Source organism: Pecten maximus, chromosome 16 (genome assembly GCF_902652985.1).
Source record: "Pecten maximus chromosome 16, xPecMax1.1, whole genome shotgun sequence".
Lineage (NCBI taxonomy): Eukaryota > Metazoa > Mollusca > Bivalvia > Pectinida > Pectinidae > Pecten > Pecten maximus.
This window is the reverse complement of record NC_047030.1, coordinates 26963731-27097423: the sequence shown is the minus strand read 5'-3', so window position 1 is coordinate 27097423 and position 133693 is coordinate 26963731. Positions and strand designations below refer to the sequence as shown.

General features: G+C 36.9%; 5 protein-coding genes and 3 long non-coding RNA genes across 33 annotated transcripts; 4 read left to right on the top strand and 4 right to left on the bottom strand.

Moving 5' to 3' along the window:
• Positions 1 to 24977: 24977 nt before the first annotated feature.
• On the bottom strand, positions 24978 to 25736 carry LOC117344734 (basic proline-rich protein-like). The gene is made up of 2 exons (XM_033907561.1): positions 25731 to 25736; positions 24978 to 25472 (listed from the first exon to the last, which is right to left on the bottom strand). Exons 1-2 carry the CDS (start codon positions 25734 to 25736, stop codon positions 24978 to 24980), a joined length of 501 nt encoding a protein of 166 aa, XP_033763452.1.
• A 109-nt stretch (positions 25737 to 25845) lies between these two features.
• LOC117344504 lies at positions 25846 to 28624 on the top strand. The gene is made up of 3 exons (XM_033907265.1): positions 25846 to 26175; positions 27124 to 27280; positions 27596 to 28624. Exons 1-3 carry the CDS (start codon positions 25856 to 25858, stop codon positions 27683 to 27685), a joined length of 567 nt encoding a protein of 188 aa, XP_033763156.1. The 5' UTR covers positions 25846 to 25855; the 3' UTR covers positions 27686 to 28624.
• Positions 28625 to 28675: 51 nt separating this feature from the next.
• On the top strand, positions 28676 to 34148 carry LOC117314634. Its single transcript, XR_004529552.1, has 4 exons — positions 28676 to 29417; positions 30143 to 32020; positions 33565 to 33683; positions 33985 to 34148. It is a non-coding gene; the product is annotated as an uncharacterized LOC117314634 (long non-coding RNA).
• A 15230-nt stretch (positions 34149 to 49378) lies between these two features.
• Positions 49379 to 50630, top strand: LOC117344565. Its single transcript, XM_033907357.1, has 2 exons — positions 49379 to 49938; positions 50058 to 50630. Exons 1-2 carry the CDS (start codon positions 49515 to 49517, stop codon positions 50285 to 50287), a joined length of 654 nt encoding a protein of 217 aa, XP_033763248.1. The 5' UTR covers positions 49379 to 49514; the 3' UTR covers positions 50288 to 50630.
• A 33-nt stretch (positions 50631 to 50663) lies between these two features.
• Positions 50664 to 52864, bottom strand: LOC117344731. Its single transcript, XM_033907560.1, has 6 exons — positions 52741 to 52864; positions 52458 to 52568; positions 52157 to 52326; positions 51761 to 52039; positions 51129 to 51599; positions 50664 to 50918 (listed from the first exon to the last, which is right to left on the bottom strand). Exons 1-6 carry the CDS (start codon positions 52862 to 52864, stop codon positions 50841 to 50843), a joined length of 1233 nt encoding a protein of 410 aa, XP_033763451.1. The 3' UTR covers positions 50664 to 50840.
• A 9049-nt stretch (positions 52865 to 61913) lies between these two features.
• Positions 61914 to 76160, top strand: LOC117344956. 12 transcript variants are annotated; one of them, XR_004536309.1, is made up of 8 exons: positions 61914 to 62040; positions 64244 to 64465; positions 66119 to 66274; positions 67192 to 68057; positions 69157 to 69893; positions 71465 to 71606; positions 75191 to 75241; positions 75659 to 76160. It is a non-coding gene; the product is annotated as an uncharacterized LOC117344956 (long non-coding RNA). The 12 variants fall into 12 exon arrangements; XR_004536311.1 differs by having other exon boundaries at positions 67192 to 69609; positions 69805 to 69893; XR_004536306.1 differs by having other exon boundaries at positions 67192 to 69669; positions 69805 to 69893.
• A 4045-nt stretch (positions 76161 to 80205) lies between these two features.
• On the bottom strand, positions 80206 to 84050 carry LOC117344834. Its single transcript, XR_004536258.1, has 2 exons — positions 83944 to 84050; positions 80206 to 82758 (listed from the first exon to the last, which is right to left on the bottom strand). It is a non-coding gene; the product is annotated as an uncharacterized LOC117344834 (long non-coding RNA).
• Positions 84051 to 86465: 2415 nt separating this feature from the next.
• On the bottom strand, positions 86466 to 127167 carry LOC117344832 (midasin-like). Of its 15 annotated transcripts, none has more exons than XR_004536244.1 (27): positions 126993 to 127167; positions 124845 to 124961; positions 122882 to 124192; positions 122245 to 122369; positions 121526 to 121719; positions 118533 to 118861; positions 115380 to 115504; positions 113156 to 113376; positions 112061 to 112403; positions 111250 to 111441; positions 110186 to 110469; positions 109620 to 109810; positions 108789 to 109051; positions 107573 to 107852; positions 105586 to 105681; positions 105281 to 105377; positions 104804 to 104913; positions 103721 to 103852; positions 103336 to 103500; positions 102938 to 103055; positions 102595 to 102691; positions 101167 to 101272; positions 100609 to 100723; positions 98887 to 100122; positions 98292 to 98619; positions 97052 to 97134; positions 86466 to 86508 (listed from the first exon to the last, which is right to left on the bottom strand). XR_004536244.1 is itself a non-coding variant. In XM_033907671.1 (5 exons), exons 1-4 carry the CDS (start codon positions 125240 to 125242, stop codon positions 122292 to 122294), a joined length of 405 nt encoding a protein of 134 aa, XP_033763562.1. In that variant the 5' UTR covers positions 125243 to 125276; the 3' UTR covers positions 121961 to 121971; positions 122245 to 122291. The 15 variants fall into 15 exon arrangements, 1 of the variants encoding a protein (XP_033763562.1); XR_004536249.1 differs by lacking the exon at positions 121526 to 121719 and adding an exon at positions 119005 to 119058; XR_004536251.1 differs by lacking the exon at positions 121526 to 121719 and adding an exon at positions 104352 to 104417.
• Positions 127168 to 133693: the final 6526 nt, after the last annotated feature.

Here is a 133693-nt window from a genome sequence, read left to right as displayed (position 1 = left end):
CACAGTTTAAGCTACTTTTGTAAAAGTATTCTTTAAGTAGCAGAGTTATTCACAAAGGGAACTATGGGTATTACACCGCGTTCATATCCGGAGAACCACGTGACACTGCATAAGAATTTTATATTTTTCAGAGGGATTGGGTTACTATTAACAGTATGTCCATCAGTTGGTTTCCCTAAAAAGATAATTGATAATCAGAATTCAAGTATTTCTTTTATCATAACTACTAACAACCCTTGATCTACCTTGTATTATTCTTATAAACCAAATTTATTATAATTTTTACAATATTTGGTTTCCGTATTACTCGATATTTTTCCACCATCGTGTATCATGTATATTGTACCTTGTATCGTGTATACTGTACCTTGTTTCGTGTATACTGTACCGTGTGTCGTGTATACATGTATCGGGTGTCGTGTATACATGTATCGGGTGTCGTGTATACATGTATCGGGTGTCGTGTATACATGTATCGGGTGTCGTGTATACATGTATCGGGTGTCGTGTATACATGTATCGGGTGTCGTGTATACATGTATCGGGTGTCGTGTATGCATGTATCGGGTGTCGTGTATGCATGTACCGGGTGTCGTGTATGCATGTATCGGGTGTCGTGTATGCATGTATCGGGTGTCGTGTATGCATGTATCGGGTGTCGTGTATGCATGTATCGGGTGTCGTGTATACATGTATCGGGTGTCGTGTATACATGTATCGGGTGTCGTGTATACATGTATCGGGTGTCGTGTATACATGTATCGGGTGTCGTGTATACATATATCGGTATCTCGTACCATGTATACATGTATCGTATGTATCGTGTATCTTTTATGTACCATGCATCGTGTATGTATCGTGTATACCGTGTATGTATTGTGTATCCCGTATCGTGTATCGTGTACCGTGTATTGTGTATCCCGTACCGTGTATCGTGTATCCCGTACTGTGTATCGTGTATCCCGTACTGTGTATAGTGTATCCCGCACTGTGTATAGTGTATCCCGTACTGTGTATAGTGTATCCCGTACTGTGTATCGTGGATACCATACCGTGTCTCGTGTATGTATCGTGTATACCGTACCGTGTCACGTCTATCTTGTATGTACCATGTATCGTGTATGTACCGTGTTTCTTGTATGTACCATGTATCGTGTATGTATTGTGTATCCCGTACCGTGTATCGTGTATACCGTACCGTGTATGTATCGTGTATACCGTACCGTATATCGTGTATGTATCGTGTATTCTGTACCGTGTATACCGTACCGTGTGTCGCGTATGTACATGTATCGTGTATCCTGTACTGTGTATCATGTATACCGTACCGTGTATGTATCGTGTATCATGTATCGTGTATACCGCACCTTGTATCGTGTACGTATCGTGTATCCTGTACTGTGTATCATGTAAAATGTTAATACACAAAATCTACGTACGTACATAACAAAACGAAAACCATATATACATTTAAAGATTGCTCGTTGTTTCTCCTTCCGAGTCATTTGACTTGAGTATATCTATTCGAACATAAATGTGAGAAGGAAAAGTTGTTTGTTGTTTGGTTTAGCCATTTTATTAAAATTATGTGTTTCGAGACATCATCCATAGTTCGAAGTGGGCTGGGGAAACCCCAGATGAGGAATTCCTTCCTGTTAACACCTCGCGTATTAATTACTACACTTTCTGGTTTTAATAGGAACTTATGTATTTGTTTTCCGAATCTTTAGTTCTAACTGTTCATTCTACAGTACCTAATTCAAACGCTAATTCCTCAAATAAATCCAGACCAACATCAGCAAATTATAACTTTAAGGGACGTACACCACCTCAATGGCCGATAAGTTTATTCTTTTCCCGCCAAAGTTTTAGATTATCCAAAAAATTTAAATTGAAATGTTTTTTGTCCAATACTATGACACATACTGACTGTATAATTAGCACACACACAGTACTTCATTTATTGGCAGCTACTTAAGAAATGTGTCGAGTGAAACCGTCCAATCTAGCGCATGGACTTAAGTGTTATCCTTGAAGCGGTAATGAAGCGGTAAATGATCTTCCCCACAGCAACGGAGTTTGGCTAATTCCCCATAAGCATGGTTTTGCGAGTACGAGAGCGAGAGAGAGCGAGAATGAAAGAGAGGAAAAGTAAGAGAGAGAGAGAGAGAGAGAGAGAGAGAGAGAGAGAGAGAGAGAGAGAGAGAGAGAGAGAGAGAGAGAAATATCTATATATCCTCCCAAGCATTTAGATAAGAGCCAATCTTCACCAATGTCGACAAAGGAAGTATACACAAAGCACTTTCCAAAGCATGCTGCTGGTACTAATGTCCATCACTTCCCATGCCAATGTTTCGTTCATCTTTCATTCCGTACTTCCTTGAATATCCGTTTCTCTTTTGCTTCCGGCATCGGAAAAGATTAAGTATATTAAATTTATACTACAATGTATATATGCATGTATATGTATACACACATACTTATGTATACATACACAAAAACATAACATACCATATGTAAATATATACATACAATATAAATCTATAAGGGGTGTAGAAGAGAAATCAGAATCTCTTTGAGTTAGCGATGTATATTTGAGTGACTTGACAAATTCTTCTTTTCATCTTGCAATAAATCATTTCTTCCGTGTAAAAGTAACTGCAGATCTAGTGGAATATATTCATTCACATCACGAAGAAATGTTATTCCCTGGTTCACATAATTATTACAAGCAAAGAAAAGTGATATGCATCTTCAATTGGATGACCAAATTTACTCTATATAGGTCATTGTTAAGTGTGCTAGATTTGTTTCTTAGTCTAGCATGCAATATATTTAATTTTCTATCACCAAAAGAATAATAATTTGGAACTACAGTACTGTTTTTGAGGGATTTTTTAAAGGATGGATAAGACACACTATTTCTGATTTCAAGATCAAGTTGGTTCCACTGTCGAATGGAGGATGGAAAGAAAGATGAGTTAGTTAATTGTATGTCTAAATATTTGTCTGTATTTCTCGCACATCTCATTCGGGGAGTGTGTCGTCGAAAAAAAATCTAACCAGTCAATATTGTTCAGTCTGTCTCTAAAAAGTTGGTAATTAGCCTCATTATAACATGTTTATAAATCCTTGTTAAAGCAGTCCCAACGGTCAATTCTACGGTAGTCGCTTTTTGGTCGGAAAGGTCAGTGTCAATAACGTCAGAAAATGTAGAGGTGCACGTGCCAGACAGTAAAACTGGGTCGAGTAGTGTAGCACTCGTGCGTCCGATTCGTGTCGGTTTGTCCATTACGTTCGTCACGTGAAAGGATTGGATTAAGTTATGAATAGTATGCGTGTTGTCTACGGTTAAAAGGTCAATATTTATATCACCTACAATTATGACGTAAGGAGTTTCACGGAAGGCATTTTCTAAAGAAAAGTGAAAATTATTCCAGAAGGAATGTTCTGTGTTTGGAGGTTTATACAAAGTAGGTATTTCTTCCTTGGAAACTTGATCTCTGTCCAAATTACCTCACCCACCCGGAATTCTAAATCAGCTCTACGACGGGTGCACAGGAGACTAGATGCATACACGCGGCTATCCCCCCTCCCGGAGTACCCCGATCTTTACGGTATAAATCATAGCCACCTAGGAGTACATCAACGTCAGCTATAGATATGTCAAGGTGAGTCTCGGTGATACGGATAATATCATTATCAGATGAAATATTTTCAAGTTTTGATAATTTATTTCTGAGACTACTAATGTTAAGATGAAATATAGATATATCATTTTTTGGATCGGAGGGACCAGGGTTTGGGTGAACGTCATTGCAAGAAAGCAGGAGTTGTAATATAAGAATAAAACAAAATAGATCTGCAGTTATCAAAAAGTTTAAACATATTTAAATGGATAAAAAAATGTCATTCCATAAGAACGATGGTAGAAGCAACCGATAGCCGCCCGGTACTGATCTAATTCATTACCCATAATCGTATACAAATAGTTTAATTATAGAGCGGCCATCGTCATTTTTCGGAGTTTGGTTTGTTTTACGTCCTGTTAACAGCCAGGGTCATACGTGCCAGGTTTTGGAGGTGGAGGAAAGCCGGAGTACCCAGAGAAAAACCACCGGCCTACGGTCAGTACCTGGCAACTGCACCGCGTACGTTTCGAACTCGCAACCCAGTGGTGCAGGGCTAGTGATAAAGTGTCGGGACATCTTAACCACTATAAGACTTGTTAATTTATCTGGTAAGTAAATGTAAATGGTGACGGTTTAATATATATACACAGACATCAGACATTTGTGTCGTCCGAGAGATATTGTTGCCTGTGGAAATTTATAACAAGAATAATTATGACACTATAAGACTTGTTAATTTACCTGGTAAGTAAATGTAAATGGTGACGGTTTGATATATATTCACAGACATGATAGGTAAATCTAACTGGTTGACGGTTTAAAATGACTTCCGACAGATATTTACTTGTGGAATTCACAAGAATAATTACGACACGATAAGATAACAGTTGCAACACATTTGCAACACAAAGTTTTGCTCAAATAAATGAAAAAAAAACGTGCATGTACTACAATACTACTAGTCTACATGTACCACATCTGTACAACACCCGTACCACACGTGTACCACACTTGTACTACACATGTACTAAACCTGTATAACACATGTACCACGCAAGTACCACGCTATACCACACATGTACCACACCAGTAATGGTCCATATTCATGAATGCTTTATTTATCGTTTTCTTGTATTTTTGACCGGGATACTAAAGCACTTTGCCCGCCTGGCAACTTATCATATTTCTTGTTGAATACAACAGTTCAGACAACTATTCCTGTGTCAGGGGGATAAGTTGGATATCGTACCAGTAATTTTCAACAAACCTCTCTTTTTCTCTGTATTACATTAAATCTCTTCGATAACAAAAACACATCTTAAACATGTGTGTATTTCACGAGACACAAATTGAATACACATTATCGAAAAAAAACAATCTGATTCTCTCTAAATTAAAATAAGCGTCTAAATCATCAACTATTAAACGTACATGTAGTGAACGAGCGAATACAGTGAAAATTGGAGATTATATCTCATTTACATATTTAAATTGCTCATTTAAATATGATGTAAAATTTGGGCAGAGTAACATTTAAATCTTTTTCTGAGGTCTGATCTAGTCCCCCATCCTCCCTTTGGTGCCATTCCTATAAAGAACTACATACATGTACAACCGGAAACGTGGTTGAAATCTGATTTACATAATTGCTATTATAATCTTTAAATAAATAGTACAACATTCACCAAAGGAACTGGTCCGCTGTTATATATGCACATAAAGTACAAAATACACAATTGAAAATTTTCCTCGCTCTCTGAGAGTTGGTAAGATACAGAAATGAATTAATATTTTTAAGGAACTTGTTTGCTTTCAAACGTAAGGTGAACGTTACTATACGTATGCTAAGGAATGTTATTGAATATAATGAAACATAGCTTTCTGAACGCAGATAGACACAGAAAAATAATTTTCAAATGTACAAATTTTGATATAGCATATGTTGTCCTGTTTGATCTTCGCAGGAATTTGTAAATTAATGTATTTTTAAATCGATAGGTTTGCACACCAACGCTGTCACGAAACTTTTGTCCTATATATCAAAGCTGCCAAACGGTGGTCAACCTAAAGTCTCCAAGTGTGATTTTCCTGGCGTGCCTGAGTTGTGCTCCATCCAAGAGGGTAAACTGGTATCCGATCTGTTTCTTTTATGATTACATCGATGGTTTTGTGCTTCCTTTATTTAATTTGTTTTTTTAAAGGAGTTATGCATTGATGATAATTACAATGTTGATTCCATATTACTTTTCAATTATTGAATAGACAGTTATGACAGAGACCAATATACTAGGGATTCGCAACAACCGCTTTTCTCGCAGAGTCACGACCTCACCTATTGTTCTCATAACCGGAGGTATATTTAGCACGAGATCTAGCGAGACCAAGCGCTGCGGCTGCGCAATAGGTGGATATCGGAGTTGTTTATATTAGTGACATGTGCCGTGCCAAGAGATGGCGACGACTGTCTGTGCACATGTGTCACCGCGTTTGGCCGAGATAACTTCACACTGGCGATAGTTATACCTATGCACTGTAATGTATATCGGCAGATGTGAACAACGATATTTAAGTAGTGTCTAACCGAAAAAAGCACCATTTTTCCGTTAAAGATTCATATAGAAACATATGGAAAATGTCGTCCGATTTTCTGCCATTAGACGATGATCTAAATTTAGATGTATAGAGAAATATACTGACGACGATTCTTATATTTTCGATAGTGATACTGACTTCAGTCAGTGCTTCCCTAATTATACCAGGGGAAATATAATCACCTGTGTTATTTTCTTTGTATCTAAATACTCTTTATTAATGACAACTGTCCAAGTATTGAATTACAGATGCTTGATCTTTTCTTGCTAATGTATACCGACGACATGGCTTTATTTGTTAACTGCCCAGAAGATTTACAAATTATGTTGGATTCTTTATATGCATATACCATAAAATGGAATCTGGAGGTCAATCTTGATATAACTAAAATCATGGTGTTTCGAAATTGTGGACAAATAAGAAATAATGAGCCATGGAAATATAATAATGAATAATAATGACAATATAGAAATTGTTGACAGTTTTAAATACTTGGGTATGCTGTTCCACTACAAGGGGAAGTTTTACAAAACACAAAAACATTTTGCAGAACAAGGCAGAAAAGCTTTATTTTCTCCGACAACTTCTCTTAAAAATCATTGCTTGAATGTAGAAACTTATTGTTCTATTTTTGATTCGTATGTAAATAGTATTTTATGTTATGCATCGGAAATATGGGGATTTCATAAAGCACCGGATGTCGAAAGCGTACATTAGAAATTCTGTAAAAAGAATACTTAACTTAATAAGGTGCCTAAATCAACTTGCAATGACTTCGTTTACTGTGAATTGGGTAGATTACCATTAACTATTATGAGAAAATTAAGAGTGTTCAAATATTGGTGAAACAGTCGGATAATCTGGTATTGAAAACATGTCTTGATGAATTGGTAAATGAGAATGACGTGTGGATATGTGACATTAAGAATGAATTAGTCGCTTTAGGTATTGAATACATGTTTTATTCTAATTCACCAGTAGACTATGCTTTTAAAAGCATTGAGCAGAGATTGACCGATGTTACAAAACAAAACATGTTAACAGATATCTAGTTCGTCGAAAGGTAGATTATATATCGATATCTGATAGATAGCCACTGTGTACAGTTTTAAACCTATAGAAACTAAATATAAATGTATGTGGAGCATCCTCACACAAATTAAATATAGAAATAGGTAGACATAATAATATTACCCAAAGAAATAGAACCTGTAACAATTGTGATTTGTGTGACATCGAGGATGAGTTTCATTTTATTTTGATATGTCCATTATATACAGGTCTGAGGGTAAAATGTATAAAACAATATTACTACAAAAGACATTCTGTTTTTAAATTAATCCAACTATTATCTGTTAATAATGTTAGAGAGTTGTCAAATTTAGGTTAATATCTATACTTGGCTTGCAAAAGACAAAATTTATTAGTGTAGATAATTTTATATTGAACAGTTTTCATGTACATGTATGTAACACTCTCCTGTACACATCTGTAGTTGTTTAATGTTATATATATTATATACCTATAGGCCTTAGAGCTCATCTGCACCCACCACTAGACCAGTGATTCGTTGATTTTATCTTTTTTGGAGATATTTCTTGTTTATTAGACAAATGCTATAGCAAAAGTCTCAAGTAAAATGAAAAAAAAAAAAACCACTGTCATGTTTGATGATTGATAATATTTTACTATTTAGTATTGAAAACTTTGATAGTGCTTAGGTCATGTACCAATGGTAGATCTTTTCTTCTTTGGCTTTCTGAAAAAAAAATCAAGTTTAATAAGTATTGATACATTATGGTATAGAATAGGCACAGAAGCTTCTATAAGATTTAAATTTGAAACATTCAAATTTCAAATACCCTGCAGTAAATTCATATACCCCAAATGTTGATTAAACAGATTCGTAAATTCAAAATTAACCTAAAAACATATATATCTAAATATGAATGGACCCATTTAAGTTTAATTAGAGAATGAGGACACACCTGAGGGATTTTTGTCTTCCAGAGTACAGGTAAATATTTAGATTGTATACTGCACAGCATGCCTTTAGTGAACTCTAGTATTTTGGGGAGATGGACATGGCCAGCCTCAGGACAGGTGTTGACAATGAGACACACCTGTTGATTCATGTATATCTCAAAGGTAATAAAGGTGTGGTCAATGTCCCTATGGTTTGGATGGAGTGGGGGAGCCCAGGTGATCACCATGACAATATTTTTTTCTGTAGACCCAGAAGTACAGGTACATACAGGTATATACTCTACATATATTCTGAATGGACCCCCCTTTGAGTTTATTAGGAGATGCCCCATGACCAGGTGTTAATGTTTTTATCAAAGATGAGGTGTGATCAATGCCCCAAAGGTTGGGGGGGGGGGGGGGGGTATATATATAGGTCATAATGGGGAAAACAATATATATAACCTTTTGATTTTATTAATTTCCCACACAATACAATAAAATATATACCGCAGTATTTAATGTTTTGCTATGTGCAAAAGATATCATAGATATTATATTCCAACACACTCATTCCTTGATCAATCCCTGCAATTCTGTATCAAATATCTGTTTTGAAACACTAAATAATTTACAAAAAGTATAATATTTAATTTAATTTACATTAGACTGATTTATGCTTTTTTCAATTAGTTTCAATTAATGCATTTCTTTCAATAATGGCTTTATTATTCATGAGATCAATGTTAACAGAAGTCATGATTATACTATATAAAATTCTACAGATTATAGCTATCAAATCACTAATCTAATTATAAATATGATATTAAAGACAATGAATTACACAACAAATTTGACTAAACGCGATACAGTAACTATCGAGCAACAATTATTTGAAAACCATTTTGAAATTGGTCAATAAATAAAAAAGGAGTTAAACTGAAACCATGTAGCACTGTCCTTAACACCAGCCATTCATAGTATAACCATAATTTGTTTTGTTTACTTATTTTCACTGGGCAATAACTAAATATTCACAATGAATTACACAGCAAATTTGACTAAACGCGATAGGGTAACTATCGAGCAACAATTATTTGAAAACCATTTTGAAATTGGTCAATAAATAAAAAAAGAGTTAAACTGAAACCATGTAGCACTGTCCTTAACACCAGCCATTCACAGTATAACCATAATTTGTTTTGTTTACTTATTTTCACTGGGCAATAACTAAATATTCACAATGAATTACACAACAAATTTGACTAAACGCGATACAGTAACTATCGAGCAACAATTATTTGAAAACCATTTTGAAATTGGTCAATAAATAAAAAAGGAGTTTAACAAGTAAACTAAAACCATGTAGCATCGTCTTTAACACCTGACATAAGCTAACCAGCGTGGTAATCGCCGTGAAAAGAACGGTCACATGTGCAGTCTTCCGAACATAAAGTACGACGGAATACGTTTGAAACACCAGTTTACATCAAAATAATTGAACTTACGTTTGATTTCCGTGATTTGTTATCGGACAATAGTCTTCTATGAGCTGTCATAAAGCTAACCGTGTTTCAGGCGTACCTTCAATATGGCGTCTAAACAGTAGGAGCAGCAATGCACTATGGGATAAATTACCCGAACTTCCGCTCGGCGGTGACGTTTGGTAAGCCAAAGAGCTTGTTGCAAATCCCTAGTATATAGGTCTCTGGTTATGATGAATTGATATTGTTCATCCAGTTGTTAGGTGTAATTACACTATACCGGGGCTACCGGCTGTCCAGCGAAACAAGGCGTCTTTGGAGAATGTCACATGACGTTTTTATCTGTAAATATTGAATAAAATTTGATGAAACTTAAAAATAAAAAAAAGCCTGGGTTGTCAAATGAACAAAGCTCCCTAATAGTTAAGCTCCTGAAACTCTGACTCCTCACTGAGTACGCACTCGAGTGGAAAACGCACATCCCGAAAAGTGCACCTGGCAACACCCGATTATACAATCATGCGACCTTTTAACCCCATTAAATTATGCAAATGAGCGCGAGCTTGAGGAATCTGAAAGGTTGCAAAATGGCGTTTGGACAGTTTTGGGGAGGAATTCGGTGATGTTTTCACGGATTACTTCGTTTCATGGATGTAAACATTCGTAGAGAGTGATATGGTAGGTTACAGATGAATGTTTCGTAGATAGTATTGACCGTGTCAGTTTGCACATATGCGTTTAAAGTCCATTGAAGTGGGGTGCTGTCTCGCATGTGACGGAGTTGCCCATCTCCTTTCCACAGAGGGCTAGCCTACCCAGACCCTTGCCACTCCATTTTTCAAAGTCCCGCATAACATTTTCTGAAATGATGAATTTTCTGAAAAGGACGTGCATAAGTATAGATTGTTCTTAAAAATATCTTTAAAACAGTTTATTGTCGGCGCACGTCAGGACATCGTCGAAGTGTAGAGCAGCCGAGAAATCATAAGGACTATATATGGAAGTAAAAACACTATCACGTGACAAACTTGTTCTCATAATGCATTTTACACTTCAACCAATCGCATGTATGAAGTCTGGGCACGTGACCCGTTTTACTGCGTATTTACTATAGTGTAACAGGTATTTTGTATAGTTTCACTTGTTCGCATACATCGAGTTACCCGGTGTTGTCATGTCGCCTAAAGGTGTTGGTATGTTTTACAACTATTTTGTTAAACACACACCACAGTGGACAACAATACAGTTGTATAGTTATTTTTTTGTTCATTAATAATTTAACAAAAATTAATTGACAAAATGCCAATTCTCTGATACATCACACTCCACCATACACACACATACATACCACTTACATACCTTATAATAGGAAACTCTACAGCAGAGAATTGAAGGGGGGTGGGGGTGGAGGTGGAGGTAGGGAGTGGGGGTGATATTATGTTACTTCTGGTAGGACGTAATTAGAACAACATAAGCATTTTACCTTGTACACTTGACTACTATGTCTATCCTTCCTTTGATTTCTTGGAATTCATTCTAACTTACTTAATATTATCAGCTTAGGATCATTTTGGGATGACAGTTTGATGGTTTTAGCATGGCAAGCTGTTTGAATGTTTAATACCTATGTAGCGTAAGTCAAAAAGATTTTTTTCAGCTTAAGCAGAATAAAGACATAATGCAAAAATAGTTTTTTTTAGGTAAAGTTAAAGAGATTGTGACTTAAGCCAAAAAGAAAAATTTAACTCAAGCTAAACAGATGTTGTTTTGATTAAATGGATACTTGTCTACCCCTTATGACATGGAATCGCCCATTTTGACCTTGAAAAGCCAACCAGCTGTGTATTGTGCTTCAGAGTGTCCTTGGCTCGGTTATAACCGGAACAAGGACGTTAAGCCCCATCAATCAATCAATCAATTGTGCTTCAGAAATTCAAACCTCAGGTGACCGTTTAGTTAAGGCCCACAGGCCTCTTGTTAGCCCACCATCATCAGATGGTGGGCTATTCAAATTACCCTGTGTCCGTGGTCCGTCCGTCCCTCCGTCCGTCCGTCCGTAAACAATTCTTGTTATCGCTAATCCTCAGAAAGTACTGCAGGGATCTTTCTCAAATTTCATATGTAGGTTCACCTTGGTGCCTAGTTATGCATATTGCATTTTGAGACCAATCGGAAAACAAAATTGGCCGACAGGCAGCCATCTTGGATTTTGACAATTGAAGTTTGTTATCGCTATTTCTCAGAAATCACAGAAGGAATCTTTCTCAAATTTCATATGTAGGTTCTCCTTGGTGCCTAGTTATGCATATTGCATTTTGAGACCAATCGGAAAACAACATGGCCGACAGGCAGCCATCTTGGATTTTGACAATTGAAGTTTGTTATCGCTATTTCTCAAAAAGTACTTAAGGGATCTTTCTCAAATTTCATATGTAGGTTTCCCTTGGTGCCTAATTATGCATATTGCTTTTTGAGACCAATCGGTAAACAACATGGCCGACAGGCAGCCATCTTGGATTTTGACAATTGAAGTTTGTTATCGCTATTTCTCAGATAGTAATAAAGGGATCTTTCTGAAATTTCATATGTAGGTTTCCCTTGGTGCCTAGTTATGCATATTGCTTTTTGAGACCATTCGGTAAACAACATGGCCGACAGGCAGCCATCTTGGATTTTGACAATTGAAGTTTGTTATCGCTATTTTTCAGAAAGTAGTGAAGGGATCTTCCTCAAATTTCATATTTAGGTTCCCCTTGTTTGAAAAGTACTTGAGAGATGTTTCTCAATTTGCACAGATTAGTAAGAGGAAAGGAAAATAGAGAAAAGATCAATCTGGCATGGAACCTATAAAGATCATTCAATGGTGGGCGCCAAGATCACTCTGGGATCTCTTGTTTTCATAGAGCCATGATTGTTTACGTTAGTTACAAGTAGTTTCGATGGGTGAATATATTCATACGTGGCATGGATTGATGTCACGTTTTGGGTGTCATTTATGCTCGCAAAGTCATTAATTATGCTCGCATAGACTGAAAATCATTTTACTTAGTTTATATTGTGGCTTTGTACCTTGTACACTTGACTACTATGTCTATCCTTCCTTTGATTTCTTGGAATTCATTCTAACTTACTTAATATTATCAGCTTAGGATCATTTTGGGATGACAGTTTGATGGTTTTAGCATGGCAAGCTGTTTGAATGTTTAATACCTATGTAGCGTAAGTCAAAAAGATTTTTTTCAGCTTAAGCAGAATAAAGACATAATGCAAAAATAGTTTTTTTTAGGTAAAGTTAAAGAGATTGTGACTTAAGCCAAAAAGAAAAATTTAACTCAAGCTAAACAGATGTTGTTTTGATTAAATGGATACTTGTCTACCCCTTATGACATGGAATCGCCCATTTTGACCTTGAAAAGCCAACCAGCTGTGTATTGTGCTTCAGAGTGTCCTTGGCTCGGTTATAACCGGAACAAGGACGTTAAGCCCCATCAATCAATCAATCAATTGTGCTTCAGAAATTCAAACCTCAGGTGACCGTTTAGTTAAGGCCCACAGGCCTCTTGTTAGCCCACCATCATCAGATGGTGGGCTATTCAAATTACCCTGTGTCCGTGGTCCGTCCGTCCCTCCGTCCGTCCGTCCGTAAACAATTCTTGTTATCGCTAATCCTCAGAAAGTACTGCAGGGATCTTTCTCAAATTTCATATGTAGGTTCACCTTGGTGCCTAGTTATGCATATTGCATTTTGAGACCAATCGGAAAACAAAATTGGCCGACAGGCAGCCATCTTGGATTTTGACAATTGAAGTTTGTTATCGCTATTTCTCAGAAATCACGGAAGGAATCTTTCTCAAATTTCATATGTAGGTTCTCCTTGGTGCCTAGTTATGCATATTGCATTTTGAGACCAATCGGAAAACAACATGGCCGACAGGCAGCCATCTTGGATTTTGACAATTGAAGTTTGTTATCGCTATTTCTCAAAAAGTACTTAAGGGATCTTTCTGAAATTTCATATGTAGGTTTCCCTTGGTGCCTAATTATGCATATTGCTTTTTGAGACCAATCGGTAAACAACATGGCCGACAGGCAGCCATCTTGGATTTTGACAATTGAAGTTTGTTATCGCTATTTCTCAGATAGTAATAAAGGGATCTTTCTGAAATTTCATATGTAGGTTTCCGTTGGTGCCTAATTATGCATATTGCTTTTTGAGACCATTCGGTAAACAACATGGCCGACAGGCAGCCATCTTGGATTTTGACAATTGAAGTTTGTTATCGCTATTTCTCAGAAAGTACTAAAGGGATCTTTCTCAAATTTCATATGTAGGTTTCCCTTGGTGCCTAGTTATGCATATTGCATTTTGACACCAATCGGAAAACAACATGGCCGACAGGCAGCCATCTTGGATTTTGACAATTGAAGTTTGTTATCGCTATTTTTCAGAAAGTAGTGAAGGGATCTTCCTCAAATTTCATATTTAGGTTCCCCTTGTTTGAAAAGTACTTGAGAGATGTTTCTCAATTTGCACAGATTAGTAAGAGGAAAGGAAAATAGAGAAAAGATCAATCTGGCATGGAACCTATAAAGATCATTCAATGGTGGGCGCCAAGATCACTCTGGGATCTCTTGTTTTCATAGAGCCATGATTGTTTACGTTAGTTACAAGTAGTTTCGATGGGTGAATATATTCATGCGTGGCATGGATTGATGTCACGTTTTGGGTGTCATTTATGCTCGCAAAGTCATTAATTATGCTCGCATAGACTGAAAATCATTTTACTTAGTTTATATTGTGGCTTTGCCACCACAATGTAAAAATGTATGTGAATAGACTTCTTTATATCACACCAGTATTGGATTTTATGTGCCAGTAGTTGAAATTATTTGTCACACATAAAATCCAATACTGATTGTGATATACAAAAGTCTATTCACATGAGCTTGTTTGGCTGTTTTTATATTCTGAGAGAAGGAAACAAGAATTCTTGTGCAATGGTTAACCAACAGTTTTAATCTATGATGTATTCCTCTTCTTCTTGTATTGAAATTGAACGTGTAATAAATTATGATCTGAAATGTATAGACGGTTGGTCGAAACAATGGTTTGTTACATTTAATCCTAACAAAACAAAAGTATTATTTATCTCTAACATAACACATGATTATGACTTTGAGCTACATTGAAACTATTCTTCAATTTTCAGAAAACCATAGGCACTTAGGTGTTACGCTTAGTTCAAATGCCAAATGGAATGATCATATAGAAAACATCTATTATTCAGCGTTAAAAAAAGTCAATGCATTGAGAAAGTTAAAATTCTTGGTAAAGAGAAAAATACTTAGTAAAATATATTTATGTTTCATACTTCCAACCTTGGAATATGCTTGTGAACTTTGGAGTGGGTGTACTCAATACCATATAGATCTGTTAGAAAAAATGTAACTCGAAGCAGCTAGAATTGTCACAGGACTGCCTCGATATGCTAGCAAACAATCACTTTATTATGAAACTGGTTGGGAAACTTTAAAAAGTCGGCGAGAAAGAAGAACACTTAGTTTATTTTATAAAATGCATAATAAAATGACTCCTCCATACCTCTATAATTTATTACCTGGTTTAGTTGGTGAAAGAAATCCATATCCATTGAGAAATAATAGCAACTATATTATCCCTTTTTATAGTTTAACAAATACTCGATCATCTTTTATACCAGCTACGACTAGACTTTGGAACAATCTCCCGGAAACTGACAGAAATCAGCCATCTCTGAATACTTTTAAAAAACATATACATATAGAAAATGAAAGCCCCCCTTCATATTTTAATTGTGGAACTTGTTATCTCAATATTCTTCTTATTAAATTAAGACATAATTGCAGTGCATTAAATAATGATCTTTATAGAGTAAATTTAACTGATTCACCATCATGTACCTGTGGTTATCCATGTGAAAACTCGTACCATTTTTTATTAGAATGTCCTATATATAATAATATATTTAAGGAACGATATGTTAATAAAGTTGAATCATTATCAACCAATACAACTGGATACTCTCCTGTATGGGCATTTCTATCTGAAACCGGAACATAAAATTATTTTTGAAAGTGTCCAAGAATTCATTCATGCTAGTAATAGATTTTAAATATATCCCTGCAGAATAGGTGAGACTATGAGACTATTTTAAACACTTTATATCATACAAATGCTCTTAGTATTCCATCTCCTATATTCCTGTCTTTCTATTAATTCCCTACACAATTCTATCACCGTCCTTTCTGGAACGTTACGAATTGATATTTTTGTATAAACTGTCCACTAATTTTTTGATATGTTCTGTAAATATTATTCTGCCTGGCACAATGAAAAGTTACCTAGCAGGAGCTTGATTATCTAAAGGAGAACGATTAAGGAATGAGCATAAAAGGACAATGATAAGATGAAGGAGCGTGCATATGTAGTCAGTTTGTTCCAGGCAGATATTATATTATGTTATTGTGTGTAAATCAAATATTTTTGTTAGACATAAATTAATCATTGTATAATTATCTGTATTCCCTTCACTTTCTCTCTTTAGTCTTCCTTTTCTAATTTGTCAATCGTAAAATTAATGTAAATGTCCATTGTTTTGTGTCACATGTTGTAATAATTAGGGCCCCGCATCGAGAGATGCGGGTGCCCTATAGTAATCAGGTTGTCCGTCTGTCCGTCTGTCCATCCGTCTGTCCGTCCGTCTGTCTGTCTGTCCGTCCGTCTGTCCGTTTTTTTTCTTCTGCACAAAAATGATTGAAGGAGATGAAGGATTTGTATCAAATTAGAACTGATGATTCCTCATGCATCCTAGATCAGATGTGTTGTATTTCATGCAAATCGGATTCAAAATGGCTGTTAGGCGGCCATATTGGATTTTAACATTAACATGAAAATACTGGATCTTTGTTGTTTCTAACTGTTCACTATTCGATTATGCAAAGTGTCAAGAAATAAACCAAGAGTTAACTGACAGAATGATCAAACTCATAGTTCAAGGTCACAAATTCAAAGGTCAACGGTCAAGGTCATCCTGGGTCGGCTTCAAAATGCCAGGTAATCGACCCTTTTGGATTTTAGCAGTCAAAACAATTTTGACATTTTCTTATCAATGAATGATCTTGTTTTTGATATGCTTTTATATAAATTTGAAACATTGGTTATAGCAGATTGCAGAATTGTTTATTACAACTGCTGTGCTCTTTATGGTAAGTATAAAAATGTTTTATTTCATTTGTAGAAGCATGCCAATACTTATGGACGAAATTCATTATATATGAACCATTTCATCATATTCGTGTATGTCAGTTTACTTTAACTCCCTTGACACCTGCGAAAGCTTATATGTAAGAATTGTAATCATAAATTGCACTTCAACAGTTTTCCAATGTATATGCAATTCAATCATTTTTTTTTCAGATTTTTTCTTTTTCCTGAGATAAAAGAATGTGACCATTCCACACAGTTAAACTCTAATGGAAACAAAATACTTTGACATGATCAAAAACATTTATACAAAAACTTTTCTTATTTATTGCTGAAGCTTTTTTTTAAATTCAGAATTGTTTTCTAACACTAACAAATTTAACATCACTGTACTATAACTCTAAAATACAAATATTCATTGGAGCATCAGACATATTGCGGGGCCCTTTCTGATGTATCAGTGTTCTAGTTTTTTGGAGGAGAGGGCTTTAATAAGTGGTATAACTTGTGCCCAATCCTCATGCTTACAGTTTGAAGCAATAAAAATATTATTTAAACCTAGCATTTTTAAGAGAGTTTTCTTAGCTCAGCTAGTCCAAAGAACTGATGAGCATATGTCATGGCATGTTGTCCATAGACTTGAAAAGATTTGTTCTGAATTCGCTGGCACCTACTTAGAAGGTCGCAGGGGTAAGATTTGTTAAACTCATTAAACAAAGTCTTTTCACTAAGCAAAACAAAAGAACCAGGGCCGTGATATTGGACCAGTAGCACACTTGGATGAATTGCAACTGAGTTTGTTAAATTGAATGACCTATGCTTAAGGTCACAGGGGTCAAAATCTTTAAACCTCTTCTGAAGATACAAGAAGCCTATAGGGTGTTGATACTTGGTGAATAATTTGCTGGTATGAAGGGCTAATATTCGACCTTTGTCCGTTAAGGCACATGAGTCAAATATGTTAAAATCTTTAAACCTCTTCTGAAGATACAAGGGGCCTAGGGTTATGCTATTTAGCCAGTAACATGCTGGGAACTCATTTCTTGGGTAATATGAGGGATAAAGGCCCATTGATCCTCTTCCATGAAATTTACTTATTGTTGATTCAAACGAGCTGAGGTATACCATATATCTATGAAGGTATACATCATTGATTCAAACGAGCGGTGGTTTACCATATATCTATGAAGGCCCATGAAGGTATCACAACGATTTTTCTGGTTGTTGCGATGTTTTGTCGAATGAATATATAATCCAAGATGGTCAGGTACGGTCCAAAATATAGTATTTATTAAAGGAATGAGTCGGCAGGCGATTTCCGGAATGTCCGTAAATCGACCCGTGCAGTCCGAACTCTAGGTTCTAATTCCTTTTTACAGCATATAGTACATGGTATTTAACGTAAAGTTATAAAAGTGATTGACAGCCTTGACAGGTATCAGTTAATTACATATAATTGCTCAGCTGGTTATATGTCGGACAGGTGAGATATGCACGTTAATTGTCCTTTGTCCGAGGCTAAGGTGTCATACTGGCAGACCAGTTAGTTAATCCGGTAACAATGAGTAAAAGGAATTAGATGTATTCATGTCAAAAGATAGAAACTTGTAGCCTCTGGTAGAGATATAATTAATAGCTTGCTTTTAAAGTACAAATTGTCACATTGTGTAATAAAATTACGAAACTTTCTAAGTGGAAATACATAATAATAACTTCGTTGGAATGTCCAATTTATGAAATAAGATATTAAACAAATGTTCGAAAATAGCACTATTATCATAAATCCTTTATAATAAAATATGGTGGACAAAGCATCCAAAGATATGGTGGACAAAGCATCCAAAGATATGGTGGCCAAAGCATCCAAAGATATGGTGGACAAAGCATCCAAAGATATGGTGGACAAAGCATCCAAAGATATGGTGGACAAAGTACCCAAAGATATATTGGACAAAGCATCCGAAGATATAGTGGACAAAGCATCCGAAGATATAGTGGACAAAGTACCTAAGAGATGATGAATTCAGTGTCTACTAATTGAAAATGGCTGACATTTTATTACTCTACAATTACAGAGTTTATAATGTATAAATTATATAGTGAGGAAGAACTATGAGAAAATTATCTCAAAAACAGTTATTATGATCATGATAACTGCTTACAAATGATTTGTGTCTGTGTTGAATGATTTATTAAGTGATGATTTAATATGCTGTACAGTTTATAGAATATTCAAATTCATTTTATTGTGTAAATATATGTTAAATATGCCAGTGTATAAGCTTGTATCGGGTATCTTAATGAGTTATAATGATGAAAAAAAATGAAATGTACATATACTTCATACCTGACAATTTGCTTGCTATATAGTAAAATTGTATAATGACTTGCTGTTAAGTCTTTGGATAAAATAATGAATGTGGAGTGTGGGAGCTTTACAACTCAAGTGTGAATATTGAGAGATCTATAGGTATACATAGGAGACAGTGAAACCTACCTATAGAATATATATAAATATCTTATAGACATATTTTGTTTTTCTAAATAACCGTTACTTATAAATTATTATATATAGAAGGAGTCAAATTGTTTTTGCGATTTTTTTTTTCTGTTAAGAAAATATTAGAGGATGTTTTTAGGAATTATTTTCCTTTTTGATACGTTTATTGTGAAACATATTATAATTTGGCAGAAGGAGAAAGCTAGATTATGACCCAAGTGAGTGTGAGGGTGCTGGCCTTTTACAAGGACCCGTGGACTTTGACCAACTTTGAAGTAGGGGCCAGCACCAGAGTGGACAATTTATATAGAACTTCTGTATTGGTTAAACCTTAGTGAAATATTGATTCCAGTGAATAAAATAAATATCTAAGAAGAAGAGACTGTGTCCATATTGTTTCAAAGGAAATTACAGCTCACCACGGGGTTTATATAAAAGGGGTTTCATCAGGGTGTGGCTTATTCTACCAATGCTAATTCCCCAACCCAATAACTGTGTAGCCACATCCTGAAGGACACAAACCCCAGAGTAACATCACCACCCCATACAAGGAACACACACACCCCACAATCCTCGTGGTGACAAAGGTACAATTGAGATATATTTTGACTCCAGCTTTGATTCCTTTACAGCTATACCATTGACAACAATGAGGCAGATAACACGTTCATCTTCAGCCTAAACATAAGTCTATGTTTGGAAGGACTCTCGGCAGGTTGTATGGAGCAGATCAAAGTTTTTAAGAACGCAGCATTACCTAAACCTGGGTGCAATTGGGCCATGGGTTTCAGTATTCCAGGTTAGTCATGAATTGTGGAAGAAGCAACTATATGGTTGTGAATTATTATTAGGTCATCTGACCTGAAGAGTGAGGATGACCACACTCACTTTCTTCTGTTGTTGGGGCATCACGCTCCATCTGCCTATAGTAAACTTTACACATTTCAAACTTGCTTGAAATGATCCTGAGATGATCTTGACCAAGTGTTCTTTTTGGGGCCAGTCAGAAATCTGAGATGGCCACCACGGCTGCCGCCTTGAAAACCAATTTCTCAACTTCTATCGGAGGGATTCAGCTCAAACTTGCCTGTTACGATCATGAGATGGTCTGACCAAGTTTTTCGGAGCCAGTGTGACATACAAGATGGCCACCATAGCTGCCTTCTTGAAAACCACATATCAAACTTATTCTCAAGTTCTACCTGTGGGGTTCAGCTCATACTTGCATAAAATGATCCTGAGATTGTCCTTACCAAGTGTTTTGGGCCTGGTGATATCCAAGATGGCCACCATAGCTGCCTTCTTGAAAACCACATTTCAAATTTATTCTAAAGTTCTGCCAGTGCGATTCAGCTCAGACATGCCTGGTAGGATCCTGATATTGTTCTGACCAAGCATTACATGTGATGGATGATTATTTTATACCCTAAATAACTAGTACCAGTAAAACATGTTTGTTAATTATGATTTAAGTGGTGTAATGGTAAAAGATTAACAAGGATCAAGTGTAAGAATTATGAACAAAATTCAAATAGAAACAAAATTGCTCAGAATCTACAAATTTTCAAAATTTCACACCAGAACTTCCGCACTCGACACAAAGCTGTGAATGCCACATCCGGATCCACTACAGTTCAGCATACCTTAACAGATGCGGAGAGAGCTCGCAGGTACGAGTTGAAACATTAATATTTTAATACTGTTAAATGTAATTTGTATTGCCACATCATTACATTTTACAAACATCACAGCTTAACTGACCAGTTATAGTAAGCAGTTTGTTACCTAAATATTTTGCATCAAACTGGTATTGGCAGAAATATTTCTCACTTTTTAGCAATATCCAAAAATTATCATGACATTTGTATTAAGTAATGCTTTCAGGCCTAATAAATCCAGATATGTATTAGAATAATGGACCAATAAATGACAACTCACATTGTTTCAATTTACACAGGTACAGAGAGCGAAAGAAAAATGATGAAAATTATAAACAAAAAGAAAGAGAAAGAAAGAAAACCGCCAGAGCAAACAGAACAAAGGAACAGATTCAAACTGACAACATAATATCTAAGGAGCGGCAAAAGAGGTATTAAAACTTGTCAGTTCGTTTTGAAAACAATAGTAATTGGAACAGACATTGTTTTATTTGAAGATGTTGTAGAAAATCAAGTAATTCTGCTTGTAAACCAGTATATATATTTCATAACTACTTTTTTGACCATTGAAAGAAAATATAATTTTTTTTCTTTAGATTTAAAAACTGCTATTTAAAGAAAGTAATATGTGATATATTATCTGTTAGGTACAGGGAAAGACTTAAAGCAAGGGGCATTAAACCTCAGCAGAATAAACCAGCAAGGATTCTAACCAGGAAGGAGAGAGAGAAAAAGCGAGAATACTGGAGAGAGAAAAAGGCTGAATGAAGATCAAGACATTCCAGCCAAAAAAGGAGGAGAGTAAAGGAAAAAGATAGAGAGTATCGAAGAACATTGAAAGAAAGAAAAGCAAATATGACCGAGGAAACAAGACAATGTAAACCAAAAAGTAAAAGGACAGAAACACAGAGAAAGCTTCAATTTATGGACAAGTCTTCAGCTGTCTTGCAAAACATCATCCATGATGACAAGGCATTAAAAAGAAAGTTTATAAGAAAAATATCTTTCTTGAAGAAGTACAGACTCAACAATACATTTTCAAAATACATTGGGATCAGGGAATCAGTTATTAGCAAGGGCTCCAAAAACCAAGAAGATTCTCAAAGAAAGCGAATGAAGGATGCCACAAGTGAGGATGTACAGAAATTGATTGGAGACTTTTTTGAAAGGCCAGATGTCTCAACAAATCTTCCATCAGCAAAGAGAGTTAAACAGGACAATTTGGAAAGGAAAGTGCTGGACAAGCCCATAACCTCAGTGTATGCAGATTTCAAAGAAAATCACCCCAATGTTTCTGTCAGTATGTCAACTTTCAAAAGGAACAAGCCAAATAACATTGAGTCAACCAGAAAGCAACACTGGGAAGGGTGTTTGTGTGACCTATGTACCAATATTGACCTGAAATTGAAAGCTTTGAATCAATTGGCCACAAAGAAAGGGTCTGAGATCAAGATGAAGGACAAATATGAGTGCTTAGGAATAACACTGTGTCAAAAAAGTGGAAGATATCATCAGCAGGAATGCATCATGCGCAAATATTTAGATTGTAGTGTAGACAACATTGTAGCCCATTACCAGCCTCTTGCTACACAGTGCATAGAGGAGGAGGTTACATACACCAAATGGGAAAGAGTTAAAAAAAACTGTTAATGGAAAGGACGTTACATGTATAAGAATGATGCTAGTAACCAAGAAACAAAGCTGCACTGAAGTGGTGGTGGAATTGTCAAAAGAGTTACAACCTTTGGCACAACACTTGTTTGTTGCTGCATGGCAGCAAGACCAATTTTCAAAATTACGAAAGAAAATTCCTGAAGGCTATGTATTGCTGAATATGGATTTTTCAGAGAACTTTGCATGTATATCTCAAAATGAAATACAAAGTGCTCACTGGCGGCACGAACAAGTAACAATTCATCCAATTATTGCCTTCTACAGATGTTTGAAGGCAGGTTGTGATGAAACTGTAGTAGAATCACTAATCTTCATTTCAGAAGACAAACAACACGATGCACACGCTGTAATGAAATTTGTAAAAATAGCAAACAAGCATCTGACAGAACAACAAGGACTTGTGATCAATAAGGAAATCCAAATGACTGATGGATGTTCTGCTCAATATAAGTCAAGACAACCATTAACTGATTTGTCATACAGTATCTTGGATTTTGGGTTCCCATCCGAAAGACATTTCTTTGGTTCTCGTCACGGAAAAGGCCCTTCTGATGGGGCAGGAGCTGTTGTGAAAAGCTTTGTAAGAAGAGGTGTCCTTGGTCAGAAAGCAGTCGTAAACAATGCATAGGATTTTTTCAACTATGCTCAAAAACTTGAAAAAGATGAAGAAAATTCCAAAAGAACATTGTTCCTTGTGGATGATAACGACAGAAACAGGCGAGATAGAACAAACACAAAAACTCTTGTTGGTATTAGAAAAATACAATGTGCTAAAACTGTGGAAAAGAACAAGATTTCTACAAGGAATCTCGGCTGCTTTTGTGAACCCTGTTTGAAAGATACAGACCATCCCTGTGAAAACTCTGTCTATGTTGAAGGATGGGTAACACGAGACCTAGAAGGTGTAAGGTAAGTTCAGAAACGACAGACCATTATCCCCACGTCATATTTTTGAAGGTACAGTGTAATTTTTTTCTGTAGACTGTTTTTAATTGTCGTTGATTTGTCAAACCTGTCAAATCACTTTGAAACCTATACAGAGATATTGCCATCTGATGGTATGCTAGACTCTAGTTAAACTCATTATCTTCAGAAGAGGTTGTGGTGGAGGTAGGACCAGAGGAGGACATGGTAGAGTGAGGACCAGAGGAGGGCATGGTACAGCCAGAACCAGAGGTGGGCGTGGCAGAGCTAGGACCAGAGGAGGGCGTGGCAGAGCTAGGACCAGAGGAGGGCATGGTAGATTACTGAACAGAGGAGGGCATGGTACCGCCAGAACTAGAGGTGGGCATAGCAGAGCAAGAGGTGGGCGTGGCAGAGCTAGAATTACCGGTACATGTATTGGGGGAGACAGAGAATCTGATGAGTCTAGTACAGAGTCTGTGTACTCTAGCATGGATGAAAATGACTTGGCAAATTCTGATGACTCATCTGATGACACAGGATATCTTCCTGACAGAGAAGAGAATGTAGTCGACAACAGTTATTCTGAAGAGGAAACCTTGCATATCTCTGGACTTAGTGGAATTATGGAAAGTCTTCAGGTAAAATATTAGATATAAGTATGTGTTAGTGTGCGACACTTATTAAGTCATACTATGGCATAATAATGAACTTTTGCATTTCGTTCCTTTGTAATTCTATTATTTGTTATTCTTTCAGAATGATATGGCAATGTCACCAGTAATACCAGATGTCGATTTAATTTTAAACTACGAAATGAAGGTAAATATTGAATGACCCTGTATTGTAGTGATTACATCATTTCAGATGAAAAATGTATATACATATATATGCATTTGGAAGTACCGTCAATTAGTTATTTTACAACAGATTAATTATACAGGTTGTGCTTAACGGGATATGATCGAGACACTTTCCCTACTAGGTTCCTTGAATAATCTAATGATTTATGAAACTTATATGTTAAAAAAAGGTTTCTGAAACACCATCAAAACGGATGTTTATAAACACTTTTTGCTTCATAAATCTTACTATTCATCCACAATGACTCATTCAAATGTTTTCAGACACTTATTGTAAATGTAAATAATTGTTAGATAATTGAGAAATATGTTAACATTTTTTTTCTAACTGTTGAATATACCAAAAATATGGTTAAATTCTTAAATTAAATCATAAACAATATTTGCAGGAAGAAGATTTATATTCTACAGTTATGAATGATGGTGAGTCCAACCTTCAAATTGCTCAGTCAATTGTTGAGGATCAATATGCTACACTAGTCCCACAGGAGACGGACCAGCATACTCCCTCAGTTCCACAGGAGACGGACCAGCATACTCCCACAGGAGACGGACCAGTGTACTCTCTCAGTTCTACAGGAGATGGAACAGCATACTCCCTCAGTCCCACAGGAGACGGACCAGTGTACTCTCTCAGTTCCACAAGAGATGGACCAGCATACTCCCTCAGTCCCACAGGAGACGGACCAGTGTACTCTCTCAGTTCCACAAGAGATGGACCAGCATACTCCCTCAGTCCCACAGGAGACGGACCAGTGTACTCTCTCAGTTCCACAAGAGATGGACCAGCATACTCCCTCAGTCCCACAGGAGACGGACCAGCGTACTCCCTCAGTTCCACAAGAGATGGACCAGCATATTCCCTCAGTCCCACAGGAGACGGACCAGCGTACTCTCTCAGTTCCACAGGAGATGGACCAGCATACTCTCTCAGTCCCACAGGAGATGGACCAGCGTACTCCCTCAGTTCCACAGGAGATGGACCAGCATACTCCCTCAGTCCCACAGGAGACGGACCAGCATACTCCCTCCGTCCCACAGGAGACGGACCAGCATCCTCCCTCAGTTCCAGAGGAGACGGACCAGCGTACTCTCTCAGTTTCTACAGGAGATGGACCAGCATACTCCCTCAGTCCCACAGGAGACGGACCAGCATACTCCCTCAGTTCCACAGGAGACGGACAAGCGTACTCCCTCAGTTTCACAGGAGATGCACCAGCATACTCCCTCAGTTCCACAGGAGATGGACCAGCATACTCCCTCAGTTCCACAGGAGACGGACAAGCGTACTCCCTCAGTTCCACAGGAGATGGACCAGCATACCCCTCAGTTCTACAGGGGATGGACCAGCATACTCCCTCAGTTTCACAGGAGACAGACCAGCATCCTCCCTCAGTTCCACAGGAGATGGACCAGCATACTCCCTCAGTTCCACAGGAGATGGACCAGCATACTCCCTCAGTTCCACAGGAGATGGACCAGCATACTCTCTCAGTTCTACAGGAGACGGACCAGCATCCTCCCTCAGTTCCACAGGAGATGGACCAGCGTACTCTCTCAGTTCTACAGGAGATGGACCAGCATACTCCCTCAGTTCCACAGGAGATGGACCAGCATACTTCCAATATTAAACAGCCTACTGCTGTCAAAGTTAGGCCAAGGTTAGTTGTGAAAAGTCCATACAATTAATTTGCCTCAATGTGACAATGTATAATGACAGAAAATCGCATAGCTTTTAAATTGTTTGTGAAATTATGAAGTATAGTGTTAAAGACAGAAAAAGACGAATGGATTTAATTTTGTTTACGCATGTGCATAACATTATTACACAGTATATAATCAATCCTTATAACTCCCAGTTATTGGTACCTTATGTTTCAACAATCTTTCAATCATAAGTCAGGGCAATTCTTAAGAATTGCTCATGGCACATCAATTCTCCCTGCTGTTGTAAGTATTAGATGACCAATTAGAAATAGTTTTGTTAAATGTTTTCCTTAATTTGCTGTTATCTTTACATTGGAAGTTAAAAGAAATGATATTAGAATTAATAAACATAAATCAAATTTCCCTTTCCCGAGATTAATTTATTCATAATGTGTAAATGTTTTGTTGACATTAGGTAAGTTTTCTTCTTTTTTTTAATGTTATTTTTTTTTTTTTTTTTTTTTTGAGTTTTCGACTGTTGCTTCTAAGTGATGCTCTGCAATGAGTAGTATTCTTAAATTTTTCAACATAGAATAGCACAGAAATTTATGAGGATAAGCATGAAAGTCTGCTGCAATGCACAGTAGTGAATCATCAGTAAATTATGCAAGTATTGCAGTATTGTATGTGAATTTTAGAAAAACTCTTTGCACATGAATTGCAGAATTATAAATTTAATATTAACGAATTACATTGATAAATACAATGATGTTCTACAATATAATTATTAAAAACAGTCTCCTGACATGTACACAACACAGTACTCTTACAATTTCACTGTACATGTATTTGACCAATTTGAAAATGATTAGCAGATTTATAGTCAACATCTTTTAAGTAAGACCATATGACTAGTATACACACAGATATATAATTGAATGGTGTTTTTCATATTTTCACAGGTGGACAACTGGCCATTTGTTCTCTTTTATTCAAACACGGAAGGAAAGTGGCAGGAGGGACGTATCAGGCATGCTGTTGTGCATGATGATGTTGCTAGGGAGCTCAACCCCCCAGACATCATCATGCATGGATCAAGATCATTCTACATATTTAAGGGTAAGAAATAAATTGTTTTTTATTTGTTTTAAGAAACAAAAGGGAAAATGCTGGGAAAATGGAGACATTTATATCATGTAAAAGTCAGAATTATTATACATTTATTTATATACCCCTGCTCAAGGAAACGTGCTAGTAAACCCTCAATACCATCATTTACAAGTCCCTCAGATAATATATATTAGTTTTCTAGCAAAATAGGAAAGCAGCAGGTCACCAATAACATCAGAAATAGGGTTTTAGTTATGAAATAAAATCATGTTGTGCAATATCAAAAGACATTGTTTCATTTAATCTGTTCTCTTTTTCTTCCAGACCTGTCGAAAATGTGACTTAAGTTTGTCCACATGCTCTACTCCAGAGGCAGATCCTTTCATTTTCAAAATATTTTTCTCCCTCAACTGAGATCTCAGCAGACATCAACAGAGCACCCTGGGATCTGTCAGTTTATGTTACATGTAATTTTGAAACATTATGGAATATCCTCTGCATCCATCTGTAAATTTGTAAAATCTTTAAAAATGGTTTATACTTCAGATTTTGCTTGATAATTTGTTATTAATGCCCTTACGTTAATCTGTTTTGTGAGGTCTTACAAAATAATGAAATAGAAAATAATAGTTTTCTCCTTTTGACATGCTTTTGATGCAACATTTTTGAAATTTTTGTGGAAAGTTTTTGTGCATATTCAATTTGTTATGGTCCACTCAACTTTCACTTAAGAAGACATTAATGGCATGATTAGTGCAAAGATTTATTTCACATAGACTAACATTTACTAAGAGCAGCTCATTCTTTTCACTTATGAGTCTGTAAAATTTGCCTGTTCAAAGTTTTCTTAATAAAGTGTAATATTATGACCAGGTTTATTGTGTCACCATTATGCTTGTATTTCAAATGATGTAAAGTGCAAGTGGCATATAGCCATTGCTTTAGTACATCTGATAGTGTCTGCTAATTTGTTTCATCATCTGAGATCTAAGGAAAATAAGATGGCTGTCAATACACTTGAACATGAAGAAAAACATGATAATTACATTTGTGTATTGTTATTATTTCATTTTAATAACCAATTTGTCAGATGAATTGAATACATAATGTAATCTAAATAGATTTTGGCGGTGTTTAGTTAACGGTACATGTACTGTAGTAGTATATAATGTAAAATTTATTTATTTGAATTTCCAATAATGACAATCAGATCTGGAGTGACTCACTAAAAACTGCAAATGTTATTATGAAACATAAATAAAAAATTGGACAATGTTTTGTGCTACAACTTTAAAAAAAAATTAGTTTTCAAATTCTTTCTTCCGTTAAGTTAGATGTTCTACAATTGTCAGTGCCTTTGTTACTAACAAACTGACACAGCTGTTTGAATAAAGAAGGATACTAGATCACGTGATCTTTGATAGCGTCACTCTCTCAGAAAATTCCCGCAGGTCAAAAGGTAGGCGCCATCTTAATATTGATTTATTTACGTTTGCCAAGTTTGTTTATCTTCCGGGTCACAACCTTTTTGCTCGGTCATGCATGTGAAGGTGTTAGTGATGGGCCATAGTTATATTAGAAGGCTCGGGGAGGCGGTGAACGGTTCTAATTCAAACTGGACTAATCTTCGTTTGTCGGACGATGATGTTTTGGTTTCATTTAAAGGCAAGGGAGGCGGCAAGGTGCGCGATATGGTATCAGGGGAATTTTCAAGAGTTGTAACACACGTCAAACCTGATATTGTTGTTCTGCAAATAGGCGGAAATGATTTGGACAATACCAATGTGGTCCCGGCAAAAATAGCACAGGACATTATGTCGGTGGCTGGCTGGCTAGTGTCTGGACATGCCGTCCGCCATGTTTGTATTATGCAGCTTTTGCCCCGAGAAAGGACAAGGCAGTTATCGCCAAGTCGGTATAATGAGTTGGTTCGTCAAGTGAATCGGGAGTTGAAGGACGTTATATCACGGATACATCATATATCTTACCACAAGCACAAGGGACTAAAGGCCAGTATAAATAACGTGTTTCTGCCAGATGGGGTGCATTTGAACAATTCCTGTGGACTACCTAAATATATCAGGAGTGTTCGGGGAGCGGTTTTCTCATCATATCGGAGAATTTCCAATTAGATCAACCACGATATGTAAGTGTTTAACTTTTTCCGATAAGTTTGTATTAACTCTGTTAACGACTTGAAGATATACTGTGCAGTAGCAATCGATTAGTCTTACGGAAATTTTTCTGTTGTGGCGGGGGTGGTCTCGAACGATAAAAGCTAGGTTTACTCGCTTGACACATGCGCCGTGTGGTAGAAAGATTGCTTCCGGGGGCGTCTCGAAGGTATAAACAAATGTGTACAAATGAGTCTTCCGGTATAAACAGTTTAGCGGGTTCTACGGATAAGTTAATCCTAGTTAAAGGAGGTCTGGTGGATTGTCAGGTCTGTATTAAGTTGTAGTGGCTACCCATATTTGAAATCCGAGTTGTATTAAGTATTTTATGAGATCACTCGCTAGTTTGCGGGGCAGGTGTTGTGTGATACAGGTTCATGTGGGATAGTGTGGGTTCACGCTATCACCATTGGTGAGCTGCATCTATGTGATAAACACATGTGGGCATGGTACATGCACCATTGTTGTGTCGTGTTCATGTGGGATAAAGTAATACTTTTCCCATTGTTGAGCGATTATACACATCAGACTTGGTTACTTGGATTTCTTGTGGTGCAGCTATAACTTTGCTTTGTTGTTAGGGTGATAATTATTTATCCATGTGTAACTGACAGTAGGAGTTTACATAAGAAATTGCTGGGGAGTCAAAGGCTAACTCTATCAATTAAAATTACACGATTGTTTGTTTTGTTTTGAGGGAGAATAACCATGCCACCTACACGCCCATCTAGAAAGGCCAAGGAACGGCATGCATTGGTACGTCCTGGTAAGAGACAAAGAGCAACAAAGATCAGCGAAGATATTGAGGAACAGGTGACGATTGTGGGGAATTCGCCTAACCAAGACACAGCATCAGCCTCCAGTGCCTTAATAGCACTGCCACCATCACCAGCCATTCCTGGGGTGTCAGAATTGGCTGCTGAAATGCTTAGACAGATGAAGGCAGATGGACTGATAATGAGGTCAGCAAATCTGATGGGGCCAACTGTGCCCGTACAAATGTACCTGCCACATCTACTGCCCCTCAAACCCATACAACGCCTAAAGCCACCATGAGTCATTCCTCCACAGCAAGGGAAGGTCTTACCTCAGTGGAACGGCCAGAACAGGTCGGAGTAGCCATCTCTGATGTAAACTCCAGCACATTTGCCAAAGAAGCCATCAGTTCCCTGACAGGTACACCAGCTCTAAATAGCAACAATTTTTCAATGAACTCGATCTCCCGCCCTCTTGATGTGAATGTTGATATACGTTTAAAACAAAAAATTTGGGCTGAGCAATTTGTTGAGTTTGGGGCCTTAGTTCAGGTTAAGCATAATGAGACTTATGAGCTCACTATGGAGGCAAATAATTTAGCTTTGGTCCCAAAATCACGCCCAGTCCCTATTCGAACAATGGATCAATGGAATGCAGCATTCCAAGTTTTTGTTACAATAGTGGTACAGGGTAAGCCGGAATTGGCAGCTCCTTTAACCCCTTAACTCCCAACTACGCCAAACTACGCCTATAGCACTTCGGTGCAAGATAAATGGTCGTATCTCCTTTATTTGTTAACCTATTAAAATACCGAATATACCTAGTAAAACAGGAGAAAATATCCAACAACATTTGTTCTTTGTAAAATTTCATTTGACAAACTTTTTTGATGCATTTCATGAGTTGAAAAAACAAGCCAACTTTTATTTCGACTATTTTGAATTGTTGACGTCGTGTTTCAGCCGGCGAAATCGTCACAGCGCGGATTCGATTTTGTATCTCTCATTACATAAAATATAGCGAGATGTAATGCCTGTAATTCACAGTAGTGGTAGTTTATACTCTCAATTTTATGTTTATTCCACTATTTTACAGGAATCCTCCAAAATGTGATGTTTTTTGTCAATAAAGTATATGTGATGTATGGTTCTATACCGTACGCAGCACAAATCGACAAATTTTAATGATTTTTTCATAAGAAATAGTAATACATTATATATACAATTGAGGCCAAGAAAAAACTAATCAAAATGCACAATTCTATCATTCATAACGTACCAAATAAATGATGCAAGGTTTCTACAAATCCGCATTATATGAACGAAACACCGCAGTAACTTGAATTGACGTCGTGCAAGAGCGAGTCGATAACAAGCACTTGCGCGAGTACGATCGACAACTTTTAATTTCTGCTGTTTTCATAACGCAATAAATGGTCTTGGTTTCATCAGAACAAATTACTTTTGTCTCAAGATAAGTAAAGTGATAGCACGTAATTTGATATCTACAAATAAAAAATAAATAAAAATAAAGCCGACGACAGCAAAAGCTATTTATAGTAATCGGGTATTTCCTAGATGATCACTTTCGGTTTCTAAACGGTGAGACGGACATGTGCCTGGTGCCGATTGATTTCGCGGACCTCACATATTACCGATACAAGTCGTCACCAAAACAATATGCAGTGACCACTGTCAACTCAACTAACGAACTGTGAAGTGACATTTGGCGTTATGAAGAGTTGCAGACGTACATTGTAAATGGACACAAACAGACAAACAATCGTGTTCAGATAGGCCTACATAATTATGTAGGTAAGGTAAGTACATTGTACATGTACATAAAGGGAAGTTCTGTGAACACGAGAATACAAAATGTACCAGCAATATCTGATATGTAAATTTTACAAATATATAAGATATACATTGTGTGTATACATGAGTTTCTGCATATAATGTTGTTTTAATTTCATTTATTGTGTTATACGATAGGCCTACATTTGTACAGATACAATTCATTATTGGGTCCAAATGAAATGTGACCAGTTAAAAAATTATTCACTTTAAAAACAACGATGTCTCTCTCTTTTTTTTGTTTTTTGTTTTTTCTATTTTTGGGGGGGGGGGGGGGGGGGGGGGGGGTTACACTTAATTTCATTAATACTGTATTTTGTATCAGAATTATCAATATTTATCTCTACGAATTTAATTTAGATTTTACTTTACCTCAGTACATTACATGCTTTTGTATATAATCATACTGGAACAAATAGTTCTTGTTGTGTCTGCCAAATTGTATGTATGAACTAAAATTGGATAAATTTGTTTTTATTGCATTTTACATAATGAAATAAATGGGAGATGAAAAAGTGAGACCTTTTAATGAATTTCAGTTTTGCAACAGAGGTACATTATACAATATGTATATATAATTAAGAAAAAAATGTTGCATGGTATGGTTGTTATACCAAATAGCTGTTCTTGAGTTTAGCTGGTTGTGATTTCTACAATGTTTGGATCATGGTGTGCTAGTATAGGTTGGATTCATACAAATGTAATCATGTAAGGGCACATATCCCCAACCCCATATATATAAAGTTTGTGTAGTGTTACTGTGCTTACCACAAATGGATGAGGATCAACATATGACACCCCAGCTTTGGTCCGAATTCAAGCATTATATGTTGTGTCAGACTTTTTTTATGTGAAATAGACTGATACATGTATAAATTTATACAGATGTAGATATATATATATAGATGTACATGTACCAGTAAGTATTCTATGCCAGTAAAGACTGGAAACATTATTGAAAGAAAATAATTCGAATAAATCAAAGGTAGAATGCTGGTTAGCTAGTAATTATCATTTTATGCTTCATTATGATTAATCCTCTAAGGATGCACACAATACAGAAATAATAGGTAATTACAAGTTTTCGAAGTTATTATTAGTGAGGAGGGGGCACTGAAGCAGGATTATAAACATGTATTTTCCGAGTTTCCTCTGACTTAACACCAAACATAAGACACTTTGATAGAGAGTTGTCCTTTATGAGACATATAATGATCTTACCATCAAATTGTCATATGTAGTAGGGCAAGAAGAAACTTATTGGTGCACTGATATGGATTTTCAGAACATTGTTACATGTATGAGTATTTGAAACGCAGACTTGGTGATGGGTTGGGCGAGTTTGTTTAACTTTCTAAAAGTTCATTTCAAGGCTTTTTGAAATATTCCACATTAATAATCTGAAGTTATTTTTTTTCTTGTATTTTTTAAGCAGGACCATGGGAAATAGGATTTTTTAAAGTGAACAAGCAATCAATGACATGTGAATATAGCTTATTTTGTATTTCAGGTATTGCCCAATTACTTGTACGATTTGGAGCTGTCCCAATTTTACTAGCAAGCTTGGTGTACAAAATTTAATGTGAACATTGGCTTATGGATGATTCTGCCTAATATATGACATCAAAGGTAAGTTAATAGATTTATCTAATTACAAATTCACTACAATTAAAATGTTTATTATCTTATAGCTTCTGAGGATATTTGGTTTTGTTTAAATTGATCATTATTTCTGCTTTTCTATATGTATGTGAGCTCATTTCCTATACTTCATTATTGACTGTTTCATTTGAAATTTTGAAGTGAGCATTATATATTACCATATTCTTTAGAATAAATCTGTAATGCCTTGCAAATAAGATATTTTATTAGTGTATATACATGTATCTGGATGCTTATGATATTGATTTTCTCCCATTTCAAATTTCAGGTACATCAGCTTTAGGACTTTATTTATATGGATATTTGTGGTGTGACCAATACTAGAAGATAAATGCCATCCCCTGCCACCAGAGACAGCAGATTTAGGCATCTTTTCCCTATAGCTACACTCTCCCACTATTCTATGTCATTGATTAAAATTACAGAACTTAATATTTGTGTTGTTGTTGTTTTTGCAACTGGTACCAAGTTGAAACATGCTATTTTGATTGAGTAAATTATTATTTTCAAAAAACATGGTACATCAATTTATCATTTATACCAAATATGGCTTGCCTGGCCATGTAATAAATATAGTTCAGAATTCTTTATAATCCATAATAAACACGTAACCAACCAAGTTTAAATGTTTATATCAATCAACTTGTTTGTCTGCCAAACTGGATTATTCAAGCTGAACATTTCATCAATAACATATGTTCCTTTGGGGAGCTTGGACTTTCTTCACCTGCCTATATTTCTACATGTCTATTGTCTATGAATTAAGTCTAGGATTGCTCAGCTAGGAAGACACACATAGAATGATGCACAAAGATGGTTATAACCATTTGATTTGCATGCCTTCAATGATTTTAATTTTTATCAGTAAATCTGTTTTTAGTATACTAGTAGTACCAGATGCTAGTTATTATGACCCTTTTGTTAATCATCCTATCTCTGTGCGTGTCTAATTATGGTAGGTATAGAGAAACTAGAACAAATACAACAAGTGAAGTAGATATGAAACATCAAAATGGTCACTTGCTAAATTGGTAGCCATGGCAACTAGAAAAGGTTACAGAATGTACATAGATTCTACATATTGAAGAGAGAAATTGCAATTTTACATTTTCTACATAATGGTAAAATTCACATTGATAAAATCAGCTTTAATATCTTGATTTGGAGACACATGTTAGCTGTTGAAAAAAAACATAAAATAGGAAAGGAATAAATACATGTATAACTAAATATAACTTTTGAAAGATTAATTATTAATGTTAAAACCATTAAAACAACAACCTACTTATGAATATGATTTATAATTAACATTTATAATCATATACAGCAATCTAAGCTGCAAACTGTTTTGCATTTTACATTTTTATTCAGATGAGGGCACATGCGCATGTTTCTTTAGGTAAAATATCGCATTTTTACGTAGTTTCACTTCTGGTTGCCATGGTAACGTTTTAAATAATAAAAAAAGAAGTTTTGCTATAAAATCTGGATAGGTCCCCTTTACAAGTTTCAATATATATATAGACTGCTGACTAAACTATTATACCTGTAATACAAAACCAAATTTCTTACAATGAAGTCTAGGCAGATAAAACGGAAATAAAAACATAAACAAAAATAACTACTTTTAATTTCAGTCGGTAACCATGACAACAACTGCAAATAAATAGAAAATACTACTTTTGTTTGTATTAATCCTCCTTCCTCAAGAGTCTGATATATCATTAATGTTATAAATTAGAATTTAATTCACTCTCATTGGCTTAAAATTTAAAAACATATGAAATAAGTTACTTTTTTCAAAAAAAACATAAATTTTGGTTACCATGGTAACGTCAATAATGCAAAAACAACACTTTTATTACCAAATTTGAAAAGGTTATATTCTCAAGTTTCTAAATATATATGGGTTGTTTACCAAAAATATTGACGCAAAAGTGTGAAAAATCATGATGAACTAAAATGTTGGATTTTTTTCAGTTCCATTAAAAAATCCTGGGAGTTAAGGGGTTAATGAAATATGCACATATTGTGCAACATATTGCTAAGAAGGCGGGAGATCAAGCAGCTATTGTGTATGATAGCAACTTTAGAAAGTGGAGACAGGCAAACCCTCATTTATTACCATATGAGCAGGCTAATACTGAGTTGTATTTAGAGGCAATGACTTCACAGGCAGCTTTTGGGGCTCGATCCAACAAGGGGTACACAAAAAGCCAGAATCAGTCTCAGTCGGGGTCCTCAACACAACAGCATAAGGTCTGTTATGCCTTTCAGAAGAAAGGCTCATGTAATAGAGCCAATTGCTGGTTTAAACATGCATGTAGGGACTGTGGAGGAAATCATTCCTTTCGGAAGTGTCAGCAAAACACAAACAAAGGTGACTCCACCACATCAACCAACCAATCACCTACCAACAGCTCTGGGGGAAAACCCAAATCAACTCACAATAAGTAATATCACACCAGTTAAATTTGATCGGTTAGCACTGTATTTGCATGGTTATCCAAAAGATGCGTTTCAATTTTTAGAACATGGATTCGCAGAAGGGTTTGCAATTGGGTTCAAGGTCCCAGGAGGCATCGGTTAAGTCAGAATTTACAGTCAGTTAAAGAACATCCTGACATTTTAAGGAAAAAAACTTCAAGCAGAAATTTCGCTTAATAGAATTGCAGGCCCCTTTAAAAAATTACCATTTCCGGCCCTTCAAATATCTCCACTAGGTTTAGTACCTAAAAAGGAAGAAGGAGAGTTTCGACTTATTCATCATTTATCGTTTCCTTCAGGTGAGTCAATAAACGATGGCATTAGGGATGAGCAAAAAACAGTCCAATACGAAACTTTGGATCATGCGATACGGTTCATTAATCAGTGTGGAAAAGACGCTTTGTTGGCAAAATCCGACCTTGAGTCAGCTTTCAGGCTAGTCCCTGTTAATCCTAGAGATTATGAATTGTTAGGTATGTTGTTTGAAGGCCTTTATTATTATGATAGGTGCTTACCGATGGGTTGCGCTATATCGTGTCAGCTATTTGAAAAAGTAAGCTCTGCCCTCCACTGGGTGATGAATAATTATTTTAAATCTCCTAGAGTGGTACATGTGCTAGATGATTTGTTGTTTATTGGGCAACCTTCTTCGACAGAATGTCGACAGGCGCTGGATAGTTTTTTACTCTTATGCCAACAGGTCGGGGTTCCAATTAAACAATCCAAAACAGTTCAGCCCACTACATGTCTTACATTTTTAGGCATCGAACTTGATACCCATTTAATGTTAGCAAGACTACCAGTGGATAAAGTGGATAAAATCAGAGCCTTATAACAGCATTTCATCACTAAACCTAAGGCAACACTTCAGGAATTACAATCTTTGATTGGTTTATTAAATTTTGCATGTAGGGTTATCATTCCAGGTAGAACGTTTCTACGCAGGTTAATCAATCTGACACTGGGTCTTTCTAAACCTCATCATCATGTACGATTAACAAAGGAAGCTAAAGCTGATATGCAGATGTGGTTAATGTTCATGCAACATTTCAACAACTGCACCTTCTTCTTACCTAATCGGTGGGATACCTCAGATGTGCTCCATTTGTTTACTGATGCGAGTAATTTAGGTTACGGGGGTTTGCTTGGTACTAAGTGGTTTTATGGGCAATGGGATGATGAGTTACAATTGCACCACATTAATATCAAAGAACTGTTTCCCATTACCATTGCTTTGGAACATTGGGGACCCCAACTTCGTAACAAGTCCATATTATTTTTCTCTGACAATGAAACTGTTGTAGCTATCATTAACAAACAAACCTCTCCCAATCATGTGATGATGATTCTAGTCCGGCGTCTGGTTCTGGCTTCCCTTAGGTTTAATATTCAATTTAAAGCTAAGCATATACCAGTAAAACACAATGACTTAGCTGACGCCCTGTCTCGTTTGCAGGTCCAACAATTTCGGCGCTCAGCTCCCAACATGGACACCGATCCGACCCCAATTCCGGAACAACTATTACTAATTTAAGTGCAAGAGTACATCAGCTCATTGATGCGGCATTATCAAAAGGCTCAAAACAGTTATATAGAAGAGCCTTCACATTGTATTCTCAGTTTGTCGTTGATCAACTGCATGTGGAATGCTGTCTGCCCATAAGCGTTCATTATCTAGCTTTATTCATCGCTAGTTTAGCTGACACAGGTTTGGCATCATCAACCATTCACAGTTACATATCAGCAATTTCCTATATTCACAAATTAGGCGGTTTTTCAGATCCTACACAGTCTTTTCTTATACGAAAAATGCTAGTGGGTTTGCATAAAGGGGGAAACACACCAGATTTTAGGCAGCCAATCACGCTGGACATCTTGCACAAGATTGTGACCTCATTATCGAAAACATGTACATCTTATTATGACATGATCATGTTCAAATCCATGTACTTGTTAGCTTTTCATGCCTTCCTTCGCATCGGGGAAATAGCTTACAATGGGAATACCCAAAACGTTCTTCAGCTCAGCAATATTCAGTTTTATAGGCTTGGGGATGTTTTTCCATTTAGGTTAGAAATTTGTTTCAAATCCTACAAAGGGCATTATAACTGCACTCCGGTGACTCTGACTATTAAAGTTCAACAAAACATTGAATTTTGTCCTGTCCAAGCCTTATTTCAGTATTTGAAATTAAGGGGCTCTTCTGAAGGTCCTATCTATATTCAACCAAACAGGAAAGCTGTGACTTATCAGTGTTTTTGTAACATGCTAAAGCAGACTCTGTTAGTAGCCCAGTACGATCCTACACGGTATAGAAGTCACAGCTTCAGAATAGGAGCAGCAAGTACTGCAGCCAGTCGTGGTATTTCTGAAGCAGACATACAAGCAATGGGCAGGTGGCATTCCAATGCATTTAAGCGATATATTCGTATTCCCACATTACAAATAGAGTAGAAAGAAAGTTATCTTTCATAACCAACTGCCGTTGAATGCAGGGCATTCCTGGCAAGTCGGAAGTGAAATGTGTTTTGTACAATTTATTGTGAATTTTTATAATGCTAGGTTAACGTTGTAGATTTGCTATGTTGGATGCAGGGCATCCCTATAGTATTTGGATTATTATTTAAAAGTTTTACATATATTGGAATTGCCTGTCTCCTGTCATATTTTTTATTGTAACTTAATGTTTGTTAGTTTGTAATAGATCATGAGCTGGTGTACATTTACTTTATACTGTTTGAACTTTCCCCATCGTTGGTATATATTAAGTCCGTACCAGGTGACAATGGACAACTATTCTGGTATGTTTAGTATGGTTGGACAGGATGTATACTGATACTCACCATGCTTTCGAGAAAGACTACAGCAGCTAGAATGGTAATTGTGATTCCCTCAAATGCAGGACTTATTGAGGAGAAATGAACTTTTCTTATGATACAATCAATTTCGGGTAGTTTCATACTCCCCTATATGTGTAAGGACTGTACACATCGCGTAGGCAGCTTGGAGTGAGGCACTTCTGCTGCTTTGTTGTTGTATATATAACACATGATGAACTATTACAAACAGTTTTTAGTCTCCTTAATCTGAAGGTGACCACGATTCATTCCTTTCGTTTTCTGTATTAACAAATCTATTCATGTACAAATAGTACGAAGGTTGTATGTTTTATACGAGGTTGTGTTTTTCAAAGTTTTGAACTTATCATTTTTTCTCTTTTAATTAATTGCATTTAATTGTTCATTTGAGTACAGCCAGCAGCTCGGGTGGGGGTTGCATTGAGGAGCCATTTTTATACTAGTGTATATATATAAATATACTTCATTAAAGTGGCTCTTGATGCAAGGTGGCGTTTTTTGGTCCCCTCACCTACAATAGTTATACAAATTTAATATTATTTTGTATTGCTTTAGATAAATACTAAGCAAATGCAAGTTGTATTCTTTGTAAGATGCTTATTACATGATTGTAACATGTATGTTATATTTTATGTCGTTTCAATAAAACGGCCCTTTTCAATCAAAACTTAAAGTATTACTTATTTTTTACTATTGTACTATTACATAGCTTGCTGCTGGTCTGTCTGAGGAAACCATTCAACATAAAACAACAATTTAATTAATAAAATTAAATTGCATTTATGATGATGGTTGTATTTTTGTTATGGTTTAATTTCTTTGGCGTAGCGTGGTATTTTCTGAGTGATGTGTCCCCTTTGAGAAACTGTGATGCGGAAGGATACTAGATCACGTGATCTTTGATAGCGTCACTCTCTCAGAAAATTCCCGCAGGTCAAAAGGTAGGCGCCATCTTAATATTGATTTACCCGCCACCACCCCTTTTGTTGCGCCGCCCATGTCATTTGTTGGGTTTGGCATGTCATGATTTGTAACTTATGTTTTGTTTCGGTGAGGGGGCGTTTTTTGGTCCCCTGTGTTTTTAGCTGACAATGATGGTCCGAGTTGTGATTTAAATAATGATGGTCTGAGTTGTGATATTGAAATAGGTGGGATGTTCATATTTGAGCAATTTATGAAGTACAAGCTGGATCATGATGTAAATCCAATTAAGTCGACTTTCTCATCTGAAAAATAAATAAGCTGTGAGGTAACTGACCCATAATACTAAAAGCACAGTATATTCTCTAGAAAGGTAACATTGATTTATATATAAAATAAAAAACAAGTAAATGAATCTTTTCTAAATTTTATACTGCTGATTTGTCAAACTGTTACGTCCAAGCGAGCTTCAAGCCTTTCAACATGTCAATCTGTCAAAAGTTACATCCATACAAATAATCAAGATAAAATTATTAAATGTTTTGAAAATCTGTCGTCAACAAAAGCTGCGATACTTACTTCCATCGTGCGAATATAAAGTTCTGTGAAAGTTTACAACATATACTGTTTATTTGGTGAAGTGATGCATTGAAAAATAGAAAACTGGTGCATAATAGTGTTACGTCCATCACACTTTTTAAAAGGGTTCAATAGGAATTTTGAAAGCAGCTACTCAAGAATAAAGAATAATTTCAATAATGCTAGATCTCTATTCCCTGAAATGATAAGAATGTTGTACATTTTTTTGGCTAAAATGGCAAAAAAACATAATTTTAGTTGTCAATGTTACATCCATCACATTTTCATGTCTGATCTTTGAAGTCCTTTTTTTCAAATCAAAGTGTTCCAGTTATCTTTTAATTGCTTTCAACATGTAGAAAAGACCTCCACCTTAATCAAAAGCCAAAAAATGAAGCATTTTTGTTGAAATAAAAAAATGGAGCGTGACGCCCGTAATTATTTCCGTTTATCTGATCCATGCCCACATGCTAAGAAATCTCTGACCCTGCTGTAATATTTGTTTTACAACATCTTTGTGACCATGTTATGACCTTAATATGCCCTTGATGTGTTGCATTTTTACCTTCACTGACAAGTTTAACACTAATATAGTTTGGATTGTTCTATGATATTTTGTGATAATATGGCCTTGATATGACCTTGATTTGTTGTAGTTTTACCCTCACTGAGAAGTCTCTGACCTCCTATGAACTCAACATAAACATCAGTGTGTGTTTTGAGGCGGCTGATAGCTCTTTGATGAGTGAGCGTGTCTTTATAAACACAGAATTACCCAAAGTCTCCTGTACCAGGGGAAGCAGCCTCATCATCCCAGTACATCAGATAAATGTCTGATTTCAGACAAAGTCTCAGTTGATCTATTGCCATCGCCTTTTGTCCGGCGTCGTGCTTCATAAACAATTTATATTTTTAACTTCTCCTCAATTACCAAAAGGCCCAGAGACCTGATATTGGGTCAGTAGCATGCTGAGATAAAGGGCTTCCAAGTTTGTTCAAATGGATGACCTTGACCTTCATTCAAGGTCACAGGGGTCAAATATGCTAAAATCTTTAAACAACTTCTTCTTGATAACCAAAAGGGCTAGAGACCCAATATTAGGTCTGTAGCATGCTGGATGAAAGGCTCCCAAGTTTGTTAAAATGGATGACCTTGACCTTCATTCAAGATCACAAGGGCCAAATGTGCTAAGATATATCAAAACTCAGGTGACCGTAAAGGCCCATGGGCCTCTTGTTTCTTATTGTGTTCAATTACAGTCTTCCTGAGTAGATTGAAATTGCAAAACATATGACCTCTCACGACCATGACATACATCCTCAAGAGATCAATGGTTAGAGTGGGAAGGTATTTTTTCTCATTTTCAGAAATGTCTGAAAAGCAATTATATATAATGTAAAAGAAGTGTTACATTTGAATACACACGGATTTTGATAAATATTTATTAATAGATGTGGACCGTACAATGAAAGACAGGTGATAATTGTACAGGTGTTGATATAAATCGGCCATACTTACACATACATACCTTTCAGCTTTCAAGTTTTATTGTAGAAAATCAAAGTATAGGAAAGATGTGAATAGGCAGACTACAATAACGAGATATGTACATGTGTCCGTTGCACGTAAACAAACGTATTGATTCCCGTGGGAAATCATTGCTAGGGAAAATTGTTACCATAACTATTTGACTCCTACTTAATACAGTTTAAATTATGCTTGGTAATTATCAAACTCGTCATTGCTAAAAGGTAAAGTGATTTGTGTTTGCTTGATTGTAAAAAAAACATTTTTTTTTTTTCGTGAATTCGTAATGGAAGCAAAAGTTGATAAATATATCACAATGTTGTTTTCAGTTTTAACATGTAACGAAAATATGTACACATCTCGTCGTCGGACAGTGGGGACATGCAGGGGACTCACGTTATTCTTTCTGTCTTGGTTTCTGTATTTTCATGATAGTCTTTGAAAAGAGTAAAGAAATTCCTGTACGTACAGTTTGTTTGAAATCTTCATATAGTAGCAGTCAATCAAAATTATTTACCGTTGGAGCTTTAATAGCTTATACACATCATTATATCTAGGTATGTATGCATTTTTTTCTTCAGTTTCAAAATAATTTTATTGAATAAAAGTATGAATGTGAAAGTAAAGATATTTGGTGTCTTCGCGCAGGTGGAGATTCATCAACAAACACATATTGATACATTTTATTTATATTTCCGATAAAGAAAATACAAAATACAAAATATTTCACCATCATACTTGTATTAGTCCGTTTTTTATTGTCCCTGGATTATGTCGTATTTAATTGTTATATGTGTAAATAAAATCACCTGTAGATCTCCAATTGAAAATATTTGATTCACTTCGTCATGCCAGTTTTATTGTAATCTTTTAATATGGGGATTTGAAAATGTAAATATTATAGAGAAAATTCACTTTCAATTTTGTAAAAATATACTTAAATTAAGACAGTGTACAGCTAATTTCATGATTTATGGCGAACTAGGAAGATACCCTCTTGATATTGAAATAAAATGTAGAATGATAACGTTTTGGCATAGCTTGATAACCTCAAATAAACTCTCAAGTAATATTTATAGATTAATGTATACTTTACAGGAAACTGGATCTTTGTCGTGTAAATGGCTGCCATACGTTAAAGATATTTTATCTCAATCTGGCTTAAACTATGTCTGGATTTACCAATAAATATGTTCTTTTTCAAGAGATGAAATAAAGACTCTGGTTAAAAATAGATTGCAGGATACAAAAACGGTTTCATGATATTGATAATTCTTCAAGAGGACAAACATATTCTATATTTAAGACACAATTTGGCATAGAAAAGTATTTGTTACAGCTAAATGAAAAAGATAGAAAAAATATGTGTAAATTTCTATCCTCTAATATTAAACTACCAATAGAATCAGGACGATGACACGGTATACCTCGTCACGAGAGAATTTGTATTTTGTGTATATCAGATATTGGTGATGAATTTCATTATATATTTAAATGTGAACATGAATCTGTAATGTGTTTGAGAAAGAAATATATTCCAAAAATCTTCTATACTTATCCGAGTCGAGAAAAAATGCAAGGGATGTTCACTCTATTTAATCGTTAAGTTTATATAAGAATGTGTAGATTTATAGAAAAACTAAGTAAATTGATTCTAAAGTAATTTTTGTACCAAGCAGTGCTCCTCCATTCTGTAATGTTATTTAAATGTTCTTTGTAATTATCACAAATTTATATTGTATCGAATATAGTAAGATTGTATTACTGTACGCCATGTATCATTGAAATTATGTATATGTGACCTCTTGTTACACACGTTAGTGTGTCAGAGTGATATCAATAAAACCTTGAAACCTTGAAACTTTAAATTAAATGTCACAGGCATACAGCTGTACGGCGTGATGCCCCTCCCCTACACTTTATACACTGACACACTAATAACTTAGATCATCTTGACTCCCCTAATCATCAGATATTATGTAGTATTTAGATAGAATGCATGTTGTAACATTTTCTGAAATATTTACCTGTTCTAATATAAGTTTCTTCAAGCCCGGGAGATTTGTGTTGTATCCAATGTCAAACCAGAATAACCTGTCGCGTTGACCTTTTCGTGGAATATTCAAAGTGGGTTGTTCCATTTGTGCACAAAATATATTGATCATGAATACTACTGTGTCCAGCAGGGTGCTGTTTTGGGCCATTCGTTTTTGTTACAATTTTATATTGACAACACAGGATAGTATCATTTATTTTTGATGCATGGTTTATACATATTCAAGTAACTGCATTTCCTACTTTAAAAACGGCGACTTGTTCACTGGCAAATGTCTGTTTCAATGTCTCAAAAAGATAACAAATCACGATTTAACATTAAGTTAACTGTTTATGCATTCCTGCATTGTTATATTTCTCATGTAAATTGATATATCGTATATAAAACGTCTGGAAATCGTCAGAATTCTAGACCGTCTCTTCGCCTCCTCTCCCGTCCTTTTTTCACGAAAAGTAAAACTACTTTGGTGTTATCAAGGCGAAAATGGTAATGGAAGGCACTTTGGGGACTTCTGGTCGCTTATTGGAGAGTTATTGTTTATCACGGGAATGGAAAATTGTGGTCGCTGGTCGCGTAATCATAGGGTCGCTTAATAGAGATGGTCGTTTGGATTAGAATGTATGTGATCAAGTGTTCACATGGTATCAGTTTGTCGCTAAATCTAGACCAATATAAATCCAAATGATGCAGCTGATGACAAGGTTTGTTACATTATAAACAACTAACAGATATACATGTTTATATACAAAGTACCCTAAATGACTACAGACTCGTCTGTAATCAATATGCTAATCAAAGTTCAACACGACATGTCATTACTCGAACTATACGTGAACTACACGAGCAGGTGCACCTGGTCATTGTGTCAGGTCACGTGTTTTTCGTCACACCTGTACATATGTTTACATTACTGGCGCAAATCGAAACTAATCTAACCATGAATGGCGAATTTCGTGAAAACGTTGTACAGTATGAAATAACATCTGTATAATTTCTTCATTAAATTGCTAGCTTCTGTATCTCATAAACTCAACATAATCAATTGAAATGGAGTCTAGATACATACGCCTAGCTCCACATTTGACCTGTTGACTAGATATGTGTAAATGCACAGGAACTTGGAACACAAGTTCCCCGATCCACGATCCATTTATCCTAATTACGAGTTATCAAGTCCCTGTGGTTGCTATACATGAAACTACATTGTAATATTTTTTCGGCATAGCCGTCTAATTTTGTTTTGGCCCCGGATATGACGCGACAGGTGGCGTTTCTGTCACGATGAAGTACGTGATTGGTCAATGTAGCGGTCAATGCAAAATGCAGATATACAGTTTAAAACGAAACAAAGTTAAAGGGACCTCGCGGTAAACCAATATTTATTTTGTATTTTCTATCATATTATTGGGTACATCTTTTAAAAAATAACCTTCTGAACAATAACCATTCGAATTTGATGATGTATGTACATAAAAACATCAATTATCAATTATTAAAAGGTTATCACTCTGAATATGCAAATTTTGTGAGATATACGATAAACGCATGCGAACAACAAACTAAAACACATGGAAACAAAAATGGCTTCCATTGTGAATCGACTGCGGTTGGAAACGATAACAGCTTCCGCAATGAAGAGAATAATAGGGAAATGGGTCAAACACAATCCTAGAATTAAACTTGGGAAGCAGTACAATAGATTGTAACAGTTCAAACATGAAAACAGCAGTAATACGGACGCCGCTCGTATTCTGCTTGATTGTTTGATAGTAGGTCATGACAATCTCGGTAATATTTACACAAACTCGGTAATATTTACACAAACTCAGTAATATTAACACAAACTCGGTAATAGTTCCACAAGCTCGGTAATATTTACACAGTCTGTATCAGTACATCGCTACTGTCACTATACTATATGAACAGTGTTTACACTTATTTACACATAAATTTGTGTGCTGTAATATATACAGAACGTGTTATTTAACATTTAAACCACTGTATAATATCGTTATCCAACTAACCCAGACGGAATATAGATATCGCCTTGTAAACTATCGTCTGTTTGTGTTGCCACGATTTCAAAACAGTCACGTAATGATTTAAATATAATTTCCGCGCTAAATTATGAGGGGGATTCCGAACTAAATCGAGTGGTCAAGCTGGGCATGGGGATTGACTATGAACATTGGAACAGCACAGAAACATAACTGGAAAGGAACAAAACGCGTACATTCAGTGAACGTTTTTACCGTGATGTCCCTTTTAAATTGAATGCAAGCTGAATAAGTGGATGCATCTATTCAAATGACACATTTGCAGTCCTATTATCACCAAAAATGATTCAAACTGATATAATTTTGTTATCCGTGCTGAAACTGCGTATTTATTAATTAAAATGTAGTTCATTAATTTATTTCACCAGCAGTTTTACATTATAACCACCAGCATTAAAACTATGCCGTTTATCTTTTTAAAGATATTTCTTGCTTTACGTATGATGAGATATATAGATATTTATCTACATGTACTCTCCGATACAATATCACAGAAGCAAGCATACGTAAACATTTGGTGACTTGTGTCGGCCAGGTCACACTGCCGCATTCGTGAGGGTTCGACAATGCGACACGGCGATGCGGCAATGTGACCATGCGACAGAGCGAAAACAATACCCTATTGTTTCTATGATAACTCCTTGTTCACATTCTTCTGTCGTGGTTTCAGAAAAAAAACTTTCCTTTTTTAACTCACCTGGTCAAATGGACCGTTGGGATTATGTCATGGCGCGGCGTCCGCCGTCCGTCAGTTCTATCGTCAGTCTATTTTCCCTAACAAATCGCTACTAGTCATGCACCGAGTGATTTTGGCTAGATTTAATCTGAAGCATTCTCGAGTAAATGGAAACCAATTTTGTGTAAACGGTGGATCCCAGGGGTGGGTTTACTGAGGGGCGACACCCAATGAGAGCAATATACCAAACTCTCTAAAATCCTTATTCTGTAGAAATGGAAGGATTTCGTCCAAATTTGGCCTGAGGCATTCTCCGGTTAAGGGAAGAATTTTGGTATCAATTGATATTTAATTCTTCATAAACAATATTCTATTTCTCATGATGCATAACACAACATATTCCGAAAAGCATATAATATCTGAGAGATAGAGAACAAGCTGAGAGGTTCATTATTTTGATATTGTTGCAAGTGAATCCATTGAAAATTACAAAATTTTCGCTTAAAGTATATTAATGGGATATTAATCGGGCCGTGCTTTATATTATAGGTAAACAATTTTCGTATAAAATTATTTTGTTAAAAGAAAAAGAAATCAACCTTGGAGCCCACTTGAACAGATTTAAATTGAAAACTAAAATGTCCAACTTTTCTTCGAAGACTATCAGGGCAAAACAGAATATAACAGTTCACTTTTGTGGGACCGGACGGAAGCACACAGGGGTCTCAATCTGGAATGAACTGCAAACCTTTGAAAAGTCACGTGGTCGAGCATGAGAAACTATACTTTTTTTTTAATTAAACATATCGTGTTTCCATTAGTACGTTACATCATCATTATAAACGCCCTTTATCTTGACCTTTTCCACATCCGACCGGGGTATCGAGCCCCGGCCGTCTTGGTGAAATGTGAGTACGCTATCCAATGAGTCGTCGACAACAAAACGAGGACATTTGTTCCGATGAAAAGCGAAATCTGCAGTTGTCAGTATAATGTGACCGGGTGAGGTGTCCTACTGGGTGTCTTAGGCAGTTGCTTCAGTGAGGTAGCACTATAATGACTTTAGCTGTTAATAGGAGTTAAACAATGAAAGCCAAACCAATCTTCAGAAGCAATGGAGAATATAGCTGAAACTTGATATGTAGGTTCCGGTCGGTCCTTAGTTGTACCATTCGGTGTCGAGAGTGATGGGGGGAGGGGGGAGGGGGGGGGGGGGGGGTTTAATCAATTATGTTGATTAAAACCTAAATGACTTGCTAGTAGCAAGTTAATTAACAAGGTTTTTCTTCATAAACACCTAACATATGCAGATGCCTGCAACCACATATAAACATGATTTTTCAGATGGTAATTTTGAGATGTCAAGTTGTTGCCACTGTATAACATAGACCCACGTGTCGTCAGAATTTTTTCCATCGGTAGACTTCGGTCGAGATAAAAAAAAATCGCGTGCCAGTCTCGAAGGGCTATTCATGAAAGAAATCAAGTCCAAAAACCTGAAATCTACCTTGTATTGAAGTCGCGTTACCGTAACACAACGTATTGATGGCGCTGACGGCATGTATAGATAATTTATATATTTAGGCATCAAAGTACAGTTGTAGCAGTTATCAGTTATAAAAGTTCCGGTAAAGTTGATTTGAATCTGATACAAAGGATACTTTCCAATGTACAGTAGTACCACGACATGTTCTCTAGAATTTGATTGAAGGGGCTTAACGTCCTTGTTCCGGTTATAGCCGAGTCGAGGACACTATCTCAGGTAGGGGTTAGAGTTCAGAAGCTTAAATATTAGGCGGCCGGTAGGCAGACGGACAGTTCGTCTACCTACAGCCAAGGAAAGCATTAACGTCCATGGAACGGTTAAACCGACAAGAAAACAGCCGAATAACGTCAAGGAACGTCCACTCAACGAACACTCGACCGCCCGAAGACCGTTTAAGTAACGGTAGAACGGATGGATACGGATTGAGGACGTCTATTAACGTCTAATCAAGTCTAAATAACGGTCGAAACGAACGTAAAATAACGTTTGAGAAACGACTTGACAACGATTAAGATTGCGGGTTCTAGCTGACAAAGTTTTGGGCCTGCATACTCTTCATTTACCCATCCGCTGTCAATCGGAATGGATGACTATTCAGATGAGGTGGCACTTATGCAGGCACAGCTTGATGTGCCAAGTTTGCCAGAATAAATCTTTATACATATGCTGTTCAAAGACAAAGGGCAAGGCTCAAACAGCAAGAAGAAGCGAAGGCGCAGATTCTGGTTTCGCCAGGGCTTGGCATCGAGAGGCGGAGGAGTTTTGGTCTTTACGACCAGTTGATGGTCGAGCTGCGAGCTGAAGATCACAATTCCTTCTGCAATTTCATGCGGATGCCACCGGATATGTTCAGTGAGATCCTTCGCAGAGTCGGACCAAGAATCACCAAGAAGCATACATGGTTCAGGGCCCCTATTGAGCCTGGAATGAAGTTAGCTTTAACACTTCGACATTTGGCATCAGGGGCCAAGTATATGGACATGCGCTACGGATGGAGGGTTCCGCATAACACAATCTCAAAAATTGTGAGAGAGGTAATTATGAAAACAATTGTGCTGATTTTGATCTTGCTTTTCCATGTTCTAATATAATGTACTTACCATGCCTTGCATTCTTGTACTTAAAGGTTTGTGGGGCGATCGTGGATGAGTACATGAACGAAGTGATGGCAGTGCCAACATCACCTGAAGAGTGGAGGGTCATCGCAGATGGCTTTCGCACAAAATGGAACTTCCCTCACACGCTTGGTGCATTGGATGGTAAACATGTTGCAGTTCGGTGTCCACCAAAGTCTGGTTCAACGTACTTCAATTACAAGAAGTTTTTTTCCATAGTGTTGCTAGCTCTGGTAGATGCGGATTACAAGATCATCTGGGCCGACATTGGAGGTCGTGGGGCAGCATCAGATGCCCAGATCTGGAACGATTTCGATTTGAAAGAGTCTGGAGAAATCAACCATCCCCCGCCAGATCCTCTCCCAAATGACACTCAGTCCGTCGATTGGTTCTATATAGGTGTGTATTGTTATAAGCATTTGTGTCGTATTGGAATAAAATTGAACAAGTTTCCCTTGATTGTTAATTGTATACAGAACAGTTATGTGATCATTATGTTCAATTTCCGTCTTTTTAAGGTGATGATGCGTTCGGTTTACGCAACTTCATGCAGAAACCGTTTTCCCAAAGAAGTCTCACCAGAGAAGAACGTATCTTCAACTACCGGCTGTCGAGGGCTCGCAGGGTGTCAGAAAATGCGTTTGGGATCCTTGCAAACAGATTTCAGGTTATGCTGACCACAATGCAGCATGACCCTGCGACTGTGCGTCTGATCACTACTACTGTATCGTGCTTCACAACCTCATGAGGACAAGATACCCGACAATGCAAAACCAGCTTGTTGACCGAGAGGATGCCAACCACCAGCTCATCCCCGGAGCATGGAGACAGGACCGCCATATGGAAGACTGTGTCACTGTCCAGGGGCCAAACACAGGCAACAAGGAGGGCAAGCGGCTGCGCAATCTCATCAAATACTGGGTAAACTCTGATGCAGGAGAAGTGTCATGGCAGGACAACATGATTTAAAGGACATATTTCCCATTATATTGCTAATTGTGAAAAGTAGTATTATTGAAATAAAAAATACAAAGCCTGCCAAAATAAGAAAGTAGTTTTTTCTTTATCTACACTCCATCCCATACACAAACAACATCAAAGATACAAGCAAATAATTGTCATTTTAATGCAAATTATTTAACTGTTATTTACAGATATTTCAACAAAGTCCAGAATGTAATATGTTCTTGCTTATAATCACACATTAATAAATGTCTGTATCATTTGACTGTCTTTACTTGCTGCTACATTCATCTGACTCTTTCTCTGAGTCTGATCATTGGGCGCCGTTAGCGGAAGCCTTATGGGTCAAGCCTGATGTTAGACGTGTCTCTGTCACCACGCTCAATATTCGATAGCCCAGAGATAGTCAGGTCTTCCTTAAAAAGAGAAAGAAATCAAACTCATAACTGAAATCTTAAATATACTTTATAGAATTATTATAAAGTTGAAGGATTACTGCCAGAAATTTTCTAAAAATATAAAAGCTTTCGAAATTCATGTACAAAAGATATTAATAAAATATACTGTTGTGACAATTACAAAAAAGATATTTATGAAGTTTCGTTCAACAAATATTTTAGTCTTACCTGTGAGGATCGGGTTGAAGATGGCGTGCGGATCATGTACATACTGTCAAGAGCTGCGACGAGTGGTGACGAACAATTGGTTGATATCGGTGCAGTCATATCCGTTAGTGTTGTGGTCGTGGACGTAGGTCTAGCCAAGTGTTGCAGCGTGTGTGGAACTAACGAGGTAGATCCAGACTGAGAGGGACCACCAGCTGCAGCAGAAGAGTATGAGTTAGGCATGAAGTCCATCGATTGACTTCCCCATACTGAAGTGGCTTGCATCTGTGGTGTAGGCTGTCTCCACTGGTGGGGTTGAGGCTGCCACTGGGCGGACTCTGACGACCCTGGGTACCAATGATGCTGCGCGGTGTGAGGCTGGCTCCTCTGCTGATGCTGTCTCTTGACCTTCCATCTGGCCTGCCAGTCCATAAAGACCGTCTGAAAGTCGTCAAAGGCATCCTCAGTACTCTTGCAGACTACTTTGCTAACCTTGAAAACAAGAAAATGGAAATACAATTTTTACAATAATATGATAAAAATGAATGTCTCCAAAGCCACAGCATGTTTGATACTAGAATTGAATGAATTCCGTTAACAGTCATATTTCTAAATATTTCCGAATCAATAAAAATACCAATTTATATTCTCACATATTTCATGTAGGCAGTCCGCTCGTCGTCCGGCTCCCTCTGTTGCAGGGCAGTAAGTCGCGTCTGGGACTCAACAAGTTCCTTGCGTAAGACTTCAAGGTACTGGTCGTCAGCCTCCTCCTGAGACCCTCGCTGACGCTTACTGCTCCTGCTACTGTTGCTGCTAGTCGAGTCCTGGTCAATGTCCTTGAGGGACCTCCTTCGTTCAGTTGCAAGTCGCTCAGCCTCTTCGAGGTTCCCAGACTCGATAGCATCCTTTGCCGCAGCTGAGGACTGCACCTCGGATGAGATAAAAACTAAACATCCTAAGTATTTCACTTTTCACAACATTCAGACAATAATTTCAATATAATCAATTCATGTCCAAAAATATATTTTTACAAAAAATGTACTCACACTATGCAACGGATGTCGCCGATGACGGATCCTTTCCTTCAGGAACTGAAACTGTCCCATAACCCACTGTTCCCTGTCAGTGAACGTTCGTGCTCCGTCCCCCGATTGCACACGTAGGAGCTTGGTATTGAAATCACGCAGGTCCGTATACCATGTCTTGAGAAACTGGACTGAACATAGAAAAAATAGTAAAAAATAAATTCATTCAGCAATTCAAAACAAAACGCGTTTTCAAATAAAAATGAACAACCGTATTACATTATGCACAGTGTCAAAATGTTCACAAAATTCACAAAATTACCTTCATAACCAAGCTCCTCGGCTTTCTCGGACCACAGTCGAATCTTTCTTGCTCTTGTTTTTGAAGTCGTGGTCCTTTTGGTCCCAGAGGAGGCGATTTTCTGTGGACCCACTCAATCACGAGGACCTCATTATCCTGTGTTTTAAGCTTGAAGGCCCCCCTTGGTTTCTTCTCTGTTGCCAGGGCTCCTTGTGCTGGTTGTAGTTCGGGGGACTCTTCATCTGTGTTGGGACTCCTCTGGTGTTGGGCCCTCCTCTGGTGTTGGGACCTCCTCTGGTGTTACCTCTAGGACCCTGGGGCATTCGACTCTGCTGATCATCCTGGGAGGAGGACCGAGTTTTCTGTCCTCGCTTGGGTGGGGCTTTCGATTGGGCCTTTGCTTTACCCTCCTCTCCTGAGGCCGGCATGATGGAATGAAGAGTTGACTGTCCAGTTGCCACGACTGTTGTGATAATGACTTGGTGGAGTTAGCCTTTTATAATACGCACTCAGGGCTTTGTTAGGCGTTTGTTAGACGTTTGTTAGACGTTGTTCGGTCAGTTCGGTCGTAAGTCATACTGAAGCAGACGTTACTCGGGTGTTCGATAATCCTAATACAGACGTTATTTCATTACGTAAGCAAACGGTTCTCAGACGTTACTCAGACGTTCCTCAGACGTTACTCATGCTTTTCTCTAAAACGTTCATGGCCAAAATGTGAATTGTCACCGTTTAGGGAGCTGTGTTCATGTGACAACCCAGGCAAGCCAGGAAAACCACACTTGGTCTCGTTTGGAGACGTTAATCCCACTATTTAGCAGCCTTGATATATATGGCAAAACATTCGTGACAGCGTTGGTTTGCAAACCTAATGATTTAAACATACATTAATTTACTAATTTCATCGATGATCAGACAGCGGGTGCATACATAATATCAAAAATTTGTACATTTGAAAATTAGATTTCTGTGTCTATCTGCGTTCAGAAAGCTGTGTTTCATTATATTCAATAACATTCTTAAGCATACGCCTTACGTTTGAAAGCAAACGATTCCCTTAAAAGTATTGATTCATTTCTGCATCTTACCAACTGTCATGTAGTGAGGAAAATTTCAACAGTGAATTTTGTACTCTATGCGCATATATATCTCCGGACCTGCTCTTTTGGTTAATGTTTTATAATTAATTTTAAGATTAACAGTAACACATATGTAAATCAGACTTCACCCACGTTTCCGGTTGTAAGTAGTCCTTTATAGGAATGACACCAAAGGGAGGATTGGGGGCTAGATCAGAACCCAGAAAAAATTAAATGTTACTATGCCCAAATTTTAAATCATATTTAAATGAGCAATTTAAATATGTAAATGAGATATTATCTCCAATTTTCACTATTCGCTCTTTCACTACATGTACGTTTAACAATAGATGATATAGGCGCTTATTTTACTTTTTCTTAATTGAGAAAGTATCAGATTATTTTTTCTACAAGTTTCATGCAATTTGCGCCGAAATAAACACACACACATAACAAAATTATTCAAAAAAAAGTTTTTCTCGTTGTGTATAATTGTTATAATGGAATGAGTTAAATTATAATTCTATGTTGTATTGTGTTACGGCATATTATCGTGATAACATATCTTATATAAGATAAATACTTTTTAAGGGATAGGAGATCTAACAATGCTATATAGTTTACAGACAGCACGTACATGTATCTGAATGTAGCTGTTAGATTGTCTGACATGTGTGATTTCTTTATTTGCCTGTGAAATCAATAGATGTTATTTTCAAAATGTGGACGATTGGTTTTTGTATCCCTTTCACGTGTAAAGACGATTTTTGAAAAAAAAAACCGCATCATGCCAAATCTGGTCGTACACATGGCGACACATACCAATGATTGCGTACACCAAACTAAACTGATCGGTAATGGGAATATAGGGCATTATAGCGAGTCAAATTTGGCTTGATTATGGTTCGATAGTGACAGTAGTTGATTATATGTTCTACAATGCTATTCAACTCGACTTGAAAGTATCAATCTAGTGGAAAATAGGTGCGAGGTGTTGATTTTTGTCTCAAAATATCGCGTTAACTGCTCAATAACTTCTAAACCATATACTGTCAGCAAATATATCATACATGATTGCAAACTGCAAACATTTTGTCACAGAAACGCAATCTCCATTAATCTGTCATATTATATGTTAACGAAATATCAAGGATTTTGTACTCACCGGTGGGGTCTGAAGCGGTGTTTGTCAGCCATATTGATCTTCTCATACCAAAATACGTGCTCATCATACCAAACACGTTGGACTCCCTGGACTTTGTTCCGTTTTTAACTGCATATCTGCATTTTGCATTTACCGCTACATTGACCAATCCCATACTTCATCTTGACCAGTAACGCCACCTGTCGCGTCATTTCCGGGGACAAAAGAATATTATACGGCTATGCCGAAAAAATATTTCAACGTTGGAACACAACTGTATTTGATACATACATCAATAGCATTGTAAGTACATATTATTTTTTGTAATAAACTGCTTGGTGTACGTAAAAGTACAAGTAACGATGTGGTTTATCTTGAAGTAGGTACAAAAAATGTAGGTATCCATTAAGAGTGCTACGAAAAATTAGAATTATGAAATATTGGATGAAACTGAGAAACTCCCGAAATTATATTTCACAGTCTTGGTATGACGACGTGTCAGAAAATAATTATAGATGGATGTTGAATATCAAGGAAGAATTATATAGAATAGGTTTCGGATATAAATGGGAATTACAAAAGGTTGACATTAATGATATTCAAATGACAAAGGAAAGAAGTTTTGATTTATATGAAAGAGTGTGTAGAAAAAAATATATTGTCCTCTAAAGGAATTTTATATCAACATGTTTACAACAGTTATAGTTTACAGAATTATCTGAAAAAGTCCATATCAGTTGAATATTTGACAGAAATAACTAAAATTCGACTATCGTCACACACTCTAAATATTGAAAAGGGTAGATATCATAACATTGAGCGACACCAAAGAGTTTGTCATTTATGTGACATGAATTATATTGAAGACGAGTTCCATTTTGTATAAGTGTGGCCTTGTTTTGCAAATTTAAGAAATACATTCTCCAAAAGTCATTTTGTAACATATCCAAGTGTGTGAGAGGAATTGCTTTATACAAATAGCCCTAAAGAATTGACAAGTTTTGGTAAATGTATAAAGCTTGCTAATAACCTTTGACCTTCCAGTTACTCTGATACTGATTACATACCATATAGATAATCACTTAATTAACCTGACAGTTTTAAGTTTTATACAAAACATTTTAAACGAATGCGGGTTAATGTTCATGTGTATATGGAATTCACAGTTTCAGGGCAATTTGAATCCTAACTGGGTAAAAGTTAAAGTAAAGCAAACGGAGGTTGGAGATGTCGTCCATTTTCCGCACCAGGATCTTGCTGGACTGGATATGCAGTATTTTTATAGAAAATCCTTCCGTTATTTGTAGGTATGATTATGCTTTGTTTAATATGGTAATAATTAGACCATACTGTTTCTGTATACTATGACTATATTGTCTGAAATATCAAATTGTATCTCTTGTTACACGAGTTGAAAATAATAAATCTTATAAAACTATTATCCTCATCCTTTCCTTACAGGACATCTCCAATGAATGAAAACACCCACTTAATAGTTAAATAGGAACTCCAATGGCTGCCTTCATTCAATAGAGGATATGCAAAAGTAGATTGTAGATGATACGGTGTACTAACACTGTGATACAGTGTACTAAATCTGCATCACACTGTTAGTACACTGTATCACCTTCATTTGCATCACGTCAAGCATAGGAAAGGCCAATTGGGACTTAGGGGACCTTTGATTACACAGCGGTACATATTCGCACCTGTGCTTGAAAATAAAAGTGTAGTTGTTCTTGCAAAAACCTACACATTTATACCAAAATAATTGATTTTCCTATATGTACATATATTTTCGATATATTTTTTATATCGCTGCAGCTGTTTCATGTTCAACAAATTTGTTTAAATACGTTTCAGAGTATTCTAAACATTCACATATTAATTTTGTTTCAAGAAATAAAAGTGAAGTACTCGGATGAATTGAATTTTATTTCATTCCCTGACAAAAATGTAGGAGGTAACTCTTGTTTTTTCCCCCTCGGGTAGACTAAGTACAGTTCACCCCTCCCCAGTACTAATCCCAACCCAAGTCAGTACCTCTAGATCTATGTACTAATCCCGACAATTATCTCCGCTGGACATTCCAACCGACCCGGTAAACGGTGACAAACTACAGTTAGCACTCAATGTATGTAGTTTTGATTATTTCTATTCTTTTTACATTTCATTTGAATTTTCACGTTAACTGCAACTAGTCAAAAAAGAAAAACAGGGCATCATCTTAAAATCACCGATATAAAAAAAAATGTTAAGATATATATAAAAAAAAATGTTAAGATATCAATAACTTTAATTAATTTATCATCTTATTAAAAAGAAGTCAATTATAATCACTTCTATAAATCTATTATAAATTATATACATAAATTGTTAATACAATTACACTTTTTATTTTAAAATTCAAACTATCTGTGAATATATGGATAAATCTATCAATTTATTTATTTGTCAACTGATACATTCAGTAATAGACACCTTAATTCACCTGTACAGGTAACAGGGACGTTAACCTAACTGTTAAAACAACACTCTCCCTATATTGTTTACATAAGTTTTTGGGAGAAACAGGATATATATTTTTCAGTTTTGGGAGTTACATCATTTTCCCCGTCTATGTCCCTTATAAGATAGCTACATCATTTTATCTGCGTGTCCCTTATAAGATAGTTACATCATTTTCTCTATGTATATGTTTGTCCTTTATTAGAAAGTTCTGTCATTTTCTCCGTGTAGGTCCCTTATATTTCCCTGAATTACAGCCATGATCGAGGACCATATATATCAGTTGCCTAAACAATCGGTTTGACTAAATTTGCTATGCCTAGATATAATATTATAATCTATCGCATCCAAATCGATTTATTGACGATAAAGTCTGTGATAAGTTGGGAAAGTTTGTGTTCATTTCTTATGGCGCCGGAAGGATGTCATAATTAAATATCTTTGCCTAAGCAAACATAAAATATTGCCTAGGCAAAAATAGAATATTGCTTAGGCAAAAATATATTTCAGTCTAGGCAATATTCGATTTTTGCCTAGGCAAAAATAATTTTGTTTCGATTGTTGCCTAGGCAAAAATCGAATTCTGCCTAGGCGGAAATCGAGGCAAAATTATTTTTGCAAAGGCAGAAATATTTTTTCCTAGACAAGATTCGATTTCTGCCTAGGCAAAAATAATTTTATCATGGCAAAAATATTTAATTATGACATCCTTCCCGCGCCATTATTTCTCTTGTGAATATTTATTTGCAATCTTTTAGTCAATTGTACCACAAGTCGGGATCTGAGAAGTTGCTACAGAGTCCGGTGATTATTTAAGGAGGAAAGGGGTGGGGTGGATTTTTAGCGAATTTTAATCTAGTCGAAATTTTAGAGAGGATCGTACAGACTTTTTACAACCTAATTCTCGGGACGTGTGGGTTCTCAGGACTGTCACCTTATGTTAATTAGGGTTTTCGTGGTTTTTCTGATATAAGTAACATTCGTATGCAGGATATAGCTTTTCATGATTCTCATATCAAATCACCGTATCTAAATGTAAGACCGCTCAGAATAGCCAAGACAATATCTGTAGATGGAGATTTAACGGTTGTTTGTTCTGTTAAGAGTGTAAGGTCGTACGAGTTATCTCCCTTCCCTAGACTTTACGCGGCATTACCTATACAACTTTAAAGTGTACCCTGAACGAAAAACGATAATCAAATATGTTATTCTTTGTAACCACCAAAAGAAGAATGTCGCAAACCGCATCAAAATCGGTTGGCCGAGTGCCAAGATATCGCACATCGAAGGTCGGTCGACTGCTAATCAGCGTATCGGTCAGTCACTCTTCAGTCTATGACGCCACAGGTTGAACAGAGTGACTGTTATGGTGGCCAGTAGCATAGAGGACAGTGTGAACAGTAGCAGCACAAACATGTCTAAATACGATCTGGACATGAGATATGAGGTTGTTGAATTTGGCGAATATTGTCGACAAGAAGTCGGAATCCAACAATATAAGTTTGAGTTAAAAAAAAAAATTTAAATAGTGAAATTGACTCTGAAAATGACCGCTTGGTTAACACAGACTGGTGTAATAATCGGTCAATCACCAATAAATGTATATTAGTTATGTGTTTACCATTTCTTACTCATCACCAAAGAAAACAACACAGCATCAACATTTAATGTGCCATTTCATTCGCAAATTAATATTCAAATAAACATACCAACAATACAACAGTTCTGGATACTCTGGTTTGTGAGAAAAGACGAACACACGTACAGTAAATTCATGCGTTATATTCTATACAAAACCCGCTTCTAGTCATGAAGGACACTTAATTTAGAAAGTAATATATTATCATCATCGTGATCTACAATAGACTAAATCTCTCTCCCGTATGAATACCAGTGTTGAAGTGTACAACACACTTCTACATATACATATTTTATCCCTTATTTTACATGCCATGGTCTCGGGGATTAAGGACGATTAAATGCTTGATAAAGATATAATTTACATACGATCGTTGTCAGCGAAATTATATAAAAGTGATTCGCAACAATTATAATATAATTGATACTTTCTGTACAGGTATAAAGCATAGGTACTTATTAAAACCATCATTTTAGCTCCGTTTTTTATGATAAAACACATACAATTTATTTCATCGTGACTAATCATAATTAATACTAAAACTTATAGATTCGCAATGATTTTCGTGTATGATTTTTTTTTCAAATTTTATGTATTTTTTGCTATTATATTTTTAATTGTGTCATTATTATGAAGTGATCGAGATCCTTGTGGTTTTGCTTTTCATTCGTGTCGCAAGTCATATATAAATATAATAATAATATAAGTCATATATCATAAAAAGGGACTTTTAAAAGATGTTAAACATGTTCGGAAAGTTACGAGTTCTCGATTAAGTGGGTTAGTATACCACTAAACAATTACCAGGTGTGAAATTACGGTCCACAAGCTCGTCACACCTGTCACTGCACCACAGGTGTCTGTGATTTCTGGTGTTCTAATCGGCACACGCCGATAATTGCTTGTGAGTTCACGCGTTTGGTTTCTGTGCACTTCAAAAAAGTTCCGAAGACATGCTTTTACAGGTTGTACATAAATTGAGCTTGAATTTTATTAAGAATCGCGTTTATACTATAGGGAATACATTTTCAAGTTGTTGAAATCAAACACATTATTTTTGGAATTCAGTGAGTTTCGTTTTCCTTACAAACGAAACAATTCGTATCTCAAAGGTTTGTCTATAGAATAATTAACCTAAGTTACTTCATTCATATATATACCCAGGATGTTGAAAATTTACTCTATGAATCTTGTCTGGGAGTTACTAATCTTTCATGGACACGTTTTATCAATTGCGGACAATTACCCAAAAATCACAAATAACGGTATCATTGCTGTTTTGGGTAATAAAAAATTCAAAATGATAAGCATTTATTTCACATCTTGTACGAATTGCATTTTAAACTTGTATTACTAGAAGTATTATAACCGAAATCAATACTGGTACATTTGTATGTAACAAACCGGTCATGCCCTCATAATAAAGGCTATATGATGTAAGTCGTTATAAACGGACCGTTATTCAAATGTCATACATGTTACAACGACCCGTTAAAATAAAAAATTTAAAAAATATAAAATATACATGTTATATACGACCTGTTATAATAGAAAATAAATAAGATGATACACGTTGTATTTGGCCCGTTATAATAGAAGATTAGTAAAATGTTTCATGTTGTATATGGCTCGTTATGAGAGAAAATTAGTGAGATGCTACATGTTATATATGGCCCGTTTAAAAAGAAAATTATATGTCCCTGGTTTCGGTAGCACTTGCTATTAACTCATTCACAAATATAACTCAGAGAGTTTATTCAGCACTTTCATTTTTGTTGTCTTATTCGCATTAATTTCAGGCACGTGTTCACATTTGTTTCTATATATTTCCTATATATGGCGGCTACGATCGTGTTCAACCTGTGACGTCACAGGTCAGAGGTCACCAAAACGAGGCATTCGAGACAAATCGCAATTACTCGGTAATGGGTCGGCCGATTTTGATGCGGTTTTCTGCATTCTTGTTTATTAATCAATACGTTCAGGGTGCAGTTTAATACACGTGGATTTGTCGGTTCGGACACGAGGCGTGTAGAGTTAAGGCATTGCGAGGTTCGGCGTCGTACAGTGAGGATGTTGTCAATTTGATTAATTTTTTTGTGGATTGCTTCAACCTCCTAGCCCTTTGGCTTTATTTTTTATAAGTATGTACATTGGTTCAATTTGCTAGTGGTAAGGTTCAATCATCACACTCTGAAAGTAATGGCCTCAGTAAATTGCTATACATATACTTTTCTCTTGTTGAGGTATCGCATGCCATCGAATACGGGTTCCATGCTACATAGCAGATCGTGACGAATACGGGTTCCATGCTACATAGCAGATCGTGACGAATACGGGTTCCATGCTACATAGCAGATCGTGACGAATACGGGTTCCATGATACATAGCAGGCGGTAATACCTGCAATAGAGAGTATATGTCTAGTATTACATTTAGAAAGAACAAGAAATATCTTTAAAAAAGATAAACGGCATAGTTTTAATGCTGGTGGTTATAATGTAAAACTGCTTGTAAAAATGCATTAGCAAACCAGAGACATATATGTGATATATGTCTCTGAACAAACTAATCAATAAATGCGTTTCAGCACGGATAACAAAATTAATTCAGCTTGAAACATTTTTGGTGATAATAAGTCTGCATTTGAATCAGGAATATGATTTTATTAATGTGTCATTTGAATAGATACATCCACTTTTATTTCGTCTTTAACTGCATGTCTGCATTTTGCATTTATCGCTACATTGACCAATCACATACTTCATCTTGACCAGTAACGCCACCTGTCGCGTCATATCCGGGGCCAAAAGAAAATTATACGGCTATGCCGAAAAAGTACAAGTAAAAGTCCTTTAAAGTGTTATATTTTACAAAGTTCGGGTAGTCAGAGACTTAATATATATACTTAATTAGTATATAGATCTCCTGGGTAGTGTGACGGTTACGTTATGTTTGTACGGTAATAATACAATCTACAAGTGACATACCAGTTTCACCGAGTTATTTTAACTCTACGATTTCAATAAATTCGAAGTAGGCCAATGTCGAATGCGTTTTTATCGATAGATGGTGCAGTTGTACGTAAAATTATTTCTCCCCTGAAATACGAAACTACAAACGACTAGCTCCAGAGGAAGAAGGTCAAAGTTGAGAGAAGGCGGGTGTTCGTAAACAAAAAAGACGGCTAGGTTTTGACGATTTGTATCAGCCTTATCTGGAGGTTTAGTCAAGGTATATCGATATAGGTATAGACAGGTTTGACTGTATATCAATAGACGATGTAGGTATGGTGACTTATTACGGCCATCTGATGCCAACACGGCAATATGAACAAGTTGTTTAACCTAGGTCACTGTGGTCAGAGACCTATAGTATATACTATAGGACTCTGCTGTGGTATAACTTTAAAAATATGCCATGATTATTTTTGTAAGTTTAGCGTCCAGAACAACGCCATTCTGAAAATTATATTTAAATGCTCTATTGTTTTTAGCGTACATTGCCTATCTCTCATAATGTCACTGTATTTTCATGCCGTGGTCGAAGTGTGTATTAAGTTTATAAAGAACCGGGCTTTATTAACACAATGGTAGCCTCTTCGATTGACCCCAAAAACAGCATTGTCAACAAAATGGGGGTTTTGTTTTTTGCCCAAAACTGGGCGTTATAATTAGCACAATGGGCTTTCAAGTAACTGAATGCAAGTGGGCAACAAAAAAACGTAAAAAATACGTAAAATAGTTAAATAGTTATTCATTACAACTAAAACTAACGTTCTAGTAATTATTATTATTTATCCTGCAACTGCCACCACATTGTCGGAATACACCCACCATATATATTTTTGCTGTATACGGCAGTGACGGAAAACAGCTGTATTTTGGAATCTTAGCATGTGCATCAATTCGACTGACCGACTTCAAAGTGAAACGTTTAAAAGGCAAACATATTTCTGTCATTTTTGACACCGTTTCACTTCAAAATGATTATTTTTGATGATCATTTTTCTATTGTTGCAGGATGAATAGAAAACATGGTCAGTGTCTATAAGCTGTATTTTTGGCTCGCCACTTTTGTCTTTCTTGACCCTCGCCAAAATACAGCTTATATTTAAGACACTGACCATGTATTCTCTATACATATATCAATGAAATCACCCTCCTGATTACCTCCCATAGCGGACGTAAAACGTAAAAAAAACAATGTCAAAATCACATTAAAATTGTTAATTTCACAAGTTATGTGGCAAAGTCTAATTGAATAATCAGAAGTTTTCATCAAATAGAAGTTACATTTTTAAATATAACTGACTTTGGCATGGAAAAAGGGCTACTGAACCAGACACATATATATACTACTGTATGTGAAATAATTCTGCGAAAACAAAGAGATGACTATATCACACATGATATAACTTTCTTTAGACATTTACCTTAGCCAGCGTTAATTTCCATGTCACCCCTGTGCCCATGTCTATAGTATCTGGTTATTTGAGTGTTTTCTAACTGAGGCCTTTTTATGAGGTCTTTTTGGGGCCGTTAATGGACCCACTTCCCAATTAAATTTATTTCATATTTCAGCCAAATTCCCAAACTTTGCAGTTTACACCTGAAAAATCTTTCCCAATTCACTAATTTTCTTCCCAAAATGAGACGGAAAGGTCCCATCCCAAACAAGTGAGAAAAAGCCCTGTACTTGATTACTTTCCATCTCCTATTCACTACAGGTGAACTTATTTTGCGTCAAAAAACACTTTTGTTTTCCCCGAGTGGAATACAATCTAACATCTCAGCTGTTTCCTGACCGAAACACTCGTAATATTCCGTAATAAGGTGGGGCAAAAGTGTGACTGGTGAACCGTGGCGACTTGTATTTATTTTATAACTGTATGAGTTTGAAACTAATTACACTGTAACTATATGTTTAGAAGTGTTCATTTCAAATTACCAAAATGGCTATAACCTAAATGAGTTTGGGTACACATAAACAATTTTTTTCATAATTCTCTTATAGGCCTATTTACAACTTTTTGCTGTAAAAACACAAGTATATATTTTGTACTGAAGGGACAGTCGCTAAATGTAAGAAACATGTTAAACACTTCTAATGATAAAGAAAAAATCATTCTGATATCATTTTGATAAGAATTATTTAACAATTCACAACATATACAGTATATACAAAATATAGTAATTGAAAGAAAAATTACTTCCATGCACATTAATAAAATAATATGCAGTCATGCGTATTGTATATATATCTAGTATGTACATGTATGTGTTCATGTTTTATTTTGCTTAAGATTTATAAAGATTGTGAAATGAAATATTTGAGAGAATATAACTTAAACCATGAATACTAAAAAACAAGCACTTAAAAAACAAATATGTAATATCATTGTAAAATGATGAATATCTTCCTTTTTGATTTTCAGTAAGAATGTCCCATCAAAATGTGTTAGACAAGCAGCCTCAGCACTGATAATCGCTGGACCAGAGGCAGAAACTGGTAGTGAGAACTAATCCACCTACAAATTCAGATGATTGTGAAATGTCGGTCCAAGCTGTAGTAAGGAATGTTCCATATGCCAGATCTAGATCAGGAAACAGCTACATGGTACGCAGAGCTACAAAACAAAGAGGCCAGCCATTTACAGGTATAACAGTAGTATCCTCAGCTGAAAATGCCACAAAATTGTGTTAGTGTCAATATTCTCGCCAACAACACTAACCTTGGGTAAGCACTGTGCTATATGTAATGTGACCTATCCAGAGGGACTTGTAGCTTTGTAAATTTGAGTTCCGTGACAAGATTGATAAAAGTTCCATATTCAAACGTCCATACATATATATCACTCTCAATACCTGAATTCTAGCATGGTGCCATTTCATTATGCTTGGCTAGAACATGAAGCATTGCCTTCCAATCAGTTTGAAACTTTTTTCACATAAAAAAAACTGATGAACATTAAAAAGATTGACCAACACGACAGATCAGAATCTATTTTTAGCTCACCCGGTCCAAAGGACCAATGTGAGCTTGTGCCAAGTTGTGGCATCTGACGTCCGCCTGTCTGTCTGTCTGTCAACAATACATTGTGAACACAATAACAGGAGTAAATATCAACAAGTTTTATGAAAATTTGTATTCAGCCATGCATCAACAAAATCTGGATTTGAAACTGGGAATTATTTGACAGAAACTTACAGAGTTATTTGACTTTGTATATAATGTTATTGGACCTTGTGAACACAATAACTTGAGTAAATATTAACTAGGTTTGATGAAATTTTGTGTGCAGCCTTACAACAATACATGTAGCTCGGGGAGGTAACTTTAACTTACAGAGTTATTGGCCTTTGTTATAATATTATTATCAACAGTCTTTTCACTCACCTGGCCCATCAACATTTCTTTTAAATCTTCTCCTGAATGCCAGAGGGTGGAGTGCTCCTGAACAACTGAATGAATTTTGATGAAATTTGGAGGATAAGGGAGCCCAATAACTTGAATTAGAGTATTTTGCCAAAACTACTGAAATATCTAGGTGAGCGATGCAGGTCCTCAGTGCCTCTTGTTCTGCTGCACCACACAAAAAATGTCCTCAGATGTGGTAGTATATATTAATGTTAATTGAAAACCAATGCTAACTTTTTTGTCCTGTAATATGTAATGTCATAGGCCCTTTGGATTTATAGCCGATATATCTAAAATACATGGGTTTTTTTTGTCGTACACTTAGTGGGTGGCTGAAACATCCAAAATGGTGTATGAAGAATGCATGGACTAAAACTGCTCTTCCACTATCACCGCTGATAGACCTCATTAAAATTTGTCCATTAGTGAAGTAAGTGTTGTTATGTTAAGACTCTCAGAAATACAAAATTGACATGGAGGGAGCATGTTTGAAATATTTATGTTTGAAATGAAGTATGAGAACATTAGCCTAGAACATTTCTTGTGCTTGGTTCAAACATTACATTTTAGTCAAATTTAAATTTGCTCAACTCTTTTTATTACACATATGAAATATACCTATTTCCCCTACATCAATATTGAGTGTCAATCAAAGGTCAACATGATCGGTTACGCTGGTGGGTTTATAACTGGAGGTCTTTAAAACTATCTTTATTGGGACACTGCATGTTGTCATTTTTTTCAATTGTTGGTGTTACTTAAATAGTTTTGATACTGTTAATGAAAATTTATGCATTTTCGTGACATGTATTGTATTGGATGTCAGCCGTGTAGCATCTTTAATGTCTAAAACTGTCAATGAAAATTTTAATGTCATTTCTCTTCAATACAGGTAATATGTGGCCGATTATCTCCCTTACATTGATTGATGTTAGGATATATGTACAATGTACATGCCTAGCGCCAGAAACTGCCCAACAACCTGAAACTTAAACACTTCTGCTCAGATGATGTTCTTGGTAAAGTAAGATGGAAGTTGTCTATGAAGGTATGGAATACTTTTCAATGAAATTAGATGTTTCAATCAAACTTCAGTAGAATTTAATTGTGATCTCGGTCAAGTGTGAGGGTGTTTTTAGCTATTATTTATGGCCATGTTTCTCTGGCTGATTTCCATTAAACTTTACGTGCGAGGGTTATTTTCTCATGCCAGATTTATTATGGAAAATGTTTTAATGAATAACTTAATTGAGTTGAAAATTTGAATTTGATTTTTTTTTCAATTGATTATTATTAATTGTTTAGGGGACACAGTTTGTGTGAGATGAGCCAATTCTTATATTAGTTGCTTTCAAAATACCTACACCTTGATTCAAATTTTAAAATTGAGGATTACTTTTAACTTCACACATACAAGATACATGTGTAGCAGGAGAAAGGGAAAATGTAGCAGCCAGATCAGAGTTCGACCCCGGGACCCTCCAAACTCTAGACAGACACTCTACCAACTTAGCTACTTGGTCACCGATGATCTACCCAGTCCAGTGCTGCTACATTCCTCCCTCCTTTATCCCCTTGCTTAGTATACTCCCAATGCTTTAACCATTAGTGTTGGCAAGGTCAGGAATTATGTAACAGGAGAATGAGAAAATGAAGCAGCCAGAACGGAGTTTGAACCGGGGACCCTCTGAACTCTAGATGGACACTTTACTAACTGAGCTACTTGGTCACCGATGATTGACCTAGTTCAGTTCCGCTGCATATGTATAAGAAAATTCTGTGCTTATCCAAGAAAATGACATTTGAAGAATTTGTAAGGGACCACAGACCAGGAATAGGAGATATGGAATTTTATCTTACAAACCCCCGGTTGATTTAAGGTGGAAAAAGAAACATACACATAGACTTTCTTGATTCATTCAAAACTGTCTCTGCTAATTTTTCTGCCATTTCTATTCAATTCAGGTGATCCTGTGAATGATTGTCTCCCTTACATTGATTGACGGTGGGATCTACATGGAAGTCCAGAAAATGCCCAACATGCTGTTTGATATTTAAAAAGTTTGTCGCTCAGATGTAGTTCTTAGTCAGGTAACACAGAAGTTGTGTATGAAAGCTATGGATATTTTTTTTATGAATTTCAATGTATTAATGAAACTTGTAGTAAAATTAATTGTGGTTTCAGTCCAGGGGCCGCGGTGGCCGAGTGGTTAAGGAGTCCCAACACTTTATTACTAGCCCTCCACCTCTGGGTTGGGAGTTCGAAACCTGGTACTAACTGTAGGTCCTGGTTTTCTCGGGGTACTCAGGCTTTCCTCCACCTCCAAAACCAGGCATGTCCTTAAATGACCCTGGCTGTTAATAAGACGTTAAACACAATAAACCAAACCAAACGTTTCAGTCCTAACATAGGGGCCAAAAATAACATGTTTTTAGCTATTATTTATGAACATGCATTCTTTTCAAATCATCCTGAGTCATGGTCCGTCAGTTGTCTGTCAGTCCGTCCATCTGTCTGTAAATAATCCTTGTTATAACTATTTCTTTAAAATATTGGAGAGATATTCCTCAAACTTCATGTATGGACATTTGGCCTGGAAGGATATTCTTCAAATTTCATGTATTGATGTTTGGCCATGTTGAAATTGAGAATTGAAGTTTGTTATCTTTATTCCTTGAAAAGTACTGGAGGGATATTCCTCAAACTTCATGTGTAGGTTCCCCTTGGTACCTAGATTGCTAAATTTATTTTCGTTTTTGATCAGGAAATCAAAATGGCAGACAGGTGCGAATTGAAGTTTGTAATTGCTATTTCTCGAAAAGAATTGAAGGTATGCTTCTCAAACTTCACGTGTAGGTTCCACTTGTTCTTGCATGTTATCGGATTATTAAGAGGAAAAAAGAAGAAAGAAGGGAACAGTAGAGAGAAGATGAGTCTGACATACAGAACCAATAAAGATCATTGAATGTTAGGCGCCAACATCCTTCTGGGCTCTCTTGTTTATTTGTGATAAATGTTTTGGAAAAGTAAAAAAAAACTTTAGTGAATTTAAGAAAGTGTGTATGAAACTTGTCAAAGTCATTGTCAGAATAAAATGAGGTGTATCAACACGGAAATCAAGAGACGAGTCATAAAATGTAGTAAACAGTTTGAGGGTTAGAAATGTAGGTTCAACCTTTAAATTCTTTTTGGAGCTGATAGGGAAATAAGAAAAAGGTGGAAATGTCCGAGATCAAGGTTTCGGGAAAATAAACAGGACTTTCTTATTGAAATAAGAAGTCGGATACAGTTCTTAAGGAAAAACATCCAGTGACACTCATGTCCAGAGATTTATTTAATGACATTGCTACAGAAATTCAAGGAAAGGTGCCAATTGTATACATGTTATATGGGGTCTCAGTGACCGAGTGGTTAACGTGTCCCGACACTTTAACACTAGCCCTCCACCTCTTGGTTGTGGGTTTGAAACCTACATGTGGCAGTTGCCAGGTACTGACCATATAAGGCTGGTGGTTTTTCACCGGGTACTCCGGCTTTCCTCCACCTCCAAACCTGGCACGTCCTTAAATGACCCTGGTTGTTAATAGGACGTTAAACAAAAACAAACCAAACCAAAAACAAACATGTTTAATTTGGTGTTAATAATTTGTGGGGAAGACGGATCTGAACTACCTGATATTAACTTTCACCTTCATCCTTTAGATCACCATTGGGACCGTGTATAGTTGGGGATGCCAGGAACAAGTAATCATCCGGTGTTCATCCTACATATCTCAAAAATGTTTTAACACCAAATGCATGTGTACTGCACTTTTTGTATTTCATTTCTCATATTAGTTATTATGTCATATGTATAAATCAAAGTTGTTGCTAAATGTTCTGAACATTGTTTCATTACCTTGATTTTCTGTTGATTTTTCGTTTTACAGTGCCAAACCCCAAGAGATAATACTCCACTTTCGTGGAGTTCTGCGAAGTGGTCACTAGTCTGAGCTAGTAAGGTGACCTTATACTCTCTACTTTATCACTACACCCCCTTCATAAAGCCTTTGCCCCAAAGACAACTACAACCAAGGTTGTTTAGCTCCATGGAAGCCTCTCAATCTCCTATAGCTTTCACTTAGAGAGGTCAACAGTACCAAATGTAAGAGGAGGGCAATTAACATGGCCAGACCGAGGTCTCAAATCTGGAACTCAAAACACTCGACGGATGCTCTACCAATTCACCTACCTGGTCGCTGATGATCGAACCAGTCCAGTTCCACTACAAAAAAATTACTCCCTTTCACTTCATCTCTGGCCTGCTTTATCAAGTTACTTCAATAGCCATGAAGAGATCATCTATTGTGGAGAAGCTGTTGAAACAACTTTGTGACTCGGAGGTTAAACTGTATTTTATGTTCATTGAATTAATTTTGACATCATTGAATGAATTCTTTCAGGTGAGCAAGACCATTAATTTTATATTCGTCAGTTGTAAAATACATCAAAATATGTTTATGAATTAATTTTACTGAACCCATGTGCTTGATTCCATTTCTTTGTGAACTATTTTTTGTTTGTAATTAATGTTTCAGGCTGATGTTGAAATAACCAGAGTGCAAGTATTTTAGGAAATGCCACTTAAAAACCGGACTCCCAGTAGTCAATCCTTGACAGGTTTGAGGTAATAATGACAAAGGCATTGTATTTGAGTGGACAAGGGGTCACAAAGGTATCAATATAGTGCTGTTGAGAACATTTCTAAGTGTTTTCTCAAAGGAGAAATTAATTCCTGGTATGAGAACTGGCAAAAAAAACCAGTAAAGCCAATTTTGAATAAACAAAAAACTCAGTTTTGTTGAGAAAGTGTCAGAAGTCAAGGATTCTGAATACTGACATTTTCAACAAGAAATTTGATAAAAATGGAATGAAAGAATACAAAGGGGGGCACCCGTGGAAATGATATAAGTAACTTAGGATTTTCATAAATTGACAAGTTTTGTGTTAAGTACTACTTAGTCTACAAGAATGACATTGCAGAATTTTAATTTTACAGTTTAATCTTGAAAGTATGGAAATTAATAACTTTTCACAAATCTAAAAAAGTTTATTTCATTTATCAATTAAATTGAAAGATGATATGTTTATATGACATCAGATAGAAACAGTCAGAATTGTTCTTTTGAAATAGAAATACTGCACAAACCTCTCTGTTTAAAGCTGACCTTTCTCAGATCTGCTCAGGAATAGTACAGTCAATGAGCAGTTCATGAACAGTTCATGAATAGTTCATGAATGTTCATGAAATTTTCACGGGGGCTGTCAGTTCTAGAACTGAGAAACAATTCTTCCTAAAGTAAATTGTTCGAAGTTACATTTTACATTTATGCTAGAACAGGTTTTTTGAAATTCTTGAACAGTTCAAGACTTTTTCACAGGGTAAGCCATCAGAGTCGAATTGCAAACAATGGGGTAATCACAAAGTGGTGTATAAAATGTTTTTGTCACGTTAGAGGGGTCGCCTGGCATAAAATGATGGACACAGGTATATATTGGATCATCTTCTTTTATACTATCTCGGGCTTACAACAACAAAATCAACTTCCAGTAACAACTGTAATGGGTTCAAAAGATGTGCCTGTATAGGGTTGGCCAAAGTGTTCACTGGGCGCGATACTGCTGCTGTGTTAGGGCCTTTATTCTGTCTAAAGCCGTGTGCTTCACCAGTCTTTGCAGCATGTATTTCTATAGAATGGTCCAAGTCTACAATAGTGTCACATGGAAACAACGTCAAATGTTCATTATTATATACATATATCATTTGGGACAAGAAAAATAAAATTTAATTCAAGTCAGTTTATAAATTTCATGATAAAACAATTATTTACATCAAAATCCCAAACAAGCACAAATTAAGTACACATTTTCAAATACAAAATCCATCTCAAAACAGTTTTTTATCAGTTTTTTTTAGCACAGTCTGTTTTCAGCACATATACTAATCTCCAGGTTTATATGTAACTGGGAACACATGCTTTGGCGTGCATGTGATACCGTCTGATTTTGTGATATTGAAAAAACACGGCCTACAGTCAGTACCTGGCAACTGCCCCATGTAGGTTTCGAACTTGCAACCCAGAGGTGGAGGGCTAGTGTTAAAGTGTCAGGACATGATAACTACTTGGCCACCGTGGCCCCTCATTTGAACATGAGTTGCCGTTGACGTTGCTAATGATATTACTGTCTCTTTCACAGGTATGTGATAGGATTGACAACAATTGAGCCACTCACCACAGGACTGCTGACAGCCTGTAACCTCAGCACTGTAGAGTCCGCTATACCAAAGTTACACAGATGAACAGCAGTGTGGATCCTGGCCGGGAAGTTATGGTAACAGGTCATTATCTTTGGGTTTGTTTTCTAAGATTGTAAGATTCTGATTTCTGAGTGCTTGTTAGTAGTTTGGTGCTCTCAAGACACTGTGCTGAGGTGAGCACACATTGTTTCAAGTGATGACCATCTTCAGCACTGAGACATAGCACTGTCCCCTGTGGGAGGAATGTCTTATTCCAGTGGTTGTCTGGTAATCCTTGACACCAATAACTTTACTCAGCACACATTTCTCCACACTTTGTAGCACTTTATCATGGCCCCTCTGACAGTGTTCTTCTTTATCTGTTCTATGTTACCCAAGATATTGTCACACAACTAAATTACAACTTTTAGTTTCAACCTTAACTTTGTAGAAAAAAAATTGTGTAAGTGTTGATACCGGTGAATTGCCACCACTTTACAGATCTCAGTACCAGGTGTCCTCAACAACAAAGACTTTGCCAGAGTTACTGGAGCCAACACTGATTTCAAGGATCATGTTTGTAATCTGGTCGATATTGTTGATGAGCTATATTTCAAAATCAAATATTTATCAGAATATACCTTAAGTTTAAACTGATTGGTATGTGGTGAAGTTTAATAAGTTTTCACTTCTTTTCCAGATGTCCATACCAGTATCTATCCTGTGTGATGTCCATACCAGTATCTATCCTGTGTGATGTCCATACCAGTATCTATCCTGTGTGATGTCCATACCAGTATCTATCCTGTGTGATGTCCATACCAGTATCTATCCTGTGTGATGTCCATACCAGTATCTATCCTGTGTGATGTCCATACCAGTATCTATCCTGTGTGATGTCATACCAGTATCTATCCTGTGTGATGTCCATACCAGTATCTATCCTGTGTGATGTCCATACCAGTATCTATCCTGTGTGATGTCCATACCAGTATCTATCCTGTGTGATGTCCATACCAGTATCTATCCTGTGTGATGTCCATACCAGTATCTATCCTGTGTGATGTCCATACCAGTATCTATCCTGTGTGATGTCCATACCAGTATCTATCCTGTGTGATGTCCATACCAGTATCTATCCTGTGTGATGTCCATACCAGTATCTATCCTGTGTGATGTCCATACCAGTATCTATCCTGTGTGATGTCCATACCAGTATCTATCCTGTGTGATGTCCATACCAGTATCTATCCTGTGTGATGTCCATACCAGTATCTATCCTGTGTGATGTCCATACCAGTATCTATCCTGTGTGATGTCCATACCAGTATCTATCCTGTGTGATGTCCATACCAGTATCTATCCTGTGTGATGTCCATACCAGTATCTATCCTGTGTGATGTCCATACCAGTATCTATCCTGTGTGATGTCCATACCAGTATCTATCCTGTGTGATGTCCATACCAGTATCTATCCTGTGTGATGTCCATACCAGTATCTATCCTGTGTGATGTCCATACCAGTATCTATCCTGTGTGATGTCCATACCAGTATCTATCCTGTGTGATGTCATACCAGTATCTATCCTGTGTGATGTCCATACCAGTATCTATCCTGTGTGATGTCCATACCAGTATCTATCCTGTGTGATGTCCATACCAGTATCTATCCTGTGTGATGTCATACCAGTATCTATCCTGTGTGATGTCCATACCAGTATCTATCCTGTGTGATGTCCATACCAGTATCTATCCTGTTTGATGTCCATACCAGTATCTATCCTGTGTGATGTCCATACCACTATCTATCCTGTGTGATGTCCATACCAGTATCTATCCTGTGTGATGTCCATACCAGTATCTATCCTGTGTGATGTCCATACCAGTATCTATCCTGTGTGATGTCCATACCAGTATATCCTGTGTGATGTCCATACCAGTATCTATCCCTGTGTGATGTCCATACCAGTATCTATCCTGTGTGATGTCCATACCAGTATCTATCCTGTGTGATGTCCATACCAGTATATATCCTGTGTGATGTCCATACCAGTATCTATCCTGTGTGATGTCCATACCAGTATCTATCCTGTGTGATGTCCATACCAGATCTATCCTGTGTGATGTCCCATACCAGTATCTATCCTGTGTGATGTCCCATACCAGTATCTATCCTGTGTGATGTCCATACCAGTATCTATCCTGTGTGATGTCCATACCAGTATCTATCCTGTGTGATGTCCATACCAGTATCTATCCTGTGTGATGTCCATACCAGTATCTATCCTGTGTGATGTCCATACCAGTATCTATCCTGTGTGATGTCCATACCAGTATCTATCCTGTGTGATGTCCATACCAGTATCTATCCTGTGTGATGTCCATACCAGTATCTATCCTGTGTGATGTCCATACCAGTATCTATCCTGTGTGATGTCCATACCAGTATCTATCCTGTGTGATGTCCATACCAGTATCTATCCTGTGTGATGTCCATACCAGTATCTATCCTGTGTGATGTCCATACCAGTATCTATCCTGTGTGATGTCCATACCAGTATCTATCCTGTGTGATGTCCATACCAGTATCTATCCTGTGTGATGTCCATACCAGTATCTATCCTGTGTGATGTCCATACCAGTATCTATCCTGTGTGATGTCCATACCAGTATCTATCCTGTGTGATGTCCATACCAGTATCTATCCTGTGTGATGTCCATACCAGTATCTATCCTGTGTGATGTCCATACCAGTATCTATCCTGTGTGATGTCCATACCAGTATCTATCCTGTGTGATGTCCATACCAGTATCTATCCTGTGTGATGTCCATACCAGTATCTATCCTGTGTGATGTCCATACCAGTATCTATCCTGTGTGATGTCCATACCAGTATCTATCCTGTGTGATGTCCATACCAGTATCTATCCTGTGTGATGTCCATACCAGTATCTATCCTGTGTGATGTCCATGCCAGTATCTATCCTGCCTGATGTTCATCCAAAACAAGAACTCACAACAATAGAAAATATGTAGTTTTAGTCCCCTAAAGGTGACACCCAGGAGGATTATAGCTTCCCTCTCTGTCTGTATATGTACATAACGTACGTAACACCAAAGTTTGTCAGCCCTCTAGTGGCTTCATTCAAATTATTTACACAATTACAAACGACTAATTTAGTGTTTTTGGTCAAAGTCAAGGGCTCTGTTACTATTTTCAGAATATACTTGTATCTTTACATACCCCACAAACTACAAGTTTTATAACCTGAGATAAAAGTCTGGAGTTATTTCCCTTTATATGGTTTGTCTTCACTTGAAAGTGGAAGAATTAAAATTGAAAAATTAGATATTTTTTCTAACAATTCCATAACTAGTTTATTAACAATGGTAATTCTGGCATTTTCTATCTTCTTTGAATGCTTTTCAATGAACACTTTGTGTAAATGTTTTCAAAACAGTATAAGATATTGAAGAAAAATCCTTTGTACTCTTCGAGTTGGATTCAAATTTCAAAACACAGTCACAAAGGAATATCATGTAGACCAACACTCTAATTAAATCTGTTTTATGAATATTTCTAGATTTTTATGCAGATCATCAGGGCTCAAAAACATTACAGGAAAGTAAAGAAACACTTGTTTATTAATTAATCTTATCTTTCAAATTTTTACTTTTCAAAAAGGTACCAAAATGTTAAATGAATCAGAGGAATGGATCCAACTCAGTCCTTTTGGTTAGTAATTTCTCCAAACATTTCCTGTTGATATTTATTTCATGAATGTGTGAATTTTATACATATATACAGAACGTGAGTTGGAAATTTGTTCCAAGTTCCTGCTCACAGTATCACTGGGTTTAATACCATACATTCCAATAATTCATTCTGGTAAAACACGAAATCATCTGAAGATTTTAAACCAGTTTTAATTCACACATACTTATCTTGTTTTGTTACTGTTTTTTTGTAAAACTAAGCTCAGTATAGTTGGTTATGATCAGATTATGAAGTTGCTGCTATAACCTAGCTAGCATATATCTGAAGTCAATAAAAGAAAGAAAATTGTTCCAACATTCTAAACAGTTCAATTTGCATTCAATTTAAATACATACATGCTCATCTTCACTTTTTATTGTTTTTTTCTGTTTACAGAATTCACAATACAATGTGATTAGATCCTCAAAAGGCACGCCAATCTTCCTTCTATTGAATCTTCAGCAGTTCCAGTTTCTCAATATTTTAGGAAAAGGAGCAACAAGATCAGCCTATTTAGCCATGGGAAACAACACCAGCCCAGCTGCTGTCGTGAATCCTACTTATTATATGTCAACATTAAGAGAAATGTTTCATCTATTCAACAAGTGTTCACTTGAAAACAATGGTCAAATATTGAGCAAGTTATGACAAAATGAATTCCAAAAAGTGGGTAGATTAGACTAAGTAGACATTTGCTTGTTTGGTAGAATATGAACACTGTCTCTAATGTGTAGCTAATTGATTATCAAGAGCAAATACGTGGATTTCATACTTGTGGTACTGTTGATTTCACAAAACACAAAACAGAGTCCACCAGACCTACCTTACTGAGATGTATTATTATGTTGGTACGGAAATCAGGTCGACATCAATGTATATTAAAAATGAAATAACTCGACCATGTGTTTAAGTTTTTTTTAGGTCATCTGACCCAAAGGGTCAGGATGACCTATAGTCATCTTGCTTCGTCCGTCGTCGTCCGCCGTGCGCCGTCCGTAAACTTTTTCTTTCAAAACGCTACTCCTCCTTAACGCTTGGGTGGAATACTTCCAAATTTGGTTTGAAGCATCATTGGGGGAGGGCAATCATATTTTATATAAATGAGGCTGGTCTGACCCCTGGGGCCAGAAGGGCGGGGCGCCGAAAAGGGAACTTAGGTGAATATTGTTATAAAATCCTACTCCTCCTTTACCCTTGGGTGGATTACAACTAAATTTGGTGTGAAACATCATTGGGGGAGGGCGGTCATATTTTATATAAATGAAGTTGGTGTGACCCCTGGGGCCTCAAAAGGGGAACTTTGATGAAATTTTGCTATAAAATCCTACTCCTCCTTAACCCTTTGGTGGATTTCAACCAGATATTGTGTGAAACATCATTTATTTAAATGAGGCTGGTGTGACCCCTAGGGCCTGAGGGGCGGGTCCCCAAATGGGGAACTTTGATGAAATTTTGCTATAAAATCCTACTCCTCCTTAACCCTTTAGTGGATTTCAACCAGATATGTTGTGAAACATCATTTGGGGAGTGCGGTCATATTTTATATAAATGAGGCTAGTGTGACCCCTGGGGCCTGAGGGGCGGGGCCCCAAATGGGGAACTTTGATGAAATTTTGCTATAAAATCCTACTCCTCCTTAACCCTTTAGTGGATTTCAACCAGATATGTTGTGAAACATCATTTGGGGAGGGCGGTCATATTTTATATAAATGAGGCTAGTGTGACCCCTGGGGCCAGAGATGCGGGGCCCCAAAAGGGCAACTTTGATGAAATTTTGCTTTAAAATACTACTCCTCCAAAACCCAAAAGTAGATTATTACAAAATTTGATGTGGAACATCGTTGGAGGAGGACAATCATATTTTATATAAACGAGGCTGGTCTGACCCCTAGGGCCAGAGGGGCCGCGCGGGCCTTAAATAGGGAACTTTGGTGGATATTTGCTATAAAATCCTACTCCTCCTTTACCCTTTGGTGGATTTCAACAAGATATGGTGTGAAACATCATTGGGGGAAGGTGATCATATTTTATATAAATTAGGCTGGTGTGGCCCCTGGGGCCAGAAGGGCAGGGCCCCAAAAGAGGAACTTTGATGAAATTTTGCTTTAAAATACTACTCCTCCTAACCCCCATAGTGAATTATTACCAAATTTGGTGTGAAACATCATTGGAGGAGGACAATCATATTTTATATAAATGAGGCTGGTTTGACCCCTAGGGCCAGAGGGGCAGGGCCCCAAAAGGGGAACTTTGGTGAATTTTTGCTATAAATCCTACTTCTCTCTAACCCTTGGGTGGATTAATACGAAATATGGTGTGAAACTTTGGTTTGTTTGTTTTTGTTTAACGTCCTATTAACAGCCAGGGTCATTTAAGGACGTGCCAGGTTTTGGAGGTGGAGGAAAGCCGAAGTACCCGGAGAAAAACCACCGGCCTACGGTCAGTACCTAGCAACTGCCCCACGTAGGTTTCGAACTCGCAACCCAGAGGTGGAGGGCTAGTGTTAAAGTGTCGGGACACCTTAACCACTCGGCCACCGCGGCCCCCTGTGTGAAACATCCTTTGGGAAGGGTGGTCATATTTTATATAAACGAGGCTAGTGTGACCCCTGGGGCCTGAGGGGCAGGGCCCCAAAAGGGGAACTTTGGTGAATATTTGCTGTTAAATCCTAATCCTCCCTAACCTTTTGGTGGATTACAACCTAATTTGATGTGAAACAGGTTTGACCCCTGGGGAAAAAAAGATGGGGCAAAAGGAGCGCTTAGGTTAAACATTTCTTTAAAATGCAATTCCTCCTTAATGCCTTAATTGATTACAACTATATTTAGTATGAAACATCATTGGGGAAAGGCAATCCTAATTGATATAAATGAGTCTTGTCTGACCCATTGGGACAGAGGGGCATGCCCCAAAAATGGGAACTTGGCTAAAATTTTGCTTTATGATGCTGCTCTTCCTGGAAAAGCTAAATGGATAAAAACCAAATTTGATCTAAAACATAACTGGCTGCAATAAATAATTTATGGTAATAATGCTGGATTGAGGGGTGTGTCCCTGCTGTAAGTGTAAGTGTTTGTCAGATGACCGTTAAGGCCCATGGGCCTCTTGTTTTAATCCTTGTGGTGATCGATGTACAGGTGATTAATACCAGAATCATTTCTTTTAAGGGTATATGCTACCTTATACAATATACCTAATATTTTAAAAACATTTTTAGGAAATTTTCCTTAAATTTTTTTATCGACAGTTACAGGAAAATGTTTTAAAACATTTTCAAGAGATATCATGATCAGTGTCAGAGGAACTCTTCTGGAACACACGAAATAAAAATGTCTTTGTAATTCTGTATTGGAGGAGGTTTGTTGGATACCATACATATTTGTGACGAGTTTTCAGAATTTTTTTCATTTGTCTTTACATATAATGATCTAAAGGTATATTATTATGAGCATAAAAATGGTTCTTGTCCTATGCCTGATTTTGTTTTTTTTTTTTTAAATTGTGTTTCTCTTATTAGAACGAATACAGTACATAGATTATTATAAGTTTAGGATATTCAATCTGATTATAACAAAACCACTCATTTAAATTAGGAATAAAGCTTCATGGTCTGAAATGTTCCTGTCAATTAATTCCACTCATTTAAATTTGGAATAAAGCATTATGGTCCGAAATGTTCCTGTCTATTAATTTCAATAAAATCGGAGAAGCCCTTGCAGGGGCAGTTCAACAACACCGGTTCAAGGTCACCTGTTCAAATTCAAGGTCAAGTTCACAAATATTTGGCCAACCCTCTCATCAGACTGATCATGTTCAAGAACATCAGTTCCAGATCATAAATTCAAGTTCACAAATTCAAGATTACAGAGTTCATCAAATGCACAACATAATTTGACGCTGGGTACTCTAGGAGAGTGCCAGTGGTCAAAGCTAAATAATTGATTTCATAAAATATTTGTCTCTGGGAATAGCAAACAGATACTTAAGTAGTAGAAAAGTAGCCTAAGTATATTGTTGCAGTTTAGTAATGTACAGCCGCTGCCTGTGTTCCCCTTATTGTGGTACCGTAGAATGTCGTGAGAAGTGCTCTCCTTGAACAGGTACCTTGGCTTCTGGGTCTTTATCTCTCTTTTTCCCTTGACAAGCTGTCCTTAAATTTCATGGACACTTGGTGAACATCCAAATCACAGTTTATACAATGATTGGTGGTAATTGGGTCAAAGGTCACTGAGATATGACCTTCCAAACTATAGTTAATTTTGACACAACCTTTTTTGATATTTTGAGGGAGGTATGTCACTTCTGGGCCCTTACTATGGCCTAGAAAATTATGATATTTACAATTCTAGAGAGGAGAGACGTGGGACTATCAGATGAAAATTGAATTTTTGAAATCGGAAACAAAATAATTTTGGACCAAAAAAAGAGCCCTTGATTGGGTCACATTGGAGGGCTACTGTAACTGTATCCATAAGCCGATCAAGCAGAAACTTCAGGGCTTACAGTATGAAATATAGGCCTTTTAAATAAAAGAAGAATTTTTAAAATCGGAGACAAAAAGTTTGTTCACCGAAAGTAGAGTAGACTGCAGTCCAGACAATTAGTAACACTGCATATAATTTGTTGCATTAGTGCTTCCTTTTCTGGGGATCATAAAGTCGCCTCTTTCACCATTTTTTCTGTCCATCCTATATAGGTCATCAAGACAAAGTCTCTTGTTGATGACCTAGATATTGATTAACCCTTTTGTCTGACATTTGTCCATAATCGGTCAATATAGAGATAAGGGTCAATATAAAGAGATACACATCGCTCAAGATTGGGGTTTTACATAATTTGATTAACATGAAGTATGCAAAACGAACACAGACTCAAAAATATAAAATTCAACACAGTAAGTGTAAATACCAGTACAGTACATTGGAATTAGACACAACTAGTTATTTGCAACCAAAAAGTACAAATTTAATAATTCAAATCTCACACATTTACAAAGCTCTTCATACACATTTCCAAATAAATATGACTTTGAAGGAAAATGTCATTTACATAAGTAGACATCTATATACATATAACAACCTACTCATTCACTCTATAAACAATAAGTATAAAAAATAATGTACCCAACACACCAACATCACATATATATGAACATGTGTAATGTTTTTATGTAAAAACAAGGCATCCCGGAACAATACTAATCCCCTCATGGCAAACTCTGACAATTAATGAACGTGAATTATGAATTGAACAGGCTGACACAAGTGGAATGTGATCTGTTTTATTAACAACAAATTGGTATTCAACTGCATTTGTATTTGAACTCCTAGTGTGGAAGAAAAGATGTGAACATATATTAAGTGACATCAATGAAAGTGCTATTATGTATCAAACAATTTATCAACCAATTTATCAGGACTCAATGCTACATAAGTCATTATTGTGCTGAGTACAAGTAATGTCAAAAACTGATATAACAGGAGCTGTTGGAGAACAGCACAGCTTGTCTCTCGAATGCTTGTCAATATATAATTAAAATATATTAATTGGTATGGTTTCTCAGTAATATCTATATTGTTTACTTGATCAGATTGTGTATTTTGTATTCATACAATTTATGTATATATATATATGTAAATTGTTTATTGACAAACATTCGGGAAACAAGCTATGCATGCTGTTGTAAATTGAATAAATATATTAAATAATAAACTTATTTATTTTAATTTTTGATAAAACTTATCCTAATGAGAGTTGTCTCCCTTGAAAAATTGTGGAACAGTATCAGTTGTCTTGCATGTTTGTGAGCATTTTTCACATTGTTTTTTTTTTTCAGAAAAAATCCAATTTTTTATTTTAACTCCAGAAAGGGATAGTCTTACTCCAGAGGGACTCTATTGCCAAATATCAGCACCCTATTTTATAAAATGATGTGTTAATAAAAGCAAAACTTGCACCAAAAACTTAATGCAGAAATATTCCAAATTTTTGAAGAATCTGTTTTTTTCCCAAAAAAATCTTTTAGTTTAACTCCGGCAGGGAATAGTTTAGCCCTCACAGGGACCATATTACCATAAATTACTATGCCTATCAACGACAAAAACTTTACATTTGAAAAACCAACGCCAAAGCTGACACCGGAGTGACAACATAAGCTCTCCCTCTTCTTCGAAGCGACGAGCTAAAAATGAAAATTTTGCATTTCAGTGTCTGTTAAGAAATAATTTACAATAGCTTACCCACCCAACTTTGAATACTGTACTCTGTTTTCATATCCTCTGTAGAAAAACTTGATGTGAGTAACTTTTCCACAAAGACGAATAACTCTGAAGTGTGAAAGCCGAAGTGTAAAAACCGTAGAAAAAGTTATTGTTCTTGGAATGCTGCATTTTAATATCCTCTGTAGGAAAACTTGATGTAAGATCATTTTTTGTAGGTAAATCTTTTTTTCACAAAGAGGAATAACGGAAGCAAGGGTACAGTTCCTGCACACTGCACTCCACCTCGATGTGGTCTTGATGTGTATGAAGTTTGATGAAATTATCAGGCATAGTTTGAAATTATGTCCTAGCAAATAAATTACGTACTTTAAGTACATACTTACTGTACTTACGTACTGGCAAGTATTGGCAGATCCCTATATACCCTCGGCGACTTGTAACACGAAGGGACAATAAATTTTAAAATGCCACTTAAATCAAAGCACTTCTTACACAACTACATCAATGTGGCATTTCATCACAATAATAATAAACAAAGAATTCTACAATTTATACAGTTACATTGCATAAACCACAAGTAAAATCAATTTAACAATTTTAAATCAACTTACAAAAATATATAGCCAAAGTATCTCATAAAAATATCTTGTGGAAAGAATTCATTACTAAGTCATGATAAATGAATTCTATTGCTACACAATTAATACATGACAATTTTATTGAACTGAAATCATGACTTGATATGTTTATCTGTTACACACTAAATTACCACTAGTTGAATCATGAGGATAGTTTCATCTTGAATTATATGGTACTAGAATTATAAATCCACATATTTTGTTAAAGATGTCAAGTTAAAAACAACAGAATATATTTCTGCAATCTAAATATGAAACCCCCTCCCCCAAGAACTTATCACAGTTTTCTTGACCATTACCAATCTTCTCTACACAGAATTGAACAGAGGTATCACCTCCTGGTCCTTGGGCAGTGACATTCTGTGAGATGACGTCACTAGTGACAAACTGGCATGATTCTACCTAATGCCAAGCTCCAGCCTCTTCTTGACGAAGAGCCATTTCAGGTGAAACCTTCAGGATAGGCATGTACTTATCTCTCTGATCCACAAACTTAGAATTGTGGAGCTCCTTAGCTCCTCTACTGTTAATTTATGCCTTTGACTGTAATGACGCTGCAATTGATTCTGACGAAGTGAGCGAAAGCTACACCTTTCATAGTAGAGGTAGACGTGTCTTGTTCCAATGGAGCTGGAATCTGCCAAAAATATCAAATTAACAAGAGGCCCATGGGCCTTAACGGTCACCTGATTTTTGAAATATTTCAGTAAATTTGAATGAAAGAATGAATTTCAAAACAACTAAAACAAATGATAGTCAAAAATGTGATTTCCCTGTAACTATAGTAAAGTTTATCCCCTCCCATGGGGCAAATGCGAAACCCCAGGGCTAGGAAATTCACAATTATGGTAAAGCACCTTAAGACCCTTCGATCTGTGAAGAGTATTTAATTCTACCTGATTTGGGTTTTAAGAAGAAGATTTTCAAAACTTTCAGTTAATTTGACCTTTTTGGCCCCGCCCATCAGCCCCTGGGGGTCAGTCAGGGCCAACATGTACATACCATCAAACTGTCATCCCATGCTGATAATTTGAACCAAGTTAGAATGAATTCCAATAGAAATCCAACAAATAATAGTCAAAAATTTGATTTCCCTATATAAACTATAGTAAAGTTTACCCCCTACCCAGGGGAAAACGTTAGACCCCAGGGTCATGAAATTCACAATTTTGTAAAGCACCTTAAGACCCTTCCATCTATGAAGAGTATTTGATTCTACCATATCTGAGAGTAGAGAAGAAGATTTTTGAAATTTTAGTCAATTTGACCTTTTTTGGCCCTGCCCCTCAGGCCCCCGAGTATCTGACGGGAGGTTTTATAGTTGAACAATTATGGTTTACCAAGGAGTTGTCTCCCTTGAACTGAAACATGACTCATCACATTCACTCATTCGCAGCATCTCAATCCATATCCTTCCAAGCCTGTGATGTTTCTTTACCCATGTAAGGCTTCAGATGATCTATATGAACCATGATTGACTTAGAAAAAGGTGACTTCTGGATTTTATAATTGATATCAGTCTGTAAGACTTTATTTAAGGACCTGTCCAACCCTGTCTTAATTCATTACTAACAGCAGGAGGATACAACCTCCACACAAAATCCCCTTTATAATACTCCCTCTCCTTTGATCAATGGTCATAACACATTTTACATTGCTGTGCTCCCTAATTTCCTTTAATGTACAAACTTGAAGGCAGATTTTACCTTGTCCCCATCACACATACTCTATTTGACATCTCTGTTCAGTCTCTGATGACAAAAAACCTCACGGACTAACATAACAAGGTAAGGACCACACCTGGTGCATTTTCAATTCTTACCTCAGAATTAAAGTACACTTCATCGATATATCCAAATTGTAAGATGGACTTTATCTGCCAACCGATTAGTCTGTGACACAGCTTTATCCTCGGACAGCTCAGAGATTCTGAAAGAGGGAAGTAGTGAATTGAAGTTACGTATTTGTTTATTACAATTTATATATTAAATATTGAAATTGTATTAAAGACGTTTTGGTTTTTCATTGATTATATAGTTACTCTTTCTGAAGAGGAAGAAATAATGGGACTTGTCACCAATTCAGGGGAGATAATTCATGACAGAAACGGGTACCCCCTAAACATATAGAAGATAATATTAAACGTTTTGAAAGAATTAGAGTATTCTGAAACAGGAATCCAGAGACGCTTTGTATACTAATAAACAAAGATGACACAGAAAAAGGGCACCTGTACTGAGGAAAGGTCAAACTGATGCTGGCAATATGGAGAAAATGAGAGTCGCTGACAACGAAACATTGGAATTGTGTTACTATAGAAACAATCTAACAACAAATAAAAACAAGAGATCCCAGAGGGATCTTGACGCCCACTATTGAATGATCTTTATAGGTTCCATGTCAGATTGATCTTCTCTCTACTTCTCCCTTCATCTTACTAATCTGTGTATCCCTCCAGTACTATTCGAACAAAGGGAACTTATATGTGAAATTTGAGATTTATGGCTGTCTGTGGACTATGTTGTTTTTATATCCTCCTCACTGACAGTCCAGAGAAGTATACCCCTCATTGACAGTAAAGAGAAGTATACTCCTCACTGACAGTATAGAGAAGTATACCCCCCATTGATAGTCCAGAGAAGTATACTCCTCTTTGACAGTATAGAGAAGTCTACTCCTCATTGACAGTATAGAGAAGTATACTCCCCATTGACAGTATAGAAAAGTATACCCTCATTGACAGTATAGAGAAGTATACTCCACATTGACAGTATAGAGAAGTATACCCTCATTGACAGTATAGAGAAGTATACTACCCATTGACAGTATAGAAAAGTATACCCTCATTGACAGTATAGAGAAGTATACTCCACATTGACAGTCCAGAGAAGTATAATCCTCATTGACAGTCCAGAGAAGTGAATTCCCCATTGACAGTATAGAGAAGTATACTCCCTATTGACAGTATAGAGAAGTATATTCCTAATTGACAGTATAGAGAAGTATACCCTCATTGAAAGTATAGAGAAGTATACTCCCCATTGACAGTATAGAGAAGTATACTCCTAATTGACAGTATAGAGAAATATAATCCTTATTGACAGTCCAGAGAAGTATACCCCTCATTGACAGTATAGAGAAGTATGCTCCTCACTGACAGTATAGAGAAGTATACTCCTCATTGACAGTATAGAGAAGTATACTCCCCATTGACAGTATAGAGAAGTATACTCCCAATTGACAGTATAGAGAAGTATACTCCCCATTGACAGTATAGAGAAGTATACTCCCCATTGACAGTAGAGAAGTATACTCCTCATTGACAATATAGAGAAGTATATTCCTCATTGACAGTCCAGAGAAGTATACTCCCAATTGACAGTATAGAGAAATAAACTACTCATTGACAGTATAGAGAAGTATACTACTCATTGACAGTAGAGAAGTATACCCCTCACTAACAGTATAAAAAAGTATAATCCACATTGACAGTATAGAGAAGTATACTTCCCATTGACAGTCCAGAGAACCATACTCCCTATTGTAGTATAGAGAAGTATACTCCCCATTGTAGTATAGAGAAGTATACTCCCTATTGACAGTATATAGAAGTATAATCCACATTGACAGTGTTAAGAAGTGAACGACTTACAGAACGTACCTGGTCCTCCGTCTCTATCTGATTACTGACATCCTTGGCCCCTTCTCTCTCTCCCATTCCTCCACCTTCTATGTCTACAAAGTCGGTAGCACCCTCTCCTGCTATCTCCTCTGCAAACTCAGCAGGCAGACAAAACCCCTTGTGCTTTCTTATTGTGCACAAAAACAAAGCCATCAAATATCAACTAGAATTCTGTTTTTTACCTGGTAAATTTTTTACAGAGGAATAAAAACATTGAAAATGTTTCCTCCAATGTGATATCAGTTTTTAAGACAGACACATTCAATTTAGCAACAAAGTTGATCCAGCGGAAATTGACTTTTAATTCAACCAATCACAAGCCTTTTTGTAGTTGTTCAATAACTAATATTCTAAAGTGACTGTACTTTTTGTTCGGATTTCCAGAAGACTGTTCCTAGAGACAGAAAAGATTATACCAGACATTTTCAGAAGTCTAAGATAGTGTTATATATTATTTCTCATAAAGATATCTTACATTTGTTGTCCGCTCAGTGAAGACCCCCAGCAGTGTTGAAAGCAGCTTGACCGTCGTCCTGGTAACCGCCAGCTGTTGTAGTAAGCTAAACTGGACAACTGACAGGAAGTGATTATAAGGTGCAGATAGCGCACTAACATCAGCCCACAGGGGGCGCTACTAGCTCGGCTAGTCTCTGTGTCCCACAGTTCAGTCAGATTATTCAGTATGGCCTGGAGCTCCTCTCTGATCTATAGAGATTTTGATATTTATAAAAACATAATCTCGACACTTCTGTCAATAAACCTGACACAGCAGATATATGTATCAAAAAACTAAATTCATTTTCTTAAAACCTGTTGCCAATGAAAATTCCCAGACATCATTTAATCAAAAAAAATAATATTCCTTGGATTTTGAAGATGACCTCACTATAACAGCCTTACCTTGTCACAGCTGATGATCGAGGACAGAACCCTTGGACTTTGAAGATGTCCTCACTATAACAGCCTTACCTTGTCACAGCTGATGATCGAGGACAGAACCCTTGGACTTTGAAGATGTCCTCACTATAACAGCCTTACCTTGTCACAGCTGATGATTGAGGACAGAACCCTTGGACTTTGAAGATGTCCTCACTATAACAGCCTTACCTTGTCACAGCTGATGACCAAGGACAGAACCCTTGGACTTTGAAGATGGCCTCACTATAACAACCTTACCTTGTCCATGTACAGCTGATGACCAAGGACAGAACCCTTGGATTTGAAGATGACCTCACTGTAACAGCCTTACCTTGTCCATGTACAGCTGATGACCAAGGACAGAACCCTTGGACTTTGAAGATGGCCTCACTATAACAGCCTTACCTTGTCCATGTACAGCTGATGACCAAGGACAGAACCCTTGGATTTGAAGATGACCTCACTGTAACGGCCTTACCTTGTCCATGTACAGCTGATGACCAAGGACAGAACCCTTGGATTTGAAGATGACCTCACTGTAACAGCCTTACCTTGTCACAGCTGATGACCAAGGACAGAACCCTTGGACTTTGAAGATGACCTCACTGTAACAGCCTTACCTTGTCACAGCTGATGATCGTGGACAGAACCCTTGGACTTTGAAGATGACCTCACTGTAACAGCCTTACCTTGTCACAGCTGATGATCGTGGACAGAACCCTTGGACTTTGAAGATGACCTCACTATAACAGCCTTACCTTGTCACAGCTGATGATCGAGGACAGAACCCTTGGACTTTGAAGATAGCCTCACTATAACAACCTTACCTTGTCACAGCTGATGATCGAGGACAGAACCCTTGGACTTTGAAGATGACCTCACTATAACAGCCTTACCTTGTCACAGCTGATGATCGAGGACAGAACCCTTGGACTTTGAAGATGGCCTCACTATAACAACCTTACCTTGTCCATGTACAGCTGATGACCAAGGACAGAACCCTTGGATTTGAAGATGACCTCACTGTAACGGCCTTACCTTGTCCATGTACAGCTGATGACCAAGGACAGAACCCTTGGACTTTGAAGATGGCCTCACTATAACAGCCTTACCTTGTCCATGTACAGCTGATGACCAAGGACAGAACCCTTGGATTTAAAGATGACCTCACTGTAACGGCCTTACCTTGTCCATGTACAGCTGATGACCAAGGACAGAACCCTTGGATTTGAAGATGACCTCACTGTAACACCCTTACCTTGTCACAGCTGATGATCGAGGACAGAACCCTTGGACTTTGTTAAGATGGCCTCACTGTAACAGCCTTACCATGTCACAGCTGATTATTGAGGACAGAACCCTTGGACTTTGAAGATGACCTCACTGTAACAGCCTTACCTTGTCACAGCTGATGATCGAGGACAGAACCCTTGGACTTTGTTAAGATAACCTCACTGTAACAGCCTTACCTTGTCACAGCTGATGATCGAGGACAGAACCCTTGGACTTTGTTAAGATAACCTCACTGTAACAACCTTACCTTGTCACAGCTGATGATCGAGGACAGAACCCTTGGACTTTTAAGATGGCCTCACTATAACAACCTTACCTTGTCACAGCTGATGATCGAGGACAGAACCCTTGGACTTTGAAGATGACCTCACTGTAACAGCCTTACCCTGTCACAGCTGATGATCGAGGACAGAACCCTCGGACTTTGAAGATAGCCTCACTGTAACAGCCTTACCTTGTCACAGCTGATGATCGAGGACAGAACCCTCGGACTTTGAAGATAGCCTCACTATAACAGCCTTACCTTGTCACAGCTGATGATCGAGGACAGAACCCTTGGACTTTGAAGATGGCCTCACTATAACAGCCTTACCTTGTCACAGTTGATGATCGAGGACAGAACCCTTGGACTTTGAAGATGGCCTCACTATAACAACCTTACCTTGTCCATGTACAGCTGATGACCAAGGACAGAACCCTTGGATTTGAAGATGACCCCACTGTAACGGCCTTACCTTGTCCATGTACAGCTGATGACCAAGGACAGAACCCTTGGACTTTGAAGATGGCCTCACTATAACAGCCTTACCTTGTCCATGTACAGCTGATGACCAAGGACAGAACCCTTGGATTTGAAGATGACCTCACTGTAACGGCTTTACCTTGTCCATGTACAGCTGATGACCAAGGACAGAACCCTTGGATTTGAAGATGACCTCACTGTAACAGCCTTACCTTGTCACAGCTGATGATCGAGGACAGAACCCTTGGACTTTGAAGATGACCTCACTGTAACAGCCTTACCTTGTCACAGCTGATGATCGAGGACAAAACCCTTGGACTTTGAAGATAGCCTCATTACAACAACCTTACCTTGTCACAGCTGATGATCGAGGACAGAACTCTTGGACTTTGAAGATGATCTCACTGTAACAGCCTTACCTTGTCACAGCTGATGATTGAGGACAGAACCCTTGGACTTTGAAGATGGCCTCACTATAACAGCCTTACCTTGTCCATGTACAGCTGATGACCAAGGACAGAACCCTTGGATTTGAAGATGACCTCACTGTAACGGCCTTACCTTGTCCATGTACAGCTGATGACCAAGGACAGAACCCTTGGATTTGAAGATGACCTCACTGTAACGGCCTTACCTTGTCACAGCTGATGACCAAGGACAGAACCCTTGGATTTGAAGATGACCTCACTGTAACGGCCTTACCTTGTCACAGCTGATGATCAAGGACAGAATCCTTGGATTTGAAGATGACCTCACTGTAACGGCCTTACCTTGTCACAGCTGATGATCAAGGACAGAACCCTTGGACTTGACCTGATACCTGATACCTCTTCTTCGACGTCGCTGGTTAGCTTATATCAGCTACATTTGTAATTCTGACGCATCTTGTAGGAATAACTCACTGTTATCCGGTTGCGCATCATAAAAACTTAAAAGGTACTTTGTGCCAATGTCTATTTAGACGATTTTTAAAAACATTTAGAGTGGGGGCTTCTACTACTGTACTGGGGAGTAAACTCCACGAACCCACCACTCGTCGACTAGAAATTCCCTGTGTGACTGTCGTTCTGCTCTGTTTTTTATATATATTTTTTTGAATATCCTCTGGTGTTAGTTTGTGCCATCGTGAAAAGCATGTTTTTATCCATGTCTATATTGTTTAGTATTTTATAAACTTCAATGACATCATTGCGTTTACGTCTGTATTCTAGTGTTGGTATAGATCGCCCAAGTTTTTTAGTCTTTGGAGATATTGCAGATCTGTCATGGAGTGTACTCTTTTTGCGGCTCGTCGTTGGACATTTTCAATGGCTATTTGATCTTTCCTTAGTGATGGTGACCAGACTTGTGTTGCATATTCTAAATTTGGTCGGATCAGGCTTTTACATAACGATAGAAACATGGTTGTGTTCATGTACAGAAAAGTTCTAAAATACAGACTGTTTAGCTAATGTGTTACTGTTGACTAAATTTCAATTGGTTGTCAAAGGTCACCCCTAGGTCTTTTTCTTTTGCTACTTTCTCAATTTGATTTCTAGGAGGAAAGTGGTATGTGGGGTTTTGGGCTTGGTGTCCAATGTTTAGGTGCTTACATTTTTTTGTATTAAAGGACATTTTCCAGTCTATGGTTCATTGCACTATTTTGTTAATGTCTGATTGGAGTTCTGGTGATGCTGTTGCATTTTTGTTGTTTCTAAATAGCTTGGAGTCGTCACCAAAAAGTTTCATAACACTGTTATGGACTACATCTGTATCCCCCATATGATAAGTACCCGGATACTAAAACAGGCCATAGGAATAAGTATCCGGGTACAATATATGGCCATAGGATAAGTATCCAGATACAATAAATGGACATAGGATAAGTATCCCCCCATAGGAATTGTATCCCCCCCCCCCAAAAATTTATCATAAGGTAACAATGTAAGAATTTTGAAAATGTTTTTTTTACCGTTTAAATGCTTTAAAAGGTTGGAAAATAAAGTATTATCATATAATTTCATTTTTTTTCCTCTTTAACTATTCAATAAAATTGATGAATTATTTCAAACTGTTAAAAATCATTTGAATTGTTGATCAACCCCGATGTTGTCACTGAAGCAGTAATAATTGAAACTTACTGAATATAAAGTCTGCCCTGTGTCACCTGGGGAAAGGTAAACCTGTGAGATGGCCCCAGGGAATATCTGTTATAGTTGAGGCTTATGTAGATAAGCCAGGTTTAAATAGTTAAATAACATTTACAACATGTACACTAGTCCATTGTTTGACACAATATATAGATGTTCACATGTAATAGATATGGCCAATGCTTGCCTGAGTCTTGTCACACCTATGTTTATGGTATGGTTATATTTATGATCATGAGTTAATTGATCAATAAGAAACAGATGTGTTCAGAAGGATATCCCATATACACAATACGGGCCTGAGGGTTCCAGCTTGAGGGACCGGTCACGTGACATGAAGTAGCCATCTGATTAGTCCTAGGGTAGTGACCAGTCACGTGACATTAACATACTTGCCAACTTTCCCGATTTAGTCGGGAATTTCCCGATTCCAGACTCCCTGCCCCGTCTCCCGATCGTATAGATAAAACATAGTGTATTCTCCCGATTTTGGAGAATATGTCTTGATAACCCCGTATGGAGCCCCTATTCATCTTGTTAGATTCACTTAGGCCTATGACAGGTAACGCTTGCTGGCTGTTGAAAGACATATGTGTGGGGCATTGGTCAGTTAACTGACCTGCTCACAGACCGTAACGAAATTCTGAAACTTCACTGACTGCAAGGGTGACAATACCCCGATAAATAAACAATTAATTAAAACCAATTAAGCTGAGGACGCGTGATGGTTTTGTAGCAGGTCAGTCATGGTTGATTAAACGCTTGTAAATGGCTTCGTATACTGCCTTTGATGTCAAGCGCATAAACGACCTCTACTCGACAGTATATCTCGGACAGAAAAAGTGAAAACAACACTGGCAATGTTATCAACGGAGTATCGAATGTGACAGATTACTTATTGAAATGTTAACTACATTTAAACATTGGCTGATCTTTAGATAATTAGCACAAGGAAATAAATTCACAATAACGACCATATAGACCGAAGGCCTGGTTGCCGGTAGGTAACGTCGTTTCAATCACCGTATCATCAGCATACTTAGTGTCAATTAGCAGAGACTTATTTTGGCAGAAACTTTCCCAATTCACATTTTGAACGACAAAAACATGTCCACAAATATTCACTTTCTTAAACTAAATACTGTCATGTTAAAACTTTGATTTTAAGTATCAGTCCCCACCTACAAAGCACAGAGTTGTAAGCCTATAGTGATTACAACTGCTGGTACAGCCCTTTTTATTTTTTTTGTATTATTGTCTTTGTTGTAATCCAAAGAAACATTTGAAATTTCATTCAGATATTATATTGTACTCTAGATATTTATCGTGACATTTTAGGTATTTTCTTTTGAAGTTTACTGCCAGAGAGAAAGCTTGATAGAAAGTGATATCATTGTGATAATTTGCATTTAATTGACTGACATCTATCTTACAACATACTTTTCATAACATATCTAAGTAAATACTTTTATTTAGAGTGAACAGTGAGTTAAATCATTTCCAGAAATAATTAAAAATGATGTAATTTTGCAGCTATTTTTTGTAATTTGTTGCTTATATAATTATCTTTCCAAACTTAAATAAAAAAGATCATTGGCCAAGTTTGAAATAAGGTTTTTTTTTCACCCTTTTTTTCAGTGAGGGAAGGAAGCTTAAGTGATCATGCAAGGAATTTATTTTCCAATAGCAAATTATCTCCCCCTTAGTTTTTGTTTGCTATCTGTGTCGCGCGTGAAATGTGTTTTCCGGTCAAAAATGTCGCTCACGCACTTTCTCCCCCATGAGAATTTTAAAAAGTTGGCAAGTATGCATTAATTAGTAGCATCTGATTAGAGTTATTCTGATAGCGTCACTTGTCCAGCTCAGCAGCATTGGAGCCAGCTTTTATGTTATTCTCTCTGTGATTTTCCACCACCACCCCAACCACCTACCTGTAATTATAAGTACAAATATTAGTGTACATCGGGGGGAATTGTTGATACAGCCTTTGATAATTAGCAGGTACTGTAATTTTGACATAAACAAAATTTAAAATTATAACATGATAATTGGGTAAACTCAGTTATAGATCATGATCAGTGGGCACTGGCAAGGGCAGTATTTTCATGTATAAATATAAGGGTTGGTTAAAAACCAATCTCTCATGAAAATTACCCCAAAAATATTCTAACAGTTCTGTTTTAATCTACATATAGGTCCAAAGGCTGGAGCAATGTAACCAAAGAGTTACAGCCAGCCATTTTATAATAAGTAATGCTGGAGCAATGTAACCAAAGAGTTACAGCCAGCATTATGTATGATAGATACATAGACCTGTAACAAGAGTTACAGCAGTGTTTCATGGTAGAGCTGGAGCAATGTAACAAGAGTTACAGCCAGTTCTACAGACATCTATAGCTGAGTCTTGCCACATGTGCCAAATTTATATTTTATATGTTTATTATATGTGTAATATAATCTTGAACTTTAGTGTCCATGTACAATTGTAGTATTTTTATGAATGAGTATGTTTATATATGTAAATAAATATGGTAACTATATATCAATCATCACTGTTATTTGTTCTATTTAAATTGACAGAGTGTTGTTTTAATCATTATTACCTATCACCTGTTCACCTATGTAGATGTTGGATTGGGGTAAAAGAATATATCATGAAGTCATTCTTAAAAAGAACCTAAAACAACCAACATGAACTTTGAATTCATCAACCAAATCACAGATTTTCTTCAGGGTCCCATGGAAAAGAGGAAATGAATCATGATCTATGTGCTGTATAAAGATGTGTGGTTTTAAATCACTAAAGTGATCATTACTTTAAATTTTAGTTTCATTTCTAGTGAATTAAAGAATTGACTTGTTATTATGTATTTAGGACATTTTCAAATGACACAAATATATGTTCTCTCCAAAACTGTTAATTATGTTCATGGTCTGAAGAATTGCCTATAGATGCAATGAAAGTGATAAAGATGTGTTATCAAGTTTTTCTTTTTCTTTAAGTATTACTGTAAACGTACTTATTTTAGCGCAATCAAATTTTAGCGCAATCAAATTTTAGCGCATTTGCAGATTTTAGCCAGTTAGCGTAATGATGAATTAGAGCATCCACAGAACTTTCTATAGAAATAGAACGTACAAAAAGTGATTAGCGCAATCATAATTTAGCGCAAGGCTTCCAGCGTGAAAAGCGCTAAAATAAAATTACCGCTAACATATGTACGTTTACAGTACCTCGTTCATTAGGATCATACTCAACAATTTCATCATATGTAATAATGAATCAAAGTTAAACATACATTGCACACTTTATTTGTTAAATTGTGCTGACTGTTGAATTTATCTAGAAAAAAATACTTGAAAAGTTGGTGATAGGAACAGAAATCATCAAAAACTGCATTAACAGCTGATTTCTGTCTTCTTCTACTGGAAAAGTTTATTGTTTTCAATCAGACAATCATCAGTTAGAACAAAGATTTTATAAACATGTATGTGAATGAATAAGTGTATCTGAATACATACAGTTAATATTCAACCTAATCAATATTTTATTAGGATTTGTATCACCCCAACTTTATGTTAGTTAAACTGATTTCTATAGCCATAGGAATTGTATCCCCCCTACTTTATGTCAGTTAAACTGATTTCTATAGCCATAGGAATTGTATCCCCCCTACTTTATGTCAGTTAAGCTTATTTCTATAGCCATAGGATTTGTATCCCCCCTACTTTATGTCAGTTAAGCTTATTTCTATAGCCATAGGATTTGTATCCCCCATACTTAATGTCATTTAATCTGATTTCTATAGCCATAAGATTTGTATCCCACCTACTTTATGTCATTTAAGCTGATTTCTATAGCCATAGGAATTGTATCCCCTCTACTTTATGTCATTTCGGCTGATTTCTATAGCTGTAGGAATTGTATCCCCCCTACTTTATGTCATTTAATCTGATTTCTATAGCCATAGGATTTGTATCCCCTCTACTTTATGTCATTTCGGCTGATTAAAACATGGAACTATATTTTCATGCGAGAGGACACACTAGCTTGGCCGACATCAAGTGATTTGGCTTCGCTTGCAATGACAGGGCTGCTGAAACAACGTTAGACTGTGGAAATGAATGGTTTCCTTCGTTTTTAGAACAGCAAACGTTGTTTGCATATATGGAGTATGGTTAATCGATTGGCGCTGTTCTTTTTTTATTATATGCAGTAGAAAAAAAGTTTGGATTGAGAAAAAATGGCACTATCTGAGAAAGCTATCGACAGATAGTGCCTATTTTTGCATATTTTAGGTTGGGGAATGAGAGAAAAATACTCAATCATACAGAAGAGCCTCGGGTTTTACCACATTTTGTAACCCCTCAGGTGGAATATCCCTATCCTACATGACCACATATGATAGAGTCTTATAATATGACACCGAGCTTATTCAGTCCAAGGGAGGTAATTTGATTTTGTACATGGCTCATGTAGACTGTGTTAACATTTTATCTGTATGTATCATTTCCATTGTATATATATACACGTACATAAAATGTATCATTCTGCTTTTCTTCAAACTTCACTTCGGCTCAAATAAACGTCCACAAGGCTGTATCCAAATACAGGTGTTGTGTTTTGTGTGTTGGGGGGCTTTAAAGAGATGGTAGTGTAACAGAGCGCAGGAATTATATAAATTTAAATCACTGCCTCCGCTAGGGATCGAACCCGGGACCTCTGGCTTACTAGTCTTACGCTCAACCGATCGAGCTAAAGAGAAGATCTCTCTAGCCGAGCGGTATATTGCGGCTAGTATTTACCAGGGTTACATACTCCCCCTCCAGGAAAGAACTCGTCCTCGAGTTTCCAGGAGTAACAGCGATGCTTGTGGAGCAATCCTGAGTATTTTCCCCGGGTCCCTACATGGGCGCCAATGTAACAGAGCGCATGATAAATTAAATTTAAATCACTGCCTCCGCTAGGGATCGAACCCGGGACCTCTGGCTTACTAGTCTTACGCTCAACCGATCGAGCTAAAGAGAAGATCTCTCTAGCCGAGAGGTATATTGCGGCTAGTATTTACCAGGGTTACATATGTGAAGGTATGAGGGTTTTATCGGGTTCCTTCCGTCATCCAAATTGCCAAGACCCAACACATTGTCAGAGTTTCAATACTTTATTTGGTATTGCGGAGTTTCTGGGGTAGAATAAATCCCCTGTAATAAGACATGGATAAAACTAATAAAACATTATACAAACGAATGCACCACACATCTTAGCAGCAAGAACTAACAACAAAACGTTTTGACCCGGACGGAAATAAAGATAATTAGACTGGATAATATAAATTAGACATGATACTCCAATAATTTATAGGATATAAGCAATAATCATAAAGCTAAAACTATTTACTCACCCTGCATGTGGTGCTGGGGGACCCAGTATAAAATATATAGTAATTATGTATCATGGACCCGTCAGATGTGGTTCGCTCCACGGCCAGCTGGGAAGTGCCGGGAGAGAGCAGAAAGGAAAGAAAGAAGGAAAGAGCGCGGGAAAACAAAGCGAGTCCCACGAGCTGTCCGTGGTCAGTCATGATTAGTCAAATACAGTCAACACATGATGGACAAACACAATACACCACGTCACACACACGTATACAAAGGTAAAAACGAAGGTACATCAGGTGATCATAAATACACCGAAACGGATCACGGATTGGTTTACGGACCGGACCGCGGATTCACGGAATACGTATATGCTACAGTAGGAATAGGATAGACATAGTATCAACGTTTTCTCCTTTATCCACTGCATCAGCCCAGTGTTCCAGTACCTCAAGTAGGTTTGTAGTACATGTTTTACCAGTTCTGAAACTGTGTTGGTGATCTGTGAACAAGTTGTTACTGTCCATATGTTTTATTTTTTCATCACATACAATTCATTGAAGTAGTTTGCCTGGGATAGATATTAGGCTAATGGGCCAGTAGTTTTCTACTTTTTTACTTTGAAGATGGCCTCACTATAACAGCCTTACCTTGTCTATGTACAGCTGATGACCAAGGGCAGAACCCTTGGACTTTGAAGATGATCTCACTGTAACAGCCTTACCTTGTCACAGCTGATGATCAAGGACAGAACCTTTGGACTTTGAAGATGGCCTCACTATAACAACCTTACCTTGACACAGCTGATAATGACTGGTTCCTGCTCCACTCTGTCACAAAGTAACTTGACAAAATGTCCTTCCTGTGATTCTTCATCTGAATAGAAAATTAAATCTGGTTTTAATGCAATAAAAACATGGTACTGGAACTGTGTACGTAATTAACTATTCTACAGAAATTCTGTGTAATGTGATTCTGAGTGTGTAATAACATTTTGCGTTATAAACAAAAAAAATAAATATTCAGTATATCATACATTCATTCTGATCATGAGAATCTAAACATTTTGTTTTATTAAATTTTACGGGAATATTTCCATCATTCAAAATCTCAGATTTCAACACCCTTCAGATCTAAATGACTGAAGAGGACCACAACAATGGTGAGTATACCTGATCATATTCCATTGTTTTATTTTGATAATATCTGTACTTCTACCACAATATGCTGTGTTATTCCACTCTCAAGCCATTGTATAAATGTGCCGACTGTTCTGGTCTTTTAATTGGTCAAGAATTAAAACTTTGACCCAAGCTGCAATTGTTATTGACCTTATCAATACTGTATAGTTGCTTTTATTCACGGGGGATTTAATTTCGCTATATTCGCGGTCAAGGTAATGTCCGCGAAATTAAATACCCGTGAATATTTTTCACCTTGTGATGAGTGACCACTATGACAATGAATAATAAACAATCTTTATTTAAAGCATATTGTTAAGCAGAACATGTACATCGTAAGTATACATGTAGTTTCTACTGTTTCACGATATCATATTAGAGTCACATAAAATGTGTACATCGTAAGTATAATTTCTTCTATTTCCCTATATAATTCATGTTCGTAAGAAATTGAAAATACGCGAAATTTTCTCCCCGCGAAATAGTCCTGAACAGAAAAACGCGAAATTTTCACCCCGCGAAATTAAACAACTATACAGTAATCAAATGACGTTACATCACCGAGTCCAAGTCGTCACCTGTACACCTTATTTGCATACGTGAAATAAGACTTGCCTACCTTTCCCTTTGAAACAGGTCACATGACTCATAATTTTTGGACATGGAATTGATTTCACACTCATAAGTTATTTTTTAAAAGTTACAAAAGACACTCACTGAAGCTCATGTCTTTTTTAACTTTTAAAAAAATAACTTAATCGTGTAAAAATAAATTCCATATCCAACAACCACTCGTTGTGTAACCTCTGTATATTATTGTTTAATTTTGATATATATAACTGTATAATCTACCTTTGTCTTCCTGTGTATTGTTATCCTCCGGTACACATAACTTGGAGAGATTCTGAATTACTAAGAGTAGACTAGAAATCAGGCTTTCAAACTTGGTACCAAAGTCCTTGGACGTGTGTGTTTCCGTGGTAACCTAAGACCCAGTGGTTTGACCGAGGGCCTGTTCCCACCAATTCCTGGAACTCCGAGACGGTGTTTGTGATGTGATGTCGGAGGAAGGCCAGGGTGTCAGTGAAGATGGACAGGTTGGAACTGCCTGGAGTACGGAAACCTGCTTCTACTGAATCCAGATCAGGCACTAATCTCTCAAGGTTGTACATCAGGTGGTCTATCAGGTCAAGTCAAAATCCAGAATTTGGATTATCAGAGGATGATGAAATTACATTTGGCAGATATATAGATTATACTGTATGTAACAGAGAAATTACTAATTAAATTAAAATAACTGGTTCCGCTAAGGATCAAACCTGGGACCTCTGGTTACTATAGTCTTACGCTCAAACGATCCAGCTAAAGAGAAGATTGCTCTTGCCAAACGGTATATTGCAGCTAGTTTTTACCATGTTTATCGACCTGGACCTGACCAAATACTAACCTTGACCTTATTAGATGTCTCACTCCAGATTTGGTCGCCAAGACAAACCAGTGACATGTCGGAAAGTTTGGAGGAGGGGAAGGGTGAGGGGTGATGGGACAGTCCATTTCCTGCCGAGGGGCAGCAGTTCAGGAGAGCTTCCAACTGTGCCATTCCTTCCAGTACAGTGACTAGCATAGCCTTGATCCGCAACTGTGGAGGAAATCATAATACAGTTACAACCAGCAGTTTTAATTCATCTCAGTCAGTGAAAGACATTGTACTACCAGTTAGTGGACATAGATAAAACATAAATGAACTCTCATATAAATTAGGAAACTAAAAATATTTTACAAATGAGGCTGTTGATAGGCCCCATTCCCAATTGGAATTATTTCATATTAAAACCAAATTCCCAGAATTTGCAGTTTACTCCTGAAAAAATCTTTCTCAGACAATTAACCAATTTTCTCCCCAAACTGAGACAAAAAGGCCCGATTCAAAACCAGTATATCCTTGTTCTATCTTCAGAAACAGTGAACTGGATCTTCAGGGCTATGTTAAAATATACAGGACATATTTTAGTATCAATATAATTATGTGTTTATTATATATCACATGGAATTTCAACAATTTTAGACAGTAGAGTCTAATATTACCTCTGGACATGCATTTATGAATGGGCAGAAAAGTGGATAGACTGATAGATGGACAGGCAGATGGACAGACAGAGGGACTGAAAAATAGATAGAAAGGTAGAGGGACAGACAGATAGACAGAAAGGTGGAGGAACAGACAGATAGACAGAAAGGTGGAGGGACAGACAGATTGACAGAAAAGCCGAGGGACAGACAGATAAACAAGTGGAGGGACAGACAGACAGAAACATGGAGGGACAGACAGATAGACAGAAAGGTGGAGGGACAGACAGATAGACAGAAAGGTGGAGGGACAGACAGATAGACAGAAAGGTGGAGGGACAGACAGATAGACAGAAAGATGGAGGGACAGACAGATAGACAGAAGGATGGAGGGACAGCCAGATGAACATTACTAAATACATCTGCCGCTCTGATACTGGTGAATAGAGGCTGAAGATGAAATTATGTACAATCTCATCACAATGTTTCAGTGGTCTCTCTATTCCGTATCACACACTTGTTTCACAGTATCTTCCATCGGCAGTGTGGTACAGTTACCGTCCAGTCAGTCAGCTGCTGGACCGGAGGCTGAGGTCGACTCACATCGTCCTCTAGTCTAGATAACAACGTGGTCATCTTATTGTAATATATATATACAACATAGTTCCACCGAAAAATGAAACTTTTAGAAACCTGTAATTATTACCTGTACATAAAAAAAATTAACTATGAACTAAAAGCTCATTGTCACGTCTGAATGTTAAACACCTTGCGATTTCACAAAATTTCACAAAATCAAATGTGTTTCTATTGATTCAGTTAGTTTTCAATTAGTTACAAACGAATATTCTAGTAAAAATTATGAAAATACACAATGAATAAAATTAAATGTACATGTACTACATTTCGATTTGGAATTTCATTAATCACAAGACAATTATTAATTACAAACCACATAATTTTCTTTCAATTACAACAACAAACACTTTGAATTTTGTATTCAAAATACTCAATGTAATTTAAAACTATGATTTTATTTTCATATAAGAATCATCGTTGATATTTTAGACATTTATTGAACATTCTAAATCAACACACAAACCTGAGATGGCAGAAACTATCACTGATACTGTACAGACTTCGGTACTGACGGATCAGGAGGTCAAACATGTGTTCTGTGAACCCTTTACATCGGTCAATGTAACTCCACCCAGCTCCTACAAATACAACATTATATTGGTCAGTATCTCCAGGTCATTATGGGTATGTTATCTTCAACAAGAGTTCGGGTGACATGAAATTTACATTTGCTACACATCGTTGTACAGGTAAACAATTCAAATGGCTCACTCAGTCATTGTTTGACAAAGGGACCGGCCAGTCTTGAAACATTGCGACATGTTTAACACATACATTGTTCATGTAGAAAGTCGAATTCATTTTGATATTGTATATTTTATAGGTCTAGGTTTAATACATGCCAGGCCCCTGTGATTATCATTTCCTGTAAATCTGAAGTTTGCACAGGAAACAAGACTACTTGACTCACAGGTGTCTGCTTTTGAAGTTCTTACTCTGATTTGCGTGTATCCGATTTTGGACAATAAACAAGGTACTCTGAATATGTACATTGTGTTCTGACATCTATAGTAGTACTTACATTTGAAGGTGTCTGTATTGTGGCCATAAACCCAAAATTCCTGGCTATACGTCTGTTGTAGTACTGACCAAAGCCGTCTCCCAAGGTGGACATTGCCTCGCCTAACCTGAAATTTCAACATCCAGTCAAAATTAAATAAGTAGGTAGATGTCATTTGATTTTAACTTCCCCATAACAGTCAGGTAAATACATAGATGGACCATATAAATCAACAAAGGGCAAAACTCCATTATACAATATTCTTAAAGATAAATTAAAATTGAACAAATAAAGGGAGATAACTTGTGACCTACTGCATGTGTGGATTCTGCTGTACCAGTGCAGACACATTAACAGGTGGCAGCAATGATAATAAACAAATTGATTATATCATAAACTTTGATGTCATGGACCTATGTATGCCAGGTGTGTAATAAAAAGATTGATTGTATTATAAACTTTGATGTCTCTGACCTATGTATGCCAGGTGTGTAATAAAAAGATTGATTGTATTATAAACTTTGACGTCTCTGACCTATGTATGTCAGGTGTGTAATAAAAAGATTGATTGTATTATAAACTTTGATGTCTCTGACCTATGTATGCCAGGTGTGTAATAAAAAGATTGATTGTATTACAAACTTTAATGTCTCTGACCTATGTATGCCAGGTGTGTAATAAAAAGATTGATTGTATTATAAACTTTAATATCTTTGACCTATGTATGCCAGGTGTGTAATAAAAAGATTGATTGTATTATAAACTTTGATGTCTCTGACCTATGTATGCCAGGTGTGTAATAAAAAGATTGATTGTATTATAAACTTTGATGTCTCTGACCTATGTATGCCAGGTGTGTAATAAAAAGATTGATTGTATTATAAACTTTGATGTCTCTGACCTATGTATGCCAGGTGTGTAATAAAAAGATTGATTGTATTATAAACTTTGATGTCTCTGACCTATGTATGCCAGGTGTGTAATAAAAAGATTGATTGTATTATAAACTTTGATGTCTCTGACCTATGTATGCCAGGTGTGTAATAAAAAGATTGATTGTATTATAAACTTGATGTCTCTGACCTATGTATGCCAGGTGTGTAATAAAAAGATTGATTGTATTATAAACTTTGATGTCTCTGACCTATGTATGCCAGGTGTGTAATAAAAAGATTGATTGTATTATAAACTTTGATGTCTCTGACCTATGTATGCCAGGTGTGTAATAAAAAGATTGATTGTATTATAAACTTTGATGTCTCTGACCTATGTATGCCAGGTGTGTAATAAAAAGATTGATTGTATTATAAACTTTGATGTCTCTGACCTATGTATGCCAGGTGTGTAATAAAAAGATTGATTGTATTATAAACTTTGATGTCTCTGACCTATGTATGCCAGGTGTGTAATAAAAAGATCGATTCTATAATAAACTTTGATGTCTCTGACCTATGTATTCCAGATGTTTAAACAGATCTGTCAAGGCTTTCCTCTTCTTCTAATGGATGTGTTTGGCTTCTGACTTCTGCTTGTCTTTATCTGCTGACTGTGGGAAAAATTCATAATGATTTTCAAGTCTCCATACTTATATTAATGTATTAAGACTAAGAGCAAACACAAAATAAAATAAAAGACAGCATTGACCTTTGGAGGAAAATACTGACCTGTAGACTTATATCAAATAATCTTATGTAACTTAACCTCTGTATAGCATAGAAATCAGAATGTTTGTTTAGTTTTGTATTGGCTAACAAGTATTTCAATTACAGTGTGATAGCTCCTATATAATTACCTGATCAACTTCAAGGGACTGGAGCTCATGTATTGTTTTGATGATGTCACCTGGACGAAAACAAAATGGAACTGTTGGCTACAAGTTAAATGTGCCCATGATGCTCAGTATAATGTTACTAAAATAAAAACAATGAGAGTGTGAAATTAAACAAAGTGTGACTAGTGTCTATTAATTTTCATCAAATTTAACTAAAAGTTTTCATAGGATTAGCATAATAAAATATATACATATCTTTTTTAAATCAAAATTAAATAAACCAGTGAAATGATTTAAACATGAAAATCACCAAAATAAGATTACCCCTAAAATATGTATGTTTTTCAGTAACTCACATCAAAATATCCAGATAAGCACTGGAAACTCTACTAAAAGCTTAAGGAGTTAGGTATATGTACCTGTGGCCTCGTCCATCACCTTGATGTGATATGTGTACCCTGTGGCAGCCATGTATTTTGTGAGATATTCCGGCCGGCTCTATGACACAATGCCAGTTAACGACCTTGTAAGGGAAACAACTCTTCAGACAGGACACTGGGTAATTCTGTATTCTTCTTCTGAATCTTGAAATATGTTTGATTAATATATTGATGGAATCTTATGACAATTGTCTCTTTCAGTGACAATTGTATGCTCTTAAACGTGAATGTTGTATGACATGTGTAAACATCAAAACCGTTTTGAGCAAACATGAAAATTAAATTATGAAATTTTTTGGTTGCTATTTTCCAGAAATACATAAATACAGTGGTAGATCATTAATAACCCAGAGATATAACTTACTATGACTGATGTGAAGTTGATACTTGAGACAGCTTCTGACAGCTCAGACAGCCACAACGATGGCTGACCGACACTGTCCACCTCGGAACCACCTTCCTTTAGTATACCTCAGACGGGTACCTCTAATATTGCCTTCAAATAAATTAATTCAAACTTAATCAACATTGACTTCACAAGCATCTGACTTTAGCTTTTACTCCATGAAGCTGAACGTAATGATTCAATACTGTGTCAGAGCAATAAGGAGGTCAGATAAGTTTTGTTATAGCTCCAGCATTCAGCTGGATCTGAGTCTATGCCCCCACCCCTTTTCCCTAAAAATAAATAACTGTGGCATATTTAAAAATCTATAAAGATTTTTTAAAAGTAGCCCTGCCATCACCATTTCCCAGCTAAGTACAGTCACCTCTCTGTTCTAAACCTTAAAGGATTTCATGTGTTTGTGTAGGGTACAATGTGTCTTCTCTGTCGTCTGTTTCAGTGACCAGTAGTTCATATCTGTCCAGCGTGCAATCTTTACAAAACTCTGCATAACACATTGAATATAAAATCTTAGCAAGTGCATAACAATCTTCACAAAACTCTGCATAACACATTGAATATAAAATACACACTGTACAGGTCTACAAACCTGTTTCTGTAAATGCTTCACCAAGACCTCGTTAGTTCCCTCAGTATTGAATAAGTTGGTCTCCCTCTGAAAAAAATTTCTGTAAAATTCTTTCTGCATAGTGTCCACCACTTCCCTCGACTTCCCCTCTGTACAATATTGATAAACTGACCCCTCCCCCTGACTTCCCCTCTATAATGACCCCTCCCCTTGATTTCCCCGCGATCTTTACAATATTGATAAACTGACCCCTCCCCTTGACTTCCCCCTCTATACAATATTGATAAACTGACCCCTCCCCTTGACTTCTCCTCTGTACAATATTGATAAACTGACCCCTCCCCTTGACTTCCCCTCTGTACAATATTGATAAACTGACCCCTCCCCTTGACTTCCCCCTCTATACAATATTGATAAACTGACCCCTCCCTTGGACTTCTCCTCTGTACAATACTCGTAAAACAATAACTCACCTTGAGTTCCTTCAGTATAGGAGACATCAGTTTATCAAGTTCCTTTTGTACAACGTCAGTAAACTGGTAATAGAACTGATGAAGATTCCATAGGAAAGACAACAGTGTAGCTACAACACAGAAAAGTCAGCTGTCATTTCTCACTCAATTCTACCCACCAACTTATGGTTGTAACCTTTACTAGGGTATAAGCCACAATTTTTTTTCTATTTTGAGTGTTTTAAACTCATAGTGAAACATATATGTATAATTGTATCCCACTACTCCAAACTTTGAAGGAAATTGAGCACAAGCAGAAGCAAAACTTCAACAAAGTTGGATTATAATTGATTTTCCATAGTAGTTATAATAAATTGATATCAAATGCAATCTTTGCTCAAAACCCTGTGTGAATTAATTATTATTGCAGTGGTTATTCTTAAACCAGTGTTATGAATATACAGGCGAACTGTGTATTAAATAAATTACACAGCCTACCTGAGTTCTAGTTTCCTCCACTGCATGATCAGAAGTGATACGTCTGCCAGTTGTGTCACACCATGGAAACTTGTCGGGCAGCATTACTCTACCACTCCTGTCATAATTATAACATTATAGTTTATAACTATTGTGATGTTGCCAGAAAACATGTCCTTTAATCTAATATATCTTTAGTGCAATAATGTTCTCCTCATGTTCTCAAACCTCACACTTATTTGACGTTTCATTAGTATCCCTAATACATAATTCATCAAATTTGTAAGTTGATATTATACTACACTAAGTAAGGTGACGTAACTTACCAGAGCTTTCTCTAACAATAGTTCAAAGCCGGTGAGGAACTTCATTATGGGACAAGTCACCGTGAAGTTTAAGATCCTTTCTGTTATTTTTGTTAACTGAAAACAAAAAGGATTTCAATTTAATGTCAAGTAAGATTATTGACTTATTCAGAATGATATTAATAATGTGCTAGTTATTACTGTTTGCACAGGGTCAGATTGATATTCATAGGGCTATGGTTGTGATTTCTTCCATTTTATGGAAAAAATTTTACTGAAACTTTTCTTTTTTCCTCATTTTTTGTTTTCAACTTAAGCAATACAATGAAGGGATTTTCCACAATGAGTTAATAACTTCAACAGAATTAGAAAATTACTTCAATAAAACTAGAATATTAACTAGATGTGTCAAAGCTACGTGAATGCCCTGGCTTGTAACAAATTAGAGAAGTTTGGATCTTTCAGATATCGTTGACTGTGTTAACAGATGACTTTTTAATGGGTCTATCTTACTCTTGTGACATCATAGTACATTTTCTACTCTTCATATTTTTTTTACTCACATATGTCAAAAGATTTCTTACTTCTAAACCTGTTTGAAAGGCTTATTACCCTGGTTCTTAAAAAGTAGGGAGCCATGATAGCTCAGTCGATTAGAGCTTATCGGACAAGTAACCTTAGGTGAAGATCCGAAATGCATGATTCGACACTCACTGCCTGTGTCAGTGTTTCTTGGGAAGCTAAAAATGGTGTGGCATGGTATTTTGAAGCATGGTGAAATGAACCGGTCCAAATACTATTATGAAGAAACTTGTAATTGACTTTTCTTCCTTCGCTTGATTTGATCAGTTAGCTTAATCATTTATCTTAATTTGATAAAACATTAGGGTGGGGTGTGGTGCTTCACTTTATAACATGGCCATAAGTGAAGTATTTTACTATTTTCTTACTTATTTTTTTTTTCACCATTTTTCTTGGAATACCTCATTTCTTTCCTCTAAACACAATAACATAAAAAAAATATGCCTGGGGTGAGGAAATTTAGGGTGGGGCGGGGCACTTCACTTTACTAATTTGTTTAGAGGAATGAAACAAGTTAATCCAAAAAAGATTTGGTGTTTGGTGAAAAAAAATATTTAGTAAGAGATAATAGTAAAATGCTTCACTTTACCATGGGGAGGGGGGGGGGGCACTTTACAATGGGCTTCAGCTTAATTACCATAGTACAATGGGTTCCCTGTGTTGTTCAGTGAGGTAGTCAGTTGGATTGCCTTTCACAGGTTCAAGGTCATCTCCAGATGACACTGCTGGAGTTATCTGCTCCTAAATCAATTGACTCGCTAACAGATGTCCACCAATGATTTGTGGGTCAACTTCATTAGCTGTAAAAGCAATATGTCATTACCTTTAGCTGTCATGACATTAAATAGCTATAATAACTATACAGGAGGGTCACATGCTTCACTTCTATGGAAAATCTACACAGAAAACTGTTTTGCTTAATCTTTACAGTTTTCTCCTTATTTTCCCATGAATTTTCGACGTTAGCTGTTTCAATCATTTTATAGCTGCACCAAACTATTTATTAGTCCCCTACCGGGGAAATCAGGGGGATTATAGGTTTCTGTCATTTGTCTGTCTGTCTGTCCTTCCACTCAGTTTTACACACTTTTTTTCAGCCTTGCTTTGAGGTATGTTGGTGAAAGTTGGTATGTAACTTCATAATGAGTAGCTACAGATCAAGTTTCAGTTTCAGGGTTTTAGGTTACTGTTACTATTTTTAGCGGGGCCAGTAGGGGACATGTATTGCTTTAGCAATAACTAGTACCCATCATGCTTGTTTACCCTGTACTTACCCCAGGGGGACAACAGATAAGGTACAACAGATAAACATGGATTCAAAGCAGGGGGCAGCATAATGAAATAAGATTGGCTTGCCTTTTACTAAACTGTATTAGAGATGGGTGGACTTATTGCCAAGCAAGATTTTTTTAAAGTGATCACTCACACAGGACATCATTAATAAAATTGCTATCACACTCCCGACATAGTAGGGAGGGCGCTACCAGGTCAGCAGTGTCCACCTGAGGCGCTGGTAACCGTGGTAACCATCTAGCCCGACAAAGGCAGGTGAACACCTGACGATGGGTCTTGTACACATGGAACATCTCCTCCTCCGTGATCATGTCTGGAGTTGTCTCCTCCTTATCACCTCCTCCCATCTTGTCCTGTGTCTCCATCTCGACAGATTCGTCCAGCGTGTCAGTACCGGTGATGTTCATGAATTCCTACACAACAGATCATCAGTAACTTCCATTAACTAGTAGGTATACACTGTCGGGGTATACAAACCAAATTCAAGGCTTTTTTCAGACTTTAATTCAATTTCCCAAGGATTTTTTCATACAGAATTATACCTATTAACAAATTTTGCAATGCCTCATGCTTCACACTTAGATTTGCAGAGCTGATTTGCTCATTTTCTTAAAATCTTGAGGATTTAAGCTACAAAGAGCCTTTGAACTGTAACTTGAATTGGTGTAAGATTTATATAAAAAGAGTCTTAGAATGGATTGAAAGTACATTTTCTCAAATTCATGTCTTTGTGTAATAAGGGGGCTCTCTTTTCTTGGTAACTTGTGTCACCATTTCAATCGATTTGGCCTTTAAAATTCAATATTTGCTGAATTTTTATCCCCCAATTCATTTTTGAGGGTTAATTTAAGCTATCATGCTCTTTTTAAGTATTTAACTTTTATGGATACACCTGCCGGGCTCTCCCCAGGTGCTACTTCTGACCTCCTGGGCTAACCTATAGTGCTGGTACTATAAACCCCAGGCAGAATGTTAGTTTTTACAGAGTAGCCCCTAAGAATGCCAAAATATGGTTAGTTAGTTTCGGTTCATTAATAAATCCAATTAACCTTACTACTGGACTTTGTTGTTTTGTATAAAACAAAGATAACAAAGGTGAAACAACAAATTGAGTATTCAAGGCCACTTGAAAGCTATGAGTCATGATTCCAAGCTTTTCGATGCCAAAATTAAGTTCAATGCATTTAAAGGCAACACAGAAAATTTCAATGACTTTCAAGACATGTGTATGCACCCCAACTGTAAATTGTTCAATTATTAACCTTATTTTTGTAAAAATTAATTTAGCAATTTAAGTACAACTGGTACTGATGAGCTTATTTATAGATACTAACTAGTTAAACACTTACATTAACAAAAGTTGGGAAGCTGCTCCTGAATTCCTTTTCCTCAATCACATCAATGTGTCTGTCATCTCCGGGGACTTTGGACTTATACCGATAAAGACTTTCTTCCTCCTTCTCTCGCTCTCTCTTTCCCTTCTCTTGCCTCTGCCATGTTGTTACAAATTGATGGAATAACATGGACAAGGTGAAGGTCATGTCTGAGGTCACCTCTCTCCTTACCAAACTGTCTGACTTCATTCACAAGGTCAAGGCTGGCATGTAGTAACCTGAAAATGATTGGGTAAAGACAAGATTAAAGTATCTCAGCACCAGATATTCCAGACGTCAAGGTCAGTGGGTGGCAACCTAGCAACAGAACACTAGAGGTCAAGGTCAATTGGTGGTAACAGAGCTACAGAACACTAAGGGGTCAAAAAGATTATTGAGTTAAGGTTGATTTTTACATTTATTGCTCCTAAACAGTCCACATCATTTTGTAAACATGGTTTTTTATAGTAGCTGGTGGCTACCTCATTGGACATCATACAGGTGACTGGTCCCATACTATTCAGAACAGTTGGTGCAAAGTGTATTGCCAAAGGTCACAACCACAGCATAATGAGTGTCCATAATATGTGTCCTTGAGAAACAAAAACTGCACAGCCGTTTATGGCAGTTTATCTTTCCCCAAGAACCAACCATCTTGGATCTTGACCAGATGATGGATTGGTCTCATGCTACAATGACTGAGACAGCCCTTTTGTTGTTAAAAGTAAAAATATCAAGAAGGGTAAACAAATCTGAGGAGATTCTTCATCATCATAAAATGTTCCTTGTTTACCGAGGTAGTCTTACCTTGAAATAAGCTGTTTCTGCTGCTGGTATTTATTATCCTGTGTATCCTCTCGCTTGATCACAGTCAGAAGGAGGCTTGATGTAAGGTCAGAGATTAAAGACTTCACTAGATCAAGATTACTAGGAAAAGCTTCATATACTGTTGGGAACTTGGACATCATCAGCAATTTCTCTTCCAGTTTCTCCAGAGACTACAAAACATTAAAGCATACCTCATCAATACTTGGAGCCAGCTTGTAGTTGTCTCATGTATAGTTGTAAGTTATCGGTCTTTGTTTTATAACGTCTTTGTTGTTATGATGTCATGCTAACTATGACACCATATAAGCCTTCAGAAAAGAAGAGCTCCCATGATGGAGCGAAAGTGCAAATTTGTGTCTATGTCGTTCAAATTTCCACTAGCTCCGGATTTCTGGGACAGAGTAATCAAATGCCTCTGTTTCTGAGCTTAATGGGAAATATGACAAATAAGTCGCTCTTTTTCAACCTGAATATCATCTGAATTTTTATTCAAATTTTTTATTTTAATAAATCATGTGTAATTCCATATGTTATAATTATTTTACCTGTTGACCAATCACCTAATTTGTCGCTGCTGAGCACATCCTGCCACTAGATGGAGGCCATGTCTGACCTGCATGGCGAGATTTAATGGGGTCATTAAGTAACGATACTCTGGATACAGAGTATCGAGATTGTCGAGAAAGGAACTCTGCCACATCCTTTCCTCGACAAACTTGTTACCCGTTGTCATGGCAACTGATGTAAGTCTGTCAAGAAGTTGGAGAATGTGATCCTCACTGCCGACACTTGATAAATAGTCCTTGACATTGCTTACAAGAAATTTAAACTGAAACAACAAAGTCAACATTACATTTAACACATATTTTACAGTATCTTAAAGAAAGTAAAATGACGGAGTAAGAAGATTACAATACAATTTTTAATATTTTCATGTCTTATCAGCATGTGTTATCCCTTTTTGTGTAGAATAAATCAGAATTCTTACCCAAAACTCCCAAGCAAGAAAAATCACTTAAGGGTGTTAGAAATCATTATATATATCAACTATGACATCAGATTGAAAACATACCCAATTTCAATATCTTAACTTAAAAGTCATTTCATGGGCTGTATCCAATCAGATCCAAATCATGAGATACATAGTTACTGATCAGCTAATAACTTGGCCTCACGATGTAGCAAATTTCCTACATCAATCCACAGGAAGACATCATGGCCTCCCGATGTAGCAAATTTCCTACATCAATCCACAGGAAGACATCATGGCCTCCCGATGTAGCAAATTTCCTACATCAATCCATAGGGGGCCAGCCAGTCATTAAACACGACATCGTGAAGTAATTACGGAACTTACGAAGTTTCAAAGAAATTGGTCAAAAAGTGTTGGAGGAGATTGCCAGATAATTTTATGCCAGATGGACAGGTGACACCATACTTCCATCAAATTTTGATGGGCACGGAATCGCAACAAAAGATTGAATTTTTTCTTTTTCTGAAACTGTGCTTTTGAAGGTAAATAAAATTCTCCATTTTCTCCCACAAATATAAGAATCTTTACAAACACAGACAAATCCTTAGAAATGTAATGACAAATCAGAGAGTTCACCTTGGAGGGTTTTGGTCTGTAGGCCTGCTGTAGTTCCAGTAGGAAGACCTTTACCTGGAGATATTTTGTCATGGCAACCAAGTGAGGTATGGGAGGATGTAACAAGTGGTCAGGCAGACTGGAGAGTGGCTGACCAGTGGTCAAAAGATGATGCTGATTATACACACTCAGCTCGGCCTGTGTGTCCATTAACTGTAAGGAAAATATATGTCATAGTCTGGTTAATACAAGTATTGTCATCTTAATAGACATTAACCATAATTGTCATGGCATGTATCACCAGAAACTTCACTTCAGCACATTTATTAAATACAGTACACACACTTTAACTCTTTCAGTAACATTGTTGTCGACATCAAAATTTGCATAATTTCAAGCTCCCCCTTCCCCACTGTTGCCTATAGTCGACAGGCTGATGTTATTTAAGTGTTGATTTGTTGATAACAGGATGAGACGTCTTTATTCCGTTCAGGTCTTTTTCCTTTCGAGTAATAGGTGATATTATTCTCATTAGGTTGTTAATGTAAACAATATGGCAGGTTGCTACATATTCATTTTAGATACCAGTGTCTTAGACGTTTCATAGCATTCAATGGGACTCCTAGATCTAAATAGTTAAATATTTCTCAACGTATAGAAATAACAAAAAACCTTTGTGTTTCTATATGAAAAAACAACACATTAAAAATACACACATAGGCTGCCATTTTGTTTAAACTTTTGGAGGCGAGCCTAATAATTACTTTCGGTATGGAATCCGGAAGGAACACAAAGTACAGAAAGAGTTTAACACTTTCATCATATCACTTACCTCTTGTCTGGCGTATTTGAGTTTTATTGCTATTTTCGCTACATGGTCCACACTGGCCGAGTCAGCCGTAAATGCCTTCAACACACTACAGAAACACCTCTCTATCTGACACACCAAGTCTGGTAAACTCTCACTCAGACAAATTTGGCACAGATCAAGTCTGTTTTTTCAGCATCTCATCAATGTCAACCTCATATTTGGCAGCCTGACCTCTGACCTCTGTCATCATGGCTTGGATTTCATTGAATTGTACTAGGTAGATCTCAGACTTGGGGAGACAATTGTGGTGGCAGATTTCAGGAAGAAGACAAAAACCTCCCATAAATGCCATTTTTCCAAAAATCTGAAGAAACGATAGATAATCACACAATATGTTATGACAAGTGAATCAACAATATCATCGACAGCATACCGTAGAGAGAATTCTACTTCCTGTTATGACAGATTCTCTGATCTATCTTCTAGTTGAGAACACTACTGCTGGATTTTTTTTTTTCAATTTTGTTGAATAACTTTCATTATTTCTCACAAATGATCTATTCTACCTGCAAATATTATATTACAAACAATTGCATGTATTATATCAAACATCTTAAACCAATAAAAGTGAGTGCAGGCTCACATAGATATACCCACTCCCACCCCCTTGTCAATACAATAAATAGGTCCAGGGGTTAATGAAATATTCTAAGTTTTTTTTTTTGGTAATTTCAAAAGTGGTCAAGTGTGACGTTTGAGCTCTAACTTTGACTGATAACCACCAAAATCTAATCAGGTTTAGCATTTCATGCAGTGATGTTATGGTACAGTGTGAATATGAACTAAATATGTCAAGGGATTCAGGAAATATCGTGTACTCAAGGTTTTCATGGATGGATAGCCAGGCACATGCACATTTTACTAAAAACTGGGGTATAAATACACAAAATGGTGGCGTAATCCTTGATAGTGTCAAAGACATTGAATGGAATTAAGGACCTGCCTAAGTTTCTGCCTTAAAAATAAGATGTCACGAGCATACAGCCCAATAATATCCCTGTGAAGTGATAATATCAACCATATAATGACTTTGAAAGGCGCAGTATGAGAACTTACCTTGGAGAGAGCTGTTGGCATGACAACAAGGAGGCATGTGACCAGAGATGCCTAGCAACAAGAGAGAGTCTCTGAGCCTGGGCCTGACACTGTCCTAAATACACCTGTAGACACTGGAGGTCAGATGGGCTGGACCCCATGGGCCTCTTGTCCTGGCTACCCCCACACAGAAATGTAAACATAGCATAGGTTGGCGTGGCCATATGGAATGCATACAGACCCTGGTGGGAAAAGATATTAAATTATGCACACAGTAGTTGTTGTTGTTGTTGTTGAGTTGAAGGTTTCATTGTGAGAATCAAAGTTTACAAAAACCTTAAACATTCTTACATAACTCGTGTTGATAATATTTTAAATAATTATTGATAATTGTTGGCTTACACAATCAATTGATTCCAATTAATTGATTGTGCAACATCATCATAAAATGAATGAGTCGAAAGTTAGTCAAAATACATGTAAGTCTCTACAATTATCCCCTGGGCTATATATAGTTGAAAGGCTGATTAACTTCTAATTAGATTTCTATGTTAAAGTTACCATTTTTTTCTTAATTTTTGTTTATACATCGGCCTGAAATGGTTAGATTTCTGGTATAAAAAGTCAACAAGAGCTGTTGGAGAACAGCATAGCTCGTCTCGCAAATGTTTGTCAATAAATAATTAAAATATATTAATTGGAATGGTTTCGCAAATTTCATTAATAATATTTATATTGTTTACTTGATCAGATTATGTTTCGTAAATGTATGCAATTTCAAAACCATACCAATTTATATATATATGAATTATTTAATTTTATTGACAAACATTCGGGAGACAAGCTATGCTGTTGTAGATAAAATGAATATATTAAATACAAATGTAATTGCTTTTGGACATATTTCTTCAATTTTTTGACAAAATATTATCCTAATGAGAGTTGTCTCCCTTAGAAAATGTGGACGGTATTAATTGTCTATATTGAGCATTTTCACATTTTTTATTTTTAGTTTCACAAGAAGGGATAGTGTAACTCCATAGGGACTCTTTCACCAAATATCAGCACCCTAGAACAATTATAAAGTGATGTATTAAAACCTCTTAACACTTGCACCAAAAACTTGACGCAGAAATATTTTAAGTCCAAATTTGAAAATTCTGGTTTTTTGCCAAGAAAATCTTTTAGTTTAACTCCGGCAGGGGATAGTTTAACCCAAGAGGGAGTCTATTACCAATTATCAGCACCATAGTACAATTATAAAGTGATGTATTAATACTTTTCAACACTTGCACCAAAAACTTAACGCAGAAATATTTTAGGTCCTAAAATTTGAAAATTCTGGTTTTTAAAAAAAAAAATCTTTTAGTTTAACTCTGGCAAGGGATAGTCTAACCCCAGAGAGACTCTATTGCCAATTATCAGCACCCTAGTACAATTATAAAGTGATGTATTAATACCTTTCAACACTCGCACCAAAAACTTAACGCAGAAATATTCTAAGTCCATAAATTTGAAAATTCTGGTTTTTTCCAAAAAACATCTTTTACTTTAACTCTGGCAAGGGATAGTCTAACCCCAGAGGGACTCTATTGCCAATTATCAGCACCCTAGTACAATTATAAAGTGATGTATTAATACCTTTGAACACTCGCACCAAAAACTTAACGCAAAAATTTTCTAAGTCCAAAATTTTCAAAAATCTGGGTTTTTTTTCCAAAAAATCATTTAGTTTAACTCCGGCAGGGGATAGTTTGACCCCCACAGGGACCATATTACCATAAATTACTATGCCTTTCAACACTTGCACCAAAAATGTAACATTTGGAAAACCAACGGCGACGCCGACGCTGACGCCGGAGTGACGACATAAGCTCTCACTCTTCTTCGAAGAGACGAGCTAAAAATGTACATTTAACAATGTTAAAAAGATATCAGTGTTGTTACATTGCCTAGAATAGGTGACCATGGTCATTGATCAGTGTACACTAGCTACAGTAGCAGCTTTACATTGGTTAATATCACTATCTTCAGGTTCATAAATATCTATATCAACCTCATCCAAGGACATACTTCAATTATCCTGATACATTTAAGTCTGGATGTTAAATTATGACTTGATTTTACTAGGAAGAATTTTATCTTTACAATTAACTTTAAGTTTCTACAAAACGTACAATGAATCAAGTCTGCAGGTATATGTTAAGGAACATACATTATGATTTATCTGTTTAATGTGACATACATAGACACTGTCGTTACGGTGATACATGGCTGTGTTTTGCTCTTCCTCTTCTTCTTCACTCTATTGAAGCCAATAAGTTTCACAGCTGTACTGAATAGTTGTTTTTGCAGAATCATCCAACTCTGCTGTGGAAAGAAAAATCAAAATAAACAAGGGCCCAATGGGCCCAAATCGCTCACCTGCAATGCAATGATCTTTTCATATATGGATCCTGCAGTTATTTGAAACCATGCTACAGGACCAATATAATGTCTCTCCGCACTTTGGCTATTCACTAAAAGTCATTTAAAGATTTAAGCATACTTGATCGACGTGACCTTGAAGGTCAAGGTCATTCATTTGAACAAATTGGGTACCCTTTACCGCAGCATGCTACAGACCCAATATCAACTCCCTGGGACTCTTGGTTATTTGTGAAGAAGTCGTTTAAACATTTTAGCTTTTTGACTCATGTGACCTTGAATGAAGGTCAAGGTCATTCATTTGAACAAAATTGAGAGCCCTTCACCCCAGCATGCTACAGACCCAATATCAACTCCCTGGGGCTCTTGGTTATTGAGAAGAAGTTGTTTAAAGATTTTAGCCTTTGTGACTCCTGTGACCTTGAATGAAGGTCAAGGTCATTCATTTGAACAAAATTGAGAGCCCTTCACCCCAGCATGCTACAGACCCAATATCAACTCCCTGGGCCTCTTGGTTATTGAGAAGAAGTTGTTTAAAAATTTTAGCCTTTGTGACTCCTGTGACCTTGAATGAAGGTCAAGGTCATTCATTTGAACAAACTTGGGACCCCTTCACCCCAGCATGCTACAGACCCAATATCAAGTCCCTGGGTCTTTTGGCTATTTAGAAGAAGTCGTTTAATTTTGTTTTAGCATATTTGATCCCTGTGACCTTGAATGAGTCAAGGTCATTCATTTGGACAAACTTGGTAGCCCTTTACTCCAGCATGCTACAGACCCAATATCAAATCCCTGGGGCTCTTGGTTATTGAGAAGAAGTTGTTTAAAGATTTTAGCCTTTTTGACCCCTGTGACCTTGAATGAAGGTCAACTTTATTCATTTGAACAAACTTAGTAGCCCTTCTCCCCAGCATGCTACAGGCCCAATTGAACAAAATTGAGAGCCCTTCACCCCAGCATGCTACAGACCCAATATCAACTCCCTGGGCCTCTTGGTTATTGAGAAGAAGTTGTTTAAAAATTTTAGCCTTTGTGACTCCTGTGACCTTGAATGAAGGTCAAGGTCATTCATTTGAACAAACTTGGGACCCCTTCACCCCAGCATGCTACAGACCCAATATCAAGTCCCTGGGTCTTTTGGCTATTTAGAAGAAGTCGTTTAATTTTGTTTTAGCATATTTGATCCCTGTGACCTTGAATGAGTCAAGGTCATTCATTTGGACAAACTTGGTAGCCCTTTACTCCAGCATGCTACAGACCCAATATCAAATCCCTGGGGCTCTTGGTTATTGAGAAGAAGTCGTTTAAAGATTTTAGCCTTTTTGACCCCTGTGACCTTGAATGAAGGTCAACTTTATTCATTTGAACAAACTTAGTAGCCCTTCTCCCCAGCATGCTACAGGCCCAATATTAGGTCTCTGGGCCTTTTGGTTATTGAGAAGAAGTTGCTTGAATGGAAAAGTTGACGCCGGCCGGACGGCATCTGAGGTTACTGTACCAAGTGACTTTACCTGTTGGTGGTCAGTGTGAGTGAGGTTGTTGTACTGAGAGACCTTGGACTTTACCTGTTGGTGGTCAGTGTGTCTGAGGTTGTTGTACTGAGAGACCTTGGACTTTACCTGTTGGTGGTCAGCGTGTCTGAGGTTGTTGTACTGAGTGACCTTTGACTTTACCTGTTGGTGGTCAGCGTGTCTGAGGTTGTTCTACTGAGTGACCTGTGATTATACCTGTTGGTGGTCAGTGTGTCCGAGGTTGTTGTACTGAGTGACCTATGACTTTACCTGTTGGTGGTCAGTGTGTCTGAGGCTGTTGTACTGAGTGACCTTGGACTTTACCTGTTGGTGGTCAGTGTGTCTGAGGCTGTTGTACTGGGTGACCTTTGATTATACCTGTTGGCGGTCGGTGTGTCCGAGGTTGTTGTACTTAGTCACCTGTGACTTTACCTTTTGGTGGTCAGTGTGTCTGAGGCTGTTGTACTGAGTGACCTGTGATTATACCTGTTGGTGGTCAATGTGTCCGAGGTTGTTGTACTTAGTCACCTGTGACTTTACCTGTTGGCGGTCGGTGTGTCCGAGGTTGTTGTACTTAGTCACCTGTGACTTTACCTGTTGGTGGTCAGTGTGTCTGAGGTTGTTGTACTGAGTGACCTATGACTTTACCTGTTGGTGGTCAGTGTGTCTGAGGCTGTTGTACTGAGTGACCTTTGATTATACCTGTTGGTGGTCAATGTGTCCGAGGTTGTTGTACTTAGTCACCTGTGACTTTACCTTTTGGTGGTCAGTGTGTCTGAGGTTGTTGTACTGAGTGACCTGTGACTATACCTGTTGGTGGTCAGTGTGTCTGAGGCTGTTGTACTGAGGTGACCTATGATTATACCTGTTGGCGTCGGTGTGTCCGAGGTTGTTGTACTTAGTCGACCTGTGACTTTACCTTTTGGTGGTCAGTGTGTCTGAGGCTGTTGTACTGAGTGACCTGTGATTATACCCTGTTGGTGGTTCAGTGTGTCTGAGGCTGTTGTACTGGTGACCTTTGATTATACCTGTTGGCGGTCGGTGTGTCCGAGGTTGTTGTACTTTAGTCACCTGTGACTTACCTTTTGGTGGTCAGTGTGTCTGAGGCTGTTGTACTGAGTGACCTGTGATTATACCTGTTGGTGGTCAGTGTGTCTGAGGCTGTTGTACTGGGTGACCTTTGATTATACCTGTTGGCGGTCGGTGTGTCCGAGGTTGTTGTACTTAGTCACCTGTGACTTTACCTTTTGGTGGTCAGTGTGTCTGAGGCTGTTGTACTGAGTGACCTGTGATTATACCTGTTGGTGGTCAGTGTGTCTGAGGCTGTTGTACTGGGTGACCTTTGATTATACCTGTTGGCGGTCGGTGTGTCCGAGGTTGTTGTACTTAGTCACCTGTGACTTTACCTTTTGGTGGTCAGTGTGTCTGAGGTTGTTGTAATGAGTGACCTGTGACTTTACCTGTTTGTTAGTTTGTCCGAGGTTCTGGTACTGAGTGACCTGTTCTGGAGACATTGGGGTGAAGGTCAAACAGAAGTCAGTTTAGCTCTGGCATCCATCAGGAATGTTGCAAGAGTAGAGATGCAGGACTGATGCTGCCGCAGCAAAGAGGGAAACATACTCAAAAAGAGGCCACAAACACACATGTTGCCATGGTGACCTGGTAGCTATGTCAATACTCTCTGGCTGTGATTGGATAATGTCAGTAGTCAAATCATCCTCAGTCTTTTTATCCAAGCCAAGTTTTTTCAGAGTCTCTTGAATCTGTTTTACCTTCATGTGGTACTCATCTGCAAGGACCAAAACATTTAATTTTTCAGTTGCATATGACTCAGAATTAAATGATTTCAAGGAAAATTACATTATGTTCTTATATGTAGATTTCAAAAGTAAGGCTCAACTGAAGTATGCACACATCACAAATGGAAGTTACCTATGGCATCAGGGCAAATTCATGAACCAGCTGGCTCTAGCAAACAGCAAGCATCTTTAATATTCAAACAGGATATATGTAATGTTTAACAGCATCATGAACATGAAAATACATAATGTAAACTTGTGAAACAAGTTATATTAACTTATATTAATCACACTTGTTGACCCAGATGGAAGCACGTAAGGGGTCTTACTGTGGGAGGAAACCGGAGTACCCAAGGAAAACCCACGTGGTCGGGCAGGCGACCCCATACCTTTCCATGTCTGATCGGGGAATCGAACCCCAGCCTAGGTGAAAGGCAAGTGTGTTACCACTGTGCCACCCGAACACCCACAAAAAAAAATTCATTAATACATTCATTCATCTGTAACATCATCATAATCTGGCCTTCATCACACAATAGAAGTTTCACTTTCTTACGAGTAACTATGGCAACACTCTCAACTTCCAGGTCAACTGTTCTACAATGGTGACCTAGGGTCAATGTCCTTACTGCCTCCTGCTGTGTCCTGAATGGAGCTGGATGACCGACAGATTTCCAGAAGTGGACAAATTGTTTGTCTTTGTGAGCAAATGATGGATGAAGATGGTTGACCACTGAATGTATAGGGTGAGGCAAACTGAAGGTGAAGGATGAAACGATGACAGATTTAATGTCTAAAGCATTATTTATTTTCATAATTATATAAATTGCCATATGATACAGTTATAACCTGAGCTGTATTAGCTAGAGTATTGACAGACAAGCATGGCCTCCACTATAAACCATACCATATAAATCTCTTTATAACTGACAGAAAATTTCCATTTTTTTTTTTTTTTAATTTGAAAATGACCTTGACATAGATTTAAGATACCTGTCAATCACTACAGCACATTTAGATATAAAAGTTCGTCATCAAGTAAAATTTCTGGATTTACACTCCATGATTCTGAGAACAAGCCCAGCAAAGTAAGTGTGGACAACATTTTGAAGAGAGATTCACACTTACAGCCATGATTAATCTATCCCCAATAAAGATTTGTTGCAAAGTATAAACATTGCTTGCTGTACTGGTCATTTTAGATGATAGTCATGTGTAACAGTATTAGTATTATGTTATACTATAATAAAAACATGTGTCATAATCAATACCAGGTCATACTTTTTGTACAAATTATACACTGCTTTGGTAAGTTTACATTGGCCACAAATATGAAAACCCTAACTGGTAATAGGGTACAGTGGAACCTCTATAAACCGAACATGCATGGGACATGGATATTTGTTCGGTTTACAGAGGGTTCAATTTGGAGAAGTTGATCGAAAAATGACCGGCACATGTATACGTAGACAATTTGGTTTGTCTGAATAATATGAACATTATGAAAGTTAATCAATGTATATATTGCAGATTATATAAGAAAGACAAATAAGTATAACTGTAGTTTTAAACAGTATTTTTACGTGTACAACTGCACTTAACGATCGACATACATTGTGTTGCATCCGGTGAAGCTTCGTCATGTGGATGGGGCCGATACGGAATATTTTACACATTGAATAATATGAAATGTTGTTTAGATTTTTTGTTTCAATATTAATTACAATTGATCAGTTGATACTGGTCGTATTTCCGACATCTGTATTGTCTAAAAAAAATCACGGCTTCATTTATTACCATGCAAAAAAGACCACCTTTGGGCCTTATTTAAATCAAATGCGAAACTCGCGATCAGGCTTCTAGCTCTACTTGCATTGAGAAGATAAACAAACTGCCGCGCTTCAATGAAGTGTGGCATTGTTTCATAATTGTTGTGTTGATTATACCCCATAGGCCTACCGTCATAATGCCCCCTTGGGGTATATATATATTGGATACCTGTACAAATCACCTACATGTATACATAGATCCCGAGACAATTAAGCTTCACACAATACCCCCCGTCACAGGTGTTGTTTCACGGTTGACTGGTCTGACCTCGTGTCATAATCGCTCAGGTAAGGCCGGTTTTCAGAAGTACATTTTGGTATATTTTAACAGTAACCGGACACAAAATCAGTCCATGTTCAGAATTCAGAGGTATCAGTATTTGGAAGATTTTTAATACTATAATAAAGAAGAACCAATTCCATACAATGACAATTCGTTCGGTATTCAGAGGTGTTTGGTTTTTAGAAGGTTCGGTTTTGGGAAGTTGCACTGTATTTATATATATATACTCAATTGCAAACAGATCAATGGTAAAGCAATACATGCCTCCTACCGACCCCTGCTAAAAATAGTAACAGTGACCTTGACCTTGTCCCAGAAACACTAAAACTCCAACTTGATCTGTAGCTACTCATGGTGAAGTTATATACCAACTCTCTCAAACATACCTTGATGAATGACTGAGAAAAGTGCTGAAAACTGAGTGGATCGAGTGACAGACATACATACATACAGACAGACAGATGTGGGGGAAACCTATAGTACCCTGGTTTCACCGGTAGAGGATTAATAAAATAGTTATAGGAGAAACTACATGTTGTTACCGGTCTTTCAGTAGGAGCCACGTCCTCTTGTAGAACATGTGCCAGTGTAAGGCCATGTAGTGGTACTCCATTTCTTCTCCTGTGATAGAACCTTCACATGCATCCAAGAGTCTATACCTCCACTTCACTGCATCTAGTACCTACACCAGTCAAGGTCAGAGTACTCACAACAGTCAAGGTTGGGGTCAGAGTACCTACAACAGTCAAGGTCAGAGAACTCACAACAGTCAAGGTTTGGGTCAGAGTACCTACAACAGTCAAGGTCAGAGTAACCACAACAGTCAAGGTCAAGGTCAGAGTACCTACAACAGTCAAGATCAGAGTACCTATGACAGTCAAAGTCAGAGTACTCACAACAGTCAAGGTCATATAACCTACAACAATCATGTTCAGAGTACTCACAACAGTCAAGGTCAGAGTACCCACAACAGTCAAGGTCAGAGTACCTACAACAGTCAGGGTCAAGAGTACCTAAAATAGTCAAGGTCAAGGTCAATGTACCCAAAACGGCCAGGGTCAGAGTAACTACAACAGTCAAGGTCACAGAAACTACATGTAACAGTCAAGGCTATCGTCTACTACATCACACTCAATGACACCACTTTAATATATATTACATATCTTAAAAGATAATATTTAATGAATTCATAAATAAATTTAAACAGAATACAGAATTATTGTTATACCTTCTTCTACAGGAGAGTCATACAGAAATATACCTTGATAACATCTACGTAATTTGTTAGCTGAAGGGAGGCAATAGCTTTCAGCAGTTCTTCCTTCTGGGGCAACAGTACATATATGTCACAAAGCTCAGTGTGGTCCCGTCTACCCAGGGCAAATCCTGTAATGAAATAAATACAAAGTGAGCAGGAGGTCACATAGATACACCCCCAACCCCATCTTCAACAAGCTAGAGCACCTGTCCCCTATCATTCCCAATAAACCCCGAAACTCTAACTTTATCTGGCGCTACTCATACCAAAGTTGTATACCAACTTTCACAAACATACCTTGAAGCATTAGGCTGAGAAAAGCTCAGAAACTGAATGCACAGACTTACAGACGGACGGACAGACGGATGGAGAGGAAACCTCTAGTCCCCCTGGTTTCACCGGCAGGAGACTAATAAATCTTTCCAGGGGTTTATGAGATATCTTGTACACCATCTGTTTTATCTTATAAGTGATCATGAGCTACGAAAACCTGGACTGATAATCACTGAAATCTTATCAAGTGTAGAACCTGATGATGTGATGTTATGGTGTGGATATGGACTAAATCTGTCCAGAAATTCATGAGATATGTTGTAAAAAATCATTTTGTTTTTTAAAGTAAAAAAGTGTGACTTTTGACCTTTAACATGTACGAACGGCACAGTAGAACTTTCTCAGCAAATCGTTCAAATCCTCAGTTGAATAATCTTTGATCAGCGTAAGAGAGAGATCGCATGTCAACAGAAAGTCAGTCAAGATGTTTTCCGCTGTTTTCACCACATTTTTCGTATTTTTGCTGTCATGGTCATCCAAAATTTGCTGTATTTCGTGTTTAGATGCCAGGGCAAACCTACATAAACCGTCTGCACCACTCATAGCCATTTCAGGTTGTGCAAACGACAAGGGAAAGTAACTCTAATGTTTACAGGAAATCGTAATCACTCGGACGCATTCGGGTACTTCCGGAAAGGTTAGCGGTCAACAGTCAATTTTAACAGTTAATTTTAACAGTTTGTTTGAACCAGCGACCACAACAGTTAAACTTTGGCATTTTTACTCAATACATTTATATAATGACTATTGATTAAGGGTATAACAAGATAAACAATTTATCATTATTATCATTAACCAGTTTACTGTCCACTATTACGGCCTTTCCACCTTTCAGTGGACGAGTGGATAAACAAGCATACCGGGTATTGCCAAAGCATTAATACATGTCCCCTAACCCCCCTCACTAAAAATAGTAACAGTCACCCTAAAACAGAATCTTGTCCAAAATATTATATAATAAAATATTATGGTCCTTTATCATTGTGTGAAGTTTGATCAAAATCGCTCAAGGAATGAAGCCTCTAGAGTGCTGACTAACTTTGGCATTACCTACCTTCATACAAGACGGACGGAGAGGAAAACTATAGTCCTACCTTGTTTCACTGGTAAAGGACTTATAAGATAATATGTTTTTGCTTCACTCACATTTCATAATAGAAATTGTCTGTACATCTTGGTGTTCTCTAAGGTTGTACAACTCTACAAGGAGGAAATACACAAAAGTGTCTAAATTTTGACAGAGCTGGAGAACTTGTCTGTTAGATATAGCAGTAAGTAAATAGCTTTATACAAAGGTTTCTTCAGTAAATCAATACATGAAATCAGCACAGTGTACATACACCTACCTTTCTCGTCACAAAACTTCTGATATTCTTGACATACCCATCACACGATGCATGTATCAATGCCTTGACCAATAAAAATGCCTCTATCTGTCTGCTGTTGCCTCACCATGGCAGCACGGATTAGATCGAGTATGACAGGCCGTTCCCCAAGTGAGATATTCTCTCTCATGTCAGTATGTAGAGACATCAGCCAATCACAGGCTCCATCATCTGAGACCTTGACCTTGTAACATGACCTTGACATCATGAGAGCTGTATAGTGACCCATCCTCCTACAAAAACAATCATGTTTTTACGCAAAAATAAACAACAAACAAGTGGAAATAAATGAAACAACTGATTCAGAATTAGATTTAATGCCTTCTGATTGTTTCAAACATCCTTTGGTAACATGATCACAAGAAAAGAAGTGAATGGAAAGCTGTTTTATATATGTTTATTCTGTCAGTAAATGACATTCCACATTCCAGAGGATATTCACATACACAACTTCTACTGCACTTGAAGATGAAGATGCAGGAATATCTGAGACATATGCCCTGAACAAAATATCTAAGACTGATGGACTGACAAAATTAATGTAGGTATTGTCCCCCTGGTAGTACCAACAGGGGTACTAATGTACTACCTGCGTAAAGCTGAATAACACAGATATGGGAGAATTATAAATCATCATAGCTCTGGATATTTCTCAAAATTTTGGATCCATCGCCAAAAACAGCCCACATAATGAAATGATTTATTTTTACCTCATTTCTTACATATCAAATAAGAAATATTTCAGAATTTAATAGAAAACAAATTTGTCAACGAAACACTTCCAAATTTCCAGGGAAAAAGAAAGCATGTAAACAACAGACTGGAAGAATTTCCTGATCTGAAATTTCCCTTTTGTTGCATGGCAGAAAATGTGCAGGTTCCCACCTGAAGTTAGGATGTGGTGTTATGGTTGGGATGACACCATCGATTACACCTCTTTCGTTGATGTTAAGGACGCCGTGGGGCTCCAACAGGGCATTCAGTCTATCTAGGACGAAGGCACTGAAAAGACATGGAAGTATAATTAGCATGCTGATACTTTAATTACATCTACAAATTGAAGAACAGAATACTAATTTATAACTAGAAACACACGCTGAAAGATTAAACCTTAAACTAAATACAGCCACAACACAAACTGTTAAAGGGACAATTTAGTCAAGCATGCTTTTTAAAATTCAAGCAGAATCGATATATCCAGACAAAAGAATTTGCGGTCAACAGTTATCGACTATGTACCCAAAGTCCAGTATGGTCAGTTTAAGTTTGGGGAAAGCCCACATCAAATATAGCAATACTCCAAATATAGTGCAACGTGTTGCGTCCCTCTGGCGGGAACAGAGTTACTTGTAAACACATCCACGCGATCGAAGCACAGAGTGACGACACGGTAGATCTAATTTCACGTATACTTATTTCTTTGGATTTTGCTTTAACAACATGCGTGGCAAACAGTTGTTACATGTATCATAATTGATAGATTCATTAATGATTTATTGTGTTGACAATTCAAATCGACCACACACATGTTTATTCCAGGGTCACCAAACGGGAATTCGTGTTCATGTAATTGTGTACACACATGCATGTATACGGCCGATACGTATGCAGAAAAAGATTGTATTTTCATTTGTGAACGAATGCAAACAAACGCTAACACCAATCTAAGTGATGTTTTTCATCTATGATGTAATCAGAACAATACTTATAACAAGTACGAATGGAATTATGATAATGGAAGTTGTACAGAACAAAAATATCGCACCTCAACAATAATCCATAGTCCAATCTAGGTCAAGTCTCGGCAAACTCGCTTGCAACTGTATGAACTTCTTCATAGTTGTCGCAACCGTTCGAAAAACTCACATCTGTTATATTCATGACCTAACAGTAATTCTCCATATATTTTGTTTATCCATTCACTGTCTACGTTTGGTACGAAACCCGCAACCTATAGTTAAAATATCCGCTAACAGCTTCAAATGCAAACCAATGTTGTTTACACTCACGAGACGGGGCTGTGCTTGCACACATGTATACAAAGTGTGTAGAGACGACTTGCTCATTTGCATATAAATTGTATGATTATACGATTAGGATCCCCCTTACAATTAATTAAAAAACGCATGGAAAACATACACTTGTATCTTTATATGACCAATGATAGTTCATAAGGAGAACTGAAGTACACTTTCATGAAATAATTGTGAAATGATAAAAAAGTAAACAAACTTGACTAAATTGTCCCTTTAACATATTATAGCATTTTTTTCTCACTCATATTTCCGGGCATTAACACAATAAAAAATGATTAGCACCATGATGAATTGAAAGAAAGAAAACCATGTTCTGTAACTACAATTTGTGCTATCATTATTTGGCAGAACATTTTCAGCACAAAATCCACTAAAATAAGATTACCACTAAAATATGTACATTTACAGTATATATATTCAGCTCAGCCAATGACATTTTAACTCTGAATATTTCCTTTTAACTTCATTGTGAGGAGTAAGAGATGTATTTAACGTTTAATTTACTGTATCACAGAAAAATATTATTAAGAAATGCAATAAATACGAAGTCTTAAGTCAGTTAAGTAGAAAATATTCTACATGCTCTTTAAGATATATATCAACATACAAATTTCAATGGCTGTTGAAATATACTAGCAACAGAACTTAACATGAAGTCTAGGGGCTATGGTAGCTGAGTGGTTAAGGTGTCCCGACACTTTATCACTAGCTATCCATCTCTGGGTTGCGTGTTCGAAACCCACATGGGGCAGTATATTTGCCTAGTACCGACCATAGGCCGGCGGTTTTCTCCGGGTACTCCGGCTTTCCTCCACCTCAAAAACTTGGCACACCGTTAATGACCCTGGCTATTAAAACAACGTTAAACAAAATAAACCAAACTAATACGAAGTCTTGGCAGATTTACTATATGGATAAAAGGATCGCAAGCAATGAACATACCTTTCTGTTACATTATTTAGGACATAACATGTTATTCTCTCTAAACAATTGATACCTGCAGAAGTTGACATTGTCGATAAGTAGCCAGTGACCGGCCTGTAATGCCTGTACCAGCACGCTGTCAGCCCACTTAAATGCCCTGCCGCCTGACCCTAAAGAGGTCAGCGTTAACTTGGAGGTCACCTTTTCTCCAAGTCTGTTACTGTCTTCAGAAATTCTGAAATTATTAGAAAATGTCAGTCACCATACTAAATAAATTACCTGGTAATCAACAACATGGTATTTTATCATTGAGTGAAGTTTGATAAAAATTCCTTGAGGAGTGAAACTGCTAAAGCGCTCACAAACTTGGGCACTACGTACATATTATGCACAAGACGGATGGAGAAGAAACCTAATTCCCTCGGATCCACTTAAAACAGTTTAAAGAAGATACCCATTACATATTATATACAACTTCTAACTGTGTACAGTAGAAGCTTAAGGGAAACTTGTCAATTTATCTTAGGCTTGTAATCAAGATACCCCTATATACATTTATCATCTGAGGAACAAGAGAGGTAGCCATTTGAATCTTTGAATTGAATATAGTTAAACAATTTACAATTTGTCACAACCTTAGATATCCATATTTAGAATACATACTTTCTTGTTCCAGGATTTACATGAAATATAAAGGAATTTGAAGCAATAATTCTTGTTATGTCCTTACCTGCTCCTTTATCAGATGTCTGAGTCTGAAGAGACTGCTTGATGTCACTTATGACCTCTGTCAGACGTGCGACCTTGACCTTGACAGACTCTAGCTCTTCTACACTTGACAGTTTCGTTCCAAACTCTGAAACAGTTCCCATCATGTTGTCAACAAAGATTTCAGCCAATAAAGGAAACTGACCTCCACGTAAACATTAAGGACTCTGAAATAAATCTCTTATAACCCAGTATTATTAGTTGGGTCATGTGATTCAATTCAGCAAATTAAAACATTAGAGTCTCAATGGAGGTGTTAGAGTATTTGTTGATTGTCACATGATACCCAATGAACCAATCAGAACTAATAGGATTTCCACCATAACTGTACCGACCCGCATCTTCACACTGCCTGAAGCTGTTCCAGGATTGCTGCAGCCTCCCTGCCATATTGACATGTTGACCTTGGAGAAGCAGGATGGTAGTATCCAAGACAACAGATTCGGTTGTGTAGACGAGTTTCTCTACGTGGTTCTGGATATCTGTCTACAGTAACAGGAAATAGTCAGTAAACACATCAGAGAGGACAGACGACACTAACTCTGTGGTACAGATTTTACTACACATTTTATACAATAATGGCATGATGTACATATTCATATCACCTATTACAACCTGAGACATTTGACAAGTATGGCAGAAAAATAATCGTTTCTGTGTGATGTAGACAAAGATATCTCAACCCTCTGGATAAGATTTTTCTTTGAATCTAATAGGAAAGTATGGTAAAAAAATATCACCCCTGTGATGTAGACTAATAGAGAGACAGGGGATCTTCAACGTGAGGGGAAGATTCTTAAGTTGCCAAACACAGCTTAATTATCTTTCCCCGAGGGTTGAGATTCCCCTATCTCACCCCCAAGGGGATAAAAGATTATTTTTCTCTTACCCTGTTTATACCCTCTTATGTATCTAATATTGACGTTACATCAATGCAAGGAAATGTTGACGTGACACGATCGAATTGTAAACATGACGTCATTGTGTTGTCACTGTGACATCATGGTATTGTTAATGTGATAAGATGCAAGTGTTGAGAACATGCAAAACGTATATGTAGCTTATCTTTTACCTAGAGTGAGATTAATAGAATTTATCATGGGTCTGTACTGTGGACAGGGATGTCTCAACACTCGTGTAAGAGTTTGGCCAGTCAGCATGTGGCTTGCCGAGTGCTGACCAGCCAAATTCTTACACGAGGGTTGAGATATCCTTGTTTGTGGAACAGACCCATGATTGATTATTTTTCTCACATACTTGCAACCAAACGCAAGTTTTTATGAAAGTTTGTCATCGCGCCGTCTTCAATACTCCTTGGAATATGCATCAAAATTGATGACGTCATCATTTAAAACTTGGTTACTCAATGTAAAATGATGACGTTACGTTATTGTGAGCGGCGTCATATAGCACATGCCGGCTGTCTTTACCCACCTGTGTAAGATAGATTTATCTTTTCCCTAGCAACCGCCGGATAACCCTGTGAAGTATGGAAGAAAAGAAATTCTCACCCCGGTAAAACTGTGGATATCCCTGTCCAGGGTAAGAGAAAAAGATTATCAAACCTCTCGATGTGGCTTTACTGGTTTGAATTAATGACAACAGAATCTACTAATCTACACAATTCGTTTTTTGGGTCCCTACGATAGGAAGCTATAAAATATTGCTGTATTAACTTTATAACAAATTGACAGATTGTACAACGAATTACTGGAGTACTAAACCTTTTCAAATCTGCCCAGTAGTTCTGTGGTGTCCATGTTATGTGGTGGTTTTTCTCCAGGTACTCCGGCTTTCCTCCACCTCCAAAACCTGGCACGTCCTTAAATGACACTGGCTGTTAATAGGACGTTAAACAAAAACAAACCAAACCAAAACCATGGCTCAGTTCATTGCTAGAACATGTAGGTGATGGTCGGTTAAACTGGACAGTAGCTGGACCAAGCTGGTCATACCACAGGACTGAGGCCCCACCTGGTGTCAAATGAGATTTATAATATTTACAATATTGATTATGTCTTGATATTTGTTATACTGCTCACAAAATGGAGGAAAACGTTATGGGCTATTCCAGTAAAACATCTATCCCACTCCAGGTTTGGTTAAGGGGTACCAACTATAGAATTTATTAAATGAATTATGTAGAAGTAATAGGAAGGAAATACAATCATGGATACAAGTGATTTATTTTGGAGTCCTGCGGGGTCAGGTGGATATCTTAATGGAATAGCCCTAATCAAAAGACTTCCTGCTGGAACTGACATAATGTGTTAGCTGGACCAGGCTGGTCTTACCACAGGACTGAAGTCCCAACTGGGCTCAAATTCAAAGGAGTAGGTGCATTTAGGGTCATTTTTGGCCCCATCTTTGATTTAATTGAATTACATACCAGACTTACAATGACATATGAAATTTATAAAATATGGAGTTTCAAACAATTCTGACATAAGGTTGCCTAGCAACAGGCCTGGTAACGCACCTATTACATTTGCTCATTTTAATAGTGAAATTCTAGTTTTTCTTTAATTTTATATCTTAAAGTTTGTCAATATATTATTAAACTTGAAAATATGGTTATATTTTATTCTATTGTAAACTTTAATGTAATAATGTCTAGGTTACCTACATGTAGATCTAGTTTTTACCCTTCTAATACATAGCAACCAATTTTTCTCCATAGCAACAGCAAGACAATTTCAATGAAATGGGGAGATAAATGATTGAATGCTACAAGAATTTTAATTTGACTAAGATCTCCTTGTTAATACCCTTGATATCCTTATCCATAATTACATCTTAATTAAAAATATTGCCCCTACCAGAGAAACCTGGGAGACTAGTTTTTCTGTCTGCCCATCTTGTACAGACATAGAGGATATCTAACAGTGTCTTCAGTAATACCAAATATATTTCACGAGTGGGGCCAATACTTTGATATTTTTCACGAGTGCGCAGCACGAATGAAAAATTTCAAAAGATTAGCCACACGAGTGAAATATATTTGGTATTTCTGAAGACACTGTTAGATATTCTGTTTATTATATTTTCTATCAACGGAAAACCTACCCCGTATGCTAACTAGGCCTACAGCGATAAGTTGTAAACAAAAGAAGTAGTTCCCCCTGTCCAGATGATGACATAAATGTCGGGCTTTCTGATTGGTCAATTATTTTGGTATTTTCTAATCATTAATTTGATTGGTCAAATCAGCAAAAGTGATATTTTTCACTAGTGAAAAATATCACTTTTATAGAATGAATAATTTTTGATATTTCACTGGTAAAAATGTAATAAATGCATATATGTATTCAACTGTGTATATCATAATGCCAAAGTCAGTCAGCACTCAAATGACTTCACTCCTTTAGGGATTCTGATCAAACTCAACACAGTGATATGGGACCATAATATATCATCCAGTTTTCAATTTCAGAGCTTTTGTACCAAGGTCACTGTTACTGTTTTTAGCAGAGCCTGTAGGGGACATGTGTTGCTTAAGCAATACGCATTGTGCTTATTTTAGGATAACTGTGGATTTATCATTCTTTTAGAACAGACTGGCAGATATGTTACCGCCAAATACAGAAATCAGGTTCAATTTATGACCCATGTTTGGAATATCAATTGTTGAAATTAACTCTCTTTTCTTTAATTCTACTACTAGTTTATCTGTGACTGCAGAAATACATGTACTGTTTCAATACATAACCAGATCAGTTCCATGTTAATTGAAATGCAAAGTTTGTTCAACCTGCTGAACACCAACAATGTTGGATGAATACTATCTTTATGTATACATTTAATATTACTGTATTTTACCATTACCAGTTGCATGCACAACTGAGCTTGAATGAACTTTGCATTATGAAAGAGAAACAAAATATTACAAACAAGTTATACAACATTACACAAACATTTTAATTTGAGACCAAAATTGTCTATTTCATTCTATCCAATACCACAGAAACATCACTTTCATAAATTGGGATCACATTCACTCATACTATAACAATAGAGTCCTTTACATTCACCCATAATATAATAATAGAGTCCTTCACATTCACTAATACTATAATAATAGAGTCATTCACATTCACTCATACTATAACAATAAAGTCATTCACATTCACCCATACTATAATAATAGAGTCCTTCCCATTCACCCGTGGATACTATAACAATAGAGTCCTTCACATTCACCCATACTATAACAATAGAGTCATTCACATTCACTCATACTATAACAATAGAGTCATTCACATTCACTCATACTATAACAATAAAGTCATTCACATTCACCCATACTATAATAATAGAGTCCTTCCCATTCACCCGTGGATACTATAACAATAGAGTCCTTCACATTCACCCATACTATAACAATAGCGTCCTTCACATTCACCCATACTATAACAATAGAGTCCTTCACATTCACCCATACTATAACAATAGTCCTTCACATTCACCCATACTATAACAATAGCGTCCTTCACATTCACCCATACTATAACAATAGCGTCCTTCACATTCACCCATACTATAACAATAGAGTCCTTCACATTCACCCATACTATAACAATAGAGTCCTTTATATTCACCCATACTATAACAATAGAGTCCTTCACATTCACCCATACTATAACAATAGAGTCCTTTATATTCACCCATACTATAATAATAGACTCCTTCACAAATACTTTGATAGGTAGTGACAGTATCAAGCTTTAGTGTTATAATAAAAAGATATCAGAATTCCTGTCATCTTTACGGTACTCATTCTCAATTGTTAGACTCTCAAATTACTACTTACACATCTGGCTTGTACATGTATACGAAGTTAAAACCAGTTTTACATAGTGTTTGTAGTCTTAATTAAACAAATACACTGTATCAAATTGATTTACTCTTGTGCACCAAGCACTAACATACATGAACACACACACACTGCTCCTTAATCTGGTGTTTAAACCATATTTAAACTATCTGGTATATGCATTTTGAGCTAACATTAGCAATATCATGACAAGGAAACCTGTGGAAATTACATTATTTAATACATAATGTCTAATTTAACTATTTCTCATATCACTTGCACATAGTGTACATCATTATCTGTATACAGCTGTACTTCCTATTTGAAGAAAAAGGTTGCCGATCCCCAAGATTGGTCCTTTTATTGCACAAAATGCAAGGGTAACTCTTGGGACCAGCCCCAGGCATTTCTGAAATAAACAAGTTTGTAATTTAGTTTACTCAACTCTACGGTTTTTTTTTTCAATTTTGCATGAGAGAATAATTGAAAATTTTAATAAAAAAAAAATGAAAAGATAAAAAAATAAAAGAATACATCCAACCGGCATCGAACTTCAGACCTTTGCTATAGCGAGCCGACTGTGCTACACATTAACTAACTTCCGGTTTGTACGAAACGTTTTATTTTGGACGGTTTCCTTTTTCACAAATGGTAGATTCTACCTAGTAAATAATTAGAAAATATGCAGTGTGTTTTCTTCATAGTAAAGGGTATGGGAAAACATATATTTCAGTAACTTGGAGATGTCTTACAAAGTCGGGATCGTGGGAGAAGTTTGCCGCTTGGTAGTGATTGAAATGATCTGACCGCGGGCAGACGACATTTTCGTTAACTTATCAAACATGTTGGCCTGAGAAAATAACGCAATTTACAGTCAAATGTATTTTTAAGTATTATTTCTTTACGGCATATTGTTCGTTTGTATATGTGATAATAGGATATATAAGCTACTACGATCATAAACAATCAGAACAGGCCGGCCCCTGGCGGTGAAAATTCCCTGTTCAGTCGTACAGTATATACGTGACTACCCCAGTACATACAGTCCTTGTACAAAATCTGTAACTGGTTAATTACATACAAACACAACATAAAAACATACCTGAACCCTGCATCACATCTAAGATACTGGATTTTATTTTTTATCAAATCTGGGGCCGATTTCACCCCAAATTTTTGTACTTTAGATTCAT

Bases quoted from the DNA above. Each gene is read 5' to 3' on its own strand.
- LOC117344504 (XM_033907265.1), top strand. From the start codon at position 25,856: ATGGACCAGCATACTCCCTCAGTTTCACAGGAGACAGACCAGCATCCT. The intron at 26,176-27,123 runs GTTAGTTGTGAA...ATATTTTCACAG, and splicing joins GCTGTCAAAGTTAGGCCAAG to GTGGACAACTGGCCATTTGT. The intron at 27,281-27,595 runs GTAAGAAATAAA...TTTTTCTTCCAG, and splicing joins ATCATTCTACATATTTAAGG to ACCTGTCGAAAATGTGACTT.
- LOC117344565 (XM_033907357.1), top strand. From the start codon at position 49,515: ATGTACTTACCATGCCTTGCATTCTTGTACTTAAAGGTTTGTGGGGCG. The intron at 49,939-50,057 runs GTGTGTATTGTT...CGTCTTTTTAAG, and splicing joins CGTCGATTGGTTCTATATAG to GTGATGATGCGTTCGGTTTA.
- LOC117344731 (XM_033907560.1), bottom strand. From the start codon at position 52,864: ATGCCGGCCTCAGGAGAGGAGGGTAAAGCAAAGGCCCAATCGAAAGCC. The intron at 52,040-52,156 runs GTGAGTACATTT...ATCTCATCCGAG, and splicing joins GGCGACATCCGTTGCATAGT to GTGCAGTCCTCAGCTGCGGC. The intron at 51,600-51,760 runs GTGAGAATATAA...CTTGTTTTCAAG, and splicing joins GGACTGCCTACATGAAATAT to GTTAGCAAAGTAGTCTGCAA.
- LOC117344832 (XM_033907671.1), bottom strand. From the start codon at position 125,242: ATGTGGGCTTTCCCCAAACTTAAACTGACCATACTGGACTTTGG. The intron at 124,193-124,844 runs GTGGGAACCTGC...TTGTTTTTGTAG, and splicing joins ACACCACATCCTAACTTCAG to GAGGATGGGTCACTATACAG. The intron at 122,370-124,026 runs GTGAGGCAACAG...ATTTCATTACAG, and splicing joins ATCTAATCCGTGCTGCCATG to GATTTGCCCTGGGTAGACGG.